Genomic DNA, 144179 nt, shown 5'->3' with positions numbered 1-144179 from the left:
TAAAATGTCCTTATGTGTGTGAGAGGGAGAAGGTGTTTGAAGTTGGGTAGAGCCTATAGGGAAAGGAAAGTGTTTCCTCCACTTTCATTTATAACCATTATAGGCCTGATTCCCCATTGCCTGCAACTTGTGGAATCGTTTATCTCTACAAAGCTAATCAAAGTGCTACCTTTCTGACTTGCTAGCGTTTCCACCCCCTTCTGATTTATTTTGCACAGGTGTAGTTGACTCCACAAGGTGCAAAGTAGTGGAGAAACATGTTGTGGGTGTGAGTAGCTGGCTTTTGAAACAGCAAAACAAAAATACTTTAGGGTCCCACATAAATGAGTAGTTTATTTTTAATCTCCCAGCAAAACAGAGAATAGTCAGATTGGAATGATATTAAGGTACATTCTATACTGCTCTTAGAGAGAGTTAATTCAATTAATATAGTGATAACACAAGCACAGATACTACAGATGTATCAATTAGTGCCACAGTTCATTCACAGCACCATTTATAATAATTAGAGAGGCGTAAATGTGGACATGTGCTCCTTTAAAGAAAACCAGTAAAATCCTTTTCTATACATATTTTCTCTTCCATATATGAATGTTTCAGGAGTCTAAACTTATTTCTTTTGGCACAGAAAATGCTTTGGTATATTTTGTGTCGTTCATTCCATTTTACAGTAGGGTTTACTCCTGGGTTCAGCTAAAGATATACATCTTATAGAATATCCTGGAGAAATAAGTCTTTGTGTTGAGTTAGAGGCACAAAAAGTCCCATAGGACAGTGTCTGAGACATAGGAGCCGAGTTTCTAATCTGCAGGGGGGTGCTCCGCCCAGGCCCTGCCCACACTCCACTCCTTCCCCCAACCCCGCCCTGCTTCTTCCCACTTCCATTTCACCTCTTCCCAGTCCCCGTTCTGCCCCCTCCCCTGAGCGCACTGTGCCCTCACTCTTCTCTCCCCCCCTCCCCCCATGCCTCCTGATGCCACAAAACAGCTGATCTGCGGAAGGCAGGAGGCTCTGGGAGGGAAAGGCGTTGATCAGCAGGGCCTGCCGGAGGGCAGGAGGCACTGGGGAGGGAAAGGCGTTGATTGGGGGGCTGCACTTTTTCCCCCTGGGTGCTCCAGCCCCAGAGCACCCACGGAGTCGGTGCCTATGGTTTGAGAGGATGGGGTAGGAGTCAGAAGAAGAAAAATGGGGGAGGATAGAGAAGAAAGGAATGGCAGCTCCCACATTCTACTGGTTAGGAATGGGTAAGGGGAGTATCCCTCTGAGGGTACGTCTACGATGCAAAAAACCTCTGTGGCAGTGAGTCTGAGTGCAGGGCAAATGACTCAGGCTGGCAGGGCTCCTGCTATGGTTCTAAAAATAGTGCAGACATGGCTGCTTGGGCTGAGCCCAGGGTCAAAATAAAACCCGGTGAGGTCAGAGGATCTCCGAGTCCAGGCTCCAGCCTGAGCAAGAACATCTGCACTGCTCTTTTTAGCCCCATAGCATGAGCCCTGCAAGCCTGAGTCAGTTGACCTGGCTTCTGAGACTCGCTGCTGTGGATTTTTCTGAAGTCTAGACACGCCCTGAGGAGCTATGGGGAAGACCTTACATTTTGTGCATGCCTTTTCTGTACCTCCAACTTTGAATTTGCAACTTTTTGGGTGAGGGCGACTTCCTTCTAAAGACTCACATTAGAATACAGACAAAAAAATGAGATTTATTATTTTTCAGAATCTTATGATTTTTACGCCACTTGCATTGTATTTTTGGATTCTTACTGTTGACTTTTTTATTCTTAAGATTGGCAATGCTACTTTCACCAAGCTACTTTGTCTTCCTCTAAATTCCTTCTTAAAACTGGCCGCTGCCCTGATACTTACCGAACACGGCCATTTGCCAATGGTGGCAAGCTGAGGCTAATGCTTATTTATGCAAAACATGCTCATTTTGCTTTTATTTCCCTCCACACAAGTCACGTATCCATAGGCCTGTTTCATCCACCTATTGCGTCTTGTCATTGTAACACACTAGTCAGGAAATGTTAAGTGTTCCCTTATGTGCCCAGTCCACAGAGGATATGGGTCTGTTAGAGCTCTCAGCCTGGCTGTTTAGTTCAAGCTGTAGAAACTTATGCCTGTAGCTCTGGAGATCCCTAGTTCAATCTCTGCCATCAGCATACTTCCGGGTTTCTCAGACTTCATTGCATCATGACCCCCTTCTGACAACAAAAATTACTACACAATCCCAGGTAGGGGGACCGAAGCCTGAGCCCCACTGTCCCGGGCAGAGGGGCCAGACCCAAAGTCTGAGCCCTGCCACCTGGGTTGGGGAGGACGAAGCCAAAGCTTGAGGGCTTCAGCCTTGGGTAGGGGGGCTGTAACTTGAGTCTCGCTGCCCAGGGCTGAAGCCCTTGGATTTCGGCTTCAGCCCTGGGTGTTGCGGCTCTGACTTAGGTTTCAGCCCCAGGCCCCAGCAAATTTAACCCCAGCCCTGGCGACTCCATTAAAACAGGGCCGTGACCCACTTTGAGTATGAGAACCGCTGGCATACCCCATCATAATTCTAATTTGTGAGATCTTTGGAGCAGGGACTCTCCTCTTTATTTGTCTGTACTGTATCTAGCGCAAAATGGCCATGGTCATTGATTGGGACTCCTAGGCACTAATAATGAAGACTTTGATTTATTTGGTAGAAACAGTCGGTGTGGAATCTTTAAGAATTCATGTCTGTTTTAATACACATCATAATCATTCCTACTTCTAGAATGTCCACAGTTAAAGCCAAATCAAGAGAAGTGAGGGAGAATAGACATTCCATTGTATCATCTCTTTTCCCCTTCCTTGCCTTCCACTAACTCCGGCACTTCACGGTGCCTGCGTCTCTCCTGCTGTGACCAGCATTTCAGGGGCCTCAAGTTGTCCATTCTAGGTATTTGTCCATTTTGGGTTTGCATGAGACAGAATTTAGAAATGCAATCCACTACAGTTCCTGTTAGCCTCTGCTATGGAAGACTGAATATGCTTTGTTTTAACTGGATAGCTTGTTTAATTTATTGAAGCTGCAGCTGTAACACCTGCAATGCACAACCTCAAATAATTTTCTAGCAGGCAGGAAAGGATTTAGTTTGGCAAAGCAGTTTTTTGATGCCAAAGCTACTTTTCTCTAAAGATGCCAGAAATTTCTCTACCTAAACAGAATAGTGAAAAGCCAGGAGTTTAGTGTGTTTGGCTTTGGGGTGTGAATATTTTCACACAGCTTCTAATCTTCACCCTGTTATTTAGTAACAGCATTTACAGGTCCCTTCCGTATAGTGTCTGGAGGCCAAGAACAGTATCAGAGCTTCTACTACCATACAGACTGCTCATAAAGATTCACCTTCAGCTCAAGAAGTAATACTGCTGCTTTTGAATTCTTATTGTGCCGTGCATATAATAGACAGCAAATATGTAACTTGTTTTTGTTTGTGAAGAGACCAGGACTGAATTTGAAAAAATAACTGAGTTTACTAAGAGCTTAATTCTGTTATGTCAGTGAAACTCTGTGAGCAGGCAGAGATAGCTAATTCAACTTTGAATCGGTTTAATATAAACTCCACACGCACAACTCCCCACTAAGGGCAGTGGGATACTGTATACTCACCCAGTGGAACCTGAGTTAGAAGCTTTGTAGCCTACCGGCAGGGCTCAACCTCATGCAGAAATTCATAGTTTTCGCACATTTTTAATGCAAAAATACCCATTTTGTTGAAATGTTCCACAGTTAAATTTGTGAGTTGCAAAATGAAGGCACTGAATTTCTCAGCACTCTAGAGCAGCCTGTGTGAATGTGTCAGCCTGCTCATATGCAGTAATCACGTCTTATTTTCCTCATTTCAGCGTCTTGTTTTCAAGTTACACCACTCATAGTAACATTTTATGTTAAATCCAGCTATTAGAGGAGAGTGGCAAATTCACGGGGCATAATGATGGGTAAGGCTGTGTGGAACTCCCTCTTCCCCTAACAACCTCTGCACTGGGTGCTCTCTGCTCTGATTATATGGAGACTGTATCCAGTGCTTTCAGTTTTCTAAGTAGTCTAGAGAGCCTACAGGAGAAGAAGAAGGCTTTTAATTCCTTCTCTTTTTGGTGGAGGACGTTGCAGGGCAGCGGCACCATTTAGGAGGATGGGGGTGGGGGTGGGTTCCTAGGCCCCCCTCTGAGTTTCGTAGGAGAGGTCTACTCACCCTAGCCCTAGACAGAGTTCTTAACTGCAACACAGCTTGAGTGTGATATGTGATGAGTTCAGAAGCTAGGTGCAACATAGCCTTTGGGACAGGGATTTTGTTTATAAACAGAGGCAGGGTGATTAAGATAACAAAAGGCTTGTCATTAAAAGTAAATTAAGGATCTGATGGTTAGATGATCCTGAAAGCATTGCCAGGCACTCCAGTTAAAAGATATGAAACAAAGCGCAGGAATAAATGGTGAGAGTGGAGAGAGGTAAATAGTGGTGTCCCCCAGGGATCTGTACTGGGACCAGTGCTGTTCAACATATTCATAAATGATCTGGAAAAAGGAGTACTGTACGCAGTGAGGTGGCAAAATCTGCAGAGGGTACAAAACTACTGAAGATAGTTGAGTCCAAAGAAGACTGAAAAATTACAAAGGGATCTCACAAAACTGGGTGACTGGGCAACACAATGGCAGAAGAAATTCAATGTTGATAAATGCAAAGTAATGCACATGGCAAAATATAATCCTAACTATATATATAAAATTATGGGATCTAAATTAGCTGAACTGGTCAATAAAGAAATCAAGTTTTCAAATGCCTAAGTAGTCCCTGGAACCACAATTAAAGTTGCCTCCATTACCAAAATCTGAAACGGCACCCCTGTTGTGGGGGCTGGAAGTTTTTTGTTTTTTTTTTCCCCTTGGTTCCATGTGACAAAAAGGGTTGATCTAATGCTTAGGTTGGTGCATTGCGTTGCAGATGGTGCTTTATGAACAAAGCATTATTCTTATTAAAAAGAAACTTCACAATGTTGGCAACTTGCAATTTTATTGCGAGTCTCTTGATATTTGATAGGTTTCAGAGTAGCAGCCGTATTAGTCTGTATCCGCAAAAAGAAAAGGAGGACTTGTGGCACCTGAGAGACTAACAAATTTATTTGAGCTTAGGCTTTCGTGAGCTACAGCTCACTTCATCGGATGCATTCAGTGGAAATTTATTTGAGCTTAAGCTTTCGTGAGCTACAGCTCACTTCATCAGATGCATTCAGTGGAAAATACCAATTTTCCACTGAATGCATCCGATGAAGTGAGCTGTAGCTCACGAAAGCTTAAGCTCAAATAAACTTGTTAGTCTCTAAGGTGCCACAAGTCCTCCTTTTCTTTTTGATATTTGATGTTCATCTTAACCCCATATTTATTATTATTTATTTAAAATCTCATGATTTGGGGGGCTGGCTCATGATTTTTGAATACTTGTGGTAATACTGGTATTAATAACTAATGACAATCAAGGATCATTGTGTTTAAAATCCACAATACTGGATTACAGAACAATGGTGGGTCTTTTCCACTCTAAATCACATGCATGCTATTATATTCATACATTTTCTAGAACTGTCAGACAAGCAAAAGACTTAAACTAGTTATACATATCCAAATAAAATCTTCAGATGTGTACCAGTGAGAGAGAGAGAGAAATGCACAGTGCAAAATAAACTCAGACTGATGTGGCTGTAAATGCAAACAGTTTAATTATATATTCCAAGCATGTCCCACTAAAGTAATTATAATAAACCCTGGTACAGAAACGAAACACAATACAGATCTCAGCATCTAGTAACAAAAATTACAAAGGCAACTCTCTGACAATCATCCACTCTTTGCTAAAACTACTTAGAGCTGGAGGGCTCAAGCGAAAAAAACAATATTGGATTATGAATCATAATAAAAACACCTTCTTTAAATTTTCCAAGATTCTGAGCTACGCATAGCTCAGTAAATGCAGCAGGTCTCTAGATACATGCCAGTCAACTCAGATCTCTCTCATCTGTGCAGTTCTGGTTTTTATTTATTTTTTTGAGGAAAAGATCATATTCAGTCATTTATAGTGTCACCTTCAGAAACTAAGGTGCTTGAATTTGCATACTTCTGGTAGCTAAAAAAATCTCTCCAGGATGTGTAAGGGCTATTTTGTTGTGGATCTTTTGTGTTAACTATGTGATTTTTACATATTGTTGTAAATGATCCTATAACGATTTGAAACTAAATCTGGATACTAGATCTAGAAACTAGATAAAGGGCATACAATAATTACAGGGCTTTTATACTTTTCACCTGTTTTACTAATGTGAACCTACCATAGAAAGCATAGAAATAGTGTAAGGCAAACTAGAATACATATTCAAATGCACTCACAGTTCACACTGTTAAATACATGTACATATATGAATGTTGCCCAGTTGATAATCCTAGAGACTGAAGTAGTCTATCAACAGAAGAAGTCCAATATTGGCAGTGGTATTGGCACCCAACCCTGCCAATGTGTCTCAAGTTTATTCTTGACAAGGATTCTCTAGGATTTAGGAGCTGGCCATTAAGCGGCTCAAAGGATGCCAGTAGCGATAAAGAGTTTTGTCACAGGAACAATTGTCCACTAGGATTTGACTGAAGCCACCAACTTGTTATTGTCCAACAATAAAAATAACAATTAATGTTCTTGGCCGTGGACTTTGTGCACAATACGTATTTTTTGTGTTTATTGGCTATTAAGTTTCACTTGGGCATTGAACCAATCACAAAGGTCAGTTATTGCTTTGTGATCCACAGGGAGGTCCACTGGTTAGGTCTCTAGCTTGGGATTTGGAAGACCTCAGCATAAGGCCCTGTTGTGCCATAGTCTTCCTGTGTGACCTAGGCAAGTCACTTAAACCTTCAGTTCATCATGTTTAAAATAGGGATAATGCTTCCTTATCTCACAGGGGTGTGTCATGTACTTCTTTACCAGATATGGGCTGGCTACAGAGCTTGCTTATCTACATCAGCTGTGTTAATCATAAAATCCTTTAATGCTCTGACTGAGGTTCAAAGGTATTTTACACACTGCACCACCTAGTGGCTGAACAGTATGATACAGTTTAGCAGTCCATCACTGAGCATTGTGATAGATAAATACGTTAAAAATTGTGAGGTGCTCAGACCTACAGTTAAGGAGCCATATAAGTACTTTTAAAAAGATAATGTCCAGTGCCTGAACGTAGATCCCTTAAATATTGCGCAGATTTAAAAGCAAATCTTGTTTCTCCCTTTCTCACCTCTTTTTCCCTTACTCTCAGCTTCTCCTGCCCAGTGCAGTTCCGCCGAATTGCCACCACCATGGAAACTCTGCCACCCTTTTCTGACTGCCGCCCCAAGCACCTGCTTGGAACGCTGGTGCCTGGAGCCGGCCCTGCCTACCTCTAACCTGTATCTACATATAAGTAGTTTAAAAAGGCACCTATCAGCCAGCTATACTACAAGGAAAAGGCTGCTGACACTCACTGTGGCCACAATTTGAAATGCAGTGTGGCTATCCATTACTGGCCTGGAATCCGTTACTGGATAGAAATAACTGAAAAGCCATTTTAGACTTCAATCTTACTAGTTCAATACAGATAACATCACTGTCCTGCATTTAGAGTTTTTAATTATGTACTTTGAAGTCAGATTGTTGCTTTTCAGTGATTAGCTACAATAGGAATGTTAAATTACATTTTCAAAAACAAATTTATTATTGGTTTCTCTGTATTATATTACTAATTTGAATTTGGATAAGAAGAAACTGCTACAGAATTCCGAGAGCTTGATATTAATGAAGTAAAGTGTTTTATTTGACCCTACTCAGGAGACTTTTAGATGCTGGCAGGGATCTTGAACAGCACTGAATTCACATACTGTATAACCAACAATACAGAGAGAACTCTGTGAGACACTAGGACCATTCTTGGAGTGAAACGACAAGCCAGATTGCATCTTAGCCTTCATCAGCAGGAAAGAGGTGTGCCACATTGCTGCTTTTGAAAATACCAAGGGGGATTAAAATCTCAGATTGTCAAAAACTAAGTCAGAGGTATCAAGAGAATTAGAAAAGAATGTATTCCTTTGACCAGGTAGTTTTTGAAAACAGGCTGGGCAATCTGGGTCCCCCCTCCCCCTTGTTTTAGAAAAAGATACAGTATAAAATTTCCAAGTTTCAAACTTTGAGCCTGATCCTACAGTTCATCAGCAAAGACTCCTTTTGAAGCATTAAGTTGGGAGCACCAAGGGGTAAAGGCTCTATCTTTCTATCTGCTTGTAAAACTCCATGCATACGTGTGTTTCTATGGACCAGATCTTGATATTCTTCCGTACACTGAGCGGCAACCTACACCACTAATAGTCCTACTGAAATCATTGATTTGTCCCCACTACCTACAAACTGCACCATCAGTGCATCACTGTTGCATAAGGGTGCCATGTGAATTAGTATCCCAGCATTCAGTAACCTTACAGAATATTGATGTTGTCATAGGATGGCTCCTCCTGCAGCCGAACTAGCATGCCTACCTCGGTGTCCCCTATCAAAGACCCCAGTAACCGCATGATGTCTCTTTTTCCATAATAATGTTTCTCCTTGGGCCCGAGTTTAATACCAAAACATACATCAATTAATCCCCAGCAAAAAGTCCGAAACACAGTCAATTTCCCACACCCAGTGGATATAGTCTTTAAAACCTCACTCATCCTAGCAGGCACACCCATGAGCCTCATGGTTGGGAGACCTTCCATACCATAAGCCAGTGTCTTCTGCCACACTGAGGTTCCATGTTGGTCCTTTTCTGTCCCTCTGCCAGGCCTGCCACTCCAGCCCCACAGTCTCTCTGCTGGGAGATCATCCTCACCGGGGAGCATCTCTCACTCCTCCTGGCCCTTTCACAGTTTCCCTGGTCCAACTCTCCAGCATGGAGACATCAGCAGGTAAACCCCTCCACTGCTCCCCCACCTTCAGGCCTTGGCTTTGGCTTTCCAGCTTAGATGTCAGCACACAACTCCCTCTGCCGCTCCCCTGCCTTCAGGCTTCTCCCAGGAACCAACTATAGCTTCCTTCCACTCTGGCAGCACTCCTCTGGCAGCGGATCTTAAACATAAAAAAGAAGCTTACAAGAAGTGGAAGGTTGGACATATGACCAGGGAAGAGTATAAAAATATTGCTCGGGCATGTAGGAATGTTACCAGGAGGGCCAAATCGCACCTGGAGCTGCAGCTAGCCAGAGATGTCAAGAGTAACAAGAAGGGTTTCTTCAGGTATGTTGGCAACAAGAAGAAAGCCAAGGAATGTGTGGGCCCCTTACTGAATGAGGGAGGCAACCTAGTGACAGAGGATGTGGAAAAAGCTAATGTACTCAATGCTTTTTTTGCCTCTGTCTTCACTAACAAGGTCAGCTCCCAGACTGCTGCGCTGGGCATCACAAAATGCGGAAGAGATGGCCAGCCCTCTGTGGAGATAGAGGCGGTTAGGGACTATTTAGAAAAGCTGGACGTGCACAAGTCCATGGGGCCGGACGAGTTGCATCCGAGAGTGCTGAAGGAATTGGCGGCTGTGATTGCAGAGCCACTGGCCATTATCTTTGAAAACTCGTGGCGAACCGGGGAAGTCCCGGATGACTGGAAAAAGGCTAATGTAGTGCCAATCTTTAAAAAAGGGAAGAAGGAAGATCCTGGGAACTACAGGCCAGTCAGCCTCACCTCAGTCCCTGGAAAAATCATGGAGCAGGTCCTCAAAGAATCAATCCTGAAGCACTTGCATGAGAGGAAAGTGATCAGGAACAGCCAGCATGGATTCACCAAGGGAAGGTCATGACTGACTAATCTAATCGCCTTTTATGATGAGATTACTGGTTCTGTGGATGAAGGGAAAGCAGTGGATGTATTGTTTCTTGACTTTAGCAAAGCTTTTGACACGGTCTCCCATAGTATTCTTGTCAGCAAGTTAAGGAAGTATGGGCTGGATGAATGCACTATAAGGTGGGTAGAAAGCTGGCTAGATTGTCGGGCTCAACGGGTAGTGATCCATGGCTCCATGTCTAGTTGGCAGCCCGTATCAAGTGGAGTGCCCCAAGGGTCGGTCCTGGGGCCGGTTTTATTCAATATCTTCATAAATGATCTGGAGGATGGTGTGGATTGCACTCTCAGCAAATTTGCGGATGATACTAAACTGGGAGGAGTGGTAGATACGCTGGAGGGGAGGGATAGGATACAGAAGGACCTAGACCAATTGGAAGATTGGGCCAAAAGGAATCTGATGAGGTTCAATAAGGATAAGTGCAGGGTCCTGCACTTAGGACGGAAGAACCCAATGCACAGCTACAGACTAGGGACCGAATGGCTAGGCAGCAGTTCTGCGGAAAAGGACCTAGGGGTGACAGTGGACGAGAAGCTGGATATCAGTCAGCAGTGTGCCCTTGTTGCCAAGAAGGCCAATGGCATTTTGGGATGCATAAGTAGGGGCATAGCGAGCAGATCGAGGGACGTGATCGTTCCCCTCTATTCGACATTGGTGAGGCCTCATCTGGAGTACTGTGTCCAGTTTTGGGCCCCACACTTCAAGAAGGATGTGGATAAATTGGAGAGAGTCCAGCGAAGGGCAACAAAAATGATTAGGGGACTGGAACACATGAGTTATGAGGAGAGGCTGAGGGAGCTGGGATTGTTTAGCCTGCAGAAGAGAAGAATGAGGGGGGATTTGATAGCTGCTTTCAACTACCTGAAAGGGGGTTCCAAAGAGGATGGCTCTAGACTGTTCTCAATGGTAGCAGATGACAGAACGAGGAGTAATGGTCTCAAGTTGCAGTGGGGGAGGTTTAGATTGGATATTAGGAAAAACTTTTTCACTAAGAGGGTGGTGAAACACTGGAATGCGTTACCTAGGGAGGTGGTAGAATCTCCTTCCTTAGAGGTTTTTAAGGTCAGGCTTGACAAAGCCCTGGCTGGGATGATTTAACTGGGAATTGGTCCTGCTTTGAGCAGGGGGTTGGACTAGATGACCTTCTGGGGTCCCTTCCAACCCTGATATTCTATGATTCTATGATTCCTCTGCCCTGTGCCTGACTGACTCAGACTGTGCTCTGAGGCAACCCTTGCTCACCAGGTCTTTGGCCCTGTAATTCTAAAGACTTGGCAGAAGTGTGAGGGCCTCCTAATTCAGGGACCTGATTGCACTAAAACCATGCAAAACATTCACACTGGAAAATTAAAGCTATACTTCTAAAGTAACTCTGCAGAGGTGCTAATAAGCTCCAGTAAGTCATTCAGTGGGAAAGCAAAATACAGAATCTTAGGTGGTGATAATTTACAAGAGAAAATGTCTTATTTATACAAGTACCAGACATTTTTCACTCTATTTAAATAACACATCATAGATAAGCTGAACAGCCAATGGGACAAATTGTGCTCTTGGTAGCATCCCTGCCCCCTCTGTATGAGACCTGGTGAGTCTTAGCACCTACTCTTGTCACATACTTAATATTCTCTGGCCTATGCCTGTGTTTCCTACCATTGACAATATTTATGTAAGCTTTTTGACACTAACTGCCGAAAGCAAAAAACTGCAATAAATCAATAACTAGGTCCCAAAAAACTTAAAAAAAAAAAGGCTATTTAGAAACACTGACATCCCTTTTCTAAGTAGTCTGTTTTTTCCTGAATGATTGAACTTCCTTGGCTGGTAAGGAGCAATGCAATTGCCTATTGCAAACACCTGTGTCCTCAGTGTTTGAAAGAAAATGTGGGGGGCGAGAGCGGATTTCTGTGCCTCTGGTGCAATGGTACTTATTCATTTCCATATGAGGTACCCCTCTTCCATATCAAGACCACCTTCCCATCTAGCCCGACCCCACCTTGTAACATGGTCACGGTGGGATGGCTGTGGTCTCCTGACAGCTGTTAGCCAATCCTGCCCTCCCCCACAGCTGAGAATCTGTCTTCTAGTGGAGTCCAATGCCCTTTCCTCATTAGTGTGATGCAGCCTCTGATTAATTTTTATCTTTGTTTCATAAGAATATGTTTGAAGGGCAAACTTTTTTGCTCTTTGAAATTCAGCAAACTGGCAAATGCTTTCAGAAACATTCCTAACCTACCCTAGGCCTACCTACAAGCTGGAGGCATGTAGGTAGGAATACCGGTCAGTAGGTCTCCGGTATAGGGTGGTGTTTATGTGACCATCGTTTATTAGCATTGTAGTGTCCAGGAAGTGGATCTCTTATGTGGACTGGACCAGGCTGAGGCTGATGGTGGGATGGAAATTGTTGAAATCATGGTGGAATTCACATACCACACAACAGAACCACTAACCCAGGAACCTATCCTTGCAACAACCTATCCTTGCAACTGTGCCCACATATCTATTCAGGGGACACCATCACAGGGCCTAATAACATCAGCCACACTATCAGAGGCTCGTTCACCTGCACATCCACCAATGTGATATATGCCATCATGTGCCAGCAATGCCCCTCTGCCATGTACATTGGTCAAACTGGACAGTCTCTACGTAAAAGAATAAATGGACACAAATCAGATGTCAAGAATTATAACATTCATAAACCAGTCGGAGAACACTTCAATCTCTCTGGTCACGCGATTACAGACATGAAAGTTGTGATATTACAACAAAAAAACTTCAAATCCAGACTCCAGCGAGAAATTGTTGAATTGGAATTAATTTGCAAACTGGATACAATTAACTTAGGCTTGAATAGAGACTGGGAGTGGCTAAGTCATTATGCAAGGTAACCTATTTCCCCTTGTTTTTTCCTACCCCCCTGCCCCCCTCAGACGTTCTTGTTAAACCCTGGATTTGTGCTGGAAATGGCCCACCTTGATTATCATACACATTGTAAGGAGAGTGGTCACTTTAGATAAGCTACTACCAGCAGGAGAGTGGGTTTGGGTGTGTGTGAGAAAACCTGGATTTGTGCTGGAAATGGCCCAACTTGATTATCATACACATTGTAAGGAGAGTGATCACTTTAGATAAGCTATTAGCAGCAGGAGAGTGGGGTGGGAGGAGGTATTTTTTCATGCTTCGTGTGTATATAAAAAGATCTTCTACACTTTCCACAGTATGCATCCGATGAAGTGAGCTGTAGCTCATGAAAGCTTATGCTCAAATAAATTGGTTAGTCTCTAAGGTGCCATAAGTACTTCTTTTCTTTTTTCAGAGCTGATTGTTATTTTTAGCAGGCAGAGGGAAAGGGAGGGGCTGTTTTTGTGACTGCATTGGCAAGTGGGGAGAGAGGAAGAGAGGGGACATGCTGTGGAATGTTGGGATGAAGGGTGCACCTTCCCCACTGCTCAAAAACATGGCTGTGTGGCTAATCACATGACTACCCAAGGGGACCCTGCGGAGATACCACCACAAAGGAGAACTCAACATTTCAAAAACAACCAAACAAAAATGGTATAGGGCTAAAATGAGGGGATCTTTAAATTTCACTTGCAAGGTACACTATCGAAAAGCATGTACACAAGCTCAAACTCCAGTTCTGCTGGAGGCAGCTGTGAATTGGAAGAGCATTCAAAATCTTGGTGTGCAAGGAAGCATATCAGGTCTCTCCCTCTCCCATCACTTGAGTTCAGAGCTCCAGACCGGGAGTGCTACATGGTCATAATGTTAATAGGTTAAATAAACATTCTAATAATGAGTTGTAGCTTTTCAAACAGCTTTATACAAGGCAACTATGCAACCACAGAGACATGTCTCATGCTTGGTTAGCTTTCACCTATGACCACAGTCTGCCCTGGTGCTAGTAAAGCTGGACACATGGCCAAACACATTAAAAGCAAACAAGAATATAAATGTCTTTGGGGGATAAAATTCGGGGAAATCCTTCCACTATTCTATTGTGATAGTAAATGGAAATGAAGCTGCTGTTTTCAGAAGTGCCACAAGAGGGTAGTAATAGGCAGAAAACAGTGCTAATTTGATGCTGGAATGATATCCATAGGTGTCAGGCAGTGCTTGTCTTGTGTCTTGCTTTAGAGTAATGGCTGGACCTTTGATACACTGTTTTAAAGCAGATTGTTATCCACTTGATTTCTCCCCCGTAGTGGTGCATGCTTCTTCACAATACCTGGGAATGCAAAGATGACCTTTATAGTTCATCTCTGCTTTGGCTACATCTTTGTTTTGGGGCTACAAGTATTTTTCTCCTGGCACCTATGCCCTGACAACTACATCATCAGTCAATCTCTGTATAGATATAGTGCACCGGTCCCTGTGGCAGCCCGGCACCCTCATTGCATCCGATGAAGTGAGCTGTAGCTCATGAAAGCTTGTGCTCAAATAAATTTGTTAGTCTCTAAGGTGCCACAAGTACTCCTTTTCTTTTAACTAACGCTGAAACACAAGGGGGCACCATGCTTACACTGCCTGAGACAATAGCCATTATTTATGTTTCTGCTCTGTTAACATGGTCTGTTAGTGATATACTTCTTTCTCCTTGTTCATAAAAGTTCCAATCCAAGTTCCTGATTTCAGTGGGAGTCTCTTCGTTTACTTTAATGGGAGATGGATCAGGGACAAAGAAAACATCTTGTCCAAACAAAATTTGCCTTTTATGTTTGTTCCTTATTTTGTATTTTCATATCAGGGGTTTTGATGCACAAAGGAGGATCCAGAGCACTTGGACCCATCTCTGGTTCCTTAAGCTGTTTTGTTCTGTTATCCTTTTTAAAGTCCTGTGACTTTTGTGGTACCATCATGTGTATTGAGATGTTTACTTTCACAGCAGCCTCGTGTCTCTGCAGGGATAGCTCTTGGTTATTGTGACAGAGTGCTAAGCAGAAAACTGCTTAGCCAATCCTCTGTCATTTCAGCTCCAATTAAGGGAGGTGAATTGGAGCTCGGTAGCCCACCTGGCGCTGACTGGGGAAGCTTGAACAGCTGCTGCCTCATCAGGCTGGGGCTGGATAAGAGCACCAGGGGAAGGAAGCTGGAGGGGGAGCTGGAAAGCTGCAGTAGAGGAAGGGCAGTGAGGGGAAGGGGAGAGAGAGCGAGCATGAGCACGCTTGCCCCCTCTCTCCTGCCAGGGGACTGCAAGAAGGGGACTACCTGTGTGGTGGAAAGGTGATGGGAGCACAGCCTGTAAATAAAAGCGCCAGGTACGCACTGCACCAGCAGGTCTCTGTGTGACTTTCTCAGCCCAGTGGGGGCAGGAGCCAGGAGGGCCCTGCAGGAACTCTGTTACAGTTATCAACAGTGAAGAAAGTTTCTCTCTCTGATCTTTAGTCTGTGGTTTCAGTGAAAACAGGGTTGAGTCCTAAATCTGCATCACTACGCCCAAAAGAATCTCAGTTTTTATGGAGTAAGTTCTTGTCTAAGGTATGCTGGTGGATCTAGACTCTGTTTACCCTATGTGCACTGATCTGCCATTGATAACGCTCTGTAGGGAAAGAAGAGTATCACAGCTGTGGATCTGACTGGAGAATCTTGCCCTATCTCTCTCTCTCTCTCTCTGCAATTGTACACAAGGTGCTCAAATTCCCAGACAGAGTTAACATTGGGAACTCCCTTCTTCCAGCCAGAAACAAAGCCCAGGTAAATGGACATAAGAACATAAGAATGACCATACTGGGTCAGACCAAAGGTCCATCCAGCCCAGTATCCTGTCTACTGACAGTGGCCAATGCCAAGTGCCCCAGAGGGAGTGAACTTAACAGGTAATGATCAAGTGATCAAGTGACAAACAGCGGCTAGGGACCATGAAATAATGTGTGGCCTAAAAATATTATCCTTCAGGTTTGCAGACACCAGACACTTCAGTGTTTGAAAACAAAAATCCAGAAGAATGGATGCAAACTCCATTCTTGTGATGTGTCAATTGCTACCCTCACATGGTAGCCCAAAATAAAGAAAAAAGAACCTATACAATGAGAATATTGGACTGTGGGAATGGCCAGACGATGGCTCAAAGACTTAAAGGAAATAAAAATTCTGTAGTACAAATGGGTCTAATTCAAACAACCCAACATTTTGCAGAAGTAGGATCCAAACTTCATGGCTGTCCCCACTTCTACATTGGCCAGGTACCCCTGAAACTAGGGAAAGTTTGGATCAGGAGTCACACTTTAAGGGATCAGGCCTGTCTCTATTCCATACAGTCTGCAATTAACATAGAGGTACCTGTCTTTTATCCAACCCAATTGTCCTTTCTGTCTGTAAAACAATGGTCCTATACCTATCAGCTTTATCACCAATATTATATATATATCTGTTTTTGTAGGTGATAAGTAAAGACACACAGGAAACATGAAATGTACTGTAAGGGGGTTTTATGAATTGTCATATCCCTAAGGGCAGCTAATCATCAACAGGAGCCCTTACCTGGTGTCCCTTTCCTTCAGTGGTAGTGGGTTTCAGCAACCTGGGTTCTTAGCCATTAACTGGTGGTGCCTCTACCTGACTGTTTAGGGTAGTCAGGAACCTTTAGCTCCCTATGTGGTTTCGACTATTCTGACCTGGTGCTTATCCATATATGATACCTCATATATGTACTCTTCTGACACCTCCATAACAGATAAACCAACAATCAAGGTATACTTTCACGAGTACACTGATTCCACGTGAACCTAGATGAGTCATTGCAGGCCTAAAGGTGTTTGAGTGCAATAAGGTGATGAGGGTGTCAGTTTGTCCAGGGGCCTCACCTCTCTGTTGCAGCAATAGGCATTACAGTGGAAAAGTCCCCACAATGTAAGAGGCCTCTTCAGTGTTTGTCTCTCCCAGAGTAGAAAAACCCCTTTCAGAGCAAAATAAGCAACCTCTCAGGCAGGCTGAGACAATTGGGGATTGCCCACACTCCCTGAGGCACAGCCATCCTCCTCTCATCCTTCCGTCCAACTGGCTTAGTCAGCCTTCTGTCCCCTAGAGTTCACCCAGTGACCGGGCTCAGCGCCCCCCCCCACCTTCTTTATTGGCGAGGTGAGCACGCTCCAGTCTTTCCCTTCTTTGATAAGTGTCCCTTTAGCTCAGGGGTTCTCAAACTGGGGGTTGGGACCAATGTTCCCTCTAATTTTTGACAGGCCATGTGCGCAAAAAATTTCTTCTGTGCAAATTGTTGTGCTTCTGTGCAAATTTCTATGTGCACGGTGTTTCGCCGTGTGCGTGGGGTTTAGGATCTGTGTGCGTGCGTGCGCACACACGCGCAGCTTAGAGGGAACAGTGGTTGGGATGCCTCGGGGGGTCATGAAGTTATTACATGACGGGTTGCAAGCTGTCAGTCTTCACCCCAAACCCGCCTGTAAAATGTCAGCTTAGCTATACTAGGCCATAGGCCTAAGGCATGCTTGACATAAGTAAGTGACCAATGAGTAACCCAATGCCACAAGATCGTGAGAAGAATGTGCTAACAAGTGATATTACAAAACACTGACTGCAATGTACAGTTCAAGATCATGGGATACCCTGTTGTAGCATTTTTTCTAAAACATGTCCTGACTATAGGGTACATGTTGTGCATAGATGCTAATGAGAATAAAAGGAACTATGTGGCACCCCAGTATTCTTGGAGGGCACAATACAGATAAGGAAAAAGAGAGTTTGACACCTTCATGCATATGCACAGTGTGTATCACAATCACATGATAAAAGAGGGTGCCTGGACTGGATAAAATGAGTTACCTTAGGGAAAATTCCTTCAGGAACCATTCCTCTGTTGATCAATTGGTGAGGAGTCCATCAGATCTTAAGAATATGTTTGAGGATGTATACTTGTAATTTGTCCATGGGTAATTGTAAGATTTATATAAGCTTGGAAATCATAACTTTGCTTGTGATTTTTAATAAAATTCATAAGGCAGACTAGACATTGTATTTGTGGATGTATGTGTTATTTTCCTCAGTCTTTATGCGTTCCTAGAGGCTCTAAATCTGAAATAAGTGGCTGTAGCCACCAGAGCCGAATCCACGGTGGTGTATACAATATTGCAAAATTCAGTTTACATAACATAGTAGGCTACATCAGTTAACAGAGTCCATTCAGCCCGCACATGCGCCCTATGCCTTCTCATGCCAGATACGTGAAACTGTAAAAGGGTACACAGGTTCCTTCTCAACCACCTCGGCCTGAGATAGAGTCCTAGCATGTCTGCCTTGAGTGTGCTTCAGCTTTTCTAATATATCTGTAGTGGTTAAGTGAGTTGTTAGTACAGCTATAGTTAAGGCCCAACCAAATTTGCAGCTATGAAAAATGCATCACAGACTGTGAAATCTGGTCTTTGGTCTTTTGTGTATGGCATTGGTGCGATGGTCTTCCTGTCTGATACAGAGAAATTTCCTAAGGCAAGGCTTCCTAAGGCACTGTTGGCACCTCCAGATGCTTAAGATGGCTTCAGTATGTCACCCCATGTCTCACACTGATAAAGAAGAGTGGGGAAGACTACTGCATTGTAGACCAGGATCTTAGTTTCCATCCGCAGATCTCTGTCAATAAAGACATGATGGAGCAACTTTATGAAGGATGCGTTGGCACAACAGATCCTATGTTCAATCTCCATATCAAGATTGGATGTCTGGGAGAGTTGGCTACTCAGGCATGGGAAATGCTCAATGTTTTCCAGGGGTTCACCACGGATGACAATTTGTGGGAAAATTGGGGAAACTTGTGCTGGGGCAGGCTGGTGGAGCACCTTAGTTTTATCAATGTTGAGGGAAAGTCCCAGGCTATGATAGGCACCTGAGAAGAGATCTAGGGTGGACTGCAAGTCAACCTTGTGTGCACGAGGATAGCATAGTCGTTAGCATACTGAAGGTCAGTAATAACAGTCCTGGTGACCTTAGTTTTAGAATGAAGACGTTGCAGATTGAAGAGCTGGCTGTCCATGCAATACTCAATCCCAATTCCAGAAGAAAGGCAATCATGAATAAGAATCAAGATTACGGAAAGATAAATAGAAAAAAGGGTTGGGGCAATAACACAGCCCTGTTTAACACCAGTACGAATGGTGAATGGGTCCATCTCCAACTCATTACAATGGCGGTCATCCCATCATGAAGTAGCCTGAGAACATGAATGAACTTGAATGGACAACAAACCTAGACAGCACCTTCCATAATGCTTCACGATTCATGGAATCAACGGTCTTAAGTCAATAAATGCCATGAACAATGGCTGGTGTTGTTTGTCTACACTTCTCTTGAATCTGTTGTGCAACAAAAATCATGGTGGTGGTGCCCTAAGATGGTCTGAAACCACACTGGAATTCCAGAAGGATGTCTTTGGCAAGAGGGAGGAGACTGTTAAAGGATATGAGCAAGGATTTACCCAGCAATGTAGAGAAGGGCAATGCCTCGGTAATTCCAACACATTGACTTGTCCCCTTTCTTAAAAATGGTCACAATATTGGCATTCTTTAGGTTGGGTGAAATTTCCTCAGTAACCCAAATTTTAACAAGAAGTTGATGAAGTTTTTGCACGAGTGCTATTCCACCAGCTTTGAAGACCTCCACAGGGATGCCATCTTGGTCTGGCACCTTATTGTTTCTAGACTGACTGATGGCTTGCCAAACTTCGTCAGAAGATGGGGCAAGGGGGATCAGCTAGAGGTTCTACTACTGGATGCTGAGGAATGGACTCAATGGAGGCAGCTGAGACTTCAGATTTGTGGTTCAATAGAGTCTCAAAATGCTCCTTCCAACATTGTTTGAGGGCCATATTTCCCTTAAGAGGGGTGGAGTTGTCCTGGGATTGCAGCGGAATTGTGTTGTTTGAACTTGGCCCGTAGGTGGCTTTCGTTTCTTGAAAAAGGCTTCCCATGTCATGTTGATCAGTGAAATTCTGGATCTTTGCTTGCCACCACTGATTCTTGATGTCACACAGCCTTTTTTGAACCACGCTTTAAGCCAATGATAAGTCTTGTTTTTGCTGATTAGAGGGTTCATTTTGCCAAGTGCAAAATGCTCTTCTCTTCTGATGAATAAGTGCTAGGATTTCCTTGTTCTCATCAAACCAGTACTAATGGTGGTGAGTGGAACATCCAATCAATTCAGCACACGCCTTGTGAATAATGGTCTTGAACTCTTCCCGAGGTGTTTGGATGTCACTGATGTTGTCAGGTAGGTCAGAGAGCCTCTCAATCAGGCATTGCTGAAAAGTCTCGCGACGAGTGTGCTTTTGAAGTGCTTTGATGTTAAATCTCTTTCTCATTCTTTTTGGTTGTTTATGGTGTTCTGGTGCAAGCTGCATGTTCATGATCGATCTGACTAAACAATGATCTGTCCAGCAGTCATCTGCACCTCTCATGGCTCGTGTGATAAGTTACATCAGTACGATCATGGGCTCTGACAATGACATAGTCAAGAAGATGCCAGTGTTTGGGGAACCCATGAGAATGTGAACATTCCAAGTGGCAAACTTCATTATTTTGCTTTGCCTTTTCTGAACGTAGGTAGAGTGATCCCATTGGACACAGCCATTCAGCTGGGGGGAGCATTCAGACAGCCTTTGTTTGTTTAGGGCACCTTTTCTATATCCTTCCCCATTCAGGGTGAGCAGAGGGGATCCTGAAAAGGACTGCTCAGTTGTGGCAGTGATAGGGAAAAAAACCCCAGAAAATGACCCTATAATCATGTAAAGCTACGCTGCTGTCTTTTTTCTATGCTTATCTGTCCTTTCTACTTTGTTTATGGATAGAAAGAATGTGAACTGTGTGTAACCTGCACTCCCTGCTTTTGGGGAGAGAATTCCTTATACAGATAAGCCTCCATGCTCGTACCTACCCCAGAACTTCAAACAGACTGGGTTAACCGGTTCGAACTGGAAGAGATATCACAATGTATGTTGAACCAAGCTATAAAAGCTCATCCCTGTTCTTTGTTCGGGGCTTCACCATTTTCCTCTGAAAAGGAATTGGTGAGCCCTTCAGCTGTCGTATTTGCTAGCAATAAAGTGCCTCACTTTATCAAAGAGCCAAGACTCTGTGTTTTGTTTGGCTAATACAGAAGTCCAGGGAAGGCTACCCTCCTAACCCTAGATGGGAGGGGAACCCTTTTTCCCTAACAGCAGCAGCTGCTGAAATTGCACTTCTGTCTCACAAGTCCAAGCGCAAGATGACTGACACACGACCGCTGCCTGCATGCAGATTTGTGACTGGGGACTCCCAGAGATCACTGCTCCTGTCCCCACCACCACTCATCCATTGCTGCAGGACTTTGTTAGTGGGCAATGTTAACACCTTAGTAGAGGCCTGCATGTGAAATCTTTGAACGTGGGGGAGCCAGTGCGGAGGCAGCAACCTCAAGAAACTTGACAGGAAGGAGCCCTGGACTCAGTGGCAGGGGAGTCCAAGACAATCGGAAGTCTCTGTTCTGCTGCAGCCCTAATCTGCCTTCACAGTCGCAGAGAACTAACAATACACCTGTTGTGCTGTTGGGGTCTTGAGAAGTTCGGACTGTGCTTCGTCTGGAACCTAACCTCAGAATTGTTCACCACGGGTGACCCTACCAGGAGTACAAGACTCTGGATGACAAGCCTCTCCACCACAACAAGGTAGTGACCCAAGGAGAGGCCTAAGGGCCCTAGACACCATTTGACCCTCCTCTCCGCTGTTTAAGTACAGAGCTGATTGACTCAATTAAGAGTCTTTTTTGTTGTGGCTCACTAGAGCTGAAATCACGAATAGCTAGGTCTAAGTTCTAAGCCTCCCGCAAGGATCAGTATTCTCTCCAGTGTTGTTCAACTTACATTCAAATGACCTACCTTATACTGGGTCTTTCAAGTTTGTTTATGCAGACAACATATGCCTCAGCACCCAGGCACACTCCTTTGACACACTTGTGAGTGTTCGGAATATGGTGGCTATGGCCAATTGTTGCCATCAGTGGTGCCTGATACCAGGCGGAGGTAAGACTGTGTCTAGTGTCTTCCACTTACATCTTGCATAAGTGGGCAGAGAGCTGAACGTAGTTCTCAATGGTCAGTGAATAAAGCATGATTCACACCCGGTCTGTCTAGGCATCACGTTGGATAGAACTCTTACCTATCATGACCATCTTACAAAGACTGCGACTAAGGTCAAAATACACAACCACCTGCTTGAAAAACTGACTGGAACGACAACATGGGGTGCCAATGCCCAAACGTAAAGCACTTCATCTTTGGCACTTTATTAGTCAGCAGCGGAGTATTGTGCTTCAATATGGGCTCGCTTGTCACACAGAGATGATCAACATACAACTTAATTCCACCACGCATATTATTTCAGGGACACTTAAATCTACTGCTCTTCCACGGTTCTCTGGTTACTGGTTCGCTGCAGTAGTGCTCTGCCCAGTGTTTGCAGAGAGGAACAAAAGCAAAGCTTGTGACGAAATTGCATGATATGCCACATCTACCATTAATTAAAGACTGCTTTCCATGCTGCTGTCTCCAAGGGCTGGTTTAACTCCCAGCGCTCTACATCTGCAAGTGTAGCCATAGCCTTAGACCTCCTTATGGGGCAGTTCCTCTTGTGAAAGAGACTCCCCAGCCTGAACTAGCAGTGAGGCTCCCCCACCAACAGCTGAAATCATTTAGAGTTGTGTGAAGTGGGAGGACATCCAGACCTAGAGGCTGCAGTAGAGAGGGCAGTGGCAACGTGAACGGCTGGCGGCGGAGCGGCCAGCCGTGGAGCAACTGGCTTGGCAGCAGTAGCTGAGGCATTCCTTGATGCCTCCCTCCCACCCCCAGGGTGAGAGGTGACTGCACCTCTGAACTCTGGGTTGTTGCTGACCATGGACAACAACTGTGACTGGGGTGCAGTGGAGGGAGAGGGGAGTGGCGTGTTAAATGCATATTTGTGGATTGGCATTTCACACCACAAGGTGAGAGACTGCAGAAAAGGACACTGGCAGTGTCCTCTTGGATGGGTGTTTTGTTCATGGTCCTATATTTTCAAATCATGCTTGTGGTGGTTTCCCAAATTAATGCTGGGTTCCTTTCCCCTTTTATTAAAAGTTTTCTTTTCCTACACAGACTCAGTGCTTGCGAGAGGGGAAGTATTGCCTCTTCGAGGCACCCAGGGGTGATGTGTAGGTTTCCCAGATAACTGGGTTGGGGCTCAAGACAGTTCTGTGTTGTATTGTCAAAAGCAACCCCTAGATATTGAACCCAGCTTTTGTGGCTGCCGACTCCACCTGAAAGAAGGGTTACACCTTACTCTTCTCAAGACTAATCTCTGTCGAACCCCATCTTTTGCAAATTCTTGAAAAATCATTCTATTATTTTCTGGCATCTGCCACATGCCCCCAAAAAGTAATTTTCCCCATGAGCTAGATGCATTACTTTTAAAAAAAAACACATTAAATCTGAGAAATGTGACATTTAGTGTATGAAGTTTGGCATTTGAGACTGATTTAAGAGCCAGGGACCTACAGGTTCTCTCTAAATCAAATTTAAAGTAATCTGGAAGGCTGGGCACTTCTGAAAGGGACCAGGGAACTAATTCTAAGGGGCCACCTTTTTCTGCTCCTTTGGGTACTCCTATAATTCTCAAATTATTGTGGTGAGACCTTCCCTCAAGGTCTGCCACTTCAGAGTGACGAGAAGATAAGTCTGTGAGTCTTCTCTGCACCTGTGCAATAGAGCCTTTGTATCTGAACTTCCACTGATGATATTCTCCCTTCTGTTTCATTCATCCATCCTGTAAGCCCTCAGCAGCAGCCATCTTGAATAGAGCATAGGAAGCCTCTGTTCTCCACATTTTCAGCTGCTTGTAGAGCTCCCAGTAGACAAATCTTTGCCTGCTGACACTCCAGAGATTTTAGGGTACCTGTCCCTTTATTTTGGGGGGTGGGGTTGGCCTGGACAGAAATGGACATTAGAGGATGGTTCTGGAGCTCAAGGGATCTTCTCCTCCATGTCACATAGCACCCCATGGAGTCTAATGGAAACTTACTTTTAAAATAAGAAAAATCCAGAGTCTCCTTTACATTTCCCACTCCCCCAGACATGGGTGGAGCATGAGTGGGAGGACACACTGCAGGCATCATTGGCCCAGTGGACATCTCTGAGTGCTACATTTTCAGTCACGTAATATGCAAATGTAATTTAAAAACTATCTGTAACCACACTGCTTGGAAGGAGTACGGTAATTTGAGAGGCTCCCTTTGATTTGAGAAAAGTCTGCACTTGGCAATAGTGAAGAATTTAGAAAAATGGCCCCAATTCTCAGTTGCTCTATCCCTGCACTGAGTGCAGGAATAGAGGTGAGGGCAAAGACAACTTTAAGCCACATTTGTGCTCCCTGTATTCTGGGTCCATTCAGGAACTAGAGTAGCCCTGCCTCAGGCCTCAGTTAGACCAGCCTCAGGGTACTGGGAGTGAAGCTAATGTTGGGCTTCTCTGGTGGTTCTGTATTGGCAGAGTAACTCCCTAATGGGCCCTCCTTGTAGCTCCTTTATGCTGCCAGAATAGAATAAAGGGATGTTAGAGGAAAAAGAGAATCCATCCCATTGTTTTTAAACTATTCCTAACAATGTACTTTTCTTGATTTTTATGTATTATTTCTCCCTGGTTGGTTGGTTGGAGTTACTTGAGAAGCTTCATGGGACTTCTTTGGAAAGCATAGTGCTGTAACAATTATAAGTCTCACTCAAATATGCAAGGATAAATATATGCACCATACAAATGTGTTTGTGTTTTTTCACATGTGACATGTCACTGGGGCACTAAAATATTTGCCAGGAAATATGGGGAGGGAAGATTCTCGAACCAGAAGAAAAAAAATCTCTGCATTTTTTTTTAATAGGAATCTTATAGCAAGCAAGCCATGCACATGAAAAAAAAGATCAGGATATCGTCATTTCTCATTATAAAAAAGGACCACAGTAATTAAACCCAGATTTCAGAACTATGGCTTGTTTATTTTATCTAGATTAGAATGCACTAGTAATCAGTAAGGAAATGCTCATTTGAAAAAGGAATGGATATTTTAAACTTGTGTGTGTGTGTGTGTGTATTATATATATGTATATTATATATATATATATGTATATATATATATTTATATTTTAAAGGAGGGGTTAGGGATGAAAATATCTTAAGTTGAAATGTTCAGTCTTGTTGTTTTGAGCATGTTTGAAATGAATTGTTAAGTGCATTGGAAGGAAGCGTAACGGACTGATATATCTTGTAATAACCTGGACAAACCTTATGAAATTAAGAAAAAGTTACTGAATTAAGTTAATACCTTTGGGGTTCATTGTATTAAAAATGCAATTGTGTATGTTATTGTGGAATTTTATGTGCCTTCTCTAGTAGGAGAGGTATGCTAATATAACTCCTGTATTATCAGCCCTTGGAAGCCACCTTCCTGTAGTGGTTCGCATCTTCAAGTTCAAAACTGGATTTACCAGGGACCAACAGAAAGAAAGGATTTTTGGATAAACAGCATGGTTTTAAACTGGCTCAGGACCTTCTTCCTGATCCAGCAGATGGACAGGACCCTGGTCCATGGAGAGCCCCAATCCTTTGAGAATGGTTAGAAGGACTGGGCCTGCTGAGGCCCGTTAGACTGGATGCTAGTTCTGAGCTGAGGCTTTTATGAACTTGTGACCATAGAAGAGACTTCTTTATGGGGTTTTGAAGGACTCTTCCTGCCATAGCCCATGATTGGTAAGCTTGTTAGCAGGTGTCTGGGTTTTTTTTGTTGTTTTTAGTGTTTTCTCTGTAATGCTTTTACATTAAGACTAAAATAGGGTTGCATAACAAAGATCTGGTATTTATAACTGTGGGCAGTCCCACTGTTAACAGTCTCTGAAGAGAAAGCAAGCAGGTGTGCTTGGGAATAACACAGCAAAAGCATGGAACTGTGCAGCTGGTCAGAAGGGAGTGAGACACACATCTCCACCCAAGAAAGATGCCAGCTAGAAGCCTGAGAGTGACTGTCGTTGCTGGTTCATAGAGGGGGAATACAGGTGCAGTTGCCCAGAGTGTTCACATGGAGAATTAGATCAGTCATGTCTCACTGATCTGTCCAGTTTTCTTTGCAACTTTCTATCATGACTGGGGCTTAGGCGGTAGTCAGAGGCCAGGAACAGCGCTGAAAGTCAGAGCTAAGTGTCAGGAACAAGGAGTCAGAGCCCAGGGTCAAAGATGGAGGCAGGAACCAGTCATCAGAGACAGGGTCAGAAATGTCTCCTAGGTTCAAATAGAGTGCCTGGACCAATCAGCGGCCATGAGGAAAGCTGTCAGTCTGGCCTTCAGAGGAGATTTTCCTGTGTGTTTATCTCCACAGGGCATAGGTGCTGGAACTAGGGATGCTGCTGTGATTCCCTAGCTTGAAGTAATAACAACCCAAATATATGGTTTCCACCTTCAGCACTGCCCCCTATAAAAATTGTTCCAGCACCACTACCACAGGGTTTATATGGTAATACACACGACTCAATCATGGCTGCCAGTTAGCTTTTGCCATCCCACAGACCTGGGCTCTAGCCCTCTCAGGATCTCACACTTTCCAAAAGTACGTGCTTGTTAGGGCCATTTCAAGTCCTGTAGCTCTGTATTACAGGGTTTTCCAAATATCTGGCTGTTAGAAGCATTGTATAGTTCACTATTGATTTAGGCTTCTAAAAACCTAAGTCACCTTTGAAAATTGGGCTTCAGCTGCTAAGTCACTTACACACCTTTGAAAATTTGACTTGTCTTTTTATTCATGCATATTTACACTGGCTTTTTAGCAAAGATGGCAACAGCAAAGCTTCACATGGATAATTCAACTTTCAGACTCTAGACAGGTCTCAAAACCTTCAGCCATCAGTAGCTTCTTCTAGGCACCCATAAAACATCTTGTACCCCAAGTCCTGATTTGTGCCTGTGTCCAGTTTCTTCCCGCCCCACCCAGGTACTTTTGTGTTTGACCTGGCCCTCAGGCATATGTATCATTCCAAGCCACTAACCCTGCAAGTTGCTAGGTTAACTGGGGCATCCCTGACTGACCAAAGGAAGCCACTATACAAATTCAAACAAGCACTTCTAATGTTTAAGATAACATGCTTCTGTGAATTAATGTGTAGGTACCTGTGATGGTGTGTGCTCCCCACACTGACTCTGAGATGGCTGAGTTGGGCCAGGTGGGCCCAATCAGCCAATTAGGCTGCAAGCTGGAAGAATTAAGTGTGAGAGGAAAGCCCCAATTAGGAGGAAGCTCACCTGAGCAGAGGTGGGCTGGGTTAGTATTAACCCAGGAAGCTGGTGACAGAAAAGCCTTCTGGGAGGAAGTTTGTGGTCACCCTCTGTTTAACAGGGAGGGAATCCAGCAAAAGAATAGGACCCTGGTGGCCTGGCCCTGAGGGAACTGTGTACTTGGAAAGAGCAGGGTGGAGAAGAGAGCCTGTGGGGTGCAGTGTAGGAGCAGCCTAGAGAGTAAGAAGCAAGGTTGGGGACTGAACAGACCTTGGCTAGGTGTTGTAGGGTCCCTGGGCTAGAACCTGGAGTAGATGAGGTCCAGGATCCCCTCTCTGCCACTGGGGAAGTGGCACTGACTGGGTAGTGAACTGGAAGACTGCCTGGGTCACTTCAAGAGTGACAGGGTCATGGCAGTGGGCATGAAGACTGCCGGATGCCGCTTGAAGAGAAGAGACTTCAAAGGACTCTACTAGAGAATGGTGAGTGACCTGGCCAGGAGGGCTGAGTGACAAAGAGTCAGCAACAGCTCTTAGAGTGAGAGAGAGAAGGTGCAGACCGAGAGAGAGGCAGTGCACAACTGTAGGAAGATTTGTTGGCCACACAGAGCTAATCCCCAGAGCAGCCAGGAGGACGCGCCATCCTGTAGTGAGTAGAGCCCCGTGGTAGTACCATACCCAAGGACCTTTTATAGAAATGTTCTGGTTGCGCTGGCAGTAGCTCACCTGTTCTGATTCCAGACCAGATATTTTATTTGAGTAAGTTATCAGCTTCATTTTCTTACCTCCAATGCCATAGCAATTATATAAGTGATGAAATGTGTTTATTGTAACTTAGTCAACACCCTTCACTTGGAGAAGTACACAAGGACAGTAGAGTTTTATGAAAAGTAATTGACCTTAATGGGCATTCTTGGCTCAGAGACTAAACTCCAGAGGTCATTCTTGATACCAAGTCTTCATACTTGTTTAAGTATTCTTCTACTACAGCATTCTGCTACTGTACAATGGAGCCATCTGTAATCAATTGCGGTTCAGTCCCTCCTACATTTGTTTTGTCTTAACTTGGAGAGACAGTATCATTAATTATAAAATCCCCCAAAATGAAAGACTGCTAAACTGCCTCCTCCCCATAATAGCACTAAAACTTTAGAAGCCTGCAAGACACTCCATCAAACAGCTGGAGGGAGAACCACATAAGAGTGTGTCTATGCTGCTTGGTTTTCTTTATAAATTGCCATTTTATTCTGGGGCAATCTTTGAATCATTCATAGGTGGATGGTCACGTTCTCCCTTCCTCAAACCTATGTGAGCTGCATAGACAGTTCTGAAGAACCATGTGTGGCCTTATACCCAAAGTTGATTATTTACAGGATTATTAAGATACAGAAAAACTGATTTCTGTATGATCCTCTTGTATCAAGGACAGACACTATTCAGCATGGCCTGATAGCTCTGCTTCTGTCTTAATTACTGAATCTTTGGCACATAGAATAAGGGCCAACGCCTTACTGGATGGATGATCCAATCACCCCCTCCTCCTACAAATATATGGCAAAATGCCCATGTGTGCTGAATATGTACTGTCTGTAGCATGCACAGATAAGACTTTCTCAATCAAGCCATGTGTCAAATACATAATTGCTCTGTCTGTCAAATGTAGCCTCTTTCTACTATTGCAGTATCTGCAAAATGATCATAATTTACTGAAATGGAGTAGTGATTTGAATTTCACTTTTCTTGTCAAGTTTTTCTTGCCAAGTTATTTTTACTCTGGACTGAACACTCACAATTCATTGAATTTTTAATACTCAACATATGTGCTGTGATTGTTTATACAAATCACAAGATGATATTATTTCTATTTCCCATTTTTACATAAGGATGTATGCATTTTGCAAAAATGCTCATGAGTGCAAATTTAAAATTCAGTTTTCCTGACTACTCATATTTGAATTTATTTTAGATTGTGATTCTCCTGTAAGGAGCAAGCACAGGACTTATGAAATGCTTACATAAGCTCTATTTTGAGACACTTAAGTAGTGCCTAGGACATGTACTCACCCTCTGAATTCTACCCACTGGGAGCATTTTGAGTAAAACTAGTTGTTCAAATGTTTGTTTAAAGCAAACACAAAAGGGTCATGAGCTTGGTGAAAGTGAATATATTTAAATTAATGGCTTCTGTTATTTGCTTTGCAAGGCTTAAGTTATATGATTTCACATTCTGCTTCCTAGTGTGTTAAGACTAAATTAAAATACTTGAATATTTGACACTTAATCCATATGAGCATATAAAGTAAATTCCTTAACTTTGTTAGTTAAAGTTTACAAAGAAGCCAGGTTGTGGACTCAGTTATATGTTAGCTGGCTTGACAAGATTAATTCAATACAAAAATAACTGAATTCCATATGTTTATTATTTACAGTAAGTCATTTGCTTCTCACCAAATTTCCTGAGGCTAGAGATACCGTCTGAAAATTTCTCTGGGCTTTCAACAGACACAGTACTTAATATAAAGCTTTGCATGCAGATTGTAGAGAGCATGTCTGCATGTATCTTTCTGATTTGCAGATACCATCACCCATTCATTGGCCTTCTGTGCTGGGTGACCTTGGACAAGTCACTTTGCCTCTCTATGACTTTGGGCAATGGGTTCGGGGGTTGGGGGGTGAGAATGCAGTTGTTAAATATAACAAATTAGGGAAAAATAGAAATGACTCAGTAGGGAAAAATATTGAGTTCTGTTTTAGCCACATTAAGTTGAAGTAGTTGGTGGGCAGGGGGGATTGATTTAAATCAAGACTATTTAAAGCAGCAGTTTAAATCACCAAGAGGAAACCCATGATTTAAATAATCAGTTTTAATCAGCTTTTCCATTTGTACTTCAGTTATTTTCTAAAGAAAGGTGATTGTTGTTGGTTGATATAACCATTAAAACATGTTGATTAACAACTAAATAGAGCCTTTACAGTGGCATTGGTATATCTTTTTGCTGCCTAATTATACTTTTGACCTTCACAATATCCCCAGCAACAAGTTGCACAGGTTGACAGTGCACTGTGTGAAGGAATACTTGCTTATGTTTCTTTCAAATCTGCTGCCTATTAATTTCATTGGGTGACTCCTGGTTCTTATGTTACCTGAGGGGATAAAAAACACTTCCATATTCATTTTCACTACTCATGATTTTATAGACCTTTAACATATCCCCCTTACTCGTCTCTTTTCTAAGCTGAACCGTAGCAATCTTTGAATCTCTCCTCAGGCGGAAGCTGTTCCATACCCCTAATTATTTTTGTTGCCCATCTCTGTACCTTTTCCAATTCCAATACATCTTTTTCTGAGATGGGGAGATCAGAACTGCATGCACTATGGGCGTACCATGGATTTATATAGGAGCGTTATGATATTTACTGTCTTTTTATCTATCCTCACCCTTTCCTAATGGTTCTTAATGTTGTTAGCTTTTTTGACTGATCCTGCACATTGAGCAGATGTTTTCAGAGAACTATCCATGCTGACTCCAAGATCTCTTTCTTGAGTGATAAGAGCTAAGTTAGACCCCATCACTTTGTAAAACATAATTCCAACCATACATACAAAGTGCATTACTTTGTATGTATCACTGTTTAATTCCAACTGCCATTTTGTTACCTATGCTTTTTTTCACATATAGCTTCGTTGTAGACACTGCCTATACCAATGGGAGGAGTTCCCCCCGCCAGCGTAGGTAATCCACAACTTGAGAGGCAGTAGCTAGGTTGTGTATTTGCGCAGGGCTCTAGTAATGTAGTACTCAGTATGAGCCAGGGTATCACAATCTGGCCCAGTATTTTCAGGTGTTCATCTCCTCAGCGAGTAGCCAGGCCCCTACTGCCAGTTACAACAAACATTTATATCTCATGACTGGATGGCCTGGTGTGCTTTAGCCTACACAGCTCACATGTGGACTAAACATATGAAGGCCATAGTCCTTTTTTAAAAAACAAAACAAAACTTTTTCACATCTTTACTACAAAGTGGAGCAGTGCAGAGTTCTGAGCGAGGCCTGTGGGAGTTGTCCATTATACTTGTAATGAATGCTTAGGGTTGTGCTCAAGATGAGCAGACTTGAAATGACAGATTCCTGAAGCAAATATTTGTTCTGAAGTATTTGGTAGGTTAACCTGCTTGCTGATCTCCGATTTATAGAAGGAAAAGGCCTTGATGTTGAGAGGGCAGAAAAAACTGAGAAGGCAGTTTGTATTGGAAGTCCAGCATGGTTTGATTACATAATGTGTTGGTTTGTGGAGCCACAAAGTAGTTATTTTTATGAAACGTTTATTCTAAAGCAGTATTAGACCTCCTCAGACACAAAATGCCAGGGATATTTTCCCTCATGCTCTGGTAGGATTTCCAGGTGTCCGGTTTTCAACCGGAATGCCTGTCGAAAAGGGCCCCTGATGGCTCTGGTCAGCACCGCTGACAGGGCCATTAAAAGTCTGGTTGGTGGGGCAGCAGGGCTAAGGCAGGCTCCCTGCCTGCTGTTGGCTCCCAGAAGCAGCGGCGTGTCCCCACTCCAACTCCTACACGTAGGAGCAGCCAGGGGGCTCTGCACACTGCCTCTGCCCCAACCCCGTATGCAGCTGGTTCTACAGCTCCCATTGCCTGGGAACCATACGTGGAACCGTGGCTGGGAACCGTGCAGGGGTGGCACCTGCGGATGGGGCAGCATGAAGAGCCGCCTGGCTGCACCTCCGCGTAGGAGCCAGAGGGAGGACATGCCGCTGTTTCTGGGAGTTGCCTGAGGTAAGCGCCGCCCAAAGCCTGCACTCCGACCCTTTCCTGCATCCCAACCTCCTGCCCCAGCCAAGCCCCCTCCGGCCCTCTGAACCCCTCAGTCCCAACCTGGAGCCTCCTCCTGCACCCCAAGTCCCTCATCCCCAGCCCCACAGCAGAGCCTGCACCCCCAGCTGGAGCCCACACCTCCTCCTGTACCCCAACTCCCTGCCCCAACCTGGTGAAAATGAGCAAATGAGGGTGGGGAGAGCGAGTGGCAGAGGGAGGAGGGGATGGAGTGAATGGTGGTGGGGCCTCATAAAAGGGGTGGGGCAGGGGTGGAGCCTTGGATGAGGGGCGGGGCAGGAAGCAGGGTACGGGTGTTCAGTTTTTGTGCAAGTAGAAAGTTGGCAACCCTATGCTCTGGCTTTAAGTTTGCAGTTCCCCTTCTCCACCTAGAATTGTCACACTCTTGAATCTATTGTACATTCTTTTAAAATAACCTTTTAAAGTACAGTTTATGAACTTTTTTTTTCCAAACAGAAGCTAATACCAGGTAAGGCTGGAAAGGCAGGGTCTAGAACTCCAAATGTGACCAAAAATCTCTGTTCAGAAATGAGGTTGAAAACAAATAAAATGTAAAGCATTGGTGGTGATTAAGCATTTGGGCCCTGCAGATCTAGGTCTGATTTACAAAGGTATTTCAGCAGCAAAGGTATTGACTGGTGGGATTTTCAAAAGCACCTAAGCAGTTTGGCACCTATCTCCCATTGAAAGTAAAATAGGAGTTAGGCTCCTACCTCACTAAGGCAAATATTGGGGTTTACAAAACATCTATTTGCATCTATAAGCACTGACATACATTTGAGATCTGGGCCCTTATGTAGAAAACTCCTATTGGCATTTGGAGGGCCCAAGAAATCAGCAGGATCAGGCCCTTGATGTGGGGAGGAGAGGGCCAGATCAAGTGAAACTTTAACTTTAGTTTTATTTCCTTTCTTAAAACTTAACAGTGAGGCCTAAATCTTCAGATAATGTAAATCTGCATAGTTCTATTGAAGTCAGTGGAACTGCACTGCCTTACACCACCCAAGGTTCCTGATCCTCCTCCTTGTATTGAGTGATCAGACATGCTAGGAGGTGAAGAAATATTACTTAGTGTTTTAGGGTTTTTAAAAGTTATTTAATTGTTACTTCCCCTTTTAAAAACAAATATATGTATGACAGAGTTGTCCTCAAATAGTTCCAGCCATGAAGATCCAAACTCTGTCTGTTTCTGTTCCTATACTATTAGGTAATACTTTAAAGCAGGGGCAGGGGAAAGGTGACTTTGGTTAGACAATGTAATTGAACAAGTGGGCTTTAAATAATTGATATGCATTTTTTTTTTTTTTGCTTTCAAGCATATTTAGACCTGGAATAAATTTTTGGAAGGTCAGATGTTCTGTGAAACCAAACTTTACATCTGTTGTAGATATGAAGCTACATGTGGAGTTAATCTTTGATACTCAGATGCCTGCCCAAAATCTGAGGCTGTTGCAGCTGCTCAATCATCGGTACATAACCCGTTCATTATTGAGAGAATTCCTTTCCCAAATTCCTTAGCTTTTTGGGTATCTCCAGATGTGTGCAGTAGCTGTGGATGATGAGAGCACCATCTCTTAAACAGAACAGCCACCCATTGTCCGTCCTTCCCCATGAGCAGAGGTCTACACCTGCTATAGTTCTCTCACCTCTCTCTGCCTCAGCTGTTGCTTACGCTGCTTGCAACTCAGTCTAATATGGCCATGTCTACACTACGAAATTAGGTCGAATTTATGGAATTTGGTTTTGTAGAAAGCGTTTTAATACAGTTGATTGTGTGTGTCCCCACACAAAAGTTCTAAGTGCATTTAGTCAATGGAGTGCGTCCACAGGACTGAGGTAACCATCAACTTCCGGAGCGTTGCACTGTGGGTAGCTATCCCACAGTTCCTGCAGTCTCCACTGCCCATTTGAATTCTGGGTAGAAATCCCAAAGCCTGATGGGGCAAAAACATTGTTGCGTGTGGTTCTGGGTACATATCGTCAGGCCCCCCTTCCCTCCCTCTGTGAAAGCAATGGGAGACAATCATTTCATGCCTTTTCTCCTGGGTTACCCGAGCCGACACCATATCACGGCAAGCATGGAGCCCGCTCAGCTCACCGTCACCCTATGTCTCCTGGGTGTTGGCAGACATGGTACTGCATTGCTACACAGCAGCCTCTCATTGCCTTTTGGCAGCAGATAGTGCAGTATGACTGGTAGCCATCGTTGACGTACTCCAGGGTGCTCTTTTAACTGACCCTGGTGAGGTCAGGAGTGCCTGGGCAAACATGGGAGTGACTCAGCCAGGTCATCACCCTTTTAAGTTTCATCTCATGGCAATTCAATCCTGCTGGCAGTCCTACTGCACCATCTTTTAATGAGTAGCCAGGAGACGATGATGGCCAGCAGTCATACTGCACCGTCTTCTGCTGAGCACCCAGGAGATGACGATGGCCAGCAGTCGTACTGCACAGTCTGCTGCCAGCAAGATGTATAAAGATAGATGAAGTGGATCAAAACAAGAAATAGACCAGATTTGTTCTGTATTCATTTTCTCCTCCCTCCCTCCGTGAAATCAACAGTCTGCTAAACCCAGGGTTTTGAGTTCTAGCCTTGAGGGGGCCATTCTGTTTCTCCTTGATGCAAAGCCACCCCATTTGTTGATTTTAATTCCCTGTAAGCCAACCCTGTAAGCCATGTTGTCAGTCGCCCCTCCCTCCGTCAGAGCAACGGCAGACAGTCGTTTCACACCCTTTTCCCTGGATTGCCCGAGCAGACACCATAGCACAGCAAGCATGGAGCCCGTTCAGCTCACCACAGCAGTTATGACCATTGTAAACACCTCGTGCATTATCATGCAGTTTATGCAGAACCAGCACCTGAAAAACCAGGCGAGGAGGCGATGGCAGCGCGGTGGTGAGGACATGAACACAGACTTCTCTAAAACCACGGTCCCCAGCAATTTGGAGATCATGGTGTTACTGGGGCAGGCTCATGTCATGGAACGCCCATTTTAGGCCCGGGAAACAAGCACAGAGTGGTGGGACCGCATAGTGTTGCCGGTTTGGGATGATTCCCAGTTGCTCCGAAACTTTCGCATGCGTAAGGGCACTTTTATGGAACTTTGTGACTTGCTTTCCCCTGCCCTGAAGCACAAGAATACCAAGATGAGAGCAGCCCTCATAGTTCACAAGTCAGTGGCAATAGCCCTGTGGAAACTTGCAACGCCAGACAGCTTCCGGTCAGTAGATAATCAATTTGGAGTGGGCAAATCTACTGTGGGGGTTGCTGTGATGCAAGTAGCCAACACAATCATTCAGCTGCTGCTATCAAAGGTAGTGACTCTGGGAAATGTGCAGGTCATACTAGATGCCTTTGCTGCAATGGGATTCCTTAACTGGGGTGGGGCTATAGACGGAACGCATATCCCTATCTTGGGACTGGACCACCAGGGCGGCCAGTACATAAACCGCAAGGGGTACTTTTCAATGGTGCTGCAAGCACTGGTGGATCACAGGGGACGTTTCACCAATGTCAATGTGGGATGGCCGGGAAAGGTTCATGATGCTCACTTCTTCAGGAACTCTGGTCTGTTTAAATGGCTGCAGGAAGGGATTTACTTTCCAGACTAGAAAATAACTGTTGTGGATGTTTGAAATATCTATAGTTATCCTTGGGGACCCAGTCTACCCCTTAATGCCCTGGTTCATGAAGCCATACACAGGCACGCTGGACAGTAGTAAGGAGCAGTTCAACTATAGGCTGAGCAAGTGCAGAATGGTGGTAGAGCGTGCGTTTGGACGTTCAAAGGGTCGCTGGCGCAGTTTACTGACTTGGTCAGACCTCAGCGAAACCAATATTCCCATTGTTATTGCTGCTTGCTGTGTGCTCCACAGTCTCTGTGAGAGTAAGGGGGAGATGTTTATGGCGGGGTGGGAGGTTGATGCAAATCTCCTGGCTGCTGAATATGCGCAACCAGACATCAGGGCGATTAGAAGAGCACAGCAGGAAGCGCTGCGCATCAGAGAAGCTTTGAAAAACAGTTTCATGACTGGTCATGATGCTTCTGTTTGTTTCTCCTTGATGAAAACCCGCCCCCTTGGTTGCCTCTAAATTCCCTGTAAGCCACCCACCCTCCCACCTTCTATCACAGCTTGCTTGCAAAGGAAATGAAGTCACTATCGTTTAAAAAACAAGTAGTCTTTATTAATTGATTATAAAAATAGGGAGATAACTCACAAGGTTGCCTGGGTGGGGTGTGGGAGGAGGGTAGGAGGGAAGGAAAAGGCCACTTTAAAACTTCTTGAATGACAGCCTTCTGTTGCTTGGGCTGTCCACTGGGGTGGAGTGGTTGGGTGCCCCCCCCGCGTTCTTGGGCGTCTGGATGAGAAGGCTAAGGAACTTGGGGAGGTGGGAGGGCAGTTAAACAGGGGCTGCAGCAGCAGTCTGTGATCCTGCTGCTGTTCATGAACCTCCACCAGACGCCGGAGCATGTCTGTTTGATCCCGCAGTAGCTCCACCGTTGCCTCATGCCTCCTCTGATCTTCCTGCCGCCACTTCTCCTCACGTTCATCAGCCACTTTCCTGTACTCTGCTATTGTGTCCCTCCACGCATTCTGCTGAGCTCTGTCAGTGCTGGACGATTGCATGAGCTCAGAGAACATTTCATCGCACGTGCGTTTTTTTCGCCGCCTTATCTGAGATAGCCTTTGGGACGGAGGAGGGAGGCTTGAAACATTTGCAGCTGCTGGAGGAAAAAAAGGGAGTGAAGTATTTTAAAAGATACATTTTACAGAACAATGGCTATACTCTTTCACGGTGAACAACACTATTCACATTACATAGCACATGTGATTTTGGTACAAAGTCGCATTTTGCATCTTATATTGAGTTCTGCGGTTTTGGTGTTAGAGATCATGCACGCAGTGCCGGGCAACAGAATTCGGCTCGCAGGCGGCCATGGTAAACCATAGTCTTTCAGCTTCTGCAACTTTCATAACAGTAGTGCCCTCCTCTCCCTTACCAAGCAAAGCACGTTGAGTTGGCCATTTAGTGCTGCAGTTTTCCTGTTAACGTGCAGCAGCAGAAACCAAACCAACCCCCCAACATCCAATTCTCTGGGATGATCACTTTACCCCTCCCCCCACCGCATGGCTGGTATCAGGGATGATCCCTGCTAGCCAAATACAAACAGCTAAGCGCCAATCCCCCCCTTACTACCTCCACCGCGTGGCTAACTGCGGGGAGGATTTCTTTTCAGCCACAGGCAAACAGCCCAGTAGGAACAGCCACCTCTGAATGTCCCCTTAATTAAATTCCCCTATTTCAACCTGGTTACCATGAACAATATCACTCTCCTGAGGATAACACAGAAAGATAAAGGACGGATGTTGCTTGAATGCCAGCAAACATTGGGACCATACACTGCCAGGCTTTGTCATGCAATGATACCAGATTACTTGCTACTAGCATGGCATGGTAAAGTGTCCTACCATGGAGGATGGAAAAAGGCTGCTCTCCCCAGAAACCTTCTGCAAAGGCTTTTAGAGTACCTCCAGGAGAGCTTCATGCAGATGTCCGTGAAGGATTTCCGCTCCATCCCAGACACGTTAACGGACTTTTCCAGTAGCTGTACTGGCCACGAATACAGCCCAAGTCCTCAGGCTACTTAATCATTTAAAAACATTTGCTTTTATAAAGTGAATTATATTTAAAAAGGTACACTCACCAGAGGTCCCTTCTCTGGCTTCTTTGGGTTGGGAGGGTATTTCAGTCAGGGTGAGACAAAGATCCTGGCTGTCGGGGAGAACTGTGTGCTCTCCTCAAGCTCGTCGTCCTCCTCCTCATCTTCCCCATCCGCAAAATCCTCAGGCATGGCGGAAAGTGCCCCCTCATCGGAGTCCACGGGCAGGGGTGAGATGGTAGTGGTGGCCCCCCCTAGAATTGCATGCAGCTCAGCGTAGAAGCAGCATGTCTGGGGCTCTGTCCCAGAGCGTCTGTTTGATTCTTTGGTTTTCTGATACACTTGTCTGAGCTCCTTAAGTTTCATGCGTCCCTGCTGTAGCCTCTGTCCCTCATGGCCTCGGAGATTTTTTAAATGTTTTGGCATTTCGTCTTTTGGAACGTAGTTCTGGTAGCACGGATTCCTCTCCCCATACAGCGATCAGATCCAGTACCTCCCGTTCAGTCCATGCTGGAGCTCTTTTTCAATTCTGGGACTCCATGGTCACCTGTGCTGATGAGCTCGCCTGGCCAAACAGGAAATGAGATTCAAAAGTTCCCGGCGCTTTTCCTATACACCTGGCCAGTGCATCTGAGTTCAGAGCACTGTCCAGAGCGGTCACAATGGTGCACTGTGGGATAGCTCCCGGAGGCCAATACCTTTGAATTGTGTCCACACTAACCCTAATTCGAAATGGCGATGTCGATTTCAGTGCTAATCACTCGTTGGGGAGGAGTACAGAAATTGGTTTTAAGAGCCTTTATGTTGAAAAAAATTGCTTCGTTGTGTGGACGGGTGCAGGGTTAATTCGATGTAACGCTTCTAAATCCAACATAAACTCATAGTGTAGACCAGGCCTATAATTCTGAGCCTCTTTCCGACTGAACAGTAATCATCTTGGGTATCCTTGACAAACACTTGCCTTGAAAGGACTGCCACCTCCCAGCACTCTGGTGTGACAGCTCTGATAGCTGAGCTTGCCCTTTTTTGGCCGAGGGAGTAGTCATGAGGAGTTCTGTTCCCCCAGATTTTGACATCAGGTTGGGATCTGGAGACTGATTTCCTTTTCACTTACGCCAGTGTAACTCCACTGACCTCAGTGAAATTATCCCAGATTTACATCACTATAAATGAGCGGAGAATCAGGCCCTCGGGTTCTAGTACAGCAATTATGGTAGTCTGCAGGAGTCTACTGTCTTCTATTGAGACCCAGCCTCCAAGCCTCCTTCAGCATAGGGTGACCAGATGTCCTGATTTCATAGGGACAGTCCCGATATTTGGGTTTTTTTCTTATATAGGTCCCTATTACCCTCAACCCCCTTCCCGGTTTTTCACACTTGCTGTCTGCTACAAGTGTCACACCTACTTCAGCATGAAATTAAGGCCTGACCAGAGTAGTTGCATTAACCTCTTGAGAGCTGAGTTGATATCTTCTGGGCACAAATGCATTCAGCCCTAGTACTGGAAAATCCCAGATCCTGACATTAAAGGGTTACTGTATTTTATGAGACAGTCTCATTCTTTCCTGCCAACAAAATAACTGCTTAGAGATTCTCTGCACATGAAAGATGATAGCTTGATTTCCAGTATGGCCATGTGTGTTGGAAGTAACATCCATAGTAATTATCAGAACCTGCTGAATCTCAAACTCTTTTGACAGAGAGAGGGGTTAAGTACATCTCCAAAAACTCCCCAGCTGCTCACCATATGAGTGGATTAAAGACTGCTCTTTCTCAAGAGTGTGGTGATGGCTTGGAATCCATAATGCATACACTCCAGAGTGCTCTTGTGTATGTGTTATATGGATTTATTTTGTTAGCATACTAGATATATTTAAACAATTAATATCCACACCTAAAAAACTATAAAAGGAGAAACACTGGAAGCCTCAGAGGTGGGAGAATAAGACACATTCATTTTATGTCTGTGATTTTTCAGAGGAGTGAATTATCCCATTGTTCTTAACTAGCGTATTGTGACTGCATGGAGAAGGGATACCTACCAACTACCAATTATTATTTAGTAAGACTTCAGATAGCAGGTGTTTTGAGTCACGCCACATCTGAGTCTTAACAAAGTCAAAAGAGGGGAAACCCATAGTCTTTTAATGAAGTGCTAAAGAAGGAAACAGATGCCTATAACTTTACAAGGATAAAAACAAACATATTGGAATTACAACTGGGCAAACCTGTTTGGCTAAAAATAGAATTGGCCCAAATCTTCAATCCCTCAAACCAAATCAAACCTGTAAGATTTGCAAAGTTTTTTGTTAAATCCCTCCTCCAGTTTATCCCGTCAATGCCCATGGAAAGCTCAGTGGGTACAGGAAATGTCTCCAATTTGCACTATCACTGACATCCTCTATTAAGCCCTGGCTAGCTTCACCCCCTCCCTGATGAACTCTTTCTGTGACCATCTTTAAGTGCCTTTCTCCATAGCATTGCTGCCTTACTTTTCTTTTATTGGGATGCAGGACCCAGAACCTTTGGCGACCTCTCTGCTGAGCTGCAGCTGCTGCTGCTTAACCTAAATCTTGTGCTGTAGATCACGAAAGGCCGTCAGGATAGCCATGAAGAGTGTTAAATTTAGAATCGGCAATAGTGGAGCAGATGAAGTGCTGGACTCACATCACTGCTGTTATAACAAGGCATAGTAAAGAATACTTAGAACTTCACAAATAACTAATTAATCCTTAGTCACACTGCGTGGTAGGTAAATAACTATCAATACACATTTTACTGATGGAGAAACTGAGGCTGAGATATTAAGTGGTCTGCCCAAAGCCATTGAAAAAGTTAGTTGCAGAGCCAAGACTAGAATTAGGAACTTGCTGGAGTCCTAGTGTCTAGTGTGTAGACCATTCGAGTGTACACATTTTTTTGCATGTCCGTAAAAAGACCTTATGTTTCCTCCTCTCCTCTAAGGAGGATCAGTTGGGAAGGCCATCTCAAGTTTCCCTAAACCCACTTAAAAATAATCATAATGGGGGAAACTGGAGATGAGAATTGGGGAGGAAAACAGGGTTGCCTGGGTTGTGGAGGGGGATCAGTAGAAGGGATGCCACCTTAAGGAGGGTTTTTCAGCTATTTCAGGTAAGCATCTCAGTTTTGGTTTAAATCAAACCAAGTATCCACAGCTGTGGATGCCTGACAAAACAGTAGATTCTGGCATCTCATTCCAAAGTGAGGATTAAGCTACACAAATGCCATAAATTGTTTTTTGCCACACTTGATCCACTGAAGCAGATGGTTTGCATTAGCATTTGTATCTTCCACTGGTTTCAAAGAGTTGTTGAATTGTGGTGACACTATTCAACCAAGTAAAGTGAGCTGGCAGGTTCACAAAACAAAAAAATACTCTAACCATACTTTGGGGAAAATGACAGGTTTCAGAGTAACAGCCGTGTTAATCTGTATTCACAAAAAGAAAAGGAGTACTTGTGGCACCTTAGAGACTAACCAATTTATTTGAGCATAAACGTTCGTGAGCTACAGCTCATTTCATCGGATGCATACTCTGGAAAGTACAGAAGACGTTTTTGTGTGTATAAAAACGTCTTCTGTACTTTCCACAGTATGCATCCGATGAAGTGAGCTGTAGCTCACGAAAGCTTATGCTCAAATAGATTGGTTAGTCTCTAAGGTGCCACAAGTACTCCTTTTCCTTTTGCAAGAAAAAATTAACATTGACATCTACTAATTCAGTTTATAATAAACGGCATGCCTCTTCAACAACAGTCAAGGGGGCCTAATTTTTTCAAAAGTGACTTTGGGTGCCCAACCTGAGACATGCCTTAAATAGACTTGATTTTCAGAAAGTTTTGAGCACTTCCCCGCCCCCCCCCTTGAAAATCAGGGTCCTTTACGGTGTTAGAAGTGAGGTGCCCAAAAATTGAAGCACCCAAGAATGTTCAATCACATTTAAAAACATAGGCCTGAGCATCCATTTTAAAAAAAAAATCATTTCACAAAGTTAACTCATATTTGTAAGCATATTCTATGCTATGGAGACAAATACACACTAATTCCCCTAAAACTGTTCAAAAGAAGTTCCCAGGAATGAGGCAGAGCTCTGGAAATTGCTTACCTTTCCATCCGAGTCTATTTGGCCCTTTCTGCCTGAACACTGTGGCCTAACTTGCACAACTCTTGGTGCCTCTATTTTTAGGGTGTCTTAATTTGAACAACTCAGAATGGAGACACCACAAGTTAGTGGACACTTTTTTGAAAATCTTGGCTTTTGTGGCTAGGGCTCTGCAGGATCTCCAAGGGCAAAGCCACCTGTATTGAGTGTAGCAGGCTCCCTACTGAAACCCATCAATATTCCTGCAGAGAAACATTCAGACAAGTGAGCAGCAGTAAAATCCAACTCGGAACTTGTATCTCCCCTTCCTGGGGAGGGAGTACATAACATTGGATTGGCCAGACAATCAATAAGCCAGTCATGCTGCTGGGAGAAATGTGGGAAACCCAGGAAAAAAGCATAGAGGACTAGGAAATCCACAGAAAGTAGATATTCTGAGATCGGTACGGGAAGGGCAAGGATTCGGGGCCCGCTCCAAAGCCAACTGAAATCAATGGAAGTCTTTCGATTAACTTCAGTGGGTTTTGGATTAGGCCACTACTGTGGATCCTTGCATTCAGTGTGTATTCAAGGCCATGCCCTCTCCCTTCACTTTGAGGCCAATACTCCTTCTCCCAAATGCTATATTAAGGGGAGTATGTGCTAGGAACAGCTTGAGTCTTGTCCCTTCCCTGTGTCTTTGTGTAGAAGGGGACAACTTGGCCGTAAATGTTTTTTCCAAATATTATATCACATTACCTTGGGGAGTCTATATCTGCTGGTAGAACTATATGTCATGCTGCTTCAGCCTGGAGTTAGCACTTGCTCATTCCTCCATACTGAGCTCTTTCCAGTGGCAGTTTTATAGCAAGCCTTAAATTAGAGGAGTTGGCAAGTGTCTGAGAAAAGGGGTGGGAATTTGTTTAGCTGAGAAAGACAGTTGCAAGACTTAATATAAGAGAATCAAGCTTTAAATAAGTTTTCATGTTCAGAGAAGTGCATTATTTGTTATCAAGGCATTTTACTTTTTTCTCTGAAAGACTTTGAATCACCAACCTGTATCTATTTGTCTGAAGTTGCAAAATTTATGGGACACCCTTAAGGAAGCTGCTTGTTGTTGTGGAAGATTTGATGTAATCTGCTCCAAAGTGTAAGGTAAGCTGTAACTGGTTTTGTTTTGTTGTTCTGACTTATTTGAAAGCATTTAATCAAAGGAACAAAAATGAAGTGCCTTTGGAAAATGTAGACTTTTTTATTATTATTATTAGACCACATATGATTACATTAAAAATCCACAGCTGTAGGGCTGCTGCTAAATCTATTTATATGTTCTGTCTTATAACACAAGAATAAGGCACCATGGCATTTATGAACTTAACATTGCTCTTAGAAAGTTTACTGACAGGTTTTTTAAAATCCAAGATACACACATCTGACCAAAATTATTTCTAAAAATCTATTTGTCAGGTTTGGGCACTAATTTAATTGTCTTTCATCTGTAGACATAGTTCTACATATTTAGCTTCAAGCTTTCATTCCATCAGCCCAATGCAGAAATTGAGAGGTTTTTTTCTTATGAAAGATTCCAACATCATTTCATAAATTCACTTAAGCTTTGCTGCTGTGGTTTCCTGCAAATGTGTTTTGCAAAAGATTCTGTAAATATTAAATCATTTTGCTTCAGGGTCACACCCTTGCAAAATTAAAGAAATTCCTAATTTTTTCCAGCAAAAAGAAGTCATTCGATATTAGCTGACAAGATGGTCTTAAAAAAAAAATCAAAGTTACTAATCTACTGTGTTGTCTTGGCATGTGGGCAGTGTGCTGTATGCAATCTGGGAAGAGACTGCACATTATTCTCATTCTACAAGTGTTTGATGTCAGCTGTTGCACACGAACCTGTTCTGCGTAGGTGAGAGAGCAAATGTATGAGCAGTGAGCTGATGCTTTCTTTCCTTTAAGTCTCCAGTTACCATTATTTGGATGTCTATGAGACAACATCTGTCTGCCTGCCAAGTGCACAAAATAAGATATTTGTGGCAGTGTATAGATTCTACAGTCCTCCCACTTGTGATGATGTGATTGATTCTTACTTTTCAAACTGAAGTTCTATGAAAATATGGGTGTGAATTCAGAACAATCAGTAGCCCTCTGAGCTGTGCAAGTTGTGGATATTGACTCTGCAACAGGTTGGAGAAAGAGCAACCTCCTCCACAAGCCACAAAACCACACCTCTTCTTCCCTTATCCTGCAAGCCTCGCTCATCCTCTGGAAGTCGATGTGGCTCCTGCTGTTAGTGTGAGGGCAATGTGTGATTGTGACTTAAAGTATCAGGCTCTTAAACTGAGATCTCTCTCTAGTGGGGATAGATTCTGCCCTCCCACACAAACGCTTCAACCCTGCTGCTCTGGTGGCTTATAAATAGGCTTGGTAGAATTCAACTTTTATTTGTTTTTAACTTTGGGTAATTTTGTTTTTGTTTATTTTTAAACATTTTTGTATTTTTAATCAATTTAAATGTTCACAGTTGTGGTAAATAATCGGAGGGAGGTTAGATAACTATCTGACAGTAGAAGTTGATATTCAAAGAGTTCAAGCTTTAAAGCTGTTTAAAACACAAACTGAGAGAGACAAGGTGGGTGAGGTAATACCTTTTTTGCCCAATCTTAGTTGGTGAAAGAGACAAGCTTTTGAGCTCCACAGAGCTCATGGGCTCACAGACCTGGAGAAGAGCTCTGTGCAGCTTGAAAGCGCGTCTCTTTCACCAACAGAAGTTGGTCCAATGAAAGGTATTACCCAGGGGTGAAAGTAAAATGGAACTCTTAGCCCGGAAGGGGCGGGGCCTCGGGCGGAAGGGGCGGGGCTGGGGGGGTCAGCATCCCCCAGTTAGCCCATCCAGACTGCCTGGCCTGTGCCACCTGGGACTCCAGCGGTGATTTAAAGGGCCCGGGGCTCCGGTCACTGCTGCAGTAGCAGCAACAGCGGCTGCAGCCCCGGGCCCTTTTAAATCACTGGCCACGGGGCAGCTGCTCCTTTTGTGGCCCCCCCCACATCAGCAGCCCAGTGGGGGGCAAATGGGGCAACAACGTTAAGCTTTAACGTTAGGGACCCGGCAGGGCCGCCGCCGATGGGGGCGCCGCAGCAGCGCTTTAACGTCCGCTGTACAGGCTGGTACCGGCGGCCACTCTTTACCGGTACGCCGTACTGCCTTACTTTCACCCCTGGTATTACCTCACCCACCTTGTGGCTCTCATATCCTGGGACCAGCATGGCTACAACAAACCTGCAAAAATCACAGAGTGTGAATATCCCATGTCAAGATATACAAAATAAATATCCTAAAACCCAGAAATGATTTGTTGATTTTAACTCTTCGTTCGCTAGTCCATTTGTAACAACCCTAATTCAGAAGTCTAAATCACTGGATTTTGACTCTAGCAAGTTCTAAAGCAGCATTTTTCTTTCTTTCCTGATCTGTAAATTTCAATTATTATTGATGGAAATATTTTTGTGGGTTTGTGTGTATAAGGTGAAATCAATAGCTAATTTCTAAGTTATTATCTGCAAAAAAAACCCTAGAGTTTTCAGGTGCCTAAATAGCCCGTGGAATCATGGTTAAAAATGCCTCCTCCCCAAACTGAAATGTGCCCCAGTGAGCCAGAAGTGGCCAGAGGGCTGCTGGATTGCCACGGGCTCTGGCAAGATGCAGCCCTCTGGCGATAGTGTGGAGCATGCCTTGAGCTATAGGCCAAATACCAGGCAACCTGGGCAATTCTGTGGAGGAAGAACCCTGCCGCCGGAGCATGGGTGAATGACCTGCTGGCTTTTCTTACCCACTGAGTTTCATTTCACAATCTGGTGCCATTCAAAAATAGCAGTCTCCCTTCTGCGCATCATGTTGCACTAATGTCTTAGGGTAAATGCTTAATCTAAAATCATCCATTCCACATGTAATTCTTAAAAGGGGATGCTCTGCCAAGGACTGATACATAACAGTTCCCTTTGCAAAGGACAAAGACAGTAGCAGGCCCTGTCTGCTTCCTTCATGTGCCTCGGGTTGTGCAAAGGGTTTGGGAGATGTGGGACCTTGGGAGCCGGCTGGACAATCCTAAATGATGCTGAAGAGGTTAGGAAGGGACTGCACTTCTCCTTGGGCACACACCCTATTCAGATAGACATCTTTCTGGGACAAATCTATCCCTTAATTAATGTTTTTTAAAGCATATGGCAGACTCCTGTTGGCTATATATAGCATGTGTTTGTGAGAGATAAAGCATGTTTTCTTGCTGATTTTGAGACAGACATTGCAGATGTGTAATGTTGTTAAAGCTAGAATGTATGGGTTTGCACAGGAGGAACTTCCCTACAAATTAATTCCTAATAAAGATAATTTCTTCAGATAAGCACTGCAATCAACTGTTGCAATAATGAGTAGCCTAATCAAATTATTATTTTTGTAAAGACTGTTTAATAGCAGACAATGTGTCCAAGTCCAAAATGTATACCCCTTATGCCATGGTTTTTGCACTTTATATATTTTTATTATTGCTTTTACTGTTTTAGCAAATGTAGAAGTTGCTAAATTATACAGTTATAACAATAGAGCCTTGGTGATGCAAGCGCTGTGTATTCTGTTTGACTGGCTATCAGGAATATGTTTTTTAAGCCTTAATGTCTTGAGACTCCAATTCCACAGCCATAGGCAGTGGAAATTCCTGTAGTAGATGATGCAGTGTCCATCCTATTTCAGTGCAATGCATGAAAGAGTGTGCTTCTGTTTTAGATTACTTACCTCCTACTTTTTTTATAAATTAAAAATACAAAAACAAAATGGGTAAAAAAAAGTCTTTATCCTGTTTGTTTTAAAATATTAATTCTGCAATAACAGACCAAAGAAGGAAAGCCGATCTATAAATGAGCCTTTCTTAGGGCATTGTATTAAACCAGTCGGATAGAGCAGATATAAGAGACAAACTATAGGAAGTGACGTCTTTTACGATGTACAGAAAGATCTGTTGTTCTGTATAGTGTTTTGAAGTTGATTTTTCCCCCCAATCACATGATGTGACATAGTATGACAAATTTCTTGTAACTTAGCAGTATCTCCGGTTTGTTTGCCTTCAGAGCTGGGTGGCCAGAGAGCAGCGGCTGCCGGCCGGGCACCCAGCTCTAAAAGCAGCAGCAGCCCAGAAGTCAAACTGGCAACACACCATATACCATGCTGTCCTTACTTCCGCACTGCTGGCGGAGGCATTGCCTTCAGAGTTGGGTAGCCGGCTAGAAGCCTCTGCTCTCTCACCATCCAGTCAGTGCTTAATTTGTGCTGGGGCTGAGCCCCGGCACTCTTTCAATTCAAATTAAGCCTGCAGAGAGGGGGCAGCAGGGTCTGGGAGTGATGGGGAGGAAGGAAGTCTAGGGAGCTCATAGGGGCCAGGAGCAATGGGGGCATCCCTGCAGGGGCCAGGGGAACCAAAATAAAGTTTGCCCAGAGGCGCCATTTCCCCTAAGGCTGGGCCTGCTAACAGACTCTTATTGTATAATATACAATACTCAATAGTCCACCATGGTGATAAGTGTCTCCTGCCCCCTGTCTAGAGAAGTTTATCTCATGAGTGACATGCTTTTAACTAAAGACCTTGAGAACATAACTTTCAGTATATAGACATAACTCATTTGTTTTCTGTACGTGCATGTCTTAATGATTATGATGAGCAATGTAACACAAGTTTTCATAGAAACCTTATATAACTTCTTTTGGTGAACTCATGGGATCCCTGTACCCTTATGTACCCCCTGTGCCCTCTGGCAGTTGGCATCAGGAGGTCCTTCGGTCATACCTCCTCTCTTACTTTGATGCAGTAAGGTCCGCCACTGGCTGATCTGTAGACATCACTTCATAGAATCATAGAATCATAGAATATCAGGGTTGGAAGGGACCCCAGAAGGTCATCTAGTCCAACCCCCTGCTCAAAGCAGGACCAATTCCCAGTTAAATAATCCCAGCCAGGGCTTTGTCAAGCCTGACCTTAAAACCCCTTTTTCAGAACCCTTTTGCCTAGACAGTGCATATGCCACTATCTTTTCTCTACCTTTAAAATGTAAGAACATAAGAATGGCTCATACTGGGTCAGACCAATGGTCCATCTAGCCCAGCATCCTGCCTAATGGTAAACAGAGGCTAGGGACACTCAGAGCATGGAGTTTCATCCCTGCCCATCCTGGCTCATAGGCATTGATGGACCTATCCTCCAGAAAATTATCTAGTTCTTTTTTTAACCTTGTTATAGTTTTGGCCTTCACAACATTCCCTGGCGAGGAGTTTCACAGGTTGAGTCTGTGTTGTGCGAAGAAATACTTCCTTTTGTTTGTTTGAAATAGATTGCCTATTAATTTCATTGGGTGACCCTTCGTTCTTGTGTTATGCGAAGGAGTAAAAAACACTTCCTTATTCACTTGCTACACATTGTTCCTGATTTTATAGACTTCTATTATCTCTCCTTAGTTGTCTCTTTTTCAAGCTGAAAAGTCCCAGGCTTTTTAATCTCTCTCCATATCGAAGCTGTTCCATACCCCTAATCATTTTCTTGCCTTTCTTTGTGCCTTTTCCAATTCCAATATATATATATAATATTTTTTACATAGGGTGACCACATCTGCACGCAGTATTCAAGATGTGGTCGTACCATGGATTTACATAGAGGGCAGTCTTATTACCTATCCCTTTACTAATGGTTCCTAACATTGTTAGCTTTTTTGACTGCCACTGCACATTAGGTTGATGCTTTCAGAGAACTATCCACAGTGACACCAATATCACTTTCTTGAATGTTAACAGCTAATTTAAACCCCATCGTTTTGTATGTATAGTTGAGATTATGTTTTCCAATGTGCATTACTTTACATTTATCCACATTAAATTTCATTTGCCATTTTGTCCAGTTTTGTGAGATCATTTTGTAGCTCTTCACAGTCTGCTTTGGACTTAACTATTTTGAGTAATTTTGTATCATAAATTTTCCAACCTAACTGTTTGTCCCTTTTTCCAGCTCATTTATGAATATGTTGAACAGCACCAGTCCCAGTACAGACCACTGGGGCACACCACTATTTATACCTGTCCACTATGAAAACTAAGCATTTATTCCTACTCTGTTTTCTATCGTTTAACCAGTTACCCATCCATGAGAGGCCCTTCCCTCTTATCCCATGACATCTTACTTTGCTTAAGAGCCTTTGGTGAGGGACCTTGTCAAAAGTTTTCTAAAAGACTAAGTACACTATATCCATTGGATCACCCTGTTCACATGTTTTTGACCCCCTAAAAGAATTCTAATTGATTGGTGGGCATGATTTCCTTTTATAAGAGTCAACATGGCTCTTTACAAGAGTCCCCAATGTGCTAGATAAGGGACTCTTACTGCCTGTTTTACACTTGGACACTTTTACTGTGAGCCCTGCATCTTTGAGTCTGATCAGCACAATTCCCAAGTGATTTTTGTGGTCTGACTAGGAATTGCTGAAAATTGCAATATAATTAATGTAGGCCAGAGACAAGTCCTGCAGTCCAGTTAACACCCGATTAACAAGCCTCTGAAATGTGGCTCCTGCATAATTAATCTAAAAGGGAACACTGTGAACTCAGAACGTCCCAAATCAGTAATAAAGGCAGATTTTTTTGTCTGCTCTTCACAGTCTAAGGAGATCTGCCAATACCCTTTTGTTAGGTCTAGGGTGTTGGGGTATTTTGTCCGACCTAGAGTGTCCAACGTCATCAATTCTGGGCATAGGGTATGCATCGTGAAACATGACAGTGTTAAGCTTCTGTAATCAACACCAAAACCTTATGGTCCCATTCTTTTTGGAGAGCTATAACAACTGGAGAAACCCAGAGCTCTTTAGTCCTTTAATTATCCCCATGTCCAGCACGCTTTTTATCTCCTTTCAAATTTTCTCCTGCGTCTTTCCAGTGGTCCAATATGCTCTGCTGGGGGCAGATTGTGGCCCCATAGTGTTAATCTTGTGGACCATTTTATAGGTCAGAGCTGGTCTGTTGGAAAATACCCGCGGGGGGACTGCAACATACTCATAACCCCAGCTGAAAAGGCAGAGGTTAACTCTTCACGTACCACAATGCTTTCTAGTGACGTGTCACTATGGCATTCAGCCATCCAATCAATGGAAGCCGCAGTCTGAGAATCCCCCTCTGCACAGCATATCACGTTTATGATGGCTTCTCGATTGTGACATGCTTTTAAACTGTTTACATGCGCAGTCTGCGGACCAGCCTTGTTGTGGGGCCTTTGTATATTGTAGATAACATTGTTAACCCTTTCCACAACCTCAAAAGGCCCCTCCCATGAGGCGTGTGTTTTGTCCCTTTTTTACAGGGAGTAACACTGGCACCAAATCACCTACATCAAATGATTGCTTATGGGTACTGTGGTCAGAGCATACTTTCTGGGCAGCATGGCTTTTTGTGAGGTTTTGCTGAGCCATTACCATCATAGTTTTTAAATCTTCTCTAAACCTTTGCATATATTCAGCCACTGGCTCCCCCTCTACCTCACAGCCATCCTCCCAGGATTCTCGGGTGAGATCCAGGGCCCTCCTAACTTTTTGCCCATACAAGAGATTAAATGGGCTGAATCCTGTGGACTCTTGGGGTACCTCCCTGTAAACAAATAACAGCTAGGTAGGACAATATTACGTCTCAGTCACTTGCCCTCTTGGTTGCATGCGTTCCCAGAATAGGTTGTAGGGTCCCATTGACCCTTTCAACTAAATCATTTGTCTCTGGATGCTGTGGGGGCAGATCTCTGTTGTTTTACCCTACACATCCTCCATAACCCACTAAATAGCTGGGAAGTGAAATTTGACCCACAATGTGATAAAATCTCCTTTGGAAAACCTACTTGGCTGCATACAGTGAACAGGACCTTAGCAATTGTTTCAGCCTCTGTATTATTAGAAGAGCAACTGCCTCCAGATACCTAGTGGTGAAATCCGCTGCCACCAATATAATTTTTTCCTCTCTGTGGAGGCTTCGCTAGTGGGCCTATAATGTCCATGGCAGCCCTATAAAACCCTTCCTTGATTATTGGCAAGGGTGCCTTGCAGTGCCCTATAGCCTTTTCCCACTTCTGACATAAGTCACAAGTCCTGCAGTAATCCTTTACCTAATTTCGGATATGGGGCCAATAACAATTTTTCTTTAATTTTTCATATATCTGAGTGTTCCCCAGTGGCCTGCAAAAGCACAGTTTGGTGCTAGTAACATTAACTCTGCACAATGTTTTGAGAGATCAATCAATGGCTTATAGGTTCCCCAGGACTACCCCCCCCCCACTGGGGCCTCCCTATATACCCTTCCCTTTCTGTAAAGAACTTTCCCCTGTTCTCTTTATATGGGGCATTACTGAGGATGGCTGTCTTTATGCTTTCTAGATCTGTACTCTGTTCTGCAGCAAACTCCATTTGGCTTCTGCTTGCCTGGAGATCTGGTGCAGGCAGCAGGTAAGAATCCCCCAACCTTTTCCCTTGAGACACATTGCCCTTCTCTGCTGACAAGGGTGCAGAGGCGTCTCCTTCCCTCCTCAGCTGCTTTTCCTTCCTTGCTGGTTACCTCTGTGAATCAGGGATATATTTCACTCTACTAAAGGTCACTGTATTAAAGGCCTTGGGCAGTGGTATTGTCATTCCCAACCAGAACAGCAGCTGGTAAATTCTTAAGAACTCCCACTTTCAAAGTACCCCTTAAACCTTCCCATTCCAATTGATGCAGGACACCATGGTTTTAAATTGTCTTAAAGCTAGTAGTTTCAACTCCTCCCCAGAGAGGGTAGAGCTTTCCTGAATCATATCCCTCTGGACAAGGGAAATCTGAGTACCAGTTTCTCACCACCCCTGCTACCATTTATTTTGGTCATTTCTGTAAACTCTTTGTCTATTCCCAGGAGGTCAGGCCTGACAAAGTTAACCAGGGCTCCCTCTATCACCACTGAAGTCTGGCTCCAATGTACCTGCATTAACCTGAATAGACTGGGGAGTGAATTTGGATCCCCCACACTTAGGGCATTGCCTTTTCATGTGATCAAGAGACTCATATGAGTAATCCTTTAGGAGCCCTCTTTTTGGGCTGCAGTCCAATAGTTCGGGCTATGAGGAGGAGACCAGAACTAGGGTGGTGTGGACTTCACTCCCTTATTCCCAGGGACAAACTGGGAACCCACTTTTATGCCTTTTCCTTTGGAGTTGCAGATCCTGAATTGTCTTGCCTGTATGTACAAGTCACCCACTTCAGCAACTGCTTCCACTGATGTTGGAGTTTTCTCCCATCCAGTGGCTCACACTTCCTCAGAGCAGACCTCAAAGAATTGCTCCTGAGCAGTCAGGTCTCCCAACTTGTTATGAGCTTCTGTCCCTTTACTCTTTATCCATTTTCTCTAATAATCCACCGTTTTATGCACATATTTGCCATGTCTTAACTTATCAGCTTTTTTGAGGTTTCTGAATTTGAGGCAATATGCTTCTGAAGTAATCTGAAACCTTTTTAACGCAGCCTCTTTGAATTGAACATGTTTCATAGCCTCACCAGCATTCATATTATTAAATACTTGTAAAGATTTACTAGTCAATTTAGGGAGTAGGAAAGTCATTCTCTGTTCATCAGGAATTTTATGTATTGTGCATATGTAACCCACACAACTTCTGGGTGTGGTGTTCTGTCCCATCTAGTGGCACCGAGACCACTTAGAGAGAGAGAAAATGAGTCTGCTCTACAGCCTTAGCTACCAGCCAGTTGGCTTTTAGCTCATGCTGTAGAGGCTCATACACTAAGCTCCAGAGATCCCAGGTTCAATCCCGCCTGCCAACGACCAGTGTCTGTTGATGTTACCAGGGCCGGCTCTAGGCACCAGCAAAACAAGCAGGTGCTTGGGGCGGCATTCTGGCGCCGGCCATGCCACCCCTAGAAATGGGCCCCCGCCGCCCCAGCTCGCCTCTGCTCTGCCGCCACCTGCTCCCCTGAGCGCACCGCTGCCGCTCTGCTTCTCCCCCCCCCCTCCCTCCCTCCCTCCCAGGCTTGCAGCACGTGAAACAGCTGTTTGGCGCAGCAAGCCTGGGAGGGAGGGAAGGAGGAGAAGCCGAGCAGCGGCGCACTCAGGGGAGGTGGCGGTGGTGGAGCGGAGGCGAGCTGGGGCAGGAAGCGGTTCCTCTACCCCCTACCTCATTACTTCCTGCGCTCACCTCCACTCCGCCTGCTCCCCTGAATGTGCTGCCTCTCCCTCGCCTGAGAGGGAGGGGCGAGAAGTGGAGCGGCAGCGTGCGGGTGGGGGGGGGGGCAGGCGGAGCGGAGGTGAGCTAGGGTGGGAGGTTGTGGGGGGGAGCCACAGGAAGCAATTGTGGGGGGGGGAATGCAGCACGCCCAGGGGGAGGAGGCGGGGCTGGGGATTTGGGGAAACGGTTGGAAAGGGGCGGAGTTGGGGCAGAGCCGGGGGCGGGGGGCACAAAAAAAAAGCGGGGGTGGCCAAAATTTTTTTTGCTTGGAGCGGCAAAAATCCTAGAGCCAGCCCTGGGTGTTACATATATTCTTTCAAAGGTGGTTAGATATTTTTCAATGCAGTTGGTCTCTCTGTAACCTGGGCACCAGCTTGTGCCAGCTGTGTGATCCCTGGTGAGTGTTACATGTGTGCTAAATCAGTTTTTGTAGGTCTGATATGTTCAGGGTGTGCTGCCTCTCTCTTTTCCTAGGACTTTTACTTCTCAGGCTTCGTGCTTTGTGTTTTCTAGCACCAATGCTCTTTGGTGGGCGGCTTCTAGGGCAGCTCTCTCTACTTCTTGCTCTTTGTCTCTCTCTCTGCAGCTCCCCAACTCTGGTGCCGTCATTCCTTTTCCACTCTGTCCATCTCCAGTCTGGCCAGCTCTGTCTGCTGGGCTGTTTCGCTGTTGGCTGTGCCCTGCTGGCTTTCTGAGGCCTTGTCTACACTGCCACTTTACAGCACTGAAACTTTCCCGCTCAGGGGTGTGAAAAAACACCCCCCTGAGCGATGCGAGTTTCAGCGCTGTAAAGCACCAGTGTAGACACTGCACCAGTGCTGGGTGCTCCTCCTCTCGGGAGGTGTTTTTTGTTTTTTTACAGTGCTGGGAGAGCTCTCTCCCCCAGCGCTGGTGCTGTGACTACACAGCCATGTTAAAGCACTGCCGTGACAGCACTTGAACGTTGGTAGTGAAGACACATACTAAATCTTTAGGCATTGTCAGGGAATCCAGTTGTCCCTTATGTCACTTGTCCACTAGTAGGCCTTTTAAGTCTTCAATTTTTTTTTTTTTCCTGCTAGCAGATAAGTAGCACTCTGTACACAACTCTTCAAGCTGCTTTTTGGCATACTTAACAGATGCTTCTTTGCTCATCCTGCCTTTTCTGTTGCTCAATTCCCTATTAGAAATAAACACAAGACAATAAACTGTAACCTTTCCTTTACCTGTTCCTAAACTTCTCACTTGTGATTTGCTGAGTAACTGTATTATCTGGTATTTCAGTGCATGGAGCATGATCCTTAGCTAACCAGAAAACTGGGCGTAAATCCTGTTGACTAGTCCACTGTGACAATTCCCAGGGCACCAAAGGCTGTGAGGCACCTCACCACCACCTGCCTGTAGTGTGAGAAAGTCTTGTCTGTACCTGCTGTGGATCAGTGCCCTGAAACCACCAGCCTCTGGCAACCCAAGCACGGCCTCAGTGTCTTTGTACAGGTTAGCAATAGGCATATACCAACTCCTGCTCCTCTGTCCCTCTGGAGTGCTCAGCCCCTGTTTCACTGAACACTCTTAGATCCACTATTCACAAAGGAATAGCACACGATAGTGGGTGAGTGGAGACACACAAATGGAATGGATACTTTACCTACTAGGTCTGTATTAGTACTGGTGAACAGAGTAGAGAGATGGACTGGAGGTCTCTGTTGTATTGGTTTAAATACTGTATATTGGGTTTGCCTTTAGTTTAGTCACTAGGTCTTCCGCATCTGTAAGTACTGTGCTTCTCAGACTTTAAAGCTGGGCTGTGTAATAAAAACTGATTTCAACTCTCTAACAAGATTTAACAAAGATATTTGCTTGAGTTCAAACTCCATCAGACCACAATGCTATTTTCAACTCATGCCCCCATTTAGAAAGACCCCAAACTCAAAATCAGAGCATTCCATAAACTAAAACATCTGTTGAGAGTCTGGAATTAAAACCAGGGGGTATTGTTCTACATTGGGACACTTAACAAACCTTGCCTCTCTGCAGGAAACGCTCCCTCTGCTAGGCTAATTGTAATTTCTGTCTTCTGTTCTATTTCTCACCTTCTTCATGCCATTCCTTCAATAAATATACTTCTCTTTTAGGAAAAAGAACTAGTGCAGAGGAGGGGCCTGGAATTTAGTTACTCCTTCACTTTCCTTTGCACATGGCACCCCTCTGCCCCCCCCCGGCCCCATGTTTTGTGTTGATTGTTATTTTGATTAATTATTTTAAAATATTAAATATATTTATCATATATATTCAATACATATAATAAAATATTTTAGTATACATCTAAATGGATCAAAACAATACTTTTGAAACAAAACTTTCTGACTTTTCCTGTGGGAATATTTTTGTCAAAATCAGCGTGTTCCTACAAAACATTTTGATTTAGAAGGAACTGCATTTATTGACGGGAAAACTGCCTCCTCAAAAATGTTTTGATCCGCTGTAGTGTAGGACTGAATCCTGCAAGGAGCTCTGCATGGGCAGACCTCTGCATCAAGACAGAGCCCACTGACTTCACTTTGGGCTTTGGGCCGGTTGGAGGGAGTCTGACCTCACCGAGCTTGTTGCAGGATCACAGGTTTAGGCCATAAACTGTTCAGATCGGGGACCTTCCATTCCTGTCACGCTCTTGGGGAAATGTGGAATTGGTGTGACTTGCTCATGGATAGAGTTTACTGGAGAGAAATGTAAAAATTCTCTGCTTGAATGGGTCTCTTGTTCTCAGTAATAATTAGAAACAAGAACCAAAATTCCTTTCTTTTTCATTAGACTATGAACACTTGATTTTTACACTAGCTGTGGTAGCATTGCATTAATACTCTTACACTGCTCTGGTTTGTTGTCCTCTAGCAAAGCTGGGGACTGATCCTGCAAGCTGGAAATCAATAGGCACTCTGCATATGGAGTGTTTGCAGTATGAGGTCAAAAGGGTCCTGATCCAGCTCCACTGAAGACTCCCATTTACTTCAGTGGGAGTTGGTTAAAGTCCTTAATCACGTGTGGACCGAATATCTGTCTGTCACGTCGGAAACAATGTTATGGCTAACCTAATTTTTTTCACATTTTTACCCTATTGAGATAGTGGACATGTCCCTCTTGTGACTAAAAAAAGAAAAGTCTATATTTGTCAAGTCCATTATTTACTGTCTGAGAGATAAACAGTGTCAGTGTTTTATTACAGAGCATCTGGTTCTTCAGGGGTTGTCTCCAGTCCTGCCTCTACACAGTGATGTGCTGCCAAAAGTTAACTATGGGTTCCTTCAAACTCTTGGCCCCAGTCAGCGATACATGCAACAATCTCTGAGTAAAATACTCTTCCCTGTTACAAAATCCCGCCAGTTCCACACTCTCCCACCCAAGTCCATTCATTCTCTATACATGTTCCCTCTCTTCAGCTAAGCCCTTCCTTCCCTGTCCTAAGTCCATCAGTCTTCCCTGTTCCTTCAGCAGAAGCAGCAGTGGTAGCAGGCAAATCAGCGGCGGTCTAGCTGGGGGGGAGGGTCCCCCTGCTCATGGGCTGGAAGTTGATTAGAAAATTAATCCCCTTTGGTTCTTGTGGTGAATTGGTCTCTTCTTGTTGCTGGGAGATCTCCTCTTGCTGGTGTGCAGGGCTTGGGCGAGCAGTTCTCCCCAAGTTAGTGTGGCAGATCAAGGGGAACAAATTGCCTCTGGCCAATGAGTGGGGATACAGGGCTTCAGGCTCTCTTCTAATATGACTTCTTCAGATTCTCTGTTGGGGTGGGACAGACAAGCACCACCAGAAACAAATGGGTTGTAGTGACTATAGGAATCCTACTCCTGGAATTGTGGGGACAAAGTGGTGCACCCGTATAAACAGCAGTTAAAATAAGGGGCAGTGTTGGGGAGTAGAACTCCCCTTCCTCTGCTAAAAGCTGGGGGGCAGGGGGTTCCCCTCCTCTCCCTGGCTTGGGTAAGCAGCGCTTTCCTACTGTTTCCCTATTACCTATGAGCACCCTAGAGGCCCTAGTTGGAAACATGAGTTCCTGCTGCAGTCACAGGGATGTCGGGTACACTTAAGGGGGCGGACTATTTTAAGCAGCAGAGTTACAAAAACAATTTTTGCCACCTACACTCCGCCTCCCCACTCCCTTCCCACCCCACATATAGTACAACAGTGGATAGCTCATTTCTGTCCTTGATAATCACAGTGCTATGCCCAGGTTGGTCTAAGGATATGGGGGCAGTGTTAGGGAGATGATTCTTGGAGATATACCGCAAACTTAACTGATTTATTCTACTTTATGAATGTGTGTCTGTGTGTACGCGTGTGGGAGGGAGAGGGTTTTCTTTAGGTCCCCCCAGCCTTCTGCTGCAGGAATGGAGCCCAGCTGTACATTCCTTTTAACCTTCACAATTGGTTGACATCAGTGTATGGTTTTCAAGGCTACATTCTCAAGGAGAAGGGCTAGAGACTGACTTTAATCTGTAAATGAAAGCAGATTCTCCTTTACAAAGGAGCTCAAAAGCTGAAGCAAGGGATACATTTGGATCGCTATGTCTATTAACAGGAGGCAGGGGATATGATAGAGGTATATAGAATCATGACAGGTGTGTAGAAAGTAAATAAGGAAGTTAGTTACTCCTCAAAACTCAAGAACTAGGGGGTCACCAAATGAAATTAATAAGCAACAGGTTTAAAACAAACAAAAGGAAGCATTTCTTCACACAACACCCAATCAACCTGTGGAACTCCTTGCCAGAGGATGTTGTGAAGGCCAAGACTGTAACAGGGTTCAAAAAAGAACTAGATAAATTCATGGAGGATAGGTCCATCAATGAGTATTAGCCAGGATGGGTAGGGATGGTGTCCCTAGCCTCTGTTTGCCAGAAGCTGGGAATGGGAATGGACCACTTGGTGATTACCTGTTCTGTTTATTCCCTCTGAAGCACCTGATATTGTCTACGGTTGGAAGACAGGATACTGGCCTAGATGGACCCTTGGTATGGCCATTATGTTCTAACCCCAATGCAACTCACCAGTGATGGTCCTGTCCAGTCCTCACCTTCTCCAAACATGTTCTCTCCTTGTGCCTGTGGGCCACATTTAAGAACCACTGGATAATATGAACCAAGGGCTTATCTACACAAAGAAAAAAGCCCACAGTAGCTGGCATGCACTAACTCCCCACGTGGACAATCTTACTGTGCAGAAAGAGTGTCCTCATGCGCATCAGTTTAACATACTTTGGAAATGTATTAACCTAACTGCCAGAGGGCACTGGCCCTGTAGTTTGGACTATGGGTGTGGGAACTGCAGCATGTACTCAAGTGCTGCACTGTAACTCCCTGATGTGGATGCTGCAGGCCCCAGCTAAAAGATTACCTAGTTCATGTTAATGCACTCATCTTTCAAATAGGACTGAATAAACACAAACTAAGTATCTGTTAGTGGGCACTCGCAGCATCCACATGGGGGAGTTACTGCACAGTCCCTTAGTGTGCACTGCAGTTCCCAACCTTGAAGTCCAGACTGCGGGGCCATGCAGACAAGCCTTCAGTGCTCAGTAAGAGTACACATGAGGAGTTAGTTCAGAGTAGCTAGTACATGCCAGCTACTGTGGGCTGCTTCACCATGTAGACAAGCCCTTAGTATATCCCAATACACTGAAGCAAAACACATCAAAGCTTTAGAGATGAAACCTAGGCCCCAGTGAAGTCCATAGGAGTTTTGCTATTGACGTCATTGGGGTATGGATTTCACCCAAGGTGAAAATAATGGGCCAATTTCATCTTTGGTGTAACTCCATTGAAATCAGGGACACATTTAGATCACTAAAAGAAAAGGAGTACTTATGGCACCTTAGAGACTAACCAATTTATTTGAGCATAAGCTTTCGTGAGCTACAGCTCACTTCATCGGATGCATACTGTGGAAAGTGTAGAAGATCTTTTTATACACACAAAGCATGAAAAAATTCCTCCCCCCACCCCACTCTCCTGCTGGTAATAGATTATCTAAAGTGATCACGCTCCTTACAATGTGCATGATAATCAAGGTGGGCCATTTCCAGCACAAATCCAGGGTTTAACAAGACCGTCTGCGGGGGGGGGGGTGCGGTAGGAAAAAACAAGGGGAAATAGGTTACCTTGCATAATGACTTAGCCACTCCCAGTCTCTATTCAAGCCTAAGTTAATTGTATCCAATTTGCAAATGAATTCCAATTCAACAGTTTCTCGCTGGAGTCTAGATTTGAAGTTTTTTGTTGTAATATTACAACTTTCATGTCTTTAATCACGTGACCAGAGAGATTGAAGTGTTCTCCGACTGGTTTATGAATGTTATAATTCTTGACATCTGATTTGTGTCCATTTATTCTTTTACGTAGAGACTGTCCAGTTTGACCAATGTACATGGCAGAGGGGCATTGCTGGCACATGATGGCATATATCACATTGGTGGATGTGCAGGTGAACGAGCCTCTGATAGTGTGGCTGATGTTATTAGGCCCTGTGATGGTGTCCCCTGAATAGATATGTGGGCACAGTTGGCAATGGGCTTTGTTGCAAGGATAGGTTCCTGGGTTAGTGTTTTTGTTGTGTGGTGGGTGGTTGCTGGTGAGTATTTGCTTCAGGTTGGGGGGCTGTCTGTAGGCAAGGACTGGCCTGTCTCCCAAGATTTGTGAGAGTGTTGGGTCATCCTTCAGGATAGGTTGTAGATCCTTAATAATGCGTTGGAGGGGTTTTAGTTGGGGGCTGAAGGTGACGGCTAGTGGCTTTCTGTTATTTTCTTTGTTAGGCCTGTCCTGTAGTAGGTGACTTCTGGGAACTCTTCTGGCTCTATCAATCTGTTTCTTCACTTCCGCAGGTGGGTATTATAGTTGTAAGAATGCTTGTTAGAGATCTTGTAGGTGTTTGTCTCTGTCTGAGGGGTTGGAGCAAATACGGTTGTATCGCAGAACTTGGCTGTAGACGATGGATCGTGTGGTGTGGTCAGGGTGAAAGCTGGAGGCATGTAGGTAGGAATAGCAGTCAGTAGGTTTCCGGTATAGGGTGGTGTTTATGTGACCATCGTTTATTAGCACTGTAGTGTCCAGGAAGTGGATCTCTTGTGTGGACTGGACCAGGCTGAGGTTGATGGTGGGATGGAAATTGTTGAAATCATGGTGGAATTCCTCAAGGACTTCTTTTCCATGGGTCCAGATGATGAAGATGTCATCAATATAGCGCAAGTAGAGTAGGGGCATTAGGGGACGAGAGCTGAGGAAGCGTTGTTCTAAGTCAGCCATAAAAATGTTGGCATACTGTGGGGCCATGCAGGTACCCATAGCAGTGCCGCTGATCTGAAGGTATACATTGTTCCCAAATGTAAAATAGTTATGGGTAAGGACAAAGTCACAAAGTTCAGCCACCAGGTTAGCCGTGACATTATCGGGATAGTGTTCTTGAGGGCTTGTAGTCCATCTTTGTGTGGAATGTTGGTGTAGAGGGCTTCTACATCCATAGTGGCCAGGATGGTGTTATTAGGAAGATCACCGATGGATTGTAGTTTCCTCAGGAAGTCATGATTTGTGTGTATAAAAAGATCTTCTACACTTTCCACAGTATGCATCCGATGAGGTGAGATGTAGCTCACGAAAGCTTATGCTCAAATAAATTGGTTAGTCTCTAAGGTGCCACAAGTACTCCTTTTCTTTTTGCGAATACAGACTAATATGGCTGTTACTCTGAAACCTGTCATTATGCAAGGCACTGCATTTAGCCGCATGGAGTGGAAATCTATCAACTGCATGAAAAAACTTGTACAGATACAGACAGACATCATCTTCCTTTCCAAATGCAAACAGATGGACATCGGACCAAAAGGACTGAAGGTAAAAAATCCACTACAATCTACATACCACACAGACTATGCTGACAGCTTGTGCCACACGCTCTCAAAGAAACTGCGGAATCACCTGATCAACATCCTCTACAGCAAACAGGGAAAGATTAAGAATGAGCTCTCAAAAATGGATAGTCTCATAAAAAACCAATCTTCCACACAAAATTCCTCGTGGCTGGACTTTACTAAAACTAGACAAGCCATTTACAACACACACTTTGCTTCTCTACAAAAGAAAAAGGACACTAAACTTTCTAAACTACTACATGCCACAAGGGGCCACAGCAATGGTTCCCTCAACCCACCCAGCAATATTGTTAACCTATCCAACTATACTCTCAGCCCATCAAAAGCAGCTGTCCTATCTCGGGGCCTCTCCTTCTGCCCCTCCACCCCCACGAACATGATACAGTTCTGTGGTGACCTAGAATCCTATTTTCGATGTCTCCGACTCAAGGAATATTTCCAACATACCTCTGAACAACATACTAATCCACAGAGACCTCCCTACCAACACTACAAAAAGAAGGATTCTGGGTAGACTCCTCCTGAAGGTCAAAACAGCAGACTGGATTTCTACATAGAGTGGTTCCGCCGACGTGCACGGGCTGAAATTGTGGAAAAGCAGCTTCACTTGCCCCACAACCTCAGCCGTGCAGAACACAATGCCATCCACAGCCTCAGAAACAACTCTGACATCATAATAAAAAAGGCTGACAAAGGAGGTGCTATTGTCGTCGTGAATAGGTCGGAATATGAAAAGAGGCTGCTCGGCAGCTCTCCAGCACCACTTTCTACAAGTCATTACCCTCTGATCCCACTGAGAGTTACCAAAAGAAACTACAGCATTTGCTCAAGAAATTCCCTGAAAAAGCACAAGATCAAATCCGCACAGACACACCCCTGGAGCCCCGAACTGGGATATTCTATCTACTACCCAAGATCCATAAACCTGGAAATCCTGGATGCCCCATCATCTCAGGCATTGGCACCCTGACAGCAGGATTGTCTGGCTATGTAGACTCCCTCCTCAGGCCCTACGCTCCCAGCACTCCCAGCTACCTTCGAGACACCACTGACTTCCTGAGGAAACTACAGTCCATTGGTGATCTTCCTGATAACACCATCCTGGCCACTATGGATGTAGAAGCCCTCTACACCAACATTCCACACAAAGATGGACTACAAGCCCTCAAGAACACTATCCCCGATAATGTCACAGCTAACCTGGTGGCTGAACTTTGTGACTTTGTCCTTACCCATAACTATTTCACATTTGGGGACAATGTATACCTTCAGATCAGCGGCACTGCTATGGGTACCCGTATGGCCCCACAGTATGCCAACATTTTTATGGCTGATTTAGAACAACGCTTCCTCAGCTCTCGTCCCCTAATGCCCCTACTCTACTTGCGCTATATTGATGACATCTTCATCATCTGGACCCATGGAAAAGAAGTCCTTGAGGAATTCCACCATGATTTCAACAATTTCCATCCCACCATCAACCTCAGCCTGGTCCAGTCCACACAAGAGATCCACTTCCTGGACACTACAGTGCTAATAAACGATGGTCACATAAACACAACCCTATACCGGAAACCTACTGACCGCTATTCCTACCTACATGCCTCCAGCTTTCACCCTGACCACACCACACGATCCATCATCTACAGCCAAGCTCTGCGATACAACCGCATTTGCTCCAACCCCTCAGACAGAGACAAACACCTACAAGATCTCTAACAAGCATTCTTACAACTATAATACCCACCTGCGGAAGTGAAGAAACAGATTGATAGAGCCAGAAGAGTTCCCAGAAGTCACCTACTACAGGACAGGCCTAACAAAGAAAATAACAGAAAGCCACTAGCCGTCACCTTCAGCCCCCAACTAAAACCCCTCCAACGCATTATTAAGGATCTACAACCTATCCTGAAGGATGACCCAACACTCTCTCAAATCTTGGGAGACAGGCCAGTCCTTGCCTACAGACAGCCCCCCAACCTGAAGCAAATACTCACCAGCAACCACATACCACACAACAGAACAACTAACCCAGGAACCTTTCCTTGCAACAAAGCCCATTGCCAACTGTGCCCACATATCTATTCAGGGGACACCATCACAGGGCCTAATAACATCAGCCACACTATCAGAGGCTCGTTCACCTGCACATCCACCAATGTGATATATGCCATCATGTGCCAGCAATGCCCCTCTGCCATGTACATTGGTCAAACTGGACAGTCTCTACGTAAAAGAATAAATGGACACAAATCAGATGTCAAGAATTATAACATTCATAAACCAGTCGGAGAACACTTCAATCTCTCTGGTCACGCGATTACAGACATGAAAGTCGCTATTTTACAACAAAAAAACTTCAAATCCAGACTCCAGCAAGAAACTGTTGAATTGGAATTTAATTTGCAAATTTGATACAATTAACTTAGGCTTGAATAGAGACTGGGAGTGGCTTAGTCATTATGCAAGGTAGCCTATTTCCCCTTGTTTTTTCCTAACCCCCCCCCTCCCCAGGCGTTCTTGTTAAACCCTGGATTTGTGCTGGAAATGTCCCACCTTGATTATCATACACATTGTAAGGAGCGTGATCACTTTAGATAATCTATTACCAGCAGGAGAGTGGGGTGGGGGGAGGAATTTTTTCATGCTTTGTGTGTATAAAAAGATCTTCTACACTTTCCACAGTATGCATCCGATGAAGTGAGCTGTAGCTCATGAAAGCTTATGCTCAAATAAATTGGTTAGTCTCTAAGGTGCCACAAGTACTCCTTTTCTTTTTGCGAATACAGACTAACACGGCTGTTACTCTGAAACCTGTCATTTAGATCACTGTGTCTGGCAGGGTTCAGTGTGTGTGTTCCACTTTTGCAAATATTGCCTTGAAGCACAGAGGTTTGTTTTCATACCTCCTGCATGACGTGACGGTGAATGTGACAATGAACGTGAAGTGAATTTGACACACACCATCTCTGGGACACTTTCACTCTGGAGCTTTGTGTCACCCTTCCAGTAGAACTGCCTAAAGTTGTATGGCATGGAACATTAATTTCCCAAGATAAGCAGTGTTTACTTCACTGGAAGAATTAGCTGGACTGCTCTTTTTGCATTCAAGAATAAATGCCATTGTTTCTCATGTTTAACTGACCTCTGTGGTTACTCTGGAACAACCTTTGGATTCTTTGAAATTAAGGCTAGAGGATCCCATAACTGAAACAGTTTTGTTTAGACAGAAAAACTGCCAGGATGCCCTTAAAAGGAAGGATCTGCCTAACGCATGCTATTCAAAACATTCATTGCTATTCTGACCTTCTTCAAAAATCAATCTAACTACAGCTTAAATGAATCCATGCAGTTCCTCCACTGATTGTTACAAACACAAGTGTGAGCCCAGTCCTCTCAGTCATCACATTCAGAACTCAGCAAGACTGTGTAACGAATGCAGTACCAGCCCCATTATGAACAACTGAAAAACTCAGTTTGTACTCTTCCCTTTTTCCATTGAGTCAGCAGACACATATGTTCCTAATTTATCGTTAAAAACAAACAACTTAATCCCCCAAATATGCAGTGTTCAGGGGCCTCCTGTTAAAACTGAATTACAAATTGGGTAATTAATGTAAATTTGTCAATGAAGGAAATAAAGGCATGTTTGATACTGTCACCAGCTGCATCCTTCCTATCATTTCTGTAAATCCTTTGGCATAGCTCAAAGTCTAGAGGTTGTAAGTCTGTGGTTGTTACATTTTCCTGTTCTGGTGGCCATACGTGGCTGACCGGGCTTTCTTTAAACTAGAGTGTGGGCAGGTTGTAAGGGAGGAGCAAGTTCTGCCCTCATTTACAACCATCGTGCCCCACTGAAATCTTGGACAGAATTTGGCCTAAAAAGTTAATAGCTATTTTAAAATATTTATTCATTTACCATTGTCACACCAAAGGGCCAGCCTGGGGACTTGGGGGAGGCTAGGAAAATGAGTCTTTGTTACAAACCCCTCAAATGTATTTGACTCCTTTACATGAAACTTGGGACAGGAAAGGAGGGGTCATCTATCTGGCTGCAGAAGTGAAGTCTGCTTGTTCCTTTTAACCCTATTGCCCTGTGTACAGGATTTCAAAGCTATCAGCACAAAAAGAGTGGAAACTTCCTTTTTTTAAATGAAAGCTGAAAGTCTCTTTTGCATTTCTACTTCCCATGGCTCTCTCTCCTGTGTCTGTGAGGCTTCCCCTCTTTCGGGGGCATATTTATAGATAGGCTCCTTAAATTTCATTCACAAAATCTATATGTGGACATGCAAAAATCATATTTGTAAGTGCAAAATGGGTAGTAGCACATGGAAACAGGCACTCTCAGTCATGTAATTACCCATTCTGCCTGTACAATGGGTGCGTGAAAAAATATTGCAGCTACAATTTTGGTGGCCTGTTTTGAAAGTTTGGCCCTTTAGGCCTTTTAGCTGTGTTAGTTATAAGTTGTAATAAAATACTTGGAATTCAGCTAGTTATTGAGGGCATGGAAAATCAAGTCCCACAATGGAGTAGGAGCAAGGCTGTGAGACCCTGTACTGATAAAACAGCACTTCCCTCTTAATAATTGTTTTTCTTTTGAAAAACCGCAGCTGCTCAGTGCAGCATACCCAGGTCTTTGGAACAGTGGGAGGCCTGATTCTCCTCTGCTTTCCTGCTAAACAGAGGAATCTGATTTAAACTTTTTTCTACTATATGAAAAGCCAAAGAGCCTCCCATAAAAAATGAGTATACAAGTGGAATAAAGGTAGGAGAGCAAGAAAGGCAAAAAGGAAGCAGAAGGGGGTAAGAGAGGAGAAAGGAGATCTGAGTGAATTGCAGGGCTGAGAGAAGAATCCAGGAGTCCTGACCCTCAGTGCTGAGCTGAAACCACTAGACATGCTCCCTTCCCAAAAACAACATGCATGACAGTTCTCCCTGTTTAGAAGGATTGGTTATATGCTTAGTAGAAATGGTGTCATTTTCTCAGTCTGTACTTTGAAAACAGTTAATCAAAACCCACATATTTCAAAAGGAGCTAAAGCTTTGTTCCCTGAATACCCTCTCTTTGGAAGCAGCTAAACAGATACTCTTGAATAGCAGACGCAACACAGCTAGATGCACTGACCTCTGTGTTGCATCTAGATTCCAGTGCTGGTGCGCCTCCCATCAGGTTGACGCAATGAGCACTCCACTACCACTTATACTCGACTATATTTTACACTTTAAACAATTGGGATTATCCACCAGTTCCATTTGTGTCCATTTGGCAGCCATCATGACCTACTGCCACATAGACAGCCACTCTGTCCTCACATACCTAGTCACGAAACGTTTCCTGAAGGGCCTCCAAAATCTTTACACTCACATACAGGATCCAACCCCAGCCTGGGACCACGGCCTCGTCCTATACTCCCTTACTAGACCTCCGTTCGAATCAATGGCAACATGATCCTACGTTCATTTATCATCTCTGCCCAATGGGTAGATAAAATTGGGGCCTTTATGGCCTCTCCCCTGTACACGTTCTTTCATAAAGACAAAGTTACGTTACATCCACATCCCAAATATTTTTACCCAAGATACCATCCTCTTTCCATCTCAATCAACCTATCCACCTTTCTTGCTTCTTTCTGAAGCCTTACAGCAATCAACAGGAAGCAGTTCTACACACCCTGGACATCAGCCGACAATTAGCTTTCTACCTGGACAGAATTAAACCTTTCAAAAAAATCACCACGATTATTCCTTTCAGTGGCTGAAAGATCCAAGGGCTCAGCCATCTCTAAGCAATGCCTTTCCAAGTGGATCTCGCAGTATATACATTTGTCCTACCAACGACACAATTGACAACCTCCTACTGGAATTAGAGCACATTCCACTCACTTGCTTTCCACCTCCATTGCTTTTCTCAGTCATGTCCCCATTTGCTGACATTTGCAAAACAGCCACGTGGACATCAGCAGACACTTTTCCCCATGACTATGCCATCACTCATGACACAGCAGCTGATACTCTCCTCGGACACACTGTCCTATCATCGGCAGTAAATGCCGCTCTGAAGCCCTAGGCTTCCGATAAGGGGCACTGCTTCCTTGTCACCTGCAATGGAGCACCCATAGGGGCATCACTCAAAGAAGAAGAGAAGGTTACTCACCCTGTGCAGTAACTGAGGTTCTTCGAGATGTGTGTCTCTATGGGTGCACCATTACCTGCCCTCCTCCCCTGGGCTTCGGAGCTGAAAGCTCTGCGGCAGAGAAGGAACCAGGGGGCAGTGGGACCGCACAGTGCTATATATATATATGTCCTGCAAGAGCGAGGAGGTGCTCATGTGTGGTCTGACGGACACAGCTGGCGAAGATCTCCGATCCCTTGCACAGGGGGCACTGCTGCACCTAGAGTGGCACACCCATAAGGACACAGATCTCAAAGAACCTCAGTTACTGCACAGGGTGAGTAACCATCTCTTCTTGTGTTATGTGAAGGGGTAAATAACACTTCCCTACTCATTGTCTTCAGACCATTCATAGTTTTATAGCCCTCTATTATATCCCCCTTACTCGACTCTTGTCTGAGCTGAACAGTTCCAGTCTTTCTAATCTCTTCTCATATGAAGCTGTTCCATGCCCCTAATCATTTATATTGTCCTTTTCTGTACCATTTCCATTTCTAATATATCTTTTTTGAGATGGAGTGACCAGAACTGCATGGATAGATTTTATATAAAATGGGTCATTAAGGAACTGGCTGGAACCTGCTGAAAGTGATCCATATCAATGCAGCATCCCACAGAGACAAGAGAAACCCCAATGACCAGATAATTGACACCTAGCAATCAATGACTAAGAGGAAGGAGTTCCCCCCCCATTTCTCAGCTGGGAAGCTGAGCAGAGGCCAGCTCAAGACTATCCCCTGCTTGTCATCTCTCTGTCCTTTAAAGAGTTGGCTTCTGGAAGAGGCTGGCTGCTCTCACATGGCACTGACAAAGGATCAGAGAGAGACAGAGCCTGAAATGGGGTCGACAGCAGCTTGGCTGGTGGATTGCTGTGGCTTAGCCAGATGAACTGTGTCTTAACTTTCTCTGGGCAAACCTAAGGACTTCCAAGGCTGTGTTCCAGTTAACTAATAAACCTGTTGTTTTGAAAATGCTGCCTGGTGTCACTGCAAATCCTTGCTAAGGTGCATTAGTCCCTGAAGAATGTAAAAGTCTCTGACTAGGAGTCTGTCTTAGTCGGATGTGCTGGGCAGAGCTCACAGTGTGAAGCAGGAGATCTGCAGCCACTCACCAGGGTTGGTGAGGCTGGATGGTCTATCCTGAAGGAAGACTGAGATCCTTTGGGATCCTGGCACAGTGAAAAAGCTTCCTTGAAGAGACTGTTTAAAAGCTGGGGCATAGCACCGATCCTGTGGATCTGTGACACTGGTATTTGTGGGTGAGCTGGGTATTGTTTGGGTTGATATTTTTATTTCTGGCTGGTTACCTTTTAGTGTTTCTGATTTTATCTTCTCTGTGGTTGTATTTGTAATCTTTGCAAAGTTGCCTAGAACCTGTGTAACCCACACACCTCCTGGGTGTGGTGCTCTGTCCCATGCAGTGGCATCAAGACCACTTAGAGATTAATGAGTCTGCTACAGCCTTAGCTAAGAGCGATATGGTTTTTAGCTCATGCAGTAAAGGCTCATGCATTTAGCTCCAGAGGTCCCAGGTTCAATCCCGCCTGCTGACGACTGGGGTCTGTTGGTGTTACACCTGGAATAGGTGCTTATCTAGCTAGCTAGATACACCTGGAATAGGTGCTTAGCTAGCTAGCTAGAGATAAAATGAAGATGCCATGTTTTGAGGTAGACTCTTCAGTTGCACTAGTTATTCAATGGAAAGCCACATGGATTACCAAGATAAAACAGGCTCATTCTCCAATTTCCAAGGAGCCTGCTCAGCTTTGCTGAGTAGTAACTAAAACCTGAGTCTGTTGACTGGGAGAAGAAAAACCCCATACTGGGGGGATGAGCAGGTCTTCTGGCTTAAAGCCTGCTCACAGCTCATCCATGGGAGTATTTTTACACCCAAGACACTAAGCATTCCTACCTTAGATGGGTTTTCCTAGCTCATGGTAGGAAGCCCTGACTACTTTTCAAAGAGCATTCATACATATTTTATTTGTACATAGTTTTAGTTTTTAAGATTAGTTTTATTGCTACATGTGGGTGTTCACAAATTATTCTGCTCAGTGAACCATTTAAAATCAAATATTAAAAGCATATGTGGCCATGATATGGAGCCTGAACATTGTCTTTGATGTTGATACGTAACTACAGTAGTTGTCAGGTTGCAGTGCAGGCAATATTCTGATGATGCCTACATGATAAAAAGGAGAATGTAAATGCCATGGTATGTGGTGGGCCACATACTCAGCTGGTGTAAATCAACATACCTTGACAGTCAATGGAGCTGTGCCTCCTCAAGGAATCGTCAAGGAATCCATTTTGAAGCACTTGGAGGAGAGGAAGGTGATCAGGAACAGACAACATGGATTCACCAAGGGCAAGTCATGCCTGACCAACCTGATTGCCTTCTATGATGAGATAACTGGCTCTGTGATTATGGGGAAAGTGGTGGACAGGATAGATCTTGAATTTAGCAAAGCTTTTGATACACTCTCCCACAGTATTCTTGCTAGCAAGTTAAGGTAGTATGGATTGCATGAATGGACTATAAAGGAAGATAGAGAGCTGGCTAGATTGTCACGCTTAACAGGTAGTGATCAACGGCTCAATGTCTAGTTGGCAGCCGGTATCAAGCGGAGTGCCCCAGGGGTTGGTCCTGGGGCCAGTTTTGTTCAACATCTTTATCAGTGATCTGGATGATGGGATTAATTGCACCCTCAGCAGGTTCACAGAAAACACTTAGCGGGGGGGAAAGTAGATATACTGGATGGTAGGGATAGGGTCCAGAGTGACCTAGACAAATTGGCGGATTGGACCAAAAGAAATCCGATAAGGTTCAACAAGGACAAGTGCAGAGTCTTGCATTTAGGAAGGAAGAACCCCATGCACCGCTACAGACTGGGGACTGACTGGCTAAGCAGCAGTTCTGCAGAAAAGGACCTTGGGATTACTGTGGACAAGAAGCTGGATATAAGCCAGCAGTGTGCCCTTGTTCCCAAGAAGACCAATGGCATATTAGTAGAATATTGGGCTGTATTAGTAGAAGCATTGCCAGCATATTAAGGGAAGTGATTATTTCCCTCTATTCAGCACTGGTGAGGCCACACCTGGAGTATTATGTCCAGTTTTGTCCCACTACAGAAGGGATGTGGACAAATTGGAGAGAGTCCAGTGGAGGGCAACAAAAATTATTAGGGGGCTTGGGCACATGACTTACAAGGAGAGGCTGAGGGAACTGGGGTCATTTAGTCTGCAGAAGAGAAGAGTGAGGGAGGATTTGATAGCAGCCTTCAACTCCCTGAAGGGGGGTTCCAAAGAGGATGGGGCTCGGCTGTTCTCAGTGGTGGCAGATGACAGAACAAGGAGCAATGGTCTCAAGTTGCAGTGGGGGCGGTCTAGGTGGGATATTAGGAAACACTATTTCACTAGGAGGGTGGTGAAGCACTGGAATGGGTTACCTAGGGAGGTGGTGGAATCTCCATCCTTAGAGGTTTTTAAGGCCCGGCTGGACAAAGCCTTGGCTGAGATGATTTAGTTGGTGTTGGCCCTGCTTTGAGCAGGGGATTGGACTAGATGACCTCCTGAGGTCTCTTCCAACCCTAATGTTCTATGATTCATGCCTGATGAAGATCTGGCCTTCGATTTTTGAGAGTGGGAAATGGAAGAGACAGTTCATTGTGTACTATACATTTTAAAAGAGCCATATTGGCTAGCTTTATTCTGAAGAAAATTCTTTTGCACTGAAGTGTAATTTCAAGCACCACTATGAATGTGAGGCCACACAGACCCTGCCCATTATTCACTCATCCATCCATTAAAACAGAGCATTTGAACAAATGTCAATAAAATACAGTGAGGCACAGCATCTGCCTGGAAATACTTAGTCAGGCCCACCTAAGAGGACACATTCTGGCACATTTTCAAGATGGTGCTTTATCTTACTGACCTTCTACAGGGGTATGAAAAAAGAAGACCAAACTGGAGTGTCATGTGAGGCAAAGTGAGCCAGGGCTGGGCCTCTAAGCTGGGTTGTATTTTTTTTCTTTCCCCCTGTATTTTTGCTCCAGTGAGCTGATTGTCTTGTTCCACATCATTTGTAGGTCTTGGCTAGAGCATGCACAAAATACTGTCGCTCAGCAGAAGCTAAACAGTGAGGCCAGAGTACCTGGGTCATGCATCTAAGGCACTAGCTGTATTAGGAGCAGGGCTTTGGAGCTGTGCTCCAGCTCCGCTCCAGCTCCAGACAAAAACCTGCAGCTTCGCTGCTCCGGAGCTGCTCCACGCTCCAGCTCCGGGTTCCGCTCCAAAGCCCTGATTAGGAGGCTCAGATTTTAGTTCTGTAGCTGTCTTGTTGTCTTTGCTTAGTCCTTCATTGCTTCACAGGATCTGCTTTTCAGTTACAGTTTGAATTTGGAAAACAAAAATAGATTCCAGATGTCTTGCGTTTACTATTCCAGAACCACAAGCTAAACTAGCTAGTGACATTTTACCTTAATGCAATTTTTGGGTAACTTTAACATTGATTCTCAATGACTATTAAATGCGATTGATTGTGATCTTTCATGTTTTCCTCCACTGTTTTTTATTAATAGATTTTTCAATTGGTTGGAAAAGTGGTATTTTAAAAGGAATTGTTCAAGGAGTGATCCATAATCCAGCTGCCTGGCATGTGTACAGCGGCAGCATAATGAGCAGCACAAAGTGCAGTCTGAATGAGTGCTGCAAATATCTTCATTTTTTCCCTTTTAGGTTTCAGCTCTGGAAACCGTTCCAATGCTAGTATCTTACAAGTGGCTACTTTTCTCCTCAGAAATGAATTGTAGAAGTAGGCACCTTAGAGACTAACCAATTTATTTGAGCATAAGCTTTCGTGAGCTACAGCTCACTTCATCGGATGCATCCAATGAAGTGAGCTGTAGCTCACGAAAGCTTATGCTCAAATGAATTGGTTAGTCTCTAAGGTGCCACACGTACTCCTTTTCTTTTCTTTGAATACAGACTAACACGGCTGCTACTCGGAAACCCATAGAAGTAGGATAACTTGCAATCTATCTATCAGTATCTCAAGTACACAACTGCATTGAGGAGTTGAAGATCGCCTCAGTGGCTAGGGTGCTAGCTTGAGACTTTCGAGAGCTGGGTTCAATTGCTTGCTCTGCCACAGACTGCCGGTGTCATCTTGGACAAATAATTTAGACTCTCTGTTCCTTCATTCCTCATCTGTAAAATGGGATAATGGCAGCACTTCCCTACCTCAAGGGGTGTTGTGAGGATAGATATATTACAAAGGATGGTGTTGAGATACTATGGTAAGCATAGTATGGTGAGCATACATGTACCTAAAATAGATGGCAGGCCAAATTTTTGTGAAACATAACAATTGTATAATATTAAGAAACATATTTTCCAAATGATACTTCCCTGCCATGTATTCTTTCATCCACAGGAATAAATGTGTCAGTATTACTGGCTCAGTCATCACATGTGACATGAAACCATACTTCACAGTTTCTATTGTTTCTACCTTATATTGTACCATACTGTTGTAGTTGCACCATTAAAGATATATTGTAGCATGGGATTTTCAAAAGTGCCTTAGACTTCAAGATGCTAAGGCCAGAAGGGACCATTGTGATCATCTAGTCCGACCTCCTGCACATTGAAGGCCACAGAACCTACCTCACCCACACACTCCTGTAACCTCTGGCTGAGTTTCTGAAGTCCTCCAATCATGACTAAAAGACTTCCAATCACAGAAAATCCACCATTAACTCTAGTTTAAACCTGCAAGTGACCCCTGCCCTATGTTGCAGAGGAAGGCAAAAAAAAACCCAGGGTTTCTGCCAATCTGGCACGGGGGAAAATTACTTCCAAATATGGCGATCACTTGGATCCTGATCATGTCGGCAAGACCCACCAGTCATACACCTGGGACAGAGTTTTCTATAGCAACTTATAGTCCTCCCCATTTTCTTTCCCATCACCAGCCATTGGGGATATTTGCTACTAGCAGTCGCAAATTGGCTACGTGCCATTGTAGGCAGCCATGGTGGCTTGCTTTTGAAATTTCCACTTCTAGTTGTTGTTTCCCCTCTGAACCCAAACTTTTTCTAGCTTGCATAATATTTTCTCATTTGAAATTGACCTCTACACAATATATCGTATGTTTAGCCTCACACATCATTTCACAGACATAACTTTTATTTTCCAGACTGTAATATTTTGCAGCTATTATCAGAAATAGCCATCACACTTTATTTTATGATACAAATTATACATAGCTGTCACACTGACAGCCCAGCCAACCAGTGTATGATCCATAACAACTTAACAAGAGGCATTGATTATCACTACAAAAGTTTTTTTCTCCTTCTGATAAGAGCTCATCTTAATTAATTAGCCTCTTACAGTTTGTATGGCAACTTCCACGTTCTCTGTATGTGTGTGTATATATATATATATATCTTCCTACTATATGTTCCATTCTATGCATCCGATGAAGTGGGCTGTAGCACACAAAAGCTTATGCTTTAATACATTTGTTAGTCTCCAAGGTGCCACAAGTACTCTTGTTCTTTTTGTGGATACAGACTAACACGGCTGCTACTTTAAACCCGCGTATGAAATAGGTACCAAAGAAATGTTAATTAGGCTAGCAATCTCCAAATCATTCGCTTTATACTGATAAGAATCAAAGAATAGTTGTTGCTAAGTGTATTTGTCTGTTTACCTGTATCTTGTTAGAAGTGTACCAATGTAACGCAATTAGCTGTTAGAGGCTAATTTCCTTTCATGTCTTAATTGCATTATATTAGTTAACTTTAAAATCAAAGATGTGAGATATTGCAGGACACTAATAATATTATCTACATTGTCTTCAGTTTAACTATCTCTGTTATAATGGAGGGCCAGTTAATAGTTTTATGTAAATAAGTGTAACCAGTTTACCTGTGTGTGCATAGGAAATGGTCTGTAACCTATCTGCATGGTCTATTCCTACTGGGAGAAAAGCCCTGCTGTTACAATTTCTGTGAAGAGGCTTGTCAGCCTGCTAGAAGAGCTAAAAAAGAGAAGCCTGAGGCCTGATCCTTTCATCTCAGGTTTGCTTAAACTTTAACAGGAAAGGTTTAAGCCATAGGACCAAGGTCTCCAGGTAGATACCTGGATTATCCTGGAATTCTCAGGGGAAAACTCTAACAGACTCTACACCTGAACTGCCTAGAGGACTATAACCCTTTGAATTGATTCTAGACAGACTTTTTACAAATCAGCAGCCTGACCATCTCTGCTATGAAACGGATCTATGGACTTTACCCACAACTGTATGGATATTGATCTCTTAATTTATAACTCTCTTCTTTCTTTTTCCTTTTTTTAATAAATCTTTAGATTTAGTTATTAAGAATTGGCTGACAATATGATATTTGGGTAAGATCTGAGATTCATATTGAGCTGGGGATAAGTATCTGATCCTTTGGGATTGGCGAACCTTAAGTATGGTGAATCAGGTTTTCAGTAACCTCACACTACATTAGACTTGGTTGTCTAGATGGGAGCCAACGACTGGAATGGCTAAAGAGGACTGTCTTTGGCTTCTTGTTAACCAGTGTGGTATTACAAAAGCTCTTTTGTTACTGGCTTTGTGAATTTAATTATAGAATAAACCACTGGTTCGGGGGATTGTCTGCCCTGTTTCTTGCAGTCTGCCCAGAGTATGGCATTCTCAGTGTGGCCCATCTAGGCATCTGGTCACATACTAGTCTCATAGACCCTGATCTTACATTTCTGGCATGCCTAAATTCCTACTGAAGTCACTTAGAGTTCTATGTGTGTAACAGAAGCTTGATAAAAAGAAAAGGAGGACTTGTGGCACCTTAGAGACTAACAAAGTCTCTAAGGTGCCACGAGTCCTCCTTTTCTTTTTGCGGATACAGACTAACATGGCTGCTACTCAGAAGCTTGATAGAGTGCCAGAATTCTTCCTCAAAGGCAATTGTATCTTTCCATAATGGTCAAGTCATCTTTGAAGTATTCCATTTGCGCCACAAAACATGATACTCCAGTTTCTAATATGATAATGAATGGTTGGTACTGGAAGATAATAAATGTGGTTTGTTTGTTTTTTTACAACAAATGAGTCAGTCACTAAAACTGTTATCTCAAGTGTTTACTTTAACATTTCATCAGCATTTAATATTGCAATTGGGGACTGTGACAAGACAATAGCAGCCAGCACAAACCTTAAACTACCCTTTCAACTGAGCCAAACTTGATATGTGTATCTGAACAAAAATATAGCTGGTATATTCTAAAATGAAAAAAAGAATTAAAAAAGGCTAAGAATTCTGGTTATTAGAGAAACCTATGTGCAAGGCTCTTTATTTCTCAGGGCTTGTCTATACTCCAAGTGCAGCTTGAAGCAGTGCAGCTTTAGCACTTAGTGGAGATGCTACCTATGCCAACGGGAGAGCTTCTCCCATCAGCATAAGTAATCCACTTCCCTGAGAGGTTGATGAGAAAAGCCTTCCCGTCAACATAGCACTGTCTACACCAGCGGTTAGGTTGGTATAAATAACTATGTGTTCAGGGCTGTGGAAAATCCAGACCACTAAGCAATGAAGTTATATCAACATAAGTTTATAGTGTAGACCAGGGCTCAGAAATAGAGACTTATAGAAAAGGCACTGCTGATTGTCATTTGAGTACATTTGATTGTTTACTCATGAGAGAGAGTAACGAAAGGTTTTGTTTTGTTTTCCTCTATAAATATCAGATTTAAAAAAATTATTAAAGCTAATGTTAAAAAAGTATACAGTATACAGGTTAAGAAAAGAGTGTCTGTACATCTGGATATAGTGCTTAGATTATCCACAAATACAAAGTTTGTTTATGCATGCATAATCAGCAATAACCCAAATTTAGGTGAATAAATTTAAGAATACAGTTTAGATATTAGCATCCAAAGTATTCTGGTACATCACTCATGAAAAGTTATACAGAGATTTGGATGTGGAAAGCAAATATAGCAATGAGTGAAGATTGTCCCTCAGTCATTGAGAATTTAGGGTAGGTTGTCCATTTAGAAAATTTAGAAGTATTTCAAACTTTCCTCCTCTTCTGCTTCCATAAACTGTTCCTCGTCTGGGGAAAACATTTACAGAGACTATTCCCTAAGCTAAAACAGTAACATTTTCTCAAGGGGAAAGGGATGGAAAAATTCTCTTCTGTGGAGACACAGATGAAAGATTTCAGAGTAGCAGCTGTGTTAGTCTGTATTCGCAAAAAGAAAAGGAGTACGAGTAGTTAGTCTCTAAGGTGCCACTAGTACTCCTTTTCTTTTTACAGAGGAAAGACTGATCCAAACCACACACTTTTGGAAGATACACTAATGAGAGCAGTGGGAGCACCTACATAGAATAGACTAAGAAAAGAGTCACTTAAATGGCCTGTAAACAACAGTAAAGTAAAATTAAGAAAAGCAGCTCCCACCCTCCAGCAACTCCACTAAGAACAAAATACAAATAACTAACCCACAATAAATGAGAAATATATTAACGTTACAAACAAGACAGTAACACAACAATTATTTTTCGCTTTCTTTTAACCAGAATATTCTGCCAGATGGGAAATGCACCATCTGCACTGTAATACCAGGTTGATGCATGGAGTGGATGGAGCAAGCTCCTATTCCATCTCCCTGTTTCAAAAATCCATTTAATAAAAGGTGGTGTTTTGTTTTCCTCCATAAATATCAGATACTAAGATACAACCAAATCCTGAGCAAGGTTCTGAGCATATATAAGGCGAGATTCCAGTAGAAGTGGCACAATTTCACTCAGCTGGAAAGCTAAGTCATAACCTGTATGGGGGACTCTGAGCTATGCAAAATGCCTGTGTGACAACTCTGCACATTCTGGGCCCTGCAGTAACTGTGAGGTTGAGGAAGCCTTCCCCCAGCCCTGCTGCATTTCAATGCATTTTTCTTCCTTTCATTCAGCCTTTGCTTCACTTCTGAGTATTTGGCCAATGGTCTCTGGAGTCATCACGATGTTACCAGAGAACAATCAAAAATATTGAAGCTGTAAGAACCCACCTACAATCCTGACACATCTGTGAATGCACATATAATCCTTGGTAAAACAGTTGTCACTTTAAACCTAGCAATAAAATGCAGTCTGCTGTCTACTGTTCCTACCCAGACCTGAAGAAGAGCTCTGTGTAAGCCCAAAAGTTTGTCTCCCTTACCAACAGTAGTTGGTCCAATACAAGATATTACCTCACCCACCACGTCTCTCTAATATCCTGGGACTGATACAGCTACAACAACACAGCATACTGCTCCTACAGTGAGACAATCACGTACAATCATAGTGCAAAACAAAGCCCGCAGAATGCTTTTTCCAGCTTACACAGCTGTGTTATGGCTGATGCAGACTTGAGTACTGGGAACAAACTAACAGCATGTGCGCACATGCTCAAGATGCATTGCACACTGAATCATTTCTCTTTACTAAAAGCAGAATCCTTGGATTAACAATAGAAGCACACTTGTGGCTAGCTGGCTCTGAAACTGGTTGTGTGCTCCAGATATTTGTACTGAAAATGTAATTATAGAACAGAATCGGATTTAGTTTTCAATAGTGCTTTATTCTCAGAATCTCAAAGTGCTTTACAAGATATTGGTAGTGCAGCGACTGTCGAAACAAACAATTGCCACTTAGTACTAGCGCACAAACTTCACTGGATGTTAAAGCCAGCACACTACAACATTAGGATCAGTTCCTGAAACCTGAATTCATAAGCAGTCCTGTTTTGCTTAACATTGTTCATACAAACTACATCTCAAACACTCTACAAACTAAAAATAAACAGAAGTACAGCTATGAAGCTGAATGAAAAATAATAGCACAGTTAAATTACAATGCATGAACAAGGTAGAAAAGATATGTTTGCTGATGACGGAGGGCTTGTGTACACTTGAAACACTTCAGCGGCACAGCACTGAGGCTGCACCGCTGTAGCACTTAAGTTTCAACACTACCTAGGCTGACGGGAGAGGTTCTCTGCCCCAAGAGGAGGCAGATAGGTCAACGGAAGAATTCTTCCATCAGCCTCGTACTATCTACCCCAGGGTTTAGGTCATCTTTACTGTACTGTTCAGGAGTGTGGATTTTTCACACTCCTGAATGATGTATCTGGATCAACCTCACTTTCTAGTGTAGACCAGATCTTAATAAAGAGGAAGAGTCTGAGGCAGAGTGACTCAGGAAGACTGTTCCAGATGTCAGGAGCTGCAGAAGAGAAGGCTCTTGCAGTAGCAGTGGAAAAACTAGGTGAAGGGGCTGAGAGGAGTGAGAGCAGAGCTAGGGGAGTGAAGGGGAGATCTGAAACAAGATCCATTAGGTAGTATAGGGCTAGCCCTCGAAAAGTGAAAAACAAAGTCGCAACATTTGAACTGGACCCTGAAATGAATGGCAACCGGTGGGGTAATTTGAGGACAGGGATGATGTAGAAGAGGACAGGACAAGGAGTAATGGTCTCAAGTTGTAGTGGGGGAGGTTTAGGTTGGATATTAGGAAAAACTTTTTCACTAGGAGGGTGGTGAAACACTGGAATGCGTTGCCTAGGGAGGTGGTGGAATCTCCTTCCTTAGAAGTTTTTAAGGTCAGGCTTGACAAAGCCCTGGCTGGGATGATTTAATTGGGGATTGGTCCTGCTTTTGAGCAGGGGGTTGGACTAGATGACCTCCTGAGGTCCCTTCCAACCCTGATATTCTATGATTCTATGATGGTGGTGTACTTCTTTGTATGTCTAAGAAGGAAGACAGCAGGTTAGGCAATATAACTGGAGTGTAGTGAATGGAGAGGTGAGGTGGGAGCACACAGGGAGAGGATTTGCAATAGACCCTGTGAGAGTTAATGAAGGCATGGATGATGAATTGATTACGGAACTGTTGCAGGTTTGGTAATAAAAAGACTTTCCCTATGAGGCAATAAGGTTATCAGGAGTATTACGTTTATCACCTACTCTTCTTGAAAAGTGCCAGAGGATCTTCAGGTCAGATTCTTAGCTGGTGTAACTCTATTTATCTGACAGAAATTAGGCTGATTTACACCATCTGAAAACCTGGCCCTTCAACTTGTACCTCAGTAGTCAATGGAAAAGGGTGAAAAGGGCAGTGGTTTGTTTGTCTCATCCCTCTAGTGCAGCACTGTGGTACCACTGCTGGGTATAAGCCCACTTCTTAGTGTGCAACTTGAACCAGGACCCTCTGAGATGATTTTCCTGTATTGAGATAGTTATTTGTATCCATACCAGTTTTAAAGTAGCCCCCTAGCTGAAGAAGTATTGATTAGACTAAAAAGCCAACAGTTTTAAGTATATTTGCATTTCAACACACACATTCAGTAAAGTATTGCATTTTGCTTTTTAAAGCCAGTAGGCAGATAAGAAGGGAAAGAACGAAGCAGTGGAAAGAGATGAAAGGGGAAGGGTTGAAATGAGGAGACGCTTAAAACCTAAAATTTACAAAATTTAAGAGAGGAAGTGGATATAAATGGAAACTATATTGGGGAGTGAGAACTCTTCTCTCGTTCAACTCAATATATCATTGTTCAATAGCCAGCTATAACTGGAAACGGCATCTCAATTACAAATAAACCAGGCTTTGAAGTTGTGCCTGTGTTTTAATGCCTTCAATAAAGTTTACAAATAAAAAAGAGACCACGACTGAAATTCAAAGAAGATCTTGACAATCCAAATTTAAAATGTTTAGAAAGTTGTGGAGACCATTTGACAACATTAAAGTGATGTCAGGTACTGGACGATTGAGCTCCTCGTAATTTTTCATTTTAATCTTTTTCTGAAACTGAAAATGTCCATAAAAAGCTTGCAGTTTTAAAAAAAAAAATCTTTTTTTTTCATTAAAACCAGAAAATTTGAAATGTTGATGTTTTGAAATGTTGGGGTTTGTTTTTGTTTTTCCCCTTTCTCTTTTTTTGCCACTGAATACAGTAGAATAAATGAGGACCAGCTGTTCTTTCTTTTTTCATTTCTTTTCTTTTGCTATTCTGTAGTTTATCAAAACTTCCTCAACTTTGGAAAAGTTACAGAGTGTCAAAAGGGAAAAGAAGTGGGAGGAAAGACCCTGGAGTATCATTCATTCTGTTGTATTCACTGGTAACATGAAAAGGCGGAAAACACCAAAAAACAAAACTTAAACATTTCAACATTTGAAAAGGTTTTGTTAACATTTTTGAAAAAACTTTGTCAGACAGTTTTTCCTTTTTTGATCAGCTCTACAGTACAGTGAATGCAGGAGCTCTTCCTTCTACTTTCAGATGAGACTTGTCATTTTGATTGATTTTTCCAAAACCTTGAAAAGATGAATAAATATCATGTATAATAATTTTGTAGTTTAATGTTCTTCTTGTGATTTTGTGTGTGTATACCAAAAATGTACCAGGTACTTTGCAACCAAATACATCTATTTTATAGACTTCGTTGCTATATCATCTCTTCTACTTATGTGCCCTACCAGAGTGGTAGCTATGTGAAACAAGATATCAGAATGCTAACATAAAGAGACTTCTCTTCTTACATCAAAGGGGAAGATGCCTCTAATGTCAAGGATGAAGAAAGATACTGATATGACCCCCTCTTGCTCTTGGATAAACTATCACCGGTGGGGTCACTTTGAGAATCAAATATATCAAATGTAGTGAATAAAAATAAAGAAAATCAATGGGCTATGAGAACAACTTCAGTTTGTGTTATGTTGGGTAAAACCCTGGCTCTAAGTCAATGGGAGCTTTGCCATTAACTTAAATGGGGCCAGGATTTCACCCATTGTCTTCTCGATCTTCCAGTCATTTTCAATGTTAATAGGATATGATGAAGTGGGACTTTTCTGTAATATTTTTATGACACCTATGTGTACCACAGTTTCCCCCTATATTTTGCATGGCTACCCAGCGGAGGAAAAAGGATTGTTTGCTCTCATGGCAGATTAAGAGATATAGGTGTGTGTGTCACCTTCCTGACTGGGTGGTATGAAAAGAGTCATTAAGGGACTTGCTGAAACTGACCCAAATCAACAAGGATTCCTGGGGGAAGATGCAAACTCCAATGACTCATGGATTGATACTCTCAGCAGGGAAGCTGAGCAGAAACCCCAGCTAGAGAACAAAGGACTGGAAGGTGTGAGGTGGGGCATAAATTGACTCTGGAAGGAACTTGGAGCTCTCACCTGGGAACTGACAAAGGAATGAGGTCAGAGGGAGACTGAGACCCTGAAAATGGAGTTCACTACAACTTGGCTGGGGCTCTGGGATGACCAGAATAGACTATGCTTTAGCTTTCATTTCTCTATGCTAACCTAAGGATTTCCTGTGCTGTGTTCCAGTTGACTAATATACTCTACCGTTTTGAAAATGCTCCTTGAGTGTCATCATGAATACTTGGTGAGGTTCATTAATCCTGAAGCGTATACAAGTCTCTCTACCAGTAGGCTGTGCTGTCTCATCTGGACTTGCTAAACAGAGCTCATGAGGTTCCTCTGAGAGACTGTTCCAAAGCTGGGGGAATAGCACCGGTCCTGTGGATCATGGTATAGAAACTGTACATGTGCTTTGAAAAGAGAATAGATTCTCTGGTCTGTAAATTGTTCTACATCTGCCCAAATATGGCTTGAAATGCATGGTGGGCTGAATCCTGGCCCTGCTGAATTTAATGGCAGAATTCCCATTGAGTTTAATGGAAACAGGATTTCATTCACTCTGTATACTATAAAAGCCGATGAGGGTGACATTCACCCCTGTGCACAGAGCAGCAGAAGAGGGACCACATACATCCCTCTTAAGACCTCAAAATAGGGCATAAGTGGAGTTGAAGTGTTGCCTGTGCCTTGTATTCGCCTTTTGCACAATGGCATGTTTCACCTTAAGAATTATTAACATGAGTTAGGGTTTGTAGGAGGGAGGCTAAAACAGGTGTGTTGTTCAGCACCACAGTAAAGATATAAAAGGAGAGTCAGAATGGGTTCTTGCTTATAAAAACAATTACTATTACAGAAATGGTGTTTTCTTTACTCCATTATATTATATTATATTAATATTTATATTTATTATATACTGGAAGGAAAATCTCACTGAACAGGCAACTGAAAGACTAACATTTAAAATGAGGAACTGACCTGGAATGTTTTAATACTATTTGCCCATTGTTTTTTGCAGATCTTCCCTCGAAGAGCATGGATCTTCTTTCTGCTCAAAGCTTATAGTTAAATATTTTGGTCTGGATTATTGTCTTTTGCTTGATACACAGTCTAACAATTTGCTCCACTGGCACTTGCTCCAAATGCTTGTCTTGTTGTTTTACAAAAGCTATAGATATTTTTGAAATGGCAAACAAACAAAAAAGAGAAAAAAAGGAAAAAAAACCCTCATTTTTGGAGAAGGGCGAAATCTGTAAAAGACTGCTCCCAGGCTATGTATGATATCATGAATGCCACGTTTAAGTCTGGGTTGCACTTACCGGCTAAGATATTGAAACTCCTAGAAAATCCAGGTTTATAACAGAAAAGCAACAGTAACCTGTTTAGGACTATTAATGAGAATAAACGGAAGGCGCAGAATCTGAAAACCCTCAGGCTTGGGTATTTGTGAAATCAAAGAAAGGAGGTTGTTGCATTTGTGAACAAAATAAAAGCTGAAAACATGCACAATGCAGTTACCCCAGTGTGTCTCTGCAGGAAGTAGTGTTCATATAACTTACCAATGTTTAAAATGTCATACCACAGTTCCTATGCTAAAATTGTTCATTCTTATGTTACTGCTCAAATATGCACTGAGGAGTGGGCCAACAGATATAGTAGATTTATTCTAGTTGCCAAGGTCAAGTATTCTTTTTTTTTATTCAACCAGCAGGGAACTCTTTCCTCAGTAACAACTGATAGACTGTCTGCTTTGCATTCTGCTGTCAGTGTGCACCACTGATAAAAATAAAAAAAAAGTACGTGAGAATATTTTTAAAGGGGAATCAGGAAATTACTTATCAATCTGAAGCACCAGACAGCTATGTATAGTCTTTGGTGCCAAAGTTAGGGGGTTTTCAGTACAACATCTGCATTCACTATAATTCAGAGACTCCAGCTGCTGGAAGCTCTTGCAAGGCATGTAAGTAAAGGGCTTCATTTCTCTGAAGCAAACTTTCTTTATTCTCTTGCCTCATAAAGATGCTTAAGCAACCCAAATTTCAAATGGGTTTGGTTATGCTATGTCTGTTTTTATCTAGCAGTGTTGCACTGAATAATGCATGCCCGTGTGCATGATAAATAACTTTGCATATTCTAAGAATGAATTGTGTGTGAACTGTGATAGGAGCAGAGTCTGTACGCTGATCAATCTCTCTTTGCTTTTAAGTTCACTGAGAGTTCTGTTCTCCATTTGTGATCTGCATGGAGAATGATTCAGTTTCTTTGATTCCATACCATGTTTTCAGGGACAACATGAAGCTGACAGCAAAATGTAAAACCTGTGTAAATAAGAGTGATTAGTAGAAAGCAAGTGTTCACAGAAATGTCAGAGTCCAGTAGCATGGTATGAACTGCATTGAAAAGGGTTATTGGTGTGACTTACATGTTGTAGCCATTAGGTTTGCGTGGGCACTGACTGTTCAGCAAAAAGAACATGAAAAGGCATTATCAGACACTTTTGGATGCTTGATAAAAGCTCGTCTCATTTTTCTTGTTCGTATTTAAGTTCTGAAGTAGTCGTTGTGGAGTCATTTGAGGGGTTGGTTTTTTTTGTTGCTCTTCCAGATTCAGCGTAGTGCAGTCACATATTTTATTAACATTGAGCCAGATCCCACAGTTCCTCCATATTCTTAACTCAGGGCAAAATCCCGCTGACATCAATATGCCAAAGTAAGGTCTAGAGGGTCTGGCCTGTTCTTGTATTGATTTCATACCTGCAGATAGTAAGAAGTGTGAATGATGAACCATTGTTGTGTCCAAAGGTTCCCAAAACTAAATGTCTTTATTAAGCAGGGCAGATTTAGTTTCATGTGAAATCAAAAGTTCAGTGGTTCATCAGAAGCCTGTCCAAAACTTCACAATGTCTGCTGTCATTCAGACTCCCAGCTCCCCGCAGGTTTGCTAAAGCACCCTGTCCTTCCGACTTTCATCTCTCCTTCCCTCCCAGTGCCTGTCCATCAGTACCTTGAGAGAGGCCTCTCCCTCCATTCATGCAACACTCTGAAAGGCACAAGGCCCTGGAAATCTGGCATCTTCCCACCTGGCGATACTGGTTATCATTATTTATCATTTGTTACCATAGTAACCCATTGTGCCAAGTACTCTGCAGATGCAAAGAGATTGCCCCTGCTTCAAAGAGCTTGTTGCCATTCCCAATCCTTCCACAAACCTTAGTTTCTTCTTTCTCTCCCCCTATGACTGTTCTTTGCTTTTAGAGACAGGGAAGTTATGGGGGTGAAGGAAGTACAAGGGCCTGATCCAAAGAATACTGAAGTCAATGGAAAGACACTCTGACTTCACTGAGGTTTTAATCAGGGCTTCAAATGTATGGATGGGTTGACTGGAGAGCTAAGGTTGAAGGTAAAGCTGTGGAGAGTTAAGCTGAAGGTAAAACTCTCTTTGACTGGAGTGGGAACAGGATGCGGCTCAGTGTGAGAAAGCTTGCAGGGTGGGAACAGTAGCATATTAGAAGGTTATAGGGATAATAAGGAGTTATTAGATAGAGGTGGGGATGCCAGAAGATTCACCGGAAAGGCAGAAGTCTCAGTCATTCAGGGAGTAGTGGGAAATGTTCTGAGTGTGAAAAAACATTCAGGTTCAAATTGAAGATGAGATTCTTTTATTTCCCTTTCTTGCTCAGTTTCATGGCCAACTCATCCCTAGTCAGAAAAGTATTACTCCAGTAAGAACATAGGTTGTATTTTCAGAATCTGTGTGTGTTCATGTGTTTTATTAGTCTCTTGGCAGCAAATACATCTTCTAAGCAGAAAAACTTTCTGAAACTTTCATAGTCTGTTGCTTTGATGCAGCAGATGTCTATGATAAGCAGATGGTTATAGCTTTGGATTTTTTTTAACATCTTCAAATATTCTGCTGTGTATTTTTTCTATGAGCAGGAATGTATGGGGTCTCACCATACAGAATTGATCCAGTGAATGAAGAGCATCTATGTCTGGGTGCATGATGTCATTTCCTAGCCCACAAACTCATAAACCGCATGTCATCTAAGATGTTTTGTTGTGGGCTATTTTTGCCCCATTACTCAATCTGTGTAACATTTTCAAGTTAGAAACTGAGTGCCAAATGCTGTTTTCAGATGCACGAGTCTGGTGCAAGCTTAGTCAATGCAAGCAATCAAAGTGAGGAGTGAGTGGAGTTGCAGCAGTATAACTGCAGACTGAATTTTGACTCTGATGTATATATAGTAAAAAGGCTGAAATTTTATTATGGTAAAATTTCTTAGACAAAATAATGCAGTGCCTGTGGCAATACCTAAGACGTTTGCATTTTTATTCTAAAACCTTATTTTCAAGAGCTGCGATATCTATGAAATCTGCTCTGTGAGTAATCTGAGAATGTAAGATCTTAGCCTAGAAATAGATTTTGGAACATAAGTTGGAAATATAAGGGTGAGATCCTGGCCCCACTGAAGTCCTTTCTCCTTCCCACCCTTCCCCCACTTTCAGACTTAAATCGGGGTTGTTATTTTTTTTATGGAACTCTGCAGACAGCCTGTGACATGAGAATATTGTTTAAAACTGAATTAGTTGATTTTAGAAACAGATTATTGCATATGTACAGTACATTTTTAAATTAAAAATAACATAAGAATTGTTACCAACATGGATTTAATACTCATGGAAAGCACCAGCATTGACCTGCTACAGTATAAGAACCTCATTCTGATTAATGGTTTGGAATTTTTCAATTACAATGCCATCAGGACTTCATACAATGGAAAGCTGATACAGTCTATTGCTGATAATTGCTTCCTGCAGGGGTTTTTGCTTCTTTCTCTTGAACAGCTGGGACTGGCCATTGTCTCAGACAGGGTACTGGCCTAGACCGACCGTTGGCTTTTCCCAGGGTGGCAATTCCTGTGTCTTTATTTTGGAAGCATTAAGATCTATTTTGTGTCTGATACTGTCGGGAAAAAAATATAAATTACCAGCAGGAGAGTGGGGTGGAGGGAGAGAAAACCTTTTGTAGTGGTAAACACCCATTTTTTCATGGTTTGTGTGTATAAAAAGATCTTCTGTACTTTTCCACAGTATGCATCCGATGAAGTGAGCTGTAGCTCACGAAAACTTATGCTCAAATAAATTGGTTAGTCTCTAAGGTGCCACAAGTACTCCTTTTCTTTTTGTGAATACAGACTAACACGGCTGTTACTCTGAAAAGTGGGAGAGAGTTGGCTGAAATATGAGACTCTTGGGATGTTTTTCTCTTTTAAATTGTGACTGTTTAAAGGCTGTGAATATGTTAATGCACTAAACATTCCAGGTGGCACTCTGCTACCTGACAGCGACATTGTTTGCAGAAAGGACCTTTTAAATAAATCCTGTTAATCTACTTTTGGAGGCATGCCAAACTTCTTTCACTTCAGTCTGCATTCTAACAGATTAAGTCAAAATTCTGTTTCCCGTGTAGAGCCCTACTGCACAGGTATCTATTTTAGGTACTCATATGACCCCCACTCCCATTTCTGTAGTATTTGAGCACCTCATAATCTTTAATGTATCTATTCATATAACATCCCAGAGTTTACAGATGGGAGAACTGAGGCAAGACTAATTGTTATGCCAAAAAACTCTCTGGGGGAATAGGGATTTGAATCTGGGTCTTCTGAATCCCCAGATAGCACCCTAATCATTGGATCATTCTTCCTCTAGGTATAGCATGCTCTGAGCATCACTGGAACTACCAATAACCACAGTGGGAGTCAAGTGCACTATCACTTGATTTTTGGGGCCCAGCTTGCAGTGAGACAGAGGGGGCCCTAGGCAGAGCTGGGTAACTTGCATGGCGCTGCAGGTGGGCATCTTGGATCTGCTTTTGTTCTCTTAGGGAGTGGATTCCAAGGGTTTGCCTCTGGGGAAGATTATACCCCCCAAATTCATCCCTTCAGTTGGTGTAAACGAGTCCACCTCCACAAAGAAAAACTGCAGAGTTCTCTGCTATGGTGAATGTTGTCATCACACAAATCATTCTTCCCCAGAATCTAATGGTCTTTGGAGGATCTTGGCTCATGAAGAAGCTGTCAGATGGCGTGTGGAGGCCCAACGTGGCACCACAGTAATTGGGGAGAGATGTGGTTAGTGGGATCCCTGTGGTAGGCAGAGTGACAGACGGTCCTGTTGACTTCTCCATACTGCTATGACAAGATTTGTCCTGCACTCGCTCTAGTCTGATGCCTCCCAGGGGTGCTCTCAAGTCGACTGAGGGCTCTCATACAAATGCTGTAGTTTAATTTTGGATTACTTTGAACTTCTAATAAATCTAATAATAAATCTAAATGCCCTTTTTTGCAAACTTGGTGTGAAAGACAATTAAGTCCCACCAGGTCTACAAAGAGTCCCATGAATCTGCTCCCTGTGTGGTACTTCACTTCCTGTGGGTTTTCCCATGGAAGGGGCAAGATGGCCCTCTGGTATCTCAGCATTAAGAAGGAGCTTTTTAATGTAAGATTTAGCCACATGAACTCTTCCAACTTTTAATTAACTTCGCTTGTGTAGTCAAAGCCACTATGTACATCACATTAAAAACTTGTCCTTGTGGAGTTTCACCTTCAGATAAGCCTGCTGTCCTCTGTTACGGCTAGGTTTTAGGTATTTCCTTCTTGCGGTGCTGGAGTATTTTCTAGATTATTAGTGTCTTTTCCCTAAAGTGTCTGTGTACTACATATTATAGCCATGCATCATTTCCCTGTAGCTTTGAGAATCAGTATCTTTTGTGATGGTGTTTAGCACTGCTCTGGAAGTTCACATGGTAATGCAGACTTCATGCTTGGCTAGTTTTTGCTTCATATGGCTTCTACCATCTTGTCTACATTGCTGCCAGTGTTTTCTATCACCTCCACAGGGACACCAGATGCATCTAATGGCTCCATCTTCAGTTTCCAAACTGAAACAAACTATGGAAAGCAGCCATTTGTTGTTCAGATGCTGCGGGGAGAGGAAGGGAGATTGTTTCTTGCTCAATCAGTTCACTCCCTGAGAATTTGCTTTGTCTCAAATTACTATCACTCTTTTGTCCCTATTTTTTCTAGACCTAATTATAACATTTAACTATAACTGAAGAAGACAAGGAAAGAACACTTTGAAAACAAGTGCTAGTATGTAGTGAGGGACAGTAGACCTTGTTCCCAACTGAAGAAATAAGACAAGAGGGAAGAAGAATTTAAATGCTGCGGCCATTCAAAAATTAGCAAAAAGCCAGGAACATGCTCCTACCCCAATCATGCATACGCAGATACAAGGTATAATGTACTAGTGTAACCTCACAGCACAGCAGCCTTCCCAAACTGAAAACTAGCAGGGATAAAAGTACTTCTGTACTTTGGCTCTTAATTCCATTAGTTGCGTTTCCAACGTTGAGTAGTTATTTTGATTTGTGCTTCATAGCATAGCTGATTTTTTCCATTTATAAGGATTCATCTTGTAAATTGTTACATGGATTCATAGTACATGCACTGAGCAGCGCAATTAGGCTGGAGTGTTGGAATATATTACCTTGTTTGTTTCTCACTATGATTATTCCAGCTGTTTTTTGTCATGGACTTTTTCCAAGTGTAACCGCCCCCCCCCCCTTCTTTTCACCATTCCAGTTTGAGGTTGTTCAAGATAGCAGTGTTGCCAATTCTCATGATTTTGTCACGAGTCTCATGATAATTATTCTTTTCCTTAAAGTCCAAGCTCTTGGAGTCAAGTAGATATGTGACGATTTCAGCCTTCTTTCTTAAAGAAAAAGTAAGTTTCTAGTTCTCCTGGCTGTGGAGAAAGCTTCAGAATGTGAACCCAGTGCATTCTAAAGACTCAAGCAGCAGAAGGCAAAAAGAACACCAGATCTATTATTTTTTACATGATCTCATGATTTTAAAGCCAATCTTACAATTTTTGGTGAGCTTGACTCATGATTTTTCAACATTTCAACATTTTCAACCGAACACCGAGTCAATAAGGAACCCTCCCGAGCCCGGTGAAAATGAGCGAGGGTGGGGGAGAGCGAGCAACGGAGGGAGGTGGGATGGAGTGAGCAGGGCAGGGCCTCAGAGAGCGTGGCAAGGGTGTTTGTTTTCTTCGGTCAGAAAGTTGGCAACCCAACCTTGTGGCTTTTTGCATAACTTTGGGAAACCAAGCCTGAGGCTCCCCAGTGTGCTCTGCGTTATGTGTCAATGCGTATTCACCACAGACCGGACCCACTGAGACAAACCACCAGGAACAAAGTTGTATTCCATAAGGACAGGGCCGGCTCTAGGTTTTCTGCTGCCCCAAGCAAAAAAAATTTTGGCCGTCCCCCACCTCCCACCCTTTTTTTTTTTGGCTTTTACACGTTTGCACTTTGCAATTTTTTTTGTTTTGTTTTGGGTTTTTTTGACTGTTTAACATTAAAAAAATGAAAACAGAAAATTTGTACTGAGTGAAATAAAACAATTTCCTACTAGTATATTCATTTAATTTTAACAAAATCACAATTACAAACACTTTGGGTTCAACTATACACTGTAATGAAAAATGTTAGTGTCTTCCGGTGCGCCCAGTTTCTCATAAATTAAAAGAATTTATATGAACTGAATTTTTCTGGTTTTTATACTTGGGAAGTCTTTTAATAATTCAGTGAAATCTAAATTTTGCGCAATGGTACTTTCAACTGAAATTAATGTGAGTCTTGACAAACGATTTTGAGACATGGTGGACCTCAAATAATTTTTTAGTAATTTCAGTTTTCAGGAACTGCGCTCACCAGAAGCCACTGATACTGGTCATGTTAAAAGAATGCGTAACGCTATAGCAGTGTTTGGAGTGAGGTGCTCAGGGCTGTACATCCTGCCGGTGGGCCCCCAACCCGATCTCAGACCCGGTCCCACCTCTGCAGAGGGGACTAACCGCCAGAGCGGCTGGGGGGCAGGTCAGCCGTGCGGAGGGGGCCAGACCGGGGCTGCTGGGGGGCGGGTCAGCCGCGGGAAGGGGGGCGGACCAGGGGCTGTTGGGGGACAGGTCAGCCGCAGGGATGGGGGAGGACCAGGGGCGCCTGCCCAGCGCCAAGCTGCCCAGGGCAGCGGGTCCCTTACTGGCCGCAGGTCCTGCCCCAATCCTGGGCTCCGCTCGGCTCCGGCTCCTCTACTGCTTGTGACACGTGTGGTAGGGGCGGACAAGGAGGGAGGAGATGCATCGTCCACTCCCTCAGTGGTGGGGAGCCCGGGCAGGGACTGCCCCTGGGCCGGGACCCCCACGCTGAGCCCGCCGCCCCACCCCACGCAGGGGTTCATTGGTTGACTGAGTGGGGCTGGGGGGGAAAAAAGGCTGGCCGGAATGCTGCGCCCGGAAATGTGCCACCCCAAGCACGTGCTTGCTTTGCTGGTGGCTAGAGCCGGTCCTGCGTAAGGAAACACAGAATAGGATTACAGTCCAGCAGCTTCCTCTCTGCTTGCTTGCTTGATGCTCCCAGCTTCCGTCAGTGCTGAGACTTTCTGCTGAAAGGGCAGAGGGGACTTCCTGGCAGGAACCAGGGAGCTCTCATACCATGCAGTAGTTTGTAGTCCATAACTTGTAGTTCCCTGTGCTGCTGAAGAGCCCTGGACATTGGGCTACACCATTAATAGCAATGCCACAACACTAATGAGTAAATCTGGTGTGTTCAACAGGCAGCTGTGTTGGTGGCTAAGATTTATGCTGTACTACTAAGCAATGTGCTCAGATGAGCACCACAGAAATATTTATAAATAAGTAAGTGCACCAATGAAGAATGGAGCTCCAGCTAATAAGAGGGTGTGAATGATCTTTTCAATTGTTCTGGCCTTGTCAGCCATTAAAATAATGTGAGGAGTTCACAAACTAAAATGCTATACTAGATGCTAGAAAGGAAGGATGGCCTTGTCGTTATGGCAATGAGCTAGGACTCAAGAAGCCAGGGGTCAATTCCAATGTCTGCCACAGATTTTCTCTGTGACCTTGGGCAAAGTCACTTAATCTTTCTGTTCCTCAGTTCCCTGTGAATAACAGTAGAGGAACAATGTCTCCTTTCTCCCACTCTTTGACTGTCTTGTCTATTTAGATAAAAGGTACAGAAGAGCCTGTGGGAGTTTGAGGTGCAGGAGCTATCTACAGAAGAAAATTGGAGTTTTTAGGCGGGCAGGGCTGGATGAAGGATGGAGCAGTATAAAGAACGGAGCAAGTCCATGTGACACCTGGAGTTTCTCCAGAGAGGCTGGGTTGCCAAACCATGTCAGAAAGTACCAAATAAATGAATAATGAAAAACCTTACACAGATAAAACATAAAGCCAGCTGTGTGACCTCTGGGGGTGGGGGGGGTGACACTTTAAAACCTTGCTTAAAAGAGGCCAGCCCTGGGACTCTTCAAATGTCAGGAAGGAGCATCAAAGACACAGGAGCAAAAGTACAAACACTTCATCTTGCTAGACCTCTGCAAAAATGGATCTGCAAACCTAAGAGGAAACATAGTGTAGGGTGCCTAAAGTTTGGTGAGATACTTAAAGGTTGAGCCCTTGAATGCTTCCAAATTTAAACCACAAGCTGAACTCAGTTCACTCAACAATAGGCAGCTAAAGCAGTGGGCAAAGAGCAGACTTTCGGACAACCACCATAAAGCACATTACAGCAAACAAACAAAAAACTCTGATTCTACTAATTTTCAGGTTTTATCTGGGTTCTTCCAACAACTGCATGAGTAGGTGGTTACCTGCAGTATTACTGTTCTTAGGTATTACCTGGTTCTAGTGTGTTTTATTAACTGTTCAGCCCTGCTGCAAATGGTTGAAACACGGTTTCTGTCTTGTTAGGCCACACAGGGAAAATGCTTCCCCAAATGCACATTTCAAATGACAGAAGTATGCACAAAAAAGTTTTGAATTGCAGGGGTTGGAGAGAAGGAATTCTTCATCTCAGGCTGCGTAGCCACTGTACACCTGCTGCTGGAGACTGGAGGTTGCGACAGCTCCTGTGACATGGGAGGCAATGGCCACTGGTTCTCTGCAGCAGTGGATTCACCTGTCTGGCTCCCAATCAGCTGTGCTCCCCAATGCTGAGTGTGGACTCCCCACATCCTGCCCCCTTGCTTTTGCAGTGGAATTACACTGCCTTCTGCATCTGGAGAGAGGAGTGAAACAAGACTTTCCTTTATGAGATTAGATAAGTTTCTTTGATTTGCTGACGTGTTCAAGCATTTGCTGCAGCAGTCAGTGAGGTATCTTTTGCTTCAGACTGGATTTACTTTAAAACCAATTAGCCTAATTCATCTAGATGCTGATGATTACTCAAGATGTAGTGTTAGCACTACCAGGATCTTGGATTGGTTTCAAATCAGTGCTGGACTCAGAGCTCCTCTCATCTGAGCCCTGTTTCAGAGACATGCCAGGTAAACTGGGCTCAAGAGATTAGATTAAATTTGTTGGCAGTGTTTGTGAAGCGTTCTTGGAGTAAGAACAGACAATCCATCTAGAAGACATGCATAAATGATCAAGTAGTTGAATCTAAGTCACCCAACAGAGATGACTGTTACTTTCAGGCCAACTGCTGATACAATTCCCAAGTCATAGATTGACAAAGAAAGGGGTTGACTGGTGGAAAGCAGTGAACAGAAAGAAGGAGTGAGAAAACAACATTGCTGATAAATGAGCAGGATGGCCGGACACAGGTGGAGCAATAATTCAAGAAGCACCCGAAGGAACTGCACTGACAAGGCCAGGGGGAGGAAATGGCTGTTTTGTTTACTGGGGCATAAGACAAATGACAGCAAGCTCAGTGCATTTGGCAATGGATATCATGTATTGCCAGTACACTAGAAATGAAAGTATTAACCCTTTTGGAATAGCTTTAATACATCAAGTAAAATAAACCTTCGGCAAGGCTGTGAGCAGGAGAAGATTGCCAATGGTTTTTATGTTTTGCCCTTTGATTTAACAATAAGAGAAAATCATGCCAGGTCAGATTCTTAATTGTACATATGTCCTGCCTTCTCTGGCCTATCTTACAGGGTGGGTGTGTAAGGAAAAAGGTGAGGGAGCCTCTTCATCCCCTACAAACAGTCAGGCAAGACACCTCCATAGAGCCTGATTCATCACTGCCTTGTATTCTGTGTTGTCACTTGTACCCATGCAAAGGGAGTGCAAAATGCTACTAGCCTCGCATGCCACCCCCAGGTATAAATGACTACACAAGGGGCAGGCAACAGAGAATGGCACCCACAGTGCACAGGTGTGTGCTGGGGAGTGCAGCCAGGAAATGCACCAGCCTGCACAGCAAATCCACAAAAGGGTAAAGTATATAGCTAAGGAGGTGTGTCTAGGTCCCCAGCCCAGCTAGCATATACACTCCCTGCAGGAGTAAAGCACAAGCAAGGAGATGTATGTTGTTTATTCCTGTGTCCCAGGCCTCTTGGAGAAATCTCACCTTCACGAACAGGATTCCTCAAGGAGACAAACAGCTCTGTCCCCCTTTCCTGCCCTGGCCAGGGCAGGGGTTGGCCTTTTGTATTTTTGAACAATAATAGTTTCAAGCAACACAAATCTTCTGTAACTGAAATCTTTTTTTCAGACTCTTGTGCAGAGTCTTAGAGTTGAAGACAACATCATCCTTGTCCTTGTTTCTTATCACTTCCTACCTCTCCCCATTTCTTCTCACTGTTCCTTTCATTTTCTTCTCTCACTCTCAGATTTGAGTCTTCTTCCATGCTACCCACTATGCCTAGGGTGGCCTCCCAGTGAGCTAGGCAACCTATCAGTCTTTATTCAAGTCTCTTTATTCACAGTGTGTGTGCCCCACGGACACTAACCCATATCATGATATTACCATAACTACGCCAATATATTTATTTTTTTACCAGTGCCTTTGCTATCTGTCTTTCTTTAGACTGTAAGTTCCTCTGGGAAGAGACCGTGTCTGTATTTATGTCTTGTACAGCAAAGATTTCATTGTCAGTGCTTAACTGACAATAATCACTGTATTCCCATAGCATCATAGACTCATAGAATCATAGAATATCAGGGTTGGAAGGGACCTCAGGAGGTCATCTAGTCCAACCCCCTGCTCAAAGCAGGACCGATCCCCAACTAAATGCTCAGAGGAGATCTCTTAAGAACAGATCTGAAGCACATTGGTGGGGAAATTTTGCACTGCTGCTCCCCATGCACCATTTGTTCTATTGACAAATGGAGGACTTCAAATGCAGATGCAGTCAGCCTGGTATTTTCATGGATTTATTTATGAGAGGTTCCTATAAAATATATCTGGGTGGAGAAGGGAGTTTAAAAACACTGGGCCAACTTCTACTCTATTACACTAGTCTACATCTGGAATAATTCCATAGCAGTCAGATGAGTTACTCTGGATTTATACCAGAACATAATTTGGTCCACTGACTTTATTACATCCAAGCAGAATGTCGTATTAATTAATTCTTATTATTACTTATTTTATTATATCCCAGTGGACATGGATATGGTATAGTATGTACTATAACCTACTTGAATGTTTAATGTCAATTGTGTAATATTGTCATTCAGCAAGAGTTATTTGAAAAAGTCTGTCTATAATTACCTTAAGGTTTGATACTGCTGCCCAGCAGCACAGTATCTGCGCACCTCCACATAAATTCTATAACTGCAGAGAAGTCCCTAGTGGACTTCATGGAGTCTCTGGCACTTCTCCTTTTTCAGGGTCAAAATTGTGCTTGAGGTTGCATTTAGTTTAGATTTGTTATTGTTGTTTTCAGCTTTTGTTAATTTTGTCTTATTTTCTTCAAAAAAGCTATTATGTACAGCAATATTTTAAACAGAAACGTTGAAAAAATACTCCACAATGTGCATTAGTTTCATGATTATTTTTAATTCTTGGTGAGAACCAGTTTAGAGCCAACAGTGAACTATTCTATCGTCCTTACAAAACTGATGTACACAAAACTCTGGTCTGCTGGTAATAATGTATCAACCATTTTGGCAACTTGCTAATAATATTTAAAAAAAAATAGGAGTTACAGTAAATGTGCAGATGGGGGCGAGTTAAATATTAAAAGTAGTTTTACTGAAAAATCAGCTGTATGACAACTGTTTAGGTAACAAATTATCATGTGGAAAAATGCCCTGGGTTGATGTTGATTAGGCTCATTTGGATACTATCCATGCTGTTTAAGATGACTCAAAAAGAACAACCATTATCCAAAGTCTACCAAAGTCAGTAGAAGGACACTCATAGACTTCAGTGCACTTTGGATTAGACCTTATATGACCAAAGCTTGCACATCTGTGCAAAGTATCGTACTCATTTGGCAAACTGAGGCAAGGAGCCTCTAGTTACTGTCAAAGGGTCACAAAACAATTTAATGACAGAGTCCAAGATGAGAACCTAAGAGCCTTGTCTCACAGGCAGAGTCATCCCTTGGGTATGGTGAATCGGGGCGACTGCCCCGGGCCCTGTGCTGTGTGGGGTCCCATGTTAATTTTGAGGAGGCAGGCAGGGAGGTGAGGCAGGAGGTGGGCGGGCAAGTGGGGTGAGGAGGCAAGCAGCAGGAGGGCTGGGGGGGCGAGAGGAGCCCCTTTACCAAACCCTCCCCCTCCCCCCAGCGCCTCCTGCCCACTGGCAGGCCCCTCCCTCTCAGCGCTTCCCCCTCCCTCTCAGTGTCTACCTTGGATCAGGTGTTTTGTGGCATCAGGAGGCGCTGAGGGGGAAGGGAGGGGAGCAAGGGCTCAGTGTGCTCTGGGGAGGTGGCAGAACTGAGCAGGGCAGGGGCAGGGCGAGAAGGGGTCAGGACGGGAAGGGGCGGCGTGGGGCGAAGCAGGGGTGGGAAGAAGCAGGGCAGTGGTGGGACTTTGGAGGATGGGGTGGAGTGGGGGTGGGGCCAGGGCAGGGCCCATGCAAGCACCCCCAGGCAGATTAGAAACTCGGTGCCTATGTCCCAGGCCCTGTACCCCTCTAGGAACGGCTCTGCTCACAGGACTGTGGTCTTGTCACAAGACAACACTATCTTATTATAGTAGTATACAACATTACACAGTGGTCTGTCATACTACAGGGACTAAGTGTCCCTTAAGAAATTAACTAATCTCAGACCATCCCCTCAAACGCTAATAGCACAATACTTGGTTGAAATATCCTACCTTTATCTCTATCGTACTCTGTCCTCTTGTACTTTTTAGCAGCTTCTCCCCTACCCTCGCTTCCAGAAGGGCTCCACTGCACAGGCTTCCAGAAGTCTATATGGTTACACAGTCTCAGACATGCACATGGAAGCATGTCTGCTTTGCAAGAACAAGGAAAGCCCTAGCAGCTATTTTCTTGTGATAGTATGGTCCAGCGGTTAGGCTGCTATTTTAGGAGTTGGGAGACCAGGTTCAATTCCCTGGTCTGTCTCAGACTTTCTTTGTGACCTAGATCCCCTCCACTGAGTCTCTGTGCTTCAGTTCCCCTTCCATAAAATGGGAATAATAATACTTCCCTACTTCCTAGGGGTGTTGTGAGGGTTAAATACAGATGTTATAGTAATGGGGCCATATAACTATCTAAGCCCTGGTCTACACGGGGGGGGGGGTGTCTATCTAAGTTACGCAACTTCAGCTATGTGAATAACGTAGCTGAAATCGACATACTTAGATCGACTTACCGTGGTGTCTTCACTGCGGTGAGTCGACTGCTGTCACTCCCCCGTCAACTCCGCCTGCGCCTCTCGCGGAGCTGGAGTACAGGAGTCAATGGGAGAGCACTTGGGGGTTGATTTATCACATCTAGACTAGACGCAAAAAATCAATCCCCGCTGGATCGATCACTGCCCACCAATCTGGTGGGTATTATAGACATACCCTAAGTTAAGTAAGTAGTGTAGAGACATTAATGCTGGAGTCTTGACTTGGGCAGTACTTTAGGATTGGTAGTGCTTGTTCCAAATAATAATAGGTGGGGGGAAAAGGGAGGGCAAGGGTGGTGATGTGTATATAGGAATGAAAATCTTGAAGCAGAACCAACGCTTACGTAACTAGGCAATTTGCCAGAGAGAGGTAGCATCAGCGACTCATGCACCTGGGGAGGAGGAAACAACTGAACAATTTTAAACTTTTAAAAGTTGTTTTATAATTAACTTTTTTTAAAATGTGATGCTTAGATGTTTGAGGCAGTGCAGTGATGTGGAGGGCTTTGTTGTCGATGTGTATGTTGTCGTTGGGAGAAAAACTCATTAATTCATCTGCGTCTCTTAATCCAACATTCAACCAAGCCATTTTCTCCAGCAGAATATCTTCTTAGTTGTTTGCTTTCCAGAGGCTGCCAAGAATTCCTTATTTGCTTTTTAAAATCTTAAATGGAAATTGAAAAGTCTCCAATATCGTCACTGAAATGTGCAATGGAGACAAGGGAAAAACTAAATTTATTACTGGAAAAACAAGGCTGATATTTTTGTGGGTAGCTGGAAATCTTTTTGGCATTCAGATTATGGCACTTGAGTTTCTTTCATTATTAAAAAAATATTTTCTCAATTTTTGTAAAAAAATGATCAGTGGTGATTGTTTTTATCTGCGGTTTTTGGATTTTGATTTGGTGTGATTTCAGTGGATGGTAAAAGCGCAGCTGGTAAAACTCAGTTTCATTTAAACCAAATATGCCGTCTGTGCTGTAAAAACTCCTCATAATTAAGGAAAAATCCACACATTCAATGTCCTTTCACTGGCAGCAAAGTCAGGAGTATAAAACATGCCTCAATACCATTGTTCATTGTTATAATACTTCTGTTTCTGGAGTGTCATGCCAAATTCATTTTTTTCCAAACTTTTATTAACTGAGCCTATAAATCTTCTCTTTAACAAAGGAATCTGAAATGATGATGGCAACTTCCGGGTATCCACTATGAAATCTTTTGGCTTTCCTTACAGTATTCATATTACAATATACCCAGTTATGATAATAATGGCAGGAGAAGTATGTCAGCCCATGAACACAACACTCATGTAAATTGCTGTTGGGAAACTTTCCATGTCACTGGTTAATTGCAAAGGATCCTTTGCCTTTTCATTTTTTCCCAAGAATGTAAAGGGAAATCCTGGTTTGTTATCTGACAGTACCAAGAAGGACTCAATAATCAGACCCCAAGTTTCAACTGCAAATTCATACATCCTAATCCTAAAAACATTCAACTCCCCTCAAAATCAAAGGGAGTTGTGTGAGTGCTCCACACCTCTCTGGATCAGGCCCATAATTTCAAACAAGATATGGGAGTGTATGAACCAAAACCTCAAGTGTGAACAGCCCAAATTTGGGGAAGTTTAACTCCAGATGTGAGTTTGTCACCTCAAATCTCTACTTCCTACAGCCGGGATGTACCTTTAACCCAGTTCTACAATAATGTGATTGTTTTGTGTGGGGAACAGTTTGGAGAGTACTGCATAAATATAGTTTTTGAAAAGTGAAGCTAGGATAAAATCTGACATCAGTTGCGCCATCTGAGACCGAAGTTATTCCATTCCCTCCTCGCCCCGCGAGCAACTTGAATTTCAGTTGTCCCTCTGAAATGCCTTGAGACCAGCAGGCCTTTTCATTCATCTTCACTCTAAAAAGAACCTCACAATTTCAAAATTTATCCACGTGGATTCCACTGTATATGCAAAATCAAAGTGTAAATCCAGAACTATATTTATTTAAAATGTCACCCAACATATTTTAACTTTAGCGATAATCTGCAATCTTAGTACAAATAAAACATTGTCGCAGCAATAATTATCTGTATTGTGGTAGCATCTGGGGCCCTAGGCATGGATTATGGCCCCCTTGTGCTATCTGCTGTACAAATACAGAACAAAGAGACTGTCCTTGCCTGAAGAGTTTACCGCCTGTAATCTGTCAGTACTGTCTAGTATTTTTATAGTGCTTTTCTTCTCCACAGGGTGCTTTACAACTATTAACTCTTTTAGCACCCCTGTGAAGGAGGGAAATATTATCTCAAATGTACAAATGAAGAAGCTGAGACCAATTAAATGATTTGCTCAAAACCACAGAGTGAATCATTGTCAAAGTCAGAATTTGAACTCATGATTTCTTAGCTCCTAGTCCTGTATTCTGACTAATATTGCCCACCTCTCTGTCTCCTCTGAAGTGGAGATGGGTGCAAATTGTAAGCAGGATCAGAATGCCATCAGTCTTTGGGAACATTTGATTCTGAATCCCAATTTGACATTTCAGGCTCATCTCTGACCGGTAGGAATGCATACTATTGATTCATTCTGACAGTAAAGAGAACCATCTCAAACGTTTCGAGAGATGCCTACCCTCCTCATGCATCTGAACAAAAGCAATGTTAGAAGTACATTTTAAACTGTATAACCCCAATAGTGCATACATTTTCAGGAGCAAAGCATGCACACAACAGCATATGTGATGCCATCTAGTGGTCAAAAGAGAGTATAAATAGCAAATGTTTATAAAGCTCAAAAGTTAAGTTTATGATAAAGCACTGTTGCATGCCGAGATTTTGCTCTGCTGATTCCTGATTTGATCAGGACTGGCCTGTTCATGACTTACTTTCTTTTGACTTGGCTTTGCTGAACTTTTCCCTTTACTCTGGTAATTGCTTGTTGTGCTGTTATATGTTGGAAAGAGGCAATAAAAAAGTGTTCTGAAAGCAGACTAAAGTATGAGGCTATTGAGAGGTGTGTTCTCCACTTATATAAATACTGTTCTTTTTACTGTTTAGCAAGAGCCTATGACATTGTGGGTGCTACCAAAAACTAATACTAAATAATATTATAAAATCATTAATACTTTACACAACTATAATGATTTGTATTATGGTTTATTTGTTGAATGCCAGCTATGTGTTTGACACAGTACAAAACACAAAATGAAGACCATTCCTGCCCTGATGAGTTTACCATCTAGGAGACGGGCACAACAAAGCCAGGACCCAGGAATAGTTTGGGGTTTGGAGGTTATTTTTAATAACTGTTGGCTCCCTTCTTGCACATCCAGAAAGAGTGAGATTTTAGGAAGAACTGGAACAGGGTGAGTGGGATGGCTTGATGGACAGTGAAGGGGAGGGGATTCCATGCGTAGGAGGCAGGGAAATGCCTTGTGAGCCATAACTGGAGATACAGGCTGGAGCACAATGGTGCAGGACACTTTAAGAGCACTTTACAAATGTAATATTGAATTAAGGCTCATAATATTCCTCAGCGGTAAGTGTCTCCATTTTATAGGTGGGGAAACAGAGGCACAGAGCAATTGAGAGGTTAAGCAAGGTCATAAAGCAAGTTAGTTTTGGAGTCAGGAATAGAACTTGGATCTCCTGGTTTTCTCATTTTTTGAGGGAGTATTTAGTTGGCTACTAGCCAACACTCTCTCTCATGTGTGGAAATACTTGTTAAATCAGGAAAAAAATGTTTACTTACATATGCCTCATTCATAGACTATGAATAAGCTATCTCTTTAGTTTCTTTGGACTTGTCTACACATAAAAGTTGTATTGCTTTAACTATACTGGTACAGTTAAAGTGATACAAACTCTCCAGTATGGATGTAGTTATACCAGTTGTCAAGGTTCCTTCCCCACTCTGAACTCTAGGGTACAGATGTGGGGACCTGCATGAAAGACCCCCTAAGCTTATTCTTACCAGCTTAGGTTAAAACTTCTTCAAGGTACAAACTTTGCCTTGTCCTTGAACCCTATGCTGCCACCACCAAGCGTGTTAAACAAAGAACAGGGAAAGAGCCCACTTGGAGATGTCTTCCCCCCAAAATATCCCCCCAAGCCCTACACCCCCTTTCCTGGGGAAGGCTTGATAAAAATCCTCACCAATTTGCATAGGTGAACACAGACCCAAACCCTTGGATCTTAAGAACAATGAAAAAGCAATCAGGTTCTTAAAAGAAGAATTTTAATTAAAGAAAAAGTAAAATCTCTGTAAAATCAGGATGGTAAATACCTTACAAGGTAATCAGATTCAGAACACAGAGAATCTCTCTAGGCAAAACCTTAAGTTACAAAAAGACATAAAAACAAGAATATACATTCCATTCAGCACAGCTATTTTACCAGCCAATAAACAAAAGAAAATCTAATGCATTTCTAGCTAGATTGCTTACTAACTTTTTACAGGAGTTCTGAAGAGCATTCCTGATCTGTTCCCGGCAAAAGCATCACACAGACAGACCCTTTGTTTCCCCCCACCCCCTCCAGCTTTGAAAGTATCTTGTCTCCTCATTGGTCATTTTGGTTAGGTGCCAGAGAGGTTATCTTAACTTCTTAACCCTTTACAGATGAAAGGGTTTTGCCTCTGACCAGGAGGGATTGTATAGTTCTGTATACAGAAAGGTGGTTACTCTTCCCTTTATATTTATGACACCAGTATAGAATCATAGAATATCAGGGTTGAAAGGGACCTCAGGAGGTCATCTAGTCCAACCCCCTGCTCAAAGCAGGACCAATCCCCAACTAAATTATCCCAGCCAGGACTTTGTCAAGCCGGGCATTAAAAACCTCTAAGGATGAAGATTCCACCACCTCCCTAGGTAACCCATTCCAGTGCTTCACCATCCTCCTAGTGAAAAAGTGTTTTTCCAATTATACAACCTAAACCTCCCCCACTGCAACTTGAGACCATTACTCCTTGTTCGGTCATCTGCTACCAGTGAGAACAGTCTAGATCCATCCTCTTTGGAACCCCCCTTCAGGTAGTTGAAAGCAGCTATCAAATCCCCCCTCATTCTTCTCTTCTGCAGACTACATAATCCCAGTTTCCTCAGCTTCTTCTCATAAATCATGTGCTCCAGCCCCCTAATCATTTTTTTGACCTCCGTTGGACTCTTTCCAATTTTTCCACATCCTTCTTGTAGTGTGGGGCCCCAACACCGGACAGAGTACTCCAGATGAGGCCTCACCAATGCCGAATAGAGGGGAATGATCACATCCCTCGATCTGCTGGCAATGCTCCTACTTATATAGTATAAAGGTGCTTGTTTTGGTATAGCTCAGGCTATGTCTACACTTGAAATGCTACAGTGGCACAGTTGTAACACTTCAGTGTAGACACTTACTGCAGCAACGGGAGGCGTACTGTTGCTGTAGATAATCTCTCTCCCTTAGAGGTGGTAGCTAGGACAGACTTTTGTCAACCTAGTGCTGTCTACACTAGGGATTAGGTTGGCTTAACTATGTCTCTTGGGGTGGGTGGATTTTTCACGCCCTGGAAAGCCTGGGAGGTGGGTGAACCCCCCCCTTCAGGGAGGCTAGCCCACCAGCCCTGCCTCTTCTGCCCAAGGCCTTTGCCCCCTGTATGCCAAAGGCTTGAGGCACACCCACTCCCTGTGGCCAGAGGAACCTCAGCCTGCCCACCCCAGCCACGCTGGCTAGCCTCCACAGTGCCGGGCCGGCCCCAGAGACAGGCTGAGCCGCTGGCCCAACCCCACACACACACACACTCCCTCCAGGCCACTCTGAGCACTGCCCCTGGCTGCTGGTATGCCCAAGCTCCAAGCTGCCGGCTGGAGCTGAGCCCCCCCCACCAGCTTCAGGTTAGAGGCAGGGCCTCCTGGCAGAACATGTGCAGGGCCACAGCCGGGGTCAGGTGAGGCTTAGCCTGCTCTGGCCTTTGGTACCTACTTTTCTGTGTAGACCAGCCCTTATTCTTGTCCATGAAGGGGACTAAGCCATTGTGGTAAAAGGGACCTTTATAATGATATATCTGTGTCTACACTAGGAGTTGTACCAATATAATTCTATTGGTTAAAAAAAAAAATCACATCTCTACCCAATATAATTATACCAGTACAAAAACTGTGTGTAGACCAGGTCTTACTTATGTTTTGTCTAAAGACCAATGACTCTCTACAACATTAACAGCCTCTTATGTCTATTATACAGCTCCTGACACTGGCCCAGTTAGGCCTTTTTCAGACTGGGGAAAAACAATGGTTTTTCACACCATGTTAATTATGATGTTTTAATTAAGGGTTGTCTCACCTGATAGCTCCTAGTGTAGAGAGTTTAACACCTTTAAAGATGTGTTAGCTGGTCACCAATCCTGGTGCTGTTTAAAAGCATGTTAGCATTCAATGTTGACAGAGCGGAGCAACCTCTTGTTAGCTGGTTGTGTTGTGTAGCGAAGGATTTGGGTAGCCTTTTGTTGACCAGAACTAGCTTGAGTGATTTTAAAGGTTTTAAACTCTCTCTCTGGGTGACTGGGCAACAAAATGGCAGATGAAATTCAATGGTGATAAATGCAAAGTCATGCACATTGGAAAACATAATCCCAGCTATACATATGAAATGATGGGGTCTAAATTAGCTGTTACCACTCAATAAAAAGATCTTTTGTGGAGTCATTGTGGATAGTTCTCTGAAAACATGCACTCAATATAGCAGTGGCAGTCAAAAAAGCTAATAGAATGTTGGGAATCATTAGGAAAGGAATTAATAATAAGACAGAAAATATCATATTGCCTCTATATAAATCCATGGTATGCCCACATCTTGAATACTGCATGCAGATCTGGTTGCCACATCTCAAAAAAGATATATTGGAATTGGAAAAGGTACAGAAAAGGTCAACAAAAATGATTAGGGGTACGGAACAGCTTCCATATCGGGATTGATTAGTAAGACTGGGACTTTTCAGCTTGAAAAAGAGATGACTAAGGGGGCTTATAATAGAGGTCTATAAATTTGTGAGTGGTGTGGAGAAAGTAAATAAGGAAGTGTTATGTATTCCTGTGATAGATTTACGTAACGAATCTGCCTGGGGCATCAGGTGATCAGGCTGAGGCCACAGGATCGTTTCAGCGGGAGATGACGAAACACACCAAGTGTCTAAATTGTAAAGCTTTATTCCCCACGTCACTTAGAGGAAGGAAGAAAGCGTTAGTGCACGTAAGCCCTAGCCCACTTTCATACACACACACATACATACATTCTACCCGAGGCTGGTGAAGCCTGGGTGTAACGTAAGCAGGAGAGGGGGAAGGGTGGACGGGAGTTCTGTCCTGGGCACAGGTCATCCAGGGTCTGCTGTGATCTCCGAATTACTCCAGCTCTCAGGAGGGTTTTTAGGCCTGGGTTCCTTTGGGGGTGTTCCATTCCGCAACCTCTGTTCCTGGTGCTCTTTGTGCCAGTCCAAACCGGCTTTCTGTGGTTCTTTCCCAAAACACAACGGCTCCAGGGATGCAAAGCTCTGCTCCCCTGCTTGTCGTCTCACCTGTGGTTTCCATCTCTTCAGCCCTAGTTTTCTCATGGCTGGCTGTTGCTGAGTGAGAGATAAACTTCTCGTCTAGTGCCGTGACCTTGGACTGGGGCCAGCGTCTTATCGTTGGACCGAGCTTTCTAGCTTCAGTGTTGAGTTAACCCGGTCCTTGCTCTCTTTCTCCTTCCCCCTTTGCCATCTTACAGCCTGCAAAAGAATCTTCCACTCCCCACTCACACCTTTGACCCTCCCCAAAATGCTTTGCAATGCTTGCAACAGTGTTAGCAACATGCAGTGCTGATCTGCCTTCCCTCCCTTGACCCTGAATCAACATTTTGTTGTGAGGGGTCACCACTTAGGTTTCCACCCTCCCTCTGACATGGTGGCTAGGGTCATGGTTGGCTGCCTACCTAAACAGCAATGTAGCACAAACAAGATTGTCAGGGCGGCAACAATTGCATATACTAGCCCGTAGTGGCTTCTGGCTGCAGTAGTAACATAGCATGACACATCCCCCGGTTGACATAAATGCCCCATCTGAATGGCTATGACAAAGGCAGCTTTCTCCAGATTAAACGTATTACAACACCGTAAAGGAGAAGGCATCTGTCTGGAATATAGTCAGTTGTTCCCAGGTGTGTTTTAAGGGCAGGAAAACATTGGGTGCAATCCATGAAAAATTAAACACACCATAGTTAGAGATATTAACCATACTTTGCGTAACTGCGGGCCAATGCATCGAAAAATTTTGCGCCTGAGACTGTAACAGCAAATCAAGGGGCACATTAGGGGTAGGTGGTTCTCCAAACACATGCAGAGGTATTGGTAAACACATGGGCCTTAGTGGCTGCATATCCCGATAGCTCCCCTTCCCAGCAGATGTGTTGACCCACCTCGTAAAAGCGGCCTGGCATTACCTTTTCTTTACAGATCATTTTGGGGGGTTCCATAGGCCATAATTGCCAGGTGTTGCCCTCTGCAATCCGTACGTGCTGATGGTCAGTGGCCGTGGTCAGCACATACCACTTAATTGTGTTATTGGGGGAGCTACCTCCCACACGTTGCGATGGACCACCCAATCCCAGATAATATGTGATGCCACATTACCAGGATGCTAAACCACAATTGCCTGCCGACCCCCCTGCCAATGAATAATTGACCTTTTTTTTCCCACCATGGTCAATTCTGAACAGTGGTGAAATTAACAAAGGAGGCCTAAAACATCGGAAACCCGAGGATTCCCAGAGAGAAATGCCACCATACATAGATTGTTTTTCCCTGATGAATTTTGCAGGCTTAAAGCAGCAAAAGCGGTCCCACCACTCCTGTTTGGGGTGTCCCTGGGCTCTCGCTATTACTGCCTTGTCCTGTTAACAAAGCAAGAGAGAAAGAAAGAGAACAACACAAATCCACCTATTGGGGAAACTGAGGCACGGATTAAAAACTCCCTAAATTATTAGTTGTCCCATTACAGCCCTCCCTGGCTTTCGTTATGGATGTTGTTTGCCTGGTTTAGGAGGTTACAACAACAATATTACATCCTGAGATCAGTAATTGCTATTGCTTGCCCAAGGGCTTCCCATTCCACTTCCACTCCAGGCCACCACTGAAGGAACAGAGTTTGTCCCCATGGGACCAGGGGAGGTTTGGGGCCACCCACCAGGTATCTTGCTGTGGCCCTGCTGTGTCTGTCCGGACTATGCACTGTGTCCAAGGTGCCTCCCCTCCTGCCTTCCGCCACACTGTGGCTCGGGCCCCTTCGGCCGCTTGAGCTAGGAGGAGGAAAAATACCTCCAAAGGCTCTCCCTAATTACGATTATCCAGATAATCCTACGGACAGATGAAAACTCAGATGGTCCAGGCAGGTGGTTGGTCCACAACCAAGGCCCATGACGCCATGACCAGAAACCCAGGGAGAAGCATATGTTTTGAGCCAATTGGCATGTCCCCATTTTAGTTTGCCTGGTAGCTGAAGCTGGTACACTACCAGAGAGATGCAGTTTACGATGGCTTATGGACCCACCCACTTGGCATCCAGAGAGTGGGCCTCCTTCCCCAGCTTTTGCAACATTACCTTGTTTCCAATTTGCCATCCCTGATGTCTTTAATGATGATCCCCTTACGCTTGGCCTTTTCCTTATCTAAAGTGGTCTCTATGGCTTTGCGGGTTTCACATAGCTCCTCCCTCAACTAGGCAAAGCTGAGACTTTCTTGGTTGTGGCAAATAGTAAATGTGATTATTGGTAAACACAGTATGTACGTTATATTTACATTTGTCTACTAGTGGGTTGCTAACACTTCCATCCTCCCAAAATACTTTTTCCCAGGAATTAACACATACACATTGCCCATTATACAGTACTTTGGTCTTATTATCCAATTTATCCCACATACAGGATTCTAGTGAAATGTCTTTACTACATGGCTCTGGAGCAACAGGCAAGGACAAACAAACCCACTTTTGAGGAGTCCACTCGGTACAACTTCTGGTGTCCAATAGCTTCCCTCCCTCCCCAGCCCACTGGCTCGAGGTCTGGGCTAGCCAGAAAGATTCCATGTGCCATATGAGGAGTGGGTTAACTTTCCATATCCTTGCTTCCAGAGCTTTGTGGTGTGTGTTTTTAACAATTTTCCCAATTAAAAGGTCTGGCCTTACTATGCCAGAAACATACTGCATCCATTCGTATTAATAAGTATCAAACAGTGATCTTTTTCTTTGCTTTAGCAAGTGTATCAAAACCTAGTGTTTCCTGATATTTCCCAAAACATTTTATGTTTCAATGTGAACAAAGCAAGTATCTGCATTTCAGAACATCCCATAACTGTAGAAGTATGATTTTTTATTTTCGTTTGTTTCTGTGTTAGGCTGTCCTGTAGCTGGGACAGAGAGCTTAATTTATTCTTAATCATCTCCAGGTCTACAGTATTTATAATCCCTGCTTCAAAACCAATTTCTCCTAATATGGTGTCTGCTACCTGAGGAAGTTTCCCTGCAGCATTTGGTACACAACAGTGCTAGCAACAAGACAAACAACACACGACAAAACATAGAACAGAAAACACAATTTCTATTGTGACAATAGATTCATGGTATTCTAGGTTGCTCTTCAGCTGGCATCAGCTTTTCCTGTTGTTCTGAAATAAAAGAAAAATATATTTCTACCCCTTTGGGGGTGGCAGATTATTGCTTAAAATATTCCTTTCTTTTACAAATACCCTTACTGGTTGCAGACAAAACAGAGGAATTACCCCCATATTTTCCTGTGTTTGTTCTATAGGTAGGCGAGGTTTCAATGGCTTCTACAGTACTTTTATCAATTAGGTAATTTGCATTAACGCAGACGCTTTCTGGCTGGCTTTTGGATTCAAAGCCATTCGCAGCTCAGAGACTCTGTTTTACAAGGGACACAATCAACATTCACCAGAGTTCTGATTACTGTTCACTTTCAACTCCTGCTTTTAAAACATACAAAAATTTGAAAAAGAAAACACAACCTATTGTGGCTCCCTTTGGAGCCCTAATAGGATTTTAATTAAGTAGCATGGTATGTTTGCATTTCTTTTACCCCTTTTACAATATACACTGCTCTGTTTTTACATAGCTGTATATAAGTTACATTCCCTTTATACATTTGGGGCAGTTAAGTTCCAGTAGAACCCCCTTATATTCTTTTAGCAAATTTGACTAAATTGTCCATAGTCAAATGATTTCAATTAGATAGTCTCTTTGCCTGGATTATTTACAGACATTTCTTTGGAAAAGGGCCCATTTGTCCTTCAGAATGTCTGCAAAGAAACCAAGAATTATCTTTCTATAACACGTTTCCTTTTTAACACTGTTACAACATTTAACTGCTTAATTTCCTCCAGCCTCTGCAGAGTTAACTTCTCATTCTCTTTCCTTAAATCACTTGCTTATCTCCCAAACTGACACCTTCATCAACTCAGATTTTACCATTCCAAATACTATTTCAGGGATCTGAATTTTCCATGCCTGTACTTACTGCTTCCTTTACTCCTGCTTTACTCCTCAAGGCTTCCAACCTGTTTTCCAATTTCTTTATCTGCTGCTGCCTGCTTGTCTGGGCCTGATCCTTTTTTTCTCGCTGCACTGTCCCTTTCCCTGGGTACAGGCTTTGTTCCACTACCAATTTAGCAAGGAAGGTGGGCTCCTTAATTAGCTCCCACCCCTCCTGATTCCTTTCCTCTTCATAATCACCCCTCGGAGTGCTCTCCACGTAGTTGGGGGTGCCGTACATACAACCTTCTCCCCCTTCACCCGCTGGACTTCTCCTCTGTCTTAATGAGGGCCGCTATAGAGGTGCAACAAGGTTCCGCCCAAAATTGAGGATCCTCACAAAGGGAGAAATCAAAGCCCTCACAAGGGTCACCCGAATCATCTCCCATGAGGGTCGCCACCTGAACCGAACACACACAGTTAACTGACGTTTTAACTGCTCAATTTCCTTTTCATGGTGGACATACTGCCACTGCGGTGTTGCTGAGCACGAATAGTCAAATCTTTGACAAGCCCCTGAAGGCCCGGTATTTGCTTAGCCGGTGATTCCTGGCGGGTGTGTTCCGCTTTTTCCACCTGGAAGTCCTGTCTCAAGGCTTGCAACTTGTCCTGAGTATAGGTTTGTGTTGCAGCCTCGTTAGTAATCTGTACTTTCAGTTGCTCCATTTCCACCAGGTGTCGGGTACACACCTCTTCCCTTTTCCCCCCAACTCCTCTTTCTGTCCCGACAACATCTGATACCACATGGCTGCTGCAGTCCAAATTAATCCCACAGCTGCCCCTAGGTTCTTATCCTTCTGCTTTTCATACTCGGCACATAGGTCTGCCAAGTCTGCACTCTTCTCTGAAGCTGCACCATGGAACCCCAGGGATTATATCCCACCTTGGTGAGAGCCTTCTCCAGTCAGGAAAGGTCTTCACCCCCCTTTGAAAGAGGCAGCAGGGTCCCATCCCTCTTTGCTGCCTCTCCCGTGGCTCAGGCATCAGGTCCACCAGCCTCCCATGACACCAACGGGCTGGGCAGCTGGACTTCTGCGTCCACACTCCCTAACGCCCGTGTGTCCAGCCTTGAACCCATTGTTGATGCCGTTGCCTATGACTGCGGGACTCCTGAGTACTCCTGAGTCCACAGTTGTAGTCTTCTGTTTCCTGAACATGCTGACACAATCCCCTTTTAATCACTTGAGATGTCATGCTGCCCACACTGGCACCGGGGCTCACCATGTTACCCCACTGGGCCAGAGGGAAGAACGCTAAGCCGCCCTCTGTATTACTCGGCCTACTACCACCAAAGGTTCATACACCAAATACAAAACTCCTCACAGGGGCAGAACGAGAAACCCAAAGTTCTTCTCCTTTGCTCAGTCATGCTACACTGAGAGAGTATGCACCGAGCACACCTGTCACGTGGAGCGACGGTCTCTAAGCCCATCTCCTATTGCTTGGCACTCCTACGACTGGGGGTTGACCCACCTGCACCCTTCCCCCACCAACCAGGGTGGAGAGAGGAATGCTAAACCCCTCTCTGATTCTCAGCCATGCTACGACTGAGAGTGGGGCATACCTGTAATCAAAAAATCCTCAACATGAAATACCAACAGTGCCAGACAGAGCAAACATGAAATACCAAGGGCAGAATAGTTGGTGCGCTCCGCAGGGCTCTCCCCTCCCCCACTGCATTCTCCACCAAAACTGTGACAGATTTATGTTACCAATCTGCCTGGGGTGTCAGGTGATCAGGCTGAGGCCACAGGATTGTTTGGGGGGAGATGATGAAACACATCAAGTATCTAAGTTTTAAAGCTTTATTGATAAAATAATAAAATAACAGCGGAGAGTGCTGAGGGCGGGTGGGGGGGTCCCCACGTCACTCAGAGGAAGGAAGAAGGCATTCGTTCCCCAAGCCCTAACCCACTTTCATACTCACACACATTCTACCCGAGGCTGGCCAAGCTTGGGTGTAACGTAAGCAGGAGAGGGGGAAGGGTGGACGGGAGTTCTGTCCTGGGCCCAGGTCATCCGGGGTCTGCTGTGATCTCCGAATTACTCCAGCTCTCAGGAGGGCTTTAAGTCCTGGGTTCCTTTGGGGGTGTTCCATTCCGCAACCTCTGTTCCTGGTGCTCTTTGTGCCAGTCCAAACCAGCTTTCTGTGGTCTTCTTCTCTTTCCCAAAACACAACGGCTCCAGGGACGCAAAGCTCTGTTCCCGCCCCTCCCCATCATCTCACCTGTGTTTTCCATCTCTGCAGCCTGGTTTTCTCATGGCTGGCTGTGGCTGGGTGAGAGATCAAGGTCACAGCACTAGACGAGAAGTTTGATTGGGGCCAGTGTCTTATCATTGGACTGAGCTGGCTAGCTGCAGTGTAGAGTTAACCTGTTCTCTGCTCACTTTCTCCTTCCCCCTTTGGCCTCTTGGAGCTTGCAAAAGAGTCTTCCACTCCCCACTCACACCTATGACCCTCCCCAAAATGCTTTGCTATGCTTGCAACAGTGTTAGCAACATGCAGTGCTGATCTGCTTTCCCCAGGGGAACCCCTGAGGTTGTGACACTCTTCAGAACACAAGAACTAGGGGTCCCCCAAAGAAAGTAATAGGCAGCAGGTTTAAAACAAACAAAAGGGAGTATTTCTTCACACAGTGCACAGTTAACCTGGGGAACTCTCTGCCAGATGATTTTGTGGTGGCCAAGACTGTAATAGTTTCAAAAAGAACTAGATGAGTTCATGAAGGATAGGTCCATCAGTCACTATTAGCGAGGATGGGCAGGGATGCAAAACCATGCTCTGAAGTATCCCTTGCCTCTGTTTCTCAGAAGCTGGGAATGGGCGATATGGGATGGATCACTTGTTGATTACCTGTTCTGTTCATTCCCTCTGAATCAGCTGGTATTGGCTACTGTCAGAAGACAGGATACCGGGCTAGATGGACAATTGATCTGACCTAGTATGACCATTCTTATGTTCTACACAAGGCACTTTGGAACAGTCTTTAATTAAAATGTGCTCACTAACACATTGGTAAAAATCACCTTTCCTGCAACCAGTCACATTAGTTGAATGTGTTTCAATAGCTGATTGTTTACTATGCAACCCAAACCAGTCCAGTATGCTCCATCTTGTCTACACACAGTCTAGCACAAGGTGTGTTTTTTAAACTTATTCAGTTAAACCAGTACATACCTCTGTGTGGACCCTCTTAAATCAGTTTGGAAATAGCTCACTCTGATTTAGCTTATATCAATCCCTTACTGAATTAAACTAAACCAAAATAAGCCATTTCTAAAAAAAACAGTTTGAGTATCCACACAGGGGTTTGCCCTGATTTAACTAAATTAGGGTATGTCTACACTGAAATCAGAGGGTGATTGCAGCTTGCTTAGGAATACCTGTGCTAGCTTTGATCTAGCTAGCACAGCTAAAAATAGCTGTGAAGACAGGGCAGCACAAACCCTGGTGTGGACTAGCAATGTGAGTATGTACCTAGGGTTCTGCACTGAAGTCTGTGCTGCTGTGCGAAATTAAAGCTCCTGTCTGTATGCCTGCATAACTGCAATCATGCCTCCGACTGCAGTGTAGACATAGCATGAGTTTAAAATTACATGAGCTCAAGTTTGTGTGCAGGCAAGGCCTTACAAACACACAACATCCAGATAGATTCAGAAATAATAACTGTGGTAGAGACTTCCACTTACTTTCTCACCACAGCTTTGAACTTCGCTAAGTAGCCAGTTGGTTAATGGGCTCACCCATAGGCCTTGTCTTCACTAGGGGAAAAGGTACATTTATAATCTGTTTTAACCTAGCCTATGTTAACTATACTGTGTTAAAATCCTAGTGAAGTCAAGGAAACTGTAGTTTTAACTGTTGGTAAGTCAAGGTAAACTTGCTATGTCTTCACAGGTTAGTTAACAGGGGTTGAAAATACACCTTTTTTCCTAGTGAAGAGACAGCTGTAAATTTTTCAGAGACAGGGTTGTTCATGTTCCCTGGTGGTAGTTAAATATTTATTTATGAATGAAGGTTTGTCTACATATAAACAGCTAGTATGGCACAGCTGCAGATATGCTGAAATAGTACTTCAGCGAAGACACTACCTATGTCAATGGGAGGGGTTCTCCTGTCAGCATAGATACTCCCCTTCCCCGAGAGGCAGTAGTGAGTTCGATGAGAGAATTCTCCCGTCAGTCTAGCACTATCTACGTCGGGAGTTAGGTCGGTTTAACTGCGTCGCTCAGGGGTGTCGATTTTTTTTCTTACCCCTGAGTGACGTTGTTATACCAACCTAATTTCCTAATGTAGGCTAGGCCTAAATCTCACAGGTTTATAAGCTTCTCCAGGGGTGAAAATAAATCAAAGAAGAGGGGGACACACCGTTTAGTGATGTCATGTTGAACCATTCTGTACTGATAGGTCACAGAAAAGAGAATGGGGAAGAATGGAATAAGTTTGTGTCTCCCAGCAACCAAAAGTGTGTGTGTGCTGGAAGTGGAAGTTCTCCTCACTGGTGCTCCTTAACCCCTTTTTCTACAAATGCTCTCATTTAGATTTGACCAGGGAGTGAATCCGTTTTCATGTAAATACGCAGATGTGCGTACACACACAAATAGTGGGGTCTGTGTGTTCTTCTCTGAACAGTCGGAAATATCCAATACAGTTTTCTGCCTTTTTGAAGATTTAATGGCATTTTGAAAGACACATTTCATGCAGAATCTCTGTAGTGTGTTTTCATTACTTGTCTTTCCTCTGGAAGAGTGAGGGAGGGAGTTAGAAGCTATGGGTCTCCTCCTTCCCTTTCCCATTGGAGGGGCAGAGAGAGCAGATCTACCTTTAAATGAAAGAAGGTAAATAAGGAACTCCCAGCTGAGTCACCTCCTCTTTCCCTGTCAAGTGTTGCAGCTGCTACCAATGGTGAGGGGCTGTGGAAGGTCTCAGACAGGAACCAGCACCTTGTGGTACTCCCAGTTTAGATTTCCCTACCTGGTAAATCCTCACCTAATCAGCCAAGAGAGAGGAGAAGCAGAGTTCCCCCAAGCCAGAGGGATGAGGGGGAGCTCTCTTTTCAGAGATACCAAAGTGACCTTCCTCCCTGAATACACATACATAAGTGCTGACTTATTTGTGAAACAGACTCTTTGCGGCTTTTAGAAATGTCTGGCAGCTGCATTCCTCATGTGTGCTCTCCATAGGCACCGGATCTTAACCAGCTTAGCAGTCTCTGAGCATTTGTGGTGGTCATCGAAGAAGAAAAGCTTTAGGATATTAGCCCTGCTGTCCCCTGATTTGAGGATGGGGCACAGAGCCAGGTGGAGAGAGAAAAGTAAAAAATCCTGCAGCTTACAGATGAAAATATGCGATATAACAATCTCTTTGCATAATGGGCTTTGTGTTTTTGCCAAAACCACTACACTTGCTTTTACGCTATGAGTCATTATTGGCTACTCTACCCTTCTTCCGCTGCTGGGGGCTCCGAAAAGGAGATTGTTTTGGCTGCAATTACAACTGTACAAGTGCAAAATCTTTACTTCATGTCTGGTCTACAACAGAGAGTTAGTCTCTTACAGGTTAGTTGTCAGAGTGGACAGGACAGAGTATGTGAGTGGTGGTTTTGTTCCATAGCTGCTTTTCATTGTTGTGGGTTTTTTGTTGTTTGTTTGGGGAGGGAGGTGCGCAACTGCTGGCATATTGCATGCCTACTGTGGAGTCTGGATAGGCCCCAAATGCAGAGGATCCACTATGAGATCCAAGCTTGTCACAGCTTGATTTTTTACAGTAAGTAAACCACATTTTAACATATTTCCTGTAGAAATAGTTCCATGGCCCAGGTGGCCCACCCATAAAGTTGGCTCTGGTTCCACATATGAGACTTTTTCATTTAGTGGCTTTTGTAAGTGGTCTTTCAACTCAACCAGCCATCCCAGAACTTTTACCAGAACTGCCTCTGCACAGTCGGTGCCTATGATGTATAATCATACAATCATAGAAGATTAGGGTTGGAAGAGACCTCAGGAGGTCATCTAATCCAACCCCCTGCTCAAAGCAGAACCAACCCCAACTAAATCATCCCAGCCAGGGCCTTAGAGGTTTTTAAGGATGAAGATTCCACCACCTCCCTAGATAACCCATTCCAGTGCTTCACCACCCTCCTAGTGAAATAGTTTTTCCTAATATCCAACCTAGACCTTCCCCACTGCAACTTGAGACCATTACTCTTCGTTCTGTCATCTGCCACCACTGAGAACAGCCGAGCTCCATACTCTTTGGAACCTCCCTTCAGGGAGTTGAAGGCTGCTATCAAATCCCTCCTCACTCTTCTCTTCTGCAGACTAAATAAGCCCAGTTCCCTCAGCCTCTCCTCATAGATCATGTGTCCCAGCCCCCTAATTGTTGGATCATATTAAAGAAGTTCTGTATTAAAATCACAAATGAGTTTGATTCCCCAGAGTTTAAATTCCAGGGTATTACTAATTAAGAGGTCTCTTGGTTTTTGGTACTGTTTCTCTCCCTCTATGTGTGAAACTTGCAAGCTGCTAATTGTGTTAGTACGTTCTAAGACAGAGTCTATTCTCAAAGCAATTCACAGAGAGAGAGACTCAAAGCAATACTCTAACAACAGAAACAGCACCCAGAGACTCCCCGCCCTTTTGTTGTATTAACAATTGTGATTAAAATAGAGATAGAGGATGTATGTGAATGGATGCTTGGTGTGGATAATAACTTTGAACGATCAGGGAGGTGCCAGCCTAAGAATCCAGTGTCCATCGGCTGAAGAAGGCGTCAAGTGGAAATAACCAGAGCACCCCCCGGAGGGCAGACTGGAATCCACCCAACAGCCTCAAGAATGGGAGAACCAAAGAACAAGATAACATCTTGGAGCCGTCAGGAATGTGCTATCTGCTGATTGATTCAGCAACAGCATGATGAAGCAATTCCCATAGACTGGCATAGGAAGAAATTCCTATAAAAATAGACTCTAAAAAGTGAGAACTTTGGGGTCTGATTCTGCAAACCAACTTCCAGGAGCATCAGATGAGCATCTGACAAGGCCCTGCTCCCTCCTCTTGTCCAGGCCACCTGGCCAGTGGCTTGGCATGAGCAACTCTAAGGCTGGTAACTATGATAACAACCTTGCAGAACCTGTGTGTGTGGGTGTGTGTATGTTTGTATGAATGAATGTGTGAATAAATATGAGATTGAATGGAATGTTATAACTATAACTAACTGCTTACTATGATTCTTTCTGTATTCACAGTAAATGTGGTATTTTGCCTTTTTCCATTTAATAAGATCCTGCTGGTTTTTATTTTATTGGTATAACATAATCATTTCCGTTGCCCTCTGCTGGACTCTTTCCAATTTGTCCACATCCTTTCTGCAGTGGGGGGACCAAAACTGGACACAATAGTCCAGATGTGGCCTCACCAGTGCTGAATAGAGGGGAATAATGACTTCCCTCAATCTTCTGGCAATGCTTCTACTAATACAGCCCAATATTCTACTAATATGCCATTGGCCTTCTTGGGAACAAGGGCACACTGCTGGCTTATATCCAGCTTCTTGTCCACTGTAATCCCAAGGTCCTTTTCTGCAGAACTGCTGCTTTGCCAGATGGTCCCCAGCCTGAAGCGGTGCATGGGGTTCTTCCTTCCTAAGTGTAAGACTCTGCACTTGTCCTTGTTGAACCTCATCAGATTTCTTTTGGTCCAATCCTCCAATTTGTCTAGGTCACTCTGGACCCTATCCCTACCATCCAGTATATCTACCTTTCCCCCAGCTAAGTGTTTTCTGTGAACTTGCTGAGGGTGCAATTAATCCCATCATCCAGATCACTGATAAAGATGTTGAACAAAACCAGCCCCAGGACCGACCCCTGGGGCACTCCGCTTGATACTGGCTGCCAACTAGACATTGAGCCGTTGATCACCACCTGTTGAGCCTGACAATCTAGCCAGCTTTCTATCCACCTTATAGTCCATTCAGCCAATCTATACTTTTTTAATGATCTGTCAGAAAAACATCTGTTCCTGTCACTCATAAGGCTAGTTTGTGCCTAGACCTAAACATGTGCACATAGATCACGGGAGAGCGGGTGGTAAGATCCTTCCCAACCTTTTGCCCTATGCATGGTCAGGGCAAGACTTGGTCGTTGCCCTCCTGGCACTCAAAGACCTGGGAAGATGCTCTTGAAGGACAACAGTGCTAAGAGGATAGAGAGTTGGAGGGCTGTGCATCAGGAGGCAGAACTGGACAGATACCAGAGAATGAGGGAAACGCATACTGCACCCTATAAAAGGGTGTAGCAGATGCCACTGCTGTCCAGTATGCTCCCAGCCTCAATGCTCCCAGAGGTTCTTTACAGTATTGTACTGTACAGTACCTTACCTGGTACAGAAGAAGTGGGAGAACAGGAAGGCACTGATATTCAGTAACGCACCTGGGTTCAGTTGACAACTTATCCTGACTGAAGGATGAACCTAGACCATTTGGCCTTCTGCTGTGAAAAATGTGAAATTAATTTTGAACGGATTAACCACTGCTTTAATGGGGAATTGAAGCCTGAATTATGCTGTCAGAAATGTACTCGTTAAAGCAAAGTGCTACAGAATGTCTGAACTTCCATTTCAGTGATCCAGAGCAATCATGGGTATTCACACAGCTCTTATCAGCTAAAGGAAGTCTGCCTTTAAAAGTCACTCATGTCTCCTGGAAAACATTTTATTTAGAAACAAATCTGAGTGTGCTGTGTTTTCCTGGGAAGTTTAGAAAGATTTTTTAAGTTAATTCGTTGTTCAATGAATGCAAACCTATTTAAATCCTGGGATGGTGAGCAGAGCCCTCTTACAACAAATGGCCTACTGCCTCAGATGAGAAAGGGGCCATAGGACTCAGGACTTAACCAAATGTGGGGAGAAAAAATGAAAAAAATGGGAATGGGAGTGAAGATTACAGAGTCAAAAGGAGGGAATCAGACCAGAGGGGACTCCCTAGTAGAAAACCCTGGAAAGTTGCAGGCCTATTTGAATCCTAGGAGGGTGGGCCAAAGCCCATGCAGGACAAAAGGCCCACCTCTCAACTGGGCTGTAGGGTTATAGAATCTGGAAGACAACAGAATTACAGGGGCAACAAACAATAAAACAGGAATGAGAGTGAGGGTCATAGGTTTATAACAGAGGATATAGATAGGGACACTGAGCAGAGAAACCTGGACGGCGTCCACTTGCGAAAGGTGTAGGATTGACAGCCCCGACACATAGTGGCGTAACGGGGGGCACGGATCCATGTTCACGTCATGCTCCCCATTAGTGCCTGGCCTGGGCAAACTAATGATCCAACCAGTGGACCAAATTCAGTGATGAATCCTGGTCACAGGCCACCCGAGGCACATTGTGCATACACTAAGAAGTAGCATAACAAGCTCCATGCCTATTCCATTCTCTTAGGACAGTCGTCAGCTGGGAATGCCTTTTGTTGTATTACTTGCAATTAGTGATTTTTGTGATGTGGACTGGTACCCACCACGAATGGGGTGAGATGAGAGCACCAACTCATTTCACAAGCACCACTGAAGCCAGACAGTGACAATCTTCTGTCACAAATGACGCAGACCAAATTGACACCACTCATCTGAAGCTGAAAGGGTCTTTGTTCCAATTTTCCCTGTAGCCATTTAGTCCTGTATCTATATCTCCTAACTTAAAGTGCAGTTTTACTCTAGAAAGTAACTATATAAATGGTAGCTTTTTGCCCAACAGATCTATTCTTTTTCTTATTCAGAGTAATACCTGCTCATTTTAGTGATAAAAATAAGTTTCCCCTGCTTATCACTCATGTTAACGCTGCAGAATAAAGATGAGGACTGAGGCAACTGGATTCTATTCCATCTCGCACATCATCAACAGAATCCTAATCTGCTATACTTTGGTTTCAATGCGAATGCACATGGGTTTGCAGAGGTGTAAATGGGAACATAATCTGAAGACAATGGGGTTACAGAGATCTGCAGAACCTTCATTATTGGTGATGATGCTACATGGTAGAAAGAGCACAGTTTACACTCGGAATTAGGGTTGACCTTGAAGTATTTAGAAAAAAAAAATTTATTAGTATATTGAGTGTGTCTGATGTATTATGTTGGAAATATTTGTGCCAACAGCATGGAGCCCTTCAATGCCAGTTTTCAGAAGAGAAACATTTTCAAACATGGACAATTAATATAAAAATGAGACAAAGTAGAACTATTATTTTATTTGATGGCATTATTCTGTTTGTGGCATCACAACCATCCCAATTATGATGTCACAGGAATCGATAGGTTTAGGTGAGGAATAGGCAACAGGAACAGATGAACTTTTGCCTAGACCTATTTTCATGAAAATATTCCAGTAATAAAACAAACAGAATAAGGAAAATACATGGGAGAGATTCTGTATAAACAGAATTGTCTCCTAATAGAATGTGGTTTTACGGTGCCCCCCCCCATTAGGTATTAGTGGGTCTATAAGACTTTAGTTTATTTTTTAACTTTTTAGTTTATATATATTTAAATTTTCTCAAAGGAAAGAAGAGAAAATAGAACTCACACAATAAATCACTGTATCTTACAGAAAGAAAATGAGACTTCTAAGCAAAATAGATATGCAGGATAATAGTAAGTCCTCTATTAGGTTTGAGTAGGGGAGAGTTCTCCATCAATAAATGTAATTATCCCATTCAGTACATAATCTGTATTTAAAGCAATAAATAAAATCACAAAAGATACCATATTCTGCAATATGGAATGCAAATATCTGACAAAGATAAAACAAAGAAAAAAGCTAATCAGCTAGAGAACAAATCTAAGTCGATAGTTTATTTAGGCCATCAGAGAATAGATTTATATTGGAGCAAATTAACTCTATTATTCATAGTCAGATCTTTAGAATCTTTAATAATACCTTTGATGGAAAACACATCCAAATGAGCTTCAGGGTTTTAAAGAGGCACTAAGTGAGAATCAGAAAACCTTTGACTTGGTGAAAATTTAAATATATATAAACTATTTCCAGACAAAAATATGCACTTGGGGTGGGGGGGAATAGCTGCTTGGGCAGGTTTGAAAGAATTCAAATGTAAAGAAATTCACTTTTTGTCAGGTTTATATTTTTGATTCATCTTCTTATAACTTCAGGTTTATGACTGGAAAGGATGTTTCTAACAAACGCAGTAGAAAGTTATTTAGTGCTTTTAGTATTTTTTGCCACATTTGCAAGTCCATACATTTTTCCACTCACTGTAGATTTTCATCAAAGTGGAAATTGCAAAAATCTTTTCTCAGCTTGGAATCTTGAGGTGTATGTGCCTTGAACCTGTATGTGCCTTGATTCCTCTCTTTTCATGCTTTAATTGTGTGTATAACTGTGCAAAGAAACTTGTAAGGGCTAACCTCTCTTTTCATGGTTTTACTGAAATACCTAAAAAGACCCATGGTTGTATGCAGTGTTGTTGTAGTCATGTCGGTACGAGGATATTAGAGAGATAAGGTGGATGAGATAATATCTTTAATTGGACCAACTTGTGTTGGTGAGAAAGACAAGCTTTCGAACTTATTCAGAGCTCTTCATCAAGTCTGGGAAAATGGTTTCCTGGAGCTGAAGAAGAGTTTTGTGTAAGCTCGAAAAATTGTCTCTCTCAACAGAAGTTGGTCTAATGAAAGATATTACCTCACCTACCTTGTCTTTCTAAGAAAAAAACCATGGAAGTCAGCTGGCACTGATTTGTTTTTTTAACACAGACTTTATCACTGCTGTGGATTACTGCAGTAGATACCCAAGATACTACAATAATCCACCATCTGACAGTCATATTGACCACTGGTGGAATCTGTGGGAGTTTTACCTATGCATCCCTGTTTTCCTCGAAGGAATTTGTAGACTTTGACACTGCTAATCTTCCAGACACTACACAGTCATTCCAACATGATGGCCTTACTGGGAATCAATCCAAACCATCAAATAAATGTCAGCAAAGACCCCTTCCTCAGTGTGCTTGAGCACCAGAACACTATTATTGAAAACTGTTAAGTCAACTGGACCAAATATTGATGCCCTGTATAAAGAAATATTGGGAACCTGACACAACAAATTCTAGCCAGATATTCATACAAGTTAGACTGCATGACAAATGACAACGACAGTATTACTACAGCAAGTCAGCTAAACCTTTTTCAAGGTGAAATTCAGCCGTGGTGTAAGGAGTTGCACATCACTTAATTGCAGTGACGCTGTGCCCACTTGCATTAGGACTGCGTTTGGCTTTCAGCAGTGTACTCTGACACAAGTGATGCCATTAGAAAGTCAAAATCTGTCAGCTATTACACATGACCTCTCATGCTTTATGTACTGGTAAGGCTATGATTTAATCATGGGTATTTTTTAGTAAAAATAATGGACAGGCCATGGGCAAGAAAAAAAAAATTACAGCCCGTGACCTATCTATGACTTGTACCATAAATACCCCTGATTGAACCTTAGGGGAGGGCACTGCCAGGGGAAGCTTGCAGCACTAGCAGCTGGGGAGGGAGCCCCGGAGGGCCAGCAGATACTCCAGCCACCACTGGGGGTGGAGTCCCAGGGCCAGCTGCTGCTTCGGCCGCCCCGGGACTGCTGCCAGGAGCTGTGGCTGCTCCCACCACCCCCAGGATTGCTGCTTAGGCAGTCCCTGGGGCCAGCTGCATCGGCTGCTGATTGGGCAGTCCCCAGGGCCAGCTGCCTGGGGCCACGAGAACAGTGACCGATGAGGCTAACCCTGGGGACACTCCAGCAGCAGCTGGTGTGGCTGGCTGCAGAGCTGCCTGAGCAGCTGGCCCCACTGCTCGGGCGGCCCTGGGGTGAGCCATACTGACTGCCTCAGAAGTCACAGAGGTTGCAGGAAGTCACAGAATCCTTGACCTCCGTGACAAACACAGAGCCCTACATATAGGGAATAACTGTGCAGTAACTGTTGCTGAATGCTGCTTTCAATGAGTGAAGAACAAAGAGCATCTGAAAGCTGCTTGGGAAATAAGACACCTTTTCTCCATTAGCCCAGTAATATCAGCTCTAATTATTATTATTTTTATCATCCTCTTACAGATGAGGAAGCTGAGGCACGGCAAGGTTAAGTGATTGTCATGAAAAAAATAGCATCTGACAGAACTGGGAATAGAACTCAAAGCCCCGACACCAACTGTTGTGCTTTAATTACAGGACTGTCTTTTTGCCTCTGGATAAGCCTTCTCCTGCAACACTGAAGTCAATGGGAGCTTTGCATAGGACTTAAATGTGTGCAGGATCAGGCCTAATATGCAATAATAATTACATGTCCAAAGTTAGAGTTATGATATAGCAGGGGTAACTAGTGCTCTTCTCAGTATGGCTTCCTTAGCTTTCCATTTTGCACTCTGTTTTTCTAAGCTAATACACTCAGACTTCAATTTGTGAAAGTTTTTGGGATATATTGCAACTATGGTAGATGGCCAAATAGATTTACAGACTTGTAGGAGCTGTATGTAGCAATGTGGTTTTGTTTCTTCCAATGTTTGTGCGAAAAGAAAAGAAATAATTATGTAAGTGAGATACAGCTTTTTCATTTTTCCTGGACTTCTCTTTCTCTGAGATTTAAATCTGTCTGTAACGGAGTGCACACAATGCCTCTCTGGTTCGGCCCTTTTCCCCCTCTTCTCAGAGACTTAGGGACACCTCAGGATGGTGCAACACCTGTGCTCTTTATTTGTGATCAAGTCTCCACCACAAGTTTCCAACTATATACAGGCTTTTTACAGCAGCTTGGCCTACCTCAGGCCTGACCAGCAACAGACTAGGAGACCCCAGTCCTGTCCTGTCCTGTCCTGTCCTGACCTGACCTCCCCTCCTGGTCTGCAGCTCTACCCCACTCTCACTTCCTCCCAGCCTTATAGCTCCTGCTAACGAGGCTGGCAGGCGTGGTCAGTTAGCCTGCTGCTTTCCTGGTATCTGTCCAGCCCCGATCAGGGGGATTAGATTGGGGCTGGAGTGGCAGGAGCTGATTAAGGTCTCTCTAGCAGCACCCTGCTACACACCTCCCACCTTAAGCCACCACCGGGGGGGCCTGATCCAGCCCGTTCTCCCCCTGCCTGGGAGGCTGCTTGGGGTAGGCCCGCTGCCGCCCATTCGGTGGTCACCAGGGTCAGTCTATCCCCCAGCCATAAAAGGTGCACTGAGTTGAGGCGGACCTCCCCACAAGTATACTGCTATCCACAGGTCATCACACCAGTTGCAGCCTCATGGTCGCCTTCCCTGCTGCTCCCCCTTTTTGGCTGGCAGGGGAGCCGGGTGGGTCAGTACTTTGCCCTGGCCACCCAGGGCCACAGGTGCAGTTACCCTGCCCAGGGGGGTCTGGCTCTCCCTGCCTGGAGGCTCCACCTTCAGGCATTCCTTGCGGCCCTCCCCCCTTTTGTCCTCAGGCTCCTTCCCCTTGGGTTCTATAATAGGACACTCCTTCGGTCCCTCACCCTCTCCTGCTCTCGATGGGTTGTCTAAGGTCTTTCTCTCCTATCCTCTGTGGATCTGGGTCCTCCGTCTCCCTGGGGCCACTGGGCATAGGGGTCTCCCCTTCCTTCTTGCTGGGGGTCCCCTTCCACAGCCTCCTTTCCCCTTTGGGATGGGGCCCCAATCTGTCCCCACTACCCCGCTATCACCCCCACCCATTGACAGGCAAACCAGCCACCGACCTCCAGGAGCACCTGGGCCACAGGACAGGGTCTCCAGTCTCTGTGGATGCACTCAAGCGTCATTCTCGCCCTGGGGATAAACCACTGGGGCTTCACCAGCCCTCTCTGAGTGAGGGAACGGTCTCAGGCCGTGTCCACTAAGCCCCTCTGCGGCTTCCTCCTGACCTGCACGGGGATGGTGGCCAGTCCTTGCCCCTGCTCATTCCCTCCACCATTTGTCCAACCACAAAACTCAGTTAGCCCACACTCCATTTCTGGACAATCTCTGCATTTCATAGAATCATAGAATCATACAATATCAGGGTTGGAAGGGACCCCTGAAGGTCATCTAGTCCAACCCCCTGCTCGAAGCAGGACCAATTCCCAGTTAAATCATCCCAGCCAGGGCTTTGTCAAGCCTGACCTTAAAAACCTCTAAGGAAGGAGATTCTACCACCTTTTGTGTCCCGGCCGCCCACATCACCAGCAGACCAACTGTCCCGGGGGACTAGGGGCTGCCTTGTTCTTCTCCTTTCTTTTCTCCAGGCTTCTCCTGGGGATGGTGGTTCTCGGGGTTTCTTCACCCAGTCCAGGTCCCGGCCTGTCTGACCCTCCTTTCGAGGAACATCTGCCTCTGTGTATTCCTCAGTCAGTTTGACAGCTACCTCTACCGTATTCGGCTGGTGCCTCCAGAGCCAGACTCCCGGAGGCCCTACACAAATTGTTCCAGGATCACCCTGTCCATAATCTCTCCCACTGTCTGGGTGTCCAGCCTCAGCCACCAAATGGCCAGGTCCATGAGTTTCTGGGCAAAAACTTGGGGCCGCAAACACCCTGTCCACCAGGCACCCGAAATTTCTGTTGGTACTTTTCCGCGGACAGTCCCATCCAGTCTAGGATGGCCGCCTTCACTGCATCATAATCTTTGGCCTGTTCATCACTTAAGGCCATACAGGTAGCCTGTGCCTCGCTGGACAGATAGGGGGCTAGTCTTAGGGTCCAGGTTGCTTGCACCCGTGGCCGCCCCCTCAAATGTACACAGGAAGGCGCTGGGGTCATTTGCGGGGCCCATCTTACAGAGTCCCAACCCTGGCACACAGTTGCCATCACCTCCCGGGGGACTCACCCAACAGAGCAGGAGCTGCTGCTGCACACTGGCCTGCTCCATGATGAACTCCTGGAGAATCTTCTGTTGTTCAGCCTGCCAGGCATAAGGCCTGCTGCTCTGCCTGGTGGGACTGCTGGAAGGGCTGCAGGGTTTTCTGCAGCTCCTCTTCCCGTTTAGCTAGCCATTGCTCAGTTCCCTCCATCCTCAGGTAGCTGGCGGTGGCTTTGTGATCCCAGACAAGCTCCCACACGTAACGGGGCACACACCGTGCCCCTTCGGTTCAGCCCTTCTCCCTCTCTTCTCAGAGACACCACAGGCTGGTGCAACACCCATGCTCTTTATTTGTGATCGAGTCCCCACTACCAGTTTCCAACTATATATGGGCTTTTTACAACAGCTTGGCCTACCACAGAGCAGGCCAGCAACAGACTAGGAGACTCTGACCTGCCCCCACCCTTGCTCTCACTTCTTCCCAGCCTTATAGCTTCTACTAACGAGGCTGGCAGGTATGGTCAGTTACCAAGCAAGCATCAGGCTATCTACCCATCCCCAATACAATCCCCCTGATTGGGGCTGGAGTGGCAGGAGCTAATTAAGGCCTCTCTAGCAGCACCCTGCCACACTGTCTATTTGAAATGCTATCTTCTGTCCAAGTCTGTACATTATAAACACACACAGAAAAGATGAACTCCAGACTGAGGAGCTTGAATAAATGAGGAGCTCTTTTAAACTGGCTTTTAAGTTTTAAAATGTGTACTTATAGTGAGGTCGTGTGACCTCCCTCTGAGCCTGACAGGAAGGAACCACTCTCCAGCCCCTAGTGGGTGGAGCCAGGCAAGCCACGCCCCCCATGCCTGAAGCAGAGGGGTAGGACAGAAAGTTTAAAAGGCTGGCCCTACAGCTCAATTGTGTGACAGCCAGGGAAGGAAGCAGATGTCCCTTGCCAAGCTTTGTGCTAGAGACTGAACTCTACAGTGTCAAGGACACAGTAGAGGTGCTGGGACTGCCAGTCGATCAGTACCCAGAGGAGCTACTGGGTCTGTCACTGGCTGTGTACCCTGGGGAGACAGAGGTACACTCAGAAGGGGTAATAGGAAGTAGCCCTAGGATACCAGACATTAGTCTGGTTGTATTGCCAAAGTCTAGGTCTGGGCTGGGACCCTGTGAGTAGGGTAGACGTGGGTCCCTCTACCCCCTGCTGCCAGCCCCACCCCTGTGGTGGCAGCCTACCTAACATAGGCCGGATGGCCTGCATTTGTCTGCTGTCTTCCACAGCCAGAGAGCTGGGCCTTAGATGGCTTATTCCTCCTCCCTGCCAAGAAGGCCAGAGCCCTTAGATGGTTTATTGATCTGCTATGCCCAGAGGACCAGAGCTCTTAGATTGCTAATTCCTCTCTTGAGTATTGTAAAATGTAGTGAGGTGGGGTGGCCTCCTTCTGAGCCTGCCTCCTTCTGAGCCTGATGGGGAGGGACAGCCACAGAACCACTACAGTATTCAAGAACACTTCTTATGCTTGGTCAAAGAAGCAAGTTAGCTATTTAGGGTTTTATTATCCATAGTATATACATTTAAAACAAAATCCCCCAAACCAAAACTCTACTAAAACAAAACACACGAGTGCACATGCATTTCTCCCCTTGAGAGTGGATGAAAAAAAGAACAAACCACATATGACAAATGTCAGTCATGTCACTTAGTGCACTACTGGAAGGTGTGCTAATACTATGATGCTGAGTTCAGAATAAGAACCTAACTAGACTAGACTGCCTTGTACTTTATGTAGTTATTCCCACCATTGTAAAATGGATGTAAAACACTCCCAGATCAGGATGGTATAGTTTTACTCCCACTTTGGACAAGAATAAACATCTGCACAAAGTATAAGGTAATGGAAAATCAGCCCCATAAACTAGAAACACACAAACTAGTGTTTATTATAAATTAATATATTTACTTAATATTAAGAAATCTGTGTCAGGGAATGCGTAATAAGTCAGAGACTGCTGGAGAATGGCTTGCTGTAGCTAGGTGGACAGGTTTCCTGAAAAAGAAGGAATATTCCATTGTGCCTGCTAACACACTTAGCTCATTGCTCTTCTTCTGGGCTGCTGGAACGTGGACCAGACCCTACTACAAATGGAGATAATTGAGGGTAGGCCTAGGTGCAGCTGGATTTTCTAAGAAGTGTGATAAAAGCAGAGACATCATCCTTTTGACTTTCATGTGGAAACTCAAGTCTTTCATTTGAATAAAAATATTTCCTCCCTCCACCTCCAAGCTTTTAATTGTAGTTTGAGTCCAAATGGTTTCTAGATCTTTCTCAAACACAAGTGTTCTTTAACTTCAGTTTCATAGACACAGAGGTCAGCCTCATTGAAAGTCATGATGTTATTCAAAGGTATGATTTCATTCAGGAAGATGCATTATTTAAGCAGCTTGTTAAAGCTGACATAGTTAAAAATCCTGCTATTATCAAAAAGCAGACATTACGTAGATTTAATTCTATTTTTATATCTTTCTGGCTGTTACCTTAAGAATTTGACATGAGCCATAACAATTACATACAGCATGTACCAGGCCAGATTCTGTTCTCTATTATACCAGGGTAAATCTGGGGTGATTCTACTGAAATAAATGGAGTTACTCCAGACTTGTACTGATGTACTACTTTGTCTCTGGTGTTTAAGAGTATGTAGAATTTGACCCAGAATGTCCACTCTACCAGACAATCTGGGAACTATACATAAAGCTTTGGGGCTAGATTTTTAATCTCCTTAGTGACACAGCTGCAAATCCAGAAAAACACTATTGAAGTTAATAGAGCTATTACAGTTACACTTGTCTAAATAAGATCAGGCTCTAACCCTTGATCTGTAACAGACTTGTAACTGGTTTCAGAGTAACAGCCGTGTTAGTCTGTATTCGCAAAAAGAAAAGGAGTACTTGTGGCACCTTAGAGACTAACCAATTTATTTGAGCATAAGCTTCCGTGAGCTACAGCTCACTTCATCGGATGCATACTATGGAAAGTGTAGAAGATCTTTTTATATACACACAAAGCATGAAAAAATACCTCCTCCCACCCCACTCTCCTGCTGCTAATAGCTTATCTAAAGTGATCACTCTCCTTACAATGTGTATGATAATCAAGGTGGGCCATTTCCAGCACAAATCCAGGGTTTAACAAGAACGTCTGGGGGGGGTAGGAAAAAAAAGGGGAAATAGGTTACCTTGCATAATGACTTAGCCACTCCCAGTCTCTATTCAAGCCTAAGTTAATTGTATCCAATTTGCAAATTAATTCCAATTCAACAGTTTCTCGCTGGAGTCTGGATTTAGAGTTTTTTTGTTGTAATATCACAACTTTCATGTCTGTAATCACGTGACCAGAGAGATTGAAGTGTTCTCCGACTGGTTTATGAATGTTATAATTCTTGACATCTGATTTGTGTCCATTTATTCTTTTACGTAGAGACTGTCCAGTTTGACCAATGTACATGGCAGAGGGGCATTGCTGGCACATGATGGCATATATCACATTGGTGGATGTGCAGGTGAACGAGCTTCTGATAGTGTGGCTGATGTTATTAGGCCCTGTGATGGTGTTCCCTGAATAGATGTGTGGGCACAGTTGGCAACGGGCTTTGTTGCAAGGATAGGTTCCTGGGTTAGTGGTTCTGTTGTGCAGTACGTGGTTGCTGGTGAGTATTTGCTTCAGGTTGGGGGGGCTGTCTGTAGGCAAGGACTGGCCTGTCTCCCAAGATTTGTGAGAGTGTTGGGTCATCCTTCAGGATAGGTTGTAGATCCTTAATAATGTGTTGGAGGGGTTTTAGTTGGGGGCTGAAGGTGACGGCTAGTGGCGTTCTGTTATATTCTTTGTTAGGCCTGTCCTGTAGTAGGAGACTTCTGGGAACTCTTCTGGCTCTATCAATCTGTTTCTTCACTTCCGCAGGTGGGTATTGTGACTGGGACATCTGAGATCAACATCTCAGAACACTTCAGTTAGTGTTACAGGGTAAAATTTTCAAAATCACCTAAATGACTTGGGAGCCTAAGTCCCAATTTATAAAGTGACTTTGGCACTTAAGACTAGCAATAAAACTTAGGCTTCTAAGTGTCTAAATCATGTTTGAAAATGGGGACTTCGGCTCCCTTTAGGCTCTTCATAAAATTTTATCCACAACTCTTAACAGTGTAAAGATTCCTTCTTACCCAGAAATTTTTTCTTCCACAACACCCATTTTCTTTGGCAATATCTATTTTGAAATGCATTGTCATGCGTTTTGTAATACACATTTTGAGAGTTCTCATACAGAGTTCTGGGAGTTTCAGCAAGACAATTGGATAGTCTTTGCTTAGAATGGGATTTAAAAAGTCCTCAGTACTGGTCTAACTCTCTCTTCTCATTGATGTCAAAGGAAGCTTTGCCATTCTTGGAAGCATAGGTAAGTCCAGTGTCAAGCACTTTTGAAAATTCCCACCATTCAATTCTGACATAAAATGTCAACCTGAGGGAAAGATTTAAAAAAATCAAGCTTGGTTTAAGATGATACCATCAGATTAATCAGTAAGAATATTACTTATCAGTTGTAGAGTGTTTTATATCTTCAAAGTGTTGCACAAATATTAATGAGTTAACCTACAACAGCCTTGGGTTACACAAGTATTTGTCCTAGTTCTGTAGCTAGGTAAACTAAGGCATAGCGGACTAGATCCTCAGCTGTGTTTAAAGGTCCATGTGGTGCAGCTGCCTGGGGCTCCCAATCTGCCTGGGGCTGAAATGCATCTATTTGCAACCTCCCCCTGAACTAGGGAACTAAGGGTGTGTCTACATTGCTGTTAGACCCCTGAGGATAGCCCATGCCAGCTGACTCAGGCTCATGGGGCTCAAGCTAAGAAAATTTTTAATTTTGGTGTAGACATTCAGGCTGGAGCCTGGGCTCTGGGACTCTTCTTCCCTCATAGGGTCTCAGAGCCCAGCTTCCAGCCCAAGCCCAAACATCTACACCAGAATTAAACAGCCCCTTAGCCCAAGCCTCCCAAACCTGAATCAGCAGGCAAAGGCCAGCTGTGGGTTTTTAATTGCAGTGTGCACATACCCTCAAGGGCCAGCTATGCCAACTCTACATTAGTTGTGAATTTGCCAATGCAGAAAAATCTCCAGCTATCCCTTTGGGTCAGATTTACAGCTTTTTTATGATACCAGAGAAGCATAAAGAGTCCCTCGGCCGGGTCTACACTTAAACAGTTTTGGCAGCAGATAGCTATGTCAGGGACCTGTTTGGAAAAAATCACACTCCTAGCTGACATAATGATACCAACAAAAGCCCCAGTATTGTACCAGTTATACCAGCAAAAAAGTTCTTTTGTATAAATGCTTTTGCTTGGGGAACTGTTTTGCCTGTATAAGCTATGTCTCCACTAGGAGGGTTTGCACCATAGTTATACCAGGAAATCCTTTCTAGTGTAGACAAAGCCCTAGTGTGGGTCAGAGAAGGTAAGTGGCCAAAGAGCCAGTCAGTAGCTGTTTCTGGCTCCTAGTTCCATACTGAGTTCACCAGACCAATGATTCTCAAAGGTCTTAAACCTGGGGGTGACCTCTTCCTTAGTCAAACACTTCTCAGTTTAATCATAGATTCATAAATTCTAAGACCAGAAGGGACAATTGTGATAATATAATCTGATCTCCTGTATCACACAGACCATAGAACTTTCTCAAAATAATTCCTAGAGCTGATCTTTTAGAAAAGCCATCCAATTTTCCTTTAAAAATTGTCAGTGATGGAGAATCCATCATGACCCTTCGTAAATTGTTCCAGTGGTTAACTACTCTCACTGTTAAAAAGCCATGCCTTATTTCCAGTCTGAATTTGTCTACTTCAACTTCCAGCCACTGGATTGTATTATACCTTCCTTTGCTAGATTGAAGAGCCCATTATTAAATATTTGTTCCCCATGTAGATACTTGTAGACTGTGATCAAGTCAACCTTTAGCCTTCTCTTTGTTAAGCTAAATAGATTGAGCTCCTTGAGTCTGTCACTATAAAACATGTTTTCGAATTCTTTAATCATTCTTGTGACTCTTCTCTGAACACTCTCCAATTTATCAACATACTTCATCAGAATGGTTTCCTATCCCCTTCCATCTTTGCTGTGGCTGAAATGAGGGCATAGGTCTCTGGCTAGATGTTCATTTTTGAGAGATTTTTTAGCACACACATAGTGGCCTGGGTGATACCATTTGATCAGCCTCCAGAACTGAATAATTTGTAAGGGGGAGAATAAATCCCTTCTATGGGGTCTGGGAGTATCCTTTCCTGGTATTTTTTTATTTTAAAATGTTGGTATTTGGTGCCTTCCAAAGGCAAATGGGGAAAAAATAACTCTTCAGAAGTCTCTACATTCTAATAACCTCCATCATGACAGGAATAGGAGGTGAGCAATATTGGAGATAGGGATACATTCAGCAAGGAAATCCCCCACTTCCTCCCTGCCTTATATGCACAGCCTGCTTCCCTTTCTGCCCTGCCGCATTTGTACCTATGCAAAGTGAGTATAAAATGCAACCCAGTTGTTAGAGAAGCATCTTACATGTAAGCAGAGTCAGAATGAGCTCTACCCTGACATCTGGTGGTGAGTTGTGGAAAAGGACTTCAGGGGGTGATCTTATTTGCATGGGCACACCCACCCCGCCTAGCATGATGGGACTGCTTGCCTAAATAGTCAGTTTGGCTGCTGTAGGATCCCCAGTCTCTTTGTTATTGGGGTAGGAGTAATAAAGTGTTGTTATCCTGGTTATGGAATCAAGGACAGTAGAAATGTACTTGGCATTTTATGGTGGAGGGACTCACCCTCAACTAAGTAGCACTCGCTAGGCAAGGGGCTTGGGTTCCAAAGCCCAGTGAACTCAGAGAGACTGGGAACAAGTATATGTACTTGGTAGTGTGGGGTTCCTCCTGAGGGCCCCAAACACTATTTTGACTCCTTTCTGTTTTTCCACTGTGTAATAACAGAGCTGTGTTTGACTCAATTAGAAGTCTTGTCCTATGCTGTAGAGCTGGAATCACTGATTCCTAGGTCTAAGCATTAGATCTACTTTGGGCTATGGTTCTGCTTGTGCTAGCACTGGGCCCTCCCCTACTAGCAGCTGAAATCACTAAAGAGCTGAAGTTACTCAGAGCTGAAATTGCTGTGTTAAGTGGAAGGGTTGATGGCATATTGGCGAGTGGCTAGCAGGATGACTGGCTTAGAGGAGTAGCCAGCAGGGTGGCTGGTGGAGAGGCGTAGCTGGTGATGAAGACTGCAGCAGAACCCCACGGAGAGGCATGGCAATTAGTCATTGACCCAAGCACTGGAGCATGTAAGATGCCACCATACCTCCCCCTACTTCCACCCAGGCTCGGAGGTAAACTCTGCAGATGAACTTCTAAACTTTTGGGGCTGCACTGACCTAGAATAGGAACTGTGGGAGGGGTGACTTTTGGGTTGCTGGACTTAAGACCCTGAGGGGAAAAGGACAGTGCCAAACTTAATTGGGGATGGGTCTTTTGCTCATGGTTTGTGTTATGAATCCTGTTTGTGGTGTTTCCCCAACATAATGCCGTATTGTTTACCTCCTTTATTAAAAGGCTTTTGCTACACTCAGACTCTGCGCTTGCAAGAGGGGAAGTATCGCCTCTTAAGAGGCGCACAGGGGGATGGTATGTAATTGTCCCAAGTCACTGGGTGGGGACTCGAGCTGGTTTTGCATTATGTTATTGAAACGGAACCCCTAGATACTGAACCCGGCCCTTGTTGCTCCCAACTCTGACGGGCAGAAGGGTTACATACACATGTATTTGCTCTTGTTATGCACGGGTGTGGTACTGTGGCCCAAGAAGTAAAGCAGTGGAAAGTCAGCCCTTGTGTGTGAGTGACTCACACTCACACACATGCATTTTCTATTACTTTTGGTCTTTTGTCTCTTCCTATGCCTTTCAGGCTCTGCCATGTTCTCTTTCCTGCCCTCTACCTCTATCTCCCTTGCTCCCCTTCCCTTTCCTTGACTGTATTATCCCCTTCTGCCCCATTTGTGACATTATGGCTAGGATTATAAATGTATCTTGTTTGGTAAGGAAGAATGTTCTAGTGCAGGGGCCCTCAATCTGATGGACTCTGGCAAGAGTATAGAAAAGTGATTATGGGAAACCTGAAAGGATCAAGCCAGTCTGAAGTAAAAGAAGGCAATGGGAGTTATCTGCCTAACTCACTTTTGTAAATTCCATTAGGTGCCTGTCTGTATCTTTTGGTACCTAAACACCTTTGTAAACCTGGGCCCCAGATATGTCATTAAACCTGCAAACTGAGGGGCATCCTAGAGCTCTGCTCTGGCGATCTGCACTATCTCTGTTTTCGGAAAGGTGAAGGAAACCCTTCAGAAGCAGCTCTTTTCAGACACATACTTGTGTCATGAGTTTTCTAGTGTTAGATAATGAACATTCTTTTTTGTAAGACACTTTCATTTTCCCCACAAGGCTGCTGCAAATTGCATGAGTGACTTTCCTAGATTCTGAGCTTTTTGGTGTCAGGAACAAAAAAGCACAAAAAGACAGCATGATTTAATTTTTTGTATGTGTTGGCAGTAAAATAACTGTCCATGTGTGCCGGCCCAAATATTACAAATACACGAGGCTATCCAGGCCAACATAGAGAGTCAGCCTAGCTCACAGCAGGGATCCAGAACAGCTTGTAGGGCAGCTTTTAGCAAAATAGCTGGGACCAGAAAGAGCCAGATTGTTTGGAGTCAGACTGAAAACTAAAATGAACCCCACCTTGATGCTCCTCAAACCACGCACAGTGAAACCATGGGCAAATTGATTTTATGTCCCATGTTTTCCATGTGTCCATGGCCATGGAATTGGACACACAGTCACAGAATCTGGCTGCAGAATACACTTTCATTCTTTTAAAAAAAAAAGTGTACTGAAGCATGGGATGAGAGTTTAAATGTCAGCATTGTTAACTGCCATTACGGATCACTTTCTCAGAAAGATTTACCTACTGTGCCTATCTGTTATCTTTAGTGGCAGATATCTTTGGGGATATTGGGGCATTATTGGGGTGGGAAACAAAAGTTCATTCTATCCAAAAAGTTTCAGGTCACCTCTCCCCTTATTACACAAGGCGGAAGTAAAGAGAAAATGCAGAGCTTCTGTAATCTACTGGTCTGTGTGTATTGCACATTTCCCATTGTGTCTGATTCATAGAGCATGCAAGTCTGTTACAGTGCCCAGCTCTGGAGTCTGGATCCTATAGCTGTAGAGTCTCATGCTTTCAGCAGCGGAGGTCCCTGGTTCAATTGTCAGTGCATGGATAGAGATCATCACACTTCTGCTGCCTCTTGCAAGCTAGAATGCTAAACTGCCAGAAGCCTCAACTGCATCCTGTGCAAACCTCCAACTTTCTATTCCAACATATTCTATAATGTAGAACAGCGATGCCTATGCAAAATTTTTGTGACACAATTTGTGAGTAGTGTAAAATACTGTTAATCCCTTTTGACCTGAGCGAATAGTCAGTGTTCGGAACCCTGAGGGTGTTCCAGTTGAGAGTAGAAATTGACAATCGAGTCTGGTATTTTCTTTGATACAGTCTTGTTTATTTACTAGGAATGTACAAAGTTCTGCTTCTCCAAATGCAGGAGAAACCAAAGCCAAAAGGAGAGAATTTCTTTCCTTACAACCCCTTTTCAGCCAGCACGAGACCCAGAAGCCCCCCTCTCTAGATTTTTCCAGGGTCATACACCATGCTTGTCCAGAGTGTCCATCTCTAAGTCTTGCTTCAGTTTGTCTGTTCCTGTGTCTGTATGATGGGGTATACGAACCCCACATTGGGATGAAAGGGGTTATCATTAACACTGTGTGCTTGTGTAACCCATGTGCCTAATATGGAGATATCTCTTTAAGAGACCCTTTCGGTGGGGAGGTAGGAGTGAGCTGTGTCTAGGTCATTGTTGCTAGGCAGATTAAGCACTCCACATCCAGAAGCTTCTGGAATTGGGTGCGGTAGTTTTGGGTATGCTCCAATAGGTTCCCTGTTGCTGGGGTCAGACTCCATGAGGGCAAGCAGTGGGGACAGCTGCTTTGCAAAAGGTTATGTACCCTGGGTGAGTTGGGAGAAGCTGAGCCCAGGAGCAGGAAGCTGGCTGTTGTCCCTAACTCTGAAGCATTTTGCAGCAGGTTAGTGATATTGTTAACCCTCTAACAGGGAAGCATGGGCAATGCTAATTATAGGGAGGGAAAAATAACTGCTATTTTAATTGTATGCTTTGAATGTCTTGATTTTAGCCAAACTGTTCTAGTTAAATTGTCTCAACTAGTCTGAATCACCAACTTTTCTTTAAATGTAGAAATGGGGAAAAAGTCATTTCAGTTTTGCTATTCTCAGTTTTCTATTTTTTTGTAACAGGGTTTTCTTTAACCAATCACTCACTTAAGTGTATAGATTTAATCAGTTAGCTGACTGGCTATCAGTGATTTCAGCAGCGGAAGAGATTCCTACAAGCAAGTGGAGGAAAGATGTTGTTTTAGACTCAGCAGACTGTGTAGATTTGTTGATCAAAGACTCTAACTGAGGGCATGCCAACACTTGCAGATGTAGAGCACTTTGAGTTAAACTAGCCTTCGGAGAGCGCAGTAGGGAAAGCGCTGCAGTCTGTCCACACTGACAGCTACAGGCGCATTGGTGTGGCCACATCAGCAGTCCTTGCAACAACCACAGAGAGCAGTGCATTGTGATAGCTATCCCAGCATGCAAGTGGCTGCCACGTGTTTTTCAAATGGGGGGGGGGGTGGAGTGGAGTGTGACAGGGAGTATGTTGTGTGTATGTGGGGGGAGAGAGAGTGGGTTTTTGGGGGGCTAAGAGCATGTCAGCTTACTGCCTTGTAAGTTCAGACAGCAGCAGACTCCCCTCCTCCCCCGCCTCTCTCTCACACACAGCATTTCACAGTAATGGTTGCTTGTCTCGGAGCAGATAAGCAGCCGGCTGTCAGAAACAGAGCTTTCAAAGGGCATATCCACATTCCTACAGCAAGTTCAAAACAATGACAAGAGTGGCCACTTGACTTAAGGGGATTATGGGATGTTTCCGGAGGCTGATCAGAGCTCAGTAATGCAACACCTCGTTCACACTGATGCTCAGGCATTTCAGCCAAGGCGCAACAAACGTTAATCTTCTCGTCAAGGTGGAGTACCAGGAGCGCTCTAGCCGTGGAGTCAGCACGCTCTACGTGCCTTGCCAGTGTGGACAGGTAGTGAGCTAGGGCGCCTGGGGCTGCTTTAATGTGCTCTAACTCACAAGTGTAACCAAGCCCTGAGACTTAGATGAACAAAACCTAAGCTTTCAGGAACTTTCAATTTCTTCTCGCTGTATTTCTGTGGGGACTGAACTGTTCAGATTTAAATTTGTTTTTTTTAATTTATGTTTATGTATAACTGTGAAGGTAATGTCTGTAGATTATAAAATAGCCATGTCATGCTATAAAAATTAGGTTATTATTCTTTATCATAAGATTTTATAAAGGTATTTAATTAAATTCATTTCTTTAGTTCCTTTTGGGACCTGGATGTTGGAAGGTTGACCCTGTACGATCCTTGCGGAAAATCCTTAGAGACTGAACTCTGGGTCTCTAGCTACTTTCTGTGGGAGTTGGTTTTGTTTTGTTTTTGTTTTGTTTTGTTTTGTTTAAGGTACTGGAGACGGGAAATGAAGTGAACTCTAGCCCACCCAAACGTTACACTTGTTCTGGCTTCGAAGATATGCAGAAAGAGTGGACTCCTGAAGTTTGTTTCCTTGATGGAAGAGAAATTATTTGGCACAGATGACTGACATCATTTCCTAATCTAAATTATTAACAAATATGTGTTCTTTGGAAGAGGGATACCAGATATGAAAAGCAAAGTGCATCTTATAATTCACGGATTTAGTTCCAATTTTAGTACTCTAGTAAAACAGCTGTGATCAAACACTCTAGTCATCCTGTGTTCCTTCCAAAATTACAAGAACCAATCACTTAAACTAAAGGTGAGTCTCTCTATTAGCTGTCAACAGTAAAGGGACTAAAGCACAGTTAACCAATTCTGATTCCATCCAGTACAGAGCAGTAGCATACATACATACATACTAGCCAATTCGTTACACACACGTTTATTTGTGCTGTCCCCAAATACTCATTTGCCATTCCGTAGCTGCTTTTTTTTACCCTCGCCCTCTAGAGATGCTGTGCATACATTCCCAAAGCCGCCACTCTGTCATCTCATGGGCTTCTTTAGTTCTACATGCTGAGGATGCATTGGTCATGTAGCTCTGGGAATTGGACAAGCAAAGTTGTTCCTTTTTATCCAGCTGCTCTCAAACATAAAAGAAAGCCCGCTCGTATTTATACCTTGCTCTTAAATGCAAAGGGTCATATTCTTCCCTGATTTAGACCCTGTATGGTTCTGGTAACTTCAGTAGGGCTGCAAGTGGTAGAAATCAGAACAAAATTTCATCCAAAGTCTCAAGTGTTGGTTGCTAACTACCATCAGCAGTTGTCCCTTATTGCTCTTGCAATAAGCACCTATCTCTTAACCCAATTGTTAGAGATCAATTGTGTCTGCAATGGCTGACCCATACTGTAGGTGCCTATCAAATTTCAATAAAGTTATTAGTACAGTCTCCTTGCCATTTTTGGTACGGGATTGTGTATGACAATCAAGTGACACAATAGCCCTAAAGGATCTGGAGCATTTCTCTTTTGCTCAAAAAACATTGTATTTGGTTCTTTTGTCAGTCTCCACTACCACCTGACCATATTCTCTCTCTCTCTCTCTCTCCATTGCCATTCCATTTCATTTATATTTGGTAAAATAACTAAGATGCATAGTAAAATTTGTATTTATCTGGTGACTCAGTGAAAAAGTTTTTTTCCCAAAGGAGCTGATACGGGCCTGCTATACACCAAATGGAAACTCATGAATTATAAAGGACTGTAAATGGCTCTGGTTTTACAAATAAATTATCACATGACGAACTAGTATGACCAATAGGGTGCCTAGATATTGTGGAGAGAAGTGAGTGAGATGTGGATTCTCTGGGGAAGTAGTCTGATTCTTTGTGCAATTTGCCTGAGTGTTTCATTATAATAAAGCCATAGATAGCATATAAATGGATTTCTTTGATTCCGTCATTCCATTTCCTTTTTTTGCCAGAAACTGTGATTTTCTTATAAGCTATAAATTAGCACTGCAGAGATGGATAATTCCACATAAATACTCTGATCTGGACACTGAAATAGAAAAAATACAACTCTATTTCCAGAATCACAACTCACACTAGTTTCAGGCCAGTCAATCGTGGGTAACACTGATTTAGGACATTGTTGTATGTAAGGAACTGCAAGTTCTTGGCAGCAGGTTACTATTGTAAGCTGTTTCTTCTTTCATCATATGGTATATTATAAAACCAAAAGGCACAAATTTAAAAATCTCTGATTATTTAATCATGAAGACCGACAACTAATAAAAACCAGAATACTCTTGTGAAAGCATGTTGGGAGACTATGCAATGTAGATCAGTTTGTATCCCATTCAGAAGCAGACTGGAGAAAAGTGTGAACAGTCTATTCTATTCAGACTTGACTCACAATCCCAGAGTAGCTGGCTGATTCTTCCTCAGTTACCACAGTGAAATAGTTAACTGTACTGTAAACATGAGGATTCAGAGTTAAATTCCCATTTTCTTAACTAACTTCACACCTCTTTTAAGGATATTGTTTTTATCTGTCTGTAGTCTCAGTGTGACACACTGCATCATTCAGATGTGGAAGATTTTTCTTTACATAAAGAAGGCTTGAAAATTAAATGAAATCTTTAAATTCTTCAGAAACTGGTGGGGCCACTACAGCATTGCTAGTTCAGTGTGCTGCCCTGTATTGGCTCAATCCATATTATGTTTAGGATTTTAAAAGTGTGAAGTATATATGCCTATAGTCTAAATCAAAACCATCTGAAGGCTTTAATGACAAGATATGCATTCATGGTCTGTACATATGTATTTTTTCCAGAGCCAAGGATGTTTGCATTGCTTTACATTACAAGTTTTGCCATCTATACAAGCGGACAATCTCTTCACAACCAGCTCAAAGGAGAAAATTACTACACGAGATATATTTGTAGCATTCCTGGTTTGCCGGGCCCTGCAGGTCTCCCTGGAGCTATTGGATCACCAGGGCCCCATGGGCGTATTGGTCTTCCAGGAAGAGATGGTAGAGATGGCAGGAAAGGAGAAAGGGGTGAAAAAGGGAATGCAGGTATTGAATATTTGTGCTAACTAATGGAAAAAAACAAAACAAAGAAACCAACAACCAGGATCTTCTCCTGGAACTTACTGTATTTTTTTAAATTTTATTTATCAGTGACTTCCTGAGTATAAAATACTAGCACATATAAATGTAAGATACAGTTATGTATGTATGTAACAAAAAATGACAACTTATATCAGATTTAAACTCATAAAACAAGAACACTGAATCTCCAGGGTGAAACTTCATTATTATTATTTATTATAATTTACAATTTATTATTCATTTAGCTGAAAAAAAATTAAAAATGTTAAGGTTGAGATTATCTATCAGTAACTTAAAGTTAAAACATTACAGATGTTGTAATTATCCCAAAAACAATTATAAGCACAGGAAATTCAGACTTAAGGTGAAACTTAAAAGAAATCCAAACAAGTTAAGAAAATAAATAGTGCACCCAAGCGACATTAACTTCATCCTGAAATGATACCATTTAATAACCATTCAATTAAGATTAGCGTATCATAGTTTTGTAGTTCCAGATTAGATTAAACTGAATGTTAAAGACACATTAGATATTCTGGGTTTTTTGTGTGTGTGTGCCCTAATTAAGTACTTCCAGACCTTAACATGTTTAATTTTGGGGGGTCTACTCACCTGTATAAAGTTACTCATGTGGATGGACTGTTTGCAAGATCCGGGCCTAAATGAACACACAACACAATAAGTAATAGGGGCAAACAATGTGTGGAAGATAAGAGGAAAGGAGAGAGAGTGTGTGTGTGTGTGTGAGAAAAAAAAAGTTTTCATAGTTACAAATAGTAAATTATTATGTGTAATTCATGTTCCTCAAAATGCATGCACCCTTTTAAAAACTTCCTACCCTATTTGTTTCTAAAACATCCCTGGTCAGCCAAAGGACATGGTCAATATTAATGTACAATTTTCTTTATTACTGAATCACTCCAAACCTTGTCCCACCATTACCCCTTTTCTTGTTGCTTTAAATCATTTTTCAATATTTGTTTTTTAAATTTTGATATAAAATCTCACCACATTTGTGGTGGTATTGCTTCTTATTTGTTACATAAGGTCATCCTTTGTTTTGGAGACATCCCTCATGAGATTTTGATTTTAAAAAATGGAACAATATAAAATTAACGAGACACACATTAAATGGATTAAAAATTCATCAATGAGCAGATGTGTTTCTAATGGGGTCCTGAAGGGATTGGTTCTTGGCCTTACACTATTTAATATTTTTGTCAATGTTCTAGACGAAAACAAAATCATCACTGATAAAGTTTGCAGTGACACAAGTTGAGGGAATGGTAAACAAGAAAGAGGACAGGTCACTGATATAGAGTGATCTAGATCATTTAGTAAGCTGGGTGCAAGCAAACAATATGTATTTTTAATATGGCTAAATGTAAATCTAGTAACAAAGAATGTAGACCATTCTTGCAGGATGGAGAACTCTGTCCTGGGAAGCAGTGACTCTAAAAAAGATTTGGGGGGTCATGGTGGAAAATCAGTTGAACATGAGCTCTCACTGAGGTGCTGTTTCCAAAAGGGCTAATGCGATAGTGGAATGCATAAATAGGAGACTCTCGAGTAGAAGTAGAGAGGTTATTTTTATCTCGATATTTGACCCTGGTGTAAGTGCTGTTGGAATACTGTGTCCAGTTCTGATGCCCACAATTCAAGAAGGATGCTGATAAATTCTGGTGCAAAGAGTCACCAGGATTAAAGGGTTAAAAAACATCCCTTATAGCGATAGACTCTGTAGCCCAATCTATTTGCTTAACAGAAGGTTAAGGGATGACTTGATTACAGACTCTAAGTATCTACATGGGAAACAAATATTTGATAATGAGCTCTTCAATCTAGCAGAAAAAGGTATAACATGATCCAATGGCTGGAAGTTGAAGCTAGATAAATTCAGACTGGAAATAAGGCATAACACTTTAACAATGAAAGTAATTAACCATTGGAACAATATACCAAGGGTTGTGGTGGATTCTTCCTCACTGACAATTTTTAAATCAAAATTGGATGTTTTTCTAAAAGATCTGTTCTAGGAATTTGGTTTTTTTTATGGCCTGTGCTATACAGGGGGTCAGAATAGATGATCGCAGTGGTCCCTTCTGGCATCTTTGAAAACATAGGTAACTATTATAGTATAATACGTATAATATTATATAGACATAAGAAAAGTACAGTTTAATAGATTGAGTTCAGTTGAGAGGTACTGTTTAATACTTTGGTTGTCAAATGTCTATGCCATATAGCAGCGGTCCCCAGACTTTTGAGGGTCACACCCCCCATACCCACCCCAGAGCCAGGAGGGGAGCCGTGGCTTGGGGACAGGGTGGGAGAGGCTGGAGTAGAGCTGCAGCCAGGCTATGGTGAGGGCCGGCAGCCGGGCCCATGGCCAGATGCAGCTCTGCTCCTGGCCTGGCCCCCAGCCTCAGCCCCGGGCCAGGAATGGAGCCGTGGCCAACAGCCTAGGCTGTGGGCTGGAATGGGGCTGGGAGCAGAGCCATGCTGAGGACTGGACTGGGCACCAGGCCAGGAGCCATCAATGTGTCTGGAGATGGGACCAGAACAGAGTTGGAGGCGGGGAGGAGGCTGGGTGGTGCTCCCTCCTTCCTCCCATCTCGTGGGGGCTGGCCTGGGTCCCGCCATGCCATCTCAGATGTTCCTCCACTCCCTGCTGGGGGCACGCCGGGACCTCTGCCATACAGTAACTGGAAGTTTTAAAGAATTTCCAGTCTAAAAAATATAAGCTATTTCTTGTCAATAGTGACATAACTTACTAATAGAATTTTCAAGCTCTTATGGCTATATCCTGTCATTGTTCTGCACACAGAACTTCCATTAAGAATAAATGGAGTTTTACCTTTAAATAAATAAATGCCAGATTAAGGTCCTTAGTATTAATATAACGTCTCACCCTTGTTTGACATGTGATGAATTTTATGCATTGTCAGTGCACACAAAAACAAAAATAGACATGTTTTTTAAATCTCAAATTCCGTTCTAAGTGTGGGGTGTTTTTGAAAATCTGACAAGGATTACACCAAACCAGTTTAATTATATATTTAATTTTGTTCAAACATATCCAGGAGCTCATGGAATCATTTGCTTTGCCACCTACAAAAGAGATTGTGTATGTAATAATTAACCAATATAAAATGTTTTTCAAGGTTTAAGAGGCAAGACTGGACCTTTAGGAACAACTGGAGATAAAGGAGACCCAGGACAGTCTGGTAAAAAAGGACCTACAGGATTGGTTGGTGCCAAAGGCGAAGTGGGTCCCGCTGGACCACCTGGGCCTAAGGGAGATAAAGGAGAACGAGGAGAACGAGGTGTACCAGGGATCTGTAAGTGTGGAAGGATAGTGCTGAAATCTGCCTTTTCTGTTGGCATCACCACGAGCTACCCAGAAGAAAGATTACCAATCATATTCAATAAAGTCCTTTTCAATGAGGGTGAGCATTACAGTCCTTCCACGGGGAAATTTATATGTGCTTTTCCAGGGATTTATTACTTCTCTTATGAGATCACCTTAGCAAATAAGCATCTTGCAATTGGGCTGGTTCATAATGGGAAATACCGAATAAAGACATTTGACGCTAACACAGGAAACCATGACGTAGCTTCTGGATCCACGGTGATCTATCTTCAGGCAGAAGATGAAGTGTGGCTTGAGATCTTCTACACTGACCAAAATGGTCTCTTTGCAGATCCCACTTGGTCAGACAGTTTGTTTTCTGGATTTCTCTTATATGTTGATACAGATTATCTCGATGCCTTATCTGATGACGATGAACTGTGATATGGGAGATGTCAAAACTTCTCCAAACAAACTAGACAATCTGACACAGGATTTGATTTGGAGTGTATAGGAGACAAAACAATAATGATATGAACTGTAATTTTATTTTTGTTTTGATGGGACCACAAATCGAATGTGGAAGAAGGTTTCCAGCCTCTATGCAGGACATTTTACCAAAGAGCAGGGATAATAAAATTAATAATATACTAATGAATGACTGTCACTCCAGACCTGCATCCTCTTAAAGATTATGTTTATAATAATATTTAAACAAATTTAAGATAATGTACATCAAATTTTATATAAAAATATATTGAGTTGTGAAGTGACTGATAGAGTGATATTGACTTATTAAACCTCTGGATACTTTGTATTTGTTATTAAAGGAAAATTGAATGCCTGACATCACTAATAGCCTTGGTCATTCTAGGGAGGTAACTATTTAAGAGATACATGTGATAAGAAATTTAGAAAGTAGAATGAAATAATACAGTAATAGCCATTTGAGAGTGATGGACCCTGGAAAGACCATTACTTCACTTCAGTCACATACCAACACTAACAAAAGACATATAGAGCCAGGTGACTTCTGAATGGAGCCAGGCAGATTTACACCAGCTGAGAATCTGGCTCAATTACATTAATTAAAAGGAGACCAGAACCAAGGGCCTGTATTCAATAAATTGATTAAAAATTGACTAACTTAGTGAACTCAAAAAGTAATTGTAAATGGGGACTCGTCATCCAATGTGGGTGTTTCTAGTTCAGTCCCACAGGGATCTGTTCTTTCCAAATGTAAGATATAAAATCACCCCTGGCAAAGTGTGCAGATGACACAAAAATCAGTACAGTAAAAATAATTATTAGGATAGTTCTACAGAGCAATTTGGATCCAATGATAAGTTGGGCTTACCTGAACAATATACATTTTAATACAGACAAATGCAGTGTCATAAATTGGGGCGGCTGTGTGTGTGTGAAGGTCGGTCACATTTGTAGGATGGGGAACTGTCTCCTGGAAAGTAGTGACTCTGAAAAGGACTTTTGGGCTATGATGGATAATCAACTGAACATGAGCTCCCAGGGCAATGCTGTAACTAAGAGGGCTAATGTGATCTTGGGATGTATAAACAGGGGAATATCAAATAGGAGTAGGAAGGTTGTAGTACTTCTGTATGCCGATGAAACCATTTCTTGAATACTGTGTCCAGTTCTCGTGTCAACACTTCAAAATAAGATATTGGTAATTGTCAAGGTTCCTTCCCCACTCTGAACGCTAGGGTACAGATGTGGGGACCTGCATGAAAACCTCCTAAGCTTACTTTTACCAGCTTAGTTTAAAACTTCCCCAAGGTACAAACTATTTTACCTTTTGCCCTTGGACTTTCGCTGCCACCACTAAACATCTAACCGGTATTATTTTATTAAGAAAGAGTCCGTTTGGAAACGTCTTTCCCCCCAAAATCCTCCCAAACGTTACCCCCCCCTTTCCTGGGGAAGGTTTGATAAAAATCCTCACCAATTTGCATAGGTGAACACAGACCCAAACCCTTGGATCTTAAGAACAATGAAAAAGCAATCAGTTTCTTAAAAGAAGAATTTTAATAGAAGAAAGTAAAAAGAATCACCTCTGTAAAATCAGGATGGTAAATACCTTACCGGGTAATCAGATTCAAAACATAGA

The 144179-nt window shown here is 43.5% G+C and overlaps 1 protein-coding gene across 1 annotated transcript; it reads left to right on the top strand.

Moving 5' to 3' along the window:
* Window positions 1-83180: 83180 nt before the first annotated feature.
* Window positions 83181-142824, top strand: C1QTNF7 (C1q and TNF related 7). The gene is made up of 4 exons (XM_073340124.1): window positions 83181-83266; window positions 136064-136397; window positions 138418-138663; window positions 141864-142824. The coding sequence occupies exons 3-4, from the start codon at window positions 138426-138428 to the stop codon at window positions 142493-142495; spliced, it is 870 nt and encodes a 289-aa protein (XP_073196225.1). The 5' UTR covers window positions 83181-83266; window positions 136064-136397; window positions 138418-138425; the 3' UTR covers window positions 142496-142824.
* The last annotated feature ends 1355 nt before the right edge of the window (window positions 142825-144179 follow it).

Source organism: Lepidochelys kempii, chromosome 4, assembly GCF_965140285.1.
Source record: "Lepidochelys kempii isolate rLepKem1 chromosome 4, rLepKem1.hap1, whole genome shotgun sequence".
NCBI lineage: Eukaryota > Metazoa > Chordata > Testudines > Cheloniidae > Lepidochelys > Lepidochelys kempii.
This window is presented reverse-complemented; position numbering and strand designations above follow the sequence as displayed.

Excerpts from the sequence above, each read along its gene's own strand:
- C1QTNF7 (XM_073340124.1), top strand. The coding sequence starts at position 138,426 with ATGTTTGCATTGCTTTACATTACAAGTTTTGCCATCTATACAAGCGGA. Across the intron at positions 138,664-141,863 it reads GGGTGAAAAAGGGAATGCAG|GTTTAAGAGGCAAGACTGGA; the intron begins GTATTGAATATT and ends ATGTTTTTCAAG.